Source organism: Oryza sativa, chromosome 3 (genome assembly GCF_034140825.1).
Source record: "Oryza sativa Japonica Group chromosome 3, ASM3414082v1".
Taxonomy (NCBI): domain Eukaryota; kingdom Viridiplantae; phylum Streptophyta; class Magnoliopsida; order Poales; family Poaceae; genus Oryza; species Oryza sativa.
Genome location: NC_089037.1, coordinates 4637852 through 4769256, shown reverse-complemented (window position 1 = coordinate 4769256; position 131405 = coordinate 4637852). Strand labels below are relative to the sequence as shown.

At 43.9% G+C, this 131405-nt stretch overlaps 16 protein-coding genes, 1 long non-coding RNA gene and 1 other non-coding gene across 24 annotated transcripts; 12 read left to right on the top strand and 6 right to left on the bottom strand.

Annotated features, from left to right (window-relative positions):
• The first annotated feature begins 7597 nt into the window (after nt 1-7597).
• On the top strand, nt 7598-9148 carry LOC4331905 (uncharacterized). The gene is made up of 2 exons (XM_015773744.3): nt 7598-7932; nt 8095-9148. Exons 1-2 carry the CDS (start codon nt 7705-7707, stop codon nt 8599-8601), a joined length of 735 nt encoding a protein of 244 aa, XP_015629230.1. The 5' UTR covers nt 7598-7704; the 3' UTR covers nt 8602-9148.
• Nucleotides 9149-16570: 7422 nt separating this feature from the next.
• Nucleotides 16571-20127, top strand: LOC4331904 (probable mitochondrial adenine nucleotide transporter BTL3). The gene is made up of 4 exons (XM_015777532.3): nt 16571-17317; nt 18326-18629; nt 18726-19193; nt 19616-20127. The coding sequence occupies exons 1-4, from the start codon at nt 16893-16895 to the stop codon at nt 19682-19684; spliced, it is 1266 nt and encodes a 421-aa protein (XP_015633018.1). The 5' UTR covers nt 16571-16892; the 3' UTR covers nt 19685-20127.
• A 3717-nt stretch (nt 20128-23844) lies between these two features.
• Nucleotides 23845-31707, top strand: LOC4331903 (calmodulin-binding transcription activator 2). 4 transcript variants are annotated; one of them, XM_066308643.1, is made up of 13 exons: nt 23845-24100; nt 24703-24822; nt 25337-25452; nt 25586-25674; nt 25848-25890; nt 26632-26782; nt 26895-27018; nt 27112-27439; nt 28658-29020; nt 29176-29858; nt 29938-30514; nt 30838-31182; nt 31283-31707. In XM_066308643.1, the coding sequence occupies exons 1-13, from the start codon at nt 24061-24063 to the stop codon at nt 31391-31393; spliced, it is 3090 nt and encodes a 1029-aa protein (XP_066164740.1). In that variant the 5' UTR covers nt 23845-24060; the 3' UTR covers nt 31394-31707. The 4 variants fall into 4 exon arrangements, with proteins under 4 accessions (XP_066164740.1, XP_066164742.1, XP_066164741.1 ...); XM_066308645.1 differs by having other exon boundaries at nt 26866-27018; XM_066308644.1 differs by having other exon boundaries at nt 24201-24822.
• Nucleotides 31708-33742: 2035 nt separating this feature from the next.
• LOC4331902 (uncharacterized) lies at nt 33743-37153 on the top strand. Its single transcript, XM_015773006.3, has 8 exons — nt 33743-34100; nt 34188-34328; nt 34747-34974; nt 35495-35702; nt 35920-36056; nt 36278-36358; nt 36445-36511; nt 36586-37153. The coding sequence occupies exons 1-8, from the start codon at nt 33844-33846 to the stop codon at nt 36910-36912; spliced, it is 1446 nt and encodes a 481-aa protein (XP_015628492.1). The 5' UTR covers nt 33743-33843; the 3' UTR covers nt 36913-37153.
• A 1496-nt stretch (nt 37154-38649) lies between these two features.
• LOC4331901 (ubiquitin carboxyl-terminal hydrolase 3) lies at nt 38650-42768 on the top strand. The gene is made up of 6 exons (XM_015776721.3): nt 38650-38940; nt 39496-39612; nt 40255-40353; nt 41237-41422; nt 41538-41719; nt 41968-42768. Exons 1-6 carry the CDS (start codon nt 38824-38826, stop codon nt 42365-42367), a joined length of 1101 nt encoding a protein of 366 aa, XP_015632207.1. The 5' UTR covers nt 38650-38823; the 3' UTR covers nt 42368-42768.
• A 2110-nt stretch (nt 42769-44878) lies between these two features.
• Nucleotides 44879-48347, top strand: LOC9271895 (uncharacterized). Its single transcript, XR_001544738.3, has 3 exons — nt 44879-45662; nt 46681-46737; nt 48058-48347. It is a non-coding gene; the product is annotated as an uncharacterized lncRNA (long non-coding RNA).
• A 4010-nt stretch (nt 48348-52357) lies between these two features.
• Nucleotides 52358-55883, top strand: LOC4331899 (uncharacterized). Its single transcript, XM_015776719.3, has 4 exons — nt 52358-52789; nt 52876-54034; nt 54297-54443; nt 55159-55883. The coding sequence occupies exons 1-4, from the start codon at nt 52733-52735 to the stop codon at nt 55668-55670; spliced, it is 1875 nt and encodes a 624-aa protein (XP_015632205.1). The 5' UTR covers nt 52358-52732; the 3' UTR covers nt 55671-55883.
• A 251-nt stretch (nt 55884-56134) lies between these two features.
• Nucleotides 56135-56219, bottom strand: TRNAY-GUA (transfer RNA tyrosine (anticodon GUA)). The gene is given in 2 exon segments: nt 56135-56170; nt 56183-56219. It is a non-coding gene; the product is annotated as a tRNA-Tyr (tRNA).
• Nucleotides 56220-57662: 1443 nt separating this feature from the next.
• Nucleotides 57663-60614, top strand: LOC4331897 (2-carboxy-1,4-naphthoquinone phytyltransferase, chloroplastic). 2 transcript variants are annotated; one of them, XM_015772366.3, is made up of 10 exons: nt 57663-58024; nt 58206-58309; nt 58418-58489; nt 58605-58743; nt 58928-59043; nt 59147-59246; nt 59336-59374; nt 59490-59600; nt 59695-59760; nt 59855-60614. In XM_015772366.3, the coding sequence occupies exons 1-10, from the start codon at nt 57773-57775 to the stop codon at nt 59963-59965; spliced, it is 1110 nt and encodes a 369-aa protein (XP_015627852.1). In that variant the 5' UTR covers nt 57663-57772; the 3' UTR covers nt 59966-60614. The 2 variants fall into 2 exon arrangements, with proteins under 2 accessions (XP_015627852.1, XP_015627851.1); XM_015772365.3 differs by having other exon boundaries at nt 59132-59246.
• Nucleotides 60615-61909: 1295 nt separating this feature from the next.
• On the bottom strand, nt 61910-63008 carry LOC9267313 (vegetative cell wall protein gp1). Its single transcript, XM_015772367.3, has one exon. The coding sequence runs from the start codon at nt 62971-62973 to the stop codon at nt 62227-62229; it is 747 nt and encodes a 248-aa protein (XP_015627853.1). The 5' UTR covers nt 62974-63008; the 3' UTR covers nt 61910-62226.
• Nucleotides 63009-67329: 4321 nt separating this feature from the next.
• On the bottom strand, nt 67330-68462 carry LOC107280359 (uncharacterized). The gene is made up of 2 exons (XM_015774420.3): nt 68084-68462; nt 67330-67855 (listed from the first exon to the last, which is right to left on the bottom strand). The coding sequence occupies exons 1-2, from the start codon at nt 68339-68341 to the stop codon at nt 67784-67786; spliced, it is 330 nt and encodes a 109-aa protein (XP_015629906.1). The 5' UTR covers nt 68342-68462; the 3' UTR covers nt 67330-67783.
• A 4075-nt stretch (nt 68463-72537) lies between these two features.
• Nucleotides 72538-75488, top strand: LOC4331894 (alcohol dehydrogenase-like 2). Its single transcript, XM_015775278.3, has 10 exons — nt 72538-72763; nt 72879-73012; nt 73089-73132; nt 73230-73555; nt 74086-74168; nt 74256-74331; nt 74423-74487; nt 74583-74678; nt 74788-74949; nt 75056-75488. The coding sequence occupies exons 1-10, from the start codon at nt 72727-72729 to the stop codon at nt 75170-75172; spliced, it is 1140 nt and encodes a 379-aa protein (XP_015630764.1). The 5' UTR covers nt 72538-72726; the 3' UTR covers nt 75173-75488.
• A 2394-nt stretch (nt 75489-77882) lies between these two features.
• LOC4331893 (alcohol dehydrogenase-like 7) lies at nt 77883-90608 on the top strand. Its single transcript, XM_015775277.3, has 9 exons — nt 77883-77983; nt 78137-78273; nt 78815-78861; nt 88987-89312; nt 89407-89489; nt 89564-89639; nt 89749-89909; nt 90003-90164; nt 90261-90608. The coding sequence occupies exons 1-9, from the start codon at nt 77947-77949 to the stop codon at nt 90375-90377; spliced, it is 1146 nt and encodes a 381-aa protein (XP_015630763.1). The 5' UTR covers nt 77883-77946; the 3' UTR covers nt 90378-90608.
• Nucleotides 90609-90693: 85 nt separating this feature from the next.
• On the top strand, nt 90694-92553 carry LOC4331892 (WEB family protein At5g16730, chloroplastic). The gene has a single exon (XM_015775276.3). The coding sequence runs from the start codon at nt 90940-90942 to the stop codon at nt 92371-92373; it is 1434 nt and encodes a 477-aa protein (XP_015630762.1). The 5' UTR covers nt 90694-90939; the 3' UTR covers nt 92374-92553.
• A 3370-nt stretch (nt 92554-95923) lies between these two features.
• LOC4331891 (uncharacterized) lies at nt 95924-96968 on the bottom strand. Its single transcript, XM_015773250.3, has one exon. The coding sequence runs from the start codon at nt 96825-96827 to the stop codon at nt 96297-96299; it is 531 nt and encodes a 176-aa protein (XP_015628736.1). The 5' UTR covers nt 96828-96968; the 3' UTR covers nt 95924-96296.
• Nucleotides 96969-103038: 6070 nt separating this feature from the next.
• Nucleotides 103039-104927, bottom strand: LOC4331890 (homeobox-leucine zipper protein HOX13-like). 3 transcript variants are annotated; one of them, NM_001402068.1, is made up of 3 exons: nt 104478-104927; nt 103958-104394; nt 103039-103879 (listed from the first exon to the last, which is right to left on the bottom strand). In NM_001402068.1, the coding sequence occupies exons 2-3, from the start codon at nt 104345-104347 to the stop codon at nt 103424-103426; spliced, it is 846 nt and encodes a 281-aa protein (NP_001388997.1). In that variant the 5' UTR covers nt 104348-104394; nt 104478-104927; the 3' UTR covers nt 103039-103423. The 3 variants fall into 3 exon arrangements, with proteins under 3 accessions (NP_001388997.1, NP_001388996.1, XP_015628286.1); NM_001402067.1 differs by having other exon boundaries at nt 104596-104927; XM_015772800.3 differs by having other exon boundaries at nt 103113-103879; nt 104769-104927.
• A 17338-nt stretch (nt 104928-122265) lies between these two features.
• LOC4331888 (arabinogalactan protein 1-like) lies at nt 122266-122897 on the top strand. Its single transcript, XM_015773747.3, has one exon. The coding sequence runs from the start codon at nt 122355-122357 to the stop codon at nt 122727-122729; it is 375 nt and encodes a 124-aa protein (XP_015629233.1). The 5' UTR covers nt 122266-122354; the 3' UTR covers nt 122730-122897.
• Nucleotides 122898-127351: 4454 nt separating this feature from the next.
• On the bottom strand, nt 127352-128943 carry LOC4331887 (transcription factor bHLH96). Its single transcript, XM_015773787.3, has 3 exons — nt 128392-128943; nt 127838-128296; nt 127352-127664 (listed from the first exon to the last, which is right to left on the bottom strand). Exons 1-3 carry the CDS (start codon nt 128815-128817, stop codon nt 127560-127562), a joined length of 990 nt encoding a protein of 329 aa, XP_015629273.1. The 5' UTR covers nt 128818-128943; the 3' UTR covers nt 127352-127559.
• Nucleotides 128944-131405: the final 2462 nt, after the last annotated feature.

Sequence of the window (131405 nt, the reverse complement as noted above, 5' to 3'; positions counted from 1 at the left end):
CCGGTCATCCAAAAACTACGTACAGTAAAAGCATAGTACTACCTCTATTCTAAAATATAAGTATAATTAAAAATGTTTACATTTTAAGACGAAGTTAGTGGTATCTATAACCTCGAAGGCTCGCGATCGAACCCTCCATCGTAATGGCATTGAGAGTAGTATTATATTGCAACAATGGATGAGTGGAAGAAAATATGTAATTTTTTATTATCCATCACAAGAACAGGAAACTGAGAGTGCAATCAACGCCATCATCTACTCCAGTTCGACACATGCGTGAACAGGAGTCATCAGGAGAGAGATCGATCAGATCAGATCAGATCATCAGAGCAGCAGCTAGCAAATCTAGCTAGCGCACGTGCGATCGTGGCACGGACATGCATGGGCGCGCTCCACGACGATGATCTATTGATCTGAGACGGCCGCGACGCATCGGACGGTCAGGATTATATTACGTGGTTTCTGCCTCTCTCTGGTTAGCGAGATCAACGTCGTCGATCGTCTCGTCGCCATGCCATGTTGCGTTGCGTGCTGGCAGGTTGAATGGGGCGCCGACGTTGCGTGCGCGGACGCGCATTGAAGCGAGAATTGAAGGGGAAGTTAATGGGAGCCGGTGGACTCGGAGCAGCAGCATGACGCCATGACCTATATACTTCCAGCATTTAAATGTTGCGCGAGAGAGGGGGGTCGAGTTCTTAATTTCCCCCCTCTTGACGGGCCGAGTTTAGATCGAAACTTTTTCTTTAAACTTCTAACTTTTCCATCACATTAAAACTTTCCTACACACACAAACTTTCAATTTTTCCATCACATCGTTCCAATTTCAACCAAATTCTAATTTTAACGTGAACTAAACACTTTTGTTTTCTCGTAAGGATGCAAGGTTCAAAAATATCCCCACTTGTACCCAAATCTAGGCTGTTCTCATATGCATATATATGGTCCCGGTATACCTGATCACCTCTCCTCCTATCTTCTTCCTCATCGATGAATTTCATGCCAACTTCCTACACATGGCATTTTCGGTCGATTTTGCTATGCTATATTATTATTAGCATGTTTTAGATATATAGTTCACGGCTACGAATTTTTTTCCCCGTCTATAACAATTCTAATATTTTCCTTTTTCCAAATTTTATACTACTATAAAGGAAATTAACTATTAATCATGACTTTTTATTCCATAGTATAACTGTCTATTTGTATCCCTATTCACTACCGTGCTTATGGACTTATCCCTAAGGCTTGCTATCGCCCTACCTTATTGCACTAGGAGGGATCACATCTCTTCCTATATTAAGTTTTTTTTTATGGAGAGAGTAGGCTTTAAGCCTTTAAAGATTGTTTCTTCCTCCCATCCCCACCTACTCTAATCCCTTGTAAGGTTGTCAAAAATCTTGATTACTTTACGACTTCTATTACGATCTTAATTAAGGTGGCTGATTTTAAGATTTTATATTTGTCATCTATACGATTTCACAATTTTTGATATACAATTATATGATTACAATCATAACTAAAAATTTCATTTCTAATTAATTTAGGATAGTAATTTTAACAACCTTGCTCCTTTTTAAGTATATCGAGTTGCAGTCATACAGATATATAGTTACAGAGAGTACAACTTTTATGGTCTAGAATTTTTTAAAAACAAATATTTGAGAAATGAAATACAATGACGATTAGATTAAAAATAAAACATACACTGTGATTGATACATGCAGGGAGAGCATAGGTAATTAATAAAAACAAAACGGTCCAAGCTTAATTGTAGTGGAGACCATGCAGGTGTATAATGTGTACTGATGTTAGTATAATCAAGTGGATGGTTTTTTTTTCCTGACAAGCGAAATTAAATGTTTTTACCAATAAAACGAACTACAGTTAATGCGAGGGTACCCCTATGGTGTAAAAAAAACTTGTGCCTATATATGTACTGCCCCCTTTAATTGGAAGTATGGGGGTGTATTTGCACGGCAGCTTCTGATCATGGCAAACCTTCGTAATGTAGAAACCAGTCCTTTTCTCATTTCCGCCCAACCAATTTTGTTGATTTCTGATCGTCTCCATCTGCCAGCAATTACACCTCTGAGGCCCTGACACATGTCCAGCTCCCAAATTTACCTCTCAAAGCTGGTATAGCAGATCCAGAAGTGAGGCACACACTACTTGTTCTAGCATCCTGGGGATCTTCAAAAGGAGAACACCATCTCATTGTAGTACCAGCATTCACTTCCTCGCACACAACATCCCAATGGACGGAATTCACCGCCCTTCATTCAGATCCATGCAAAATATTGATGATATTCCGCGTTGATGGATGACAATGACCGGTGTGTGGAAGGAACATCTGCATGGACTGTCTTAGCAAAGACTGAATCTGGCTGTGTTTAGTTTAAACTAGAATTGAAAGTTTAGTTGAAATTGTAACAATGTGACGGAAAAGATATAAGTTTGTGCGTGTAAGAAAGTTTTAATGTGATGAAAGTTGGAAGTTTAAAGAATTATTTTGGAACTAAACATAACGTAAGTGAAAGTGTATGATGCCTCACATTCGCTGGATCAGTGTGTCATCAATGTTCAGATTTACAACGAGGAGAGGGGAAGAGCGCGATTGGAAACAAATACAGAAACTACGGGCAGATCTCTTTTACGAGCTATTTCAGGGACAATTAGGTGAACCCTGAACGTACTGTTAAAAGCAAAACACAGGTACTACTAATTACTACATCTATCTCATCATTACAACTAATTGATTGCATAATTGCATGTTGCACCAAGTAGAGTGTACTAGTATCGGCAGTACAGATTGAATTGATTGTTCGGAGATTGTTTCTTTTCGGTAAATCTCACTTTGGTCACCTTTGCTTATCAATGTTTCTGTTTGGATCACCTTTTAACTAATACTTTTACTTTGACTTTGGATCGAATATTTTTATCCCTATGTTACTTTAGACCATTCTCAACAATTTTATCCATCTACATTCAACTTATCATATGTTAAAAAAATTCTAATATAGCTGTGAAAGTTCATTAACGAGTATGAGCCGACGTACTTAAGATCATTTATATTTATAGTTTGAGAAGAGAGTTTGGGTGGTTCAAGGTAGTCCAAAGTAAAACAAATGCAAGTTTACCCAATCAAAAGCAAAAACGTCAATTAAAAGATGATCCAAACTAAAATGTCGGTAATAAAAAGTAGCAAAGGTAAAATTTACTCTTTTCTTTTAGCTAGAGCTAGTAGGGTGTGTAGCAAGTAGCTAGAACACACAACAACAGCACGTAGCATCTGCTATGGCTGGAAAACCATGCGATCGATCGATCGATCGAGAGGGAGGAGAGGAGCAAATGCATTTGCACCGGCCGGTCAGCCATCATAGCAATCAAACAGGGGGCCATAAAGGCCACGCAGACGCAGCTAGTTTCATGGGCGAGGCAGGGCAGATAGATGGATGGATGGGGGGGAGATCAGCAGCATTCAGCACAGCAGGGGGCAGGGCGGTAATTGCACCCGGGTTTTAAGAGCCGGAACGAGGGAGGTTGGCGAAAATTTATTCCACGCTATGTTGTGTGTCGTTGTGTTTAAATTTCATGGTTAAAAGCGGGGGTGTTGGGCCGCTTTAAATTGGAGCCTCTCCTCGCGACCCAAATTTGGAAGTCGGAGTTATGAGAAGCAACTCTCGCATTCAATCCGGGACTCAGCTGTGTATATCTGCGTGTACGCGCGCGCCTCCGTCATGTCTTCGGCTCCAGCTCCAGCCACCCGCCCGGCGTGCCTCCCGCCGACTCTTCCGAGGCCAGAGTATCTGTTTCTCCAAATACGAGATTTGAAATCATTTTGTAAGCGTGTTAGAGATTGAACACGAGACCTCGGGATTGAAACCACACATCTCTTGTGACGGTACTATCAAGTGTATCTTATGTTTCTTAAATATGTTAGCTACAAAATATAGGTAGTTAGATTTTAAATCGTAAATGAAAAATACACAAATTTAAGTCACTTCTAAACGACTCATATCGCACAAAAAATTGTTGAGCACAGTAGCCTTATCTTCTATCCCCTTCTTCTCATGGGACGTGTCAAGCTCACATCGCCATCTTATGTCATCGCCTCCCTACCCTCGCTCCTTCCTCTGTGCAGTAGTGAAGTGTATCCACACAGGGGTAAAAACGGTCGGAATCTGTAGCATCTCTTCAAAAAACGACGCTCGATCGGTTGATAATTGACCATATTTATTATTTAAAATGCTCAGTATCGACATTAATACGATGCAGAATGAAATTAGAAAGAAATATATATAAATAGCCAAAAATCATACAGTTAAAAACAGTACCCCTTATATAAAACGACACTCAGACGATCGGGAATTTCTACGACCGTTTTCACTACCACACTGACTTTTGTTCATGTCTTTGGTTGACCACTCCAGATTACATGCCCCCATGGCAAACCCCATCCACCGATCTACTCCAACCCCGCAACTCCGGCATCCTCGCTCGCCGATGTCATTTGTCCACCTCTAGTTTATCGTCTACCTAGCTAGGGGTGAAAACGGGTCAGGTTCGGTCAGATCTCACCCTTCCCATATCCTAACCCACATTTTATAATCGGAATCGGATCGGACATGGATAGTGTCTAATATGGATACAGACTCAAATAATGTCGGGCAAGAATACAGAACGAATACGTACCAAAATGGATACGTACACTATCAGTTACGAATATTTATTCAGATATCAAGTCAAAGCAACAATCTTATATATCACATAGACAATAACCATTTAACAATTCCATATATCCATAATATATATCCATAATACGATTATATTAGATCATTAGGAACTTAGGAAATAAATATAGGGTACAATACATCATAGTATAACTAATACATGGTACCAAAAAGTGTCTCACAAAAACATAATACGGGTAATATCCGTATAATTATTCGGGTAATACATGAATTTTTTACCGGATAATCCGTATCCGTCGGATACTACATTCCCGAACCCGATCTCATATCCGCTAAAAAAGACCCGATATCCATGAAAAGTCCCGGGTACCCGAATTTGTTCAGAAAACGGGGCAGGTATTTCCCGGGATTTATTACCTTTTAAAATATGATTGAATCATATCCTATATTTTGAAATTCCTATGAAATGAACAACCCTACATAGTTTTTGGAGAAAATTTAGCAAGAGCTCCGACCTCTTAAAATTTTCTTTTGAGTCTATTTCTCTCATCCAATTCCTTTGTTTTTCCTGTAATCCAATCAAACGGCTATTCATTTGTTTTGCAATCCTCTATTTTCTATTTGCATTCCTATAAGAATCTTGCGTTTTTCTGTTCCTCTGTTTTTTTTCCATGTCTACTATTTAGGGCCCCTTTGAATCGCAGGATGGAGAAAACATATGAATAGAAAAAACGTAGGATTTTGATAGGAATGTAAGTGTAAAACAGAGAATTGCAAAAACGCATGAAAAACACAGGAATGACCATTTGATTGAACCGTAGGAAAAACACAGTAATTGGATGAGAGACATATACTCAAAAGAAAGTTAACAAGAGGTTGAAGCTCTTGCTAAATTTCCTCCAAAATATGTATAGGATTGTCCATTCCATAGAAATTTCAAAGGATTGGATAGGATTCAATCCTTTATTTCAAAGGGCTTCTTAGGAAATTTTTTTATAGGATTAAAATTCTCTAAAAATTATGTTTTTCCTCCGAATCAAATGGGCCTAAAGGAACACTTTGAGGATTTTAAGTGACTGAAATCTTATAATCCCCTGAAAGTACATACTTTTACATGGCAGTACGCTACATGAGACCTCATGTGATTCTATTTCCTCGCGTCCTTTGTCCCTTCTCTTCCTCCCCCCTGCATGACACGTGTCCTCATGTAACAGTCAGGGATTAAATAGTGCTTACCTGGAGCCTGGCCGTAATAGATCGATATATGATGATTAGGATATATGCGCGCATTCAAGCAGTGCCGAGATGGAAGCTAGGATGGATCGAGTATTCGGGTGGTGGGGATCGTTTGTCAGGAGAACAATTGAATTCTGTTGCTGCTGGGCGTACTGCTCATCGATCGAGTGGCACTCTCCTGCTATGATGAACACAACTACTGGTTTGCACATTTACTGCTGCTCTCTCAGGAGCAGAATTAGATACCGCTTTTAAAGCGGCCCAACTGGCTTGTACTAGGTCAATCTGTGCAGTAGCCAGTAACTTAATTTCGATCGAATTACGCCTCCATCATACTCCCCTGCTGGCTATCACTAGAGTACGAGTACATGTATCCATCCTAGCTGCTGCCCAGCCTGCCCTCACTGCCCGGCGTCTAGTATTAATTGAAGTAATTCTACAACAACTACATATACTCCTTTACTCGTTCAGTTATAAAATAAACTAACATCGTACAACATATGACACACTTAGTACTTAGTATAGGTGACATCTCATATGAGATTGATTTATTAGTGTTAGATAGTTTCTTCTACTCCTACTGGTAATACTGTGTACGGCTACTAATTACTCAACCACCTTAGATTGCTTTTCAAGGAGGGAAAATATCAGCGGATTAATTAAAAAGCAAGATGAGATATCGATGGAGGCCAAGCCGGCCGGCCGGCCGCCGGCGCAGAGAAGAGCTCGATCGCCTGCACGACGACGAAGGCAATTAATCGATCGCCTCAGGTGGCAGCTAGTAGCAAGCTAGTATCTGGATGATCATGTATATCTTCGGCTGCTACATACACTGCTCGATCGATGGACGACGCGGATGATCGCACGATCGCTTCGCTACTACTCCAACACGATTCTATCCATTTACCGGCAATGAATGCGGTCGTCGTGTCGTATCCACAGCCTCAACGGAAAGTTGAGTCTCCTCCCCTTTAAATGAAGGGTTTTCAGTTAGCTCCCGGCCTGTGTAATCAATACCAGCTTTCGGCTGTAGCATCACGATTATTAACACACACACACACCCCTGCTCGATCGGCTAGCTGGAGTATAGTAGTAGCTGAGTTGATCGATCGATGCATGCGATCGACGGGGATTCAATTCAATGTTATGGCAGGATTAATGACGATGATGGCGAAGTTAAAAACGATGGGTAACTGCAAAAGGCTTAAGCTAGCCCTCCCCCCCATGCAGCGCGCGCGCGTTATTAAGCTTCGCATGTGAGCGGCGAGAGCGACCGATCGGTGATCGCATCGTTCGTTCGCTCGCCGGTCGTGATTGGCCGGAGTAATGGCCACCCGCGGCCGGCGCTGTAGCTACTCGTAATTATTACTGTGCACACCGTGACCCGGTTAAATTAAAGCCGGTGTACACATATAACGTGCGCGTACGTCGCGAACGCAAACGCGACCGGACCAGCCGTCGGAGAAGAAGTGATGCAATGGTGAGACTGCGGACTGACCAGGCTGATCTGACCAGTAGTAAAGTGTGTGAACATCTGGTGGGCCCGGTCGCAGTGTCCACTTTAAGATCCTGGCTACCACTTCCGTGCTCTTAAATTTCCGACGATCCTACCACCTCCCCCGGGCCATCCGCCACTATATAAACCCCTCACTTCCCGGATCGAGTGCCCCACTGCACTACTAGCTCTTGCGTCGCACACGGCCCGACTACCCGACCGAACCCCAAGTACTCCTTACGTTCTCTCTTCTACTACCACCTCATCAGCGGATCGATCGAGATGGTGTCCTTGCAGTCGGCGCTGCTGCTCCCGGAGGCCAGCAGGCGGCCGCCACGGCCGACGTGCCTCCCGCTCGTCGATTCCGTCGCCTCCACCGCCACCAGCAAGAAGCGGAAGCGGGCCGGCGTCGACGACGTCGGCGAGGGCGAGAGCGGGGAGGTCGGGATCGAGCTCTGCTTCGACGCCGCGCCTCTGCCCCTCGAGTGGCAACGCTGCCTCGACATCAAGGTGCGCATGCAAATATATGCTAGCTGATCATCCATGATCGATCATGCTTTTTTTTTTAACGAATCGACGAGCCCAATTTCATTCAATAGAGAAGGAATGATCGATCATTCTCGCGTTCGTGTTCTGACGACTCTTTTTTTTTTTTTTTTGCTTGTCGTGCAGTCGGGGCAGATCCACTACTACAACACGAGGACGCACAAGAGGACGTCCAGGGACCCGAGGGCGGAGGCGCCGCCGGCGCCGGCGCCGGAGTCGCACCACCGCCGCGCCGCGCCCGCCGAGGAGGAGGAGGAGGAGGAGGCCGCGAATTATTGCGCGCCGCCGCTAGGCCTGGACCTGGAGCTCAACCTCACGTTCGAGCCGCGCCGGGTACCTATCCAGGAGGCCAAGAAGCACAGGTCGTCGGCCGTGGAGACGACGACGAAGCCAGCGGCAGCGGTGGCAGCGGAGAAGTTAGCGCTCGAGTTGCCGGCCGGCGGCGCGTCCAGGGAGATGGTCGCCGCCGTTTGCGCGCGGTGCCACATGCTGGTGATGATGTGCCGCGAGTGGCCGGCCTGCCCCAACTGCAAGTTCGTGCACCCAACAGCGAACCAGAGCTCGCCGCCGCCGCCGCCGCCGGAGCCGGCGCCGCTCAAGCTCGGGCTCCAGCTGCTCTGCTGCAAGGACTAATTAATGATCCAATTTCCAAATTACTCGTTCGATCGATCGATCGCTCGTCGTCTCTGCTGCTTGACCCGTGCAACGGCTGTCGTTATAGAGCGCATGTGTACGCGTAGCTATCTACAACATTAATATTGTCACTATGTAGCTACGACGTCGTACAAGTGCAATAACCAAACAGTGGTAATTAAGGCCACTGTTAGTGTACGTACGTAACAAGATGATCATTAGGCGGCTTAATTAAAAAGGGGAAATTGAGTTCAAAAAGGAGCCAGTATGTAGTGATCAATAGCTAGCTGGTGACCGATGGGCGATGGTGAGGTATGAATATATATATTATGATGTAGATATTAAGTGCAAATATAAATGTAGTCTCTGGAACTTTGTGGGTATGCGTCACTAGCTCATCAGGCTCACTTGTCCGTGCATGTATGCGAATTGGGGTCGAGTGTGTGCTTTGCTATACCACTATATATGTGTGTGCGCGTTGTACAAAAGTTAGTTGGCTGTTGGTGAGCAGAAATTTATTGGTGCACGCCTGCTGATGTTGTGTGTATTGCTCATGCTGTTTCTGCGATGGAGCTGATCTCGAGTAGTATTGGTGTCGCATTGATGGACACCCCCAGATAATGTTAGATTCCTGGGTAGCAAAAAAATGAATTTTCACATAATGAAAACGGTTGAATAATTAATTAATTGGATACTCCGACCACAACATCTACGCGACCGATCGATCGACCACGCAGACGCAGCTCCAGTTTCAGTTCTGTAGTCTGGACATGGATTTTTAGGTGTTCTTTTCTGTCAAGAAACCGTTCTTCAAAGGTAGCACTGTACATATATAGCTGTACACGTACTTGCCAATACCAAGCTAAAAGCTGCATGCATGCTAAGATATACGTAGATAAAGTTATGAGCTAATCTGGCAATGGATCAAATTGGAGTTCGACGAATTTTAATGCGCCTCATTTACTAGCTAGATGGCGGATGCAACGAACTGTCCTATCAATATATTGAATCGCAATATATATGTTGTTGCCATCTCTGTATTGTCATGACAATGAATCTATTTAATAGCATTCATCCGAGCGGTGTATCACGAGTTAAACAAGCTGGATCGGACATACGCAATAATCTACTACACATATATACAGCAACATCATTAACAATGCGCTGCATACATGAGGATTAATTTGTTTGGTTTACTGATAAATCATTCTCACATTCAATTTTCTTCCTCACATCATAGTCTCATGCCCTGCATGTTTAGACTGATTTTGAGAAAAAAAATATACATCCATGTTTTCTTTTATTATTTAGCAAGATCTTTTTTTGACTAATGTTTAGCAAGATCTTAACGTCAATTTTATTTAGATGTTTATTGTTAACTGTCGATTTATTAGCATCTTCCATGTGTATGTAATCCCTACGAGTTATGAAGTTTACCACAAGCCATCCCCAATTTAATATTGCATATGCACATAACCATGGTCCATTTCCTTGCAAAAAAAATATTTTAAGACAAAATTGTAACATCAATCAGTTCCTTTCCCTCCTTGTACTTGACCATGCATGGGGTGCAAAAATGGCGGGTACAGGTGGACACTGGCTAGCCATCTGATATCCACCAATGATGTCGGCTGATTTTATCGGTTATTGCTGAGATAGTATTAGGGAGAGATAAAAGTTCCATCGTTATCTTCCTTAATAAGAAATAAACAAATAAGAAAATAAGATATAAGACTTATAATGTTACCTTGATCGATGGTACTCCGTACTCCGTAATAAACTTAGAGTTCTATTCGGATTGCCGCTGAGCCTCACCAGTACAAATAAAAGGAGAGAAGGCGTTGAGAAAAAGTGATGAATAATTCTCTATGCCAAAATTCCAAAATCCTAAAGAGTAAAGAGAGCCCGATTGATCTCAAAGCACAGGAAGACGTTCATAGTGCAAACCGTTCCCGTGCAGGTGAATCAAAAGGAAGGAAAACATAAGAATCAAAGGAAATTGGTAAAATTTATGGCTTCAATTCATCCGGTCAGTAATCATCTCAATTTTGCATTTAGAATCGGTGATCATGTGTTAAGCTAAGCAAATTAGGTCCTGAGTAATAAGTCCAACAAATGAAACATCCTTACATCTCCCCCTCTGATTTTGGTGGTGAATACAGTTACAAGTACCCCAATTGGAATACAAATTCAAGTTATCGGGGATAGAAATATGCGATGAATACAAGTCGATGCGAGTAGTCAAAGTAAACTTGAATATATGATTTGTTCTGAAAGTTACATGTCGAAAGTTGGAGACTACGGTCATGCAACTTTTTGCTAATTATGGTTGTAGATTTACAAATAAACTTCAATAATTGTGATCTCCTTACGTTAGGCTGGTTTCTTTGTGTTTTCTCTACAGTGTGTTCTATTCATTTAGATTTACACTATGTTCTTAAAAGCTTCTATGTAATAATTGGCTGTAACTCTTTTGAGTAAAGGCCGGGATATTATATTCCATTATCTAAAAAATATGATTTGTTTTGGAATTATCAGCTGTTTTTAGTATTTTCTAAGCCAGAGTAATTTCATGCAGTCCATATATTGTCGGTTATACTTTCTTTGACCATACAGAAATATTTGATATTGTCACGCCCCGAACTAGTCCCGAGCGGAACTAGCCCGTGACGCTCCAAATTAACCTGTTAATCGATACCAGTCCCAGGAAACAGTGCTGGTATCACAGGAAGACAGAATATCACAGCAACAGAGGTCTCTTTATTATAGAGTAGGAGTATAGTCATGTTGGGCTGCGGACAGATCCTGAGCTCACAACTGCATTACAAAAGGGAAGCGGAAGCCAAGACTTAGACCAAACATCACAGGCGCGACTTGGGAACTAGGCCGAAACCCTAAAACTCATCGTAGCCGACTTGCTCCTGGAAGAACTCCTCGTCAGCGGAATCCGCTTCATCTTCTTCAGCAACTGGGGGGATTATTTATATAGAGCAAGGGTGAGTACGGGAGTACTCAGCAAGCCATGGGAAATAAATGTTTAATGCAGGCTTCAAGGAAAGGCTGTTGTTTTTGCAATTGATTTTATTTGAACCCTTTTCTGAAACAACTAAGTGAGTGCTTCTCAAACGACACGGATGAGACAGTGCGTCTCGTCCGGTCGGAGTATGTGCAATGTATCAGTCTTTTGAATTGATCAAGATTGGCACCCAGCCAACAGCTTTCAAACGGCCACCCGGGCCTGGCTGATCCCATCAGCCGCAGATTTTCCAAACATCAATCCCAAACCACATCAGCAAATTTCACAAAGCAGTAGTCAAACAAAACTACGCTAGGAATCACCTTACATCCGCCCATGACCGTGGGCACGGCTGTTCGAACAGTTTAATAACCTCTACAGAGGGGGTACACTTTACCCACACGATATTACTAACCCGGATCATCCAGCCCGTGCAGAACGGCCACGACTAGAGACCTTAAGGCTTTCATGACAAGGCATTTCGAAAGCCGACACAGGTTCACCATATGCCAACGAGAGGGGTCCCAGACCAACACCAGATTAGGTCCCAGACCATACTGTGCCAGGAAACCCGGGGGTCCTCCCCGACACCACCCCGTTGAATCCACATGTCTCTTGGCATCATGGCTTCCCCGATTAGCTAGTTACTCAGCCAGGGGTGTCCCATTCCACCCATGTGGTCGTACTTGTCTTATGTTCGGATGAAGTTTCAAGGAAACGGTCCTTAAGTGCAAGAGCGGGAAACCGTACACCCGGTACGTTCCCCTGTCCGCGATTTTGGAAATTCATTTAGGTTCGCAAGCACCGACCCAGGTGTCGGGTTTTCCAAGTCTTTTGTAAAACCCAAGTTTTACCCAAGATGTTTACCATATTTTAAGTTTGACGGCGACCGTCGATACTCGCACCGAGTGCAAGAATACCGAGGCGCGACCAGGTGCTTACAAGGAAACATGATATAACAATTTAACAACGGAAGGATCAATTGTAACAAGTTAGGTATGCCCACTAATCTGCCTCGCAGACGGGGCAAACATATTATGTGCAATCCTATCAATGCATAATATTTTTCAAGCAACATAATTAAGTTCAAATATAGGCTCAAGATGTTCAAAGGTGGCTTGCCTTGCTCGAGATCTTGAGCATGATCCTCGAAATCCTCGCACTGCGGGTCTTCGGGCTCCGAAACTACACGCGAAACGGGACAACTCAGCAAACGGCGAAAATAAAGCCCTATTATTGACCTCTAAGCATGCCATTAGATAGATCTCGAGATTTGAGGAATTTTGGAAGTTGAACGGAGTCAAACGAACTTACGGTTGGGAAGATATTGAATTTCTAAGATTATTGGATTTTTGGTCTAAAGGAAAAGGATTTATTTAAATCCTTTTTGAAAAAGAAAAGAAAAGAAAAGAAGGAGGGAGGGAAATTAGACTTTCCTCGGGCGGCTAGGGCGCAGCCCGAGAGAAACGGGCGGCTCGGCCGAACTTAACGGGCCGGCCGGCCCGAGAAGGCGGCCCAAAGCATGCGCGCGGGTGGGGAGGAGAGAGAGAGCCGGTGGGCCGGGTCCATCCCGCGTGGTCCCGGGTGGGACCCGCTTGTCGGCGACTCGGCTCACCGTGAGCGAGGTGCACGCGGGGCGTGCTAGGGTTTGGGGAGGGAGGCGCGACGCATGCGCGCGGTTCACGGAGGACGCGGTGCGGCGGGCCCACGCGCAGCCTCACGGTTCGCGGTGGACCGCGCACGCGAGTGGGGCGAAGGGAAAGCGGCGGACCGGGGTCAGCTTGACCCGGTCGCGCCCAAGGTGGCGCCGACGTGGCGCCTACGTGGCTGCCACGCGGGCCGGCGGGAGGTAGACGACGACGTCGGCCGGAATGGACGGCGGACGACGGTGGCGAGCGGCGAAGCGAACCATGGCGATACAGGCGAAAGCGAGCACACCGGGAAGTTGCACGGGACGAGGGGAGACGAGACAACGGCTCGGATTCGCCGGGGGATGCTCGACGGCGGCGGATTGCGGCGGCGGCAACCGGCGGCGGGAGAAGGGGGAAACGGTGACTGCGCGACGGGAGACCGATTCGGGCGAGCCAGAGCATCTACGTGACTCCGGGAGTTCGTTGCTAGCGTCGGATTGGGCGGAGCTACGCCGAGCGAGGCCGGCGACGAGCGGGCGCTACGGAGCACGGGCGGCAATGGCGGCGAGCACACAGCGAGCGGCTGCAACGGTCGGGGTGGCGCTAGCTAGCTACGGGGAGGCTACTCGTGCTACTACCCGAGTCTAAGGGGAGGAGATGGAACGAGGAGGGAGAACGGAGGGAGGTACTACCGAGACGAGGCGGGGCGCTGTGACGAGAGGCCGACGGCACGGGAGTGATCTCTCCGGCCTCGGGCCGGGGAAGAGGAAGAAGAGGGCGCGCCCGGAGTCCCCTTCCGCGTCCTCGCTCGTGCCGGCTCCTCCGACACGCGCGACGACGAACGGAGCACGGGAGGCGGCGACAATGGAGTGGAGGTGATGGGACAAAATGAGAGGAGAAGGGAGAGAGGGCGCCTGGGCTTTATAGGATGGCAACGTCGGTTTGGGAACCGACCTAGGGCGGTCAAGGCAGGGAGCTAGCGCTCGGCGGTCGCGGCCAAAGCGGCGACAGGGGGGGAATGACGCCGGCGGGAGAGAAAAGGGGAAAAGGAGGAGGGGAAAGGGGGCTTGCCACCTTGCCACTTTGGGGAAAAAGAGGAGGGAGAGAGGGCGACGCGGCAGAGGGGGGGGAAGCTCTGCCTCCGTCCCTTGGAAGCTAGCGCGTGGAGTGGCGGGGCCGGGTTGTGACGACGGCGATGACGGCGGGGGCGGTGTGGAGCGGAGCGGCGACACGGACGGCAGGCGCGGCAGAGGCTGACGGCGGCGGCACCAGGCGGTCGGCCACCACGGCGCGCGCGTGCGTGGGAAGCAACGGGCGGCGCGGCGATTTGTGCGGCGTCGGCGGAAAGCGGCAGCGAGGGCGGAGGGCGCTCGGCTCGGCGCGGCTCACGCGCACGCGTGTGCAACGCACGGGCAGAGCGGGGGAGAGGGAGAGAGAGAGAGATGGGGAGGGAGGGGGAGATGGGCCGAGAGGAATTCGGCCCATCGAACCTGAGGGAGGCGAAATAGACTTTTGCGGAGGGATTTGATTTGGGAAAGATTTGGATTCGGGATTGAATTTGACGATAGATCGGAGATTTGAGATCTAAGATGGCACGGACACTAGACAACAAGTAAAGAAACAGATTTCGCAATTAGGGTTTTTAAGAGATAGTTTTCCCGCTAGGCGCCACGACGGAACGGGCGCTACAGATATTTATGACAATATTTAGTGAATGGTCTAGTCAGATACATGCACTTTCTTTGATAATAAATATTTTACGTGCAGAGTAAACAAGAAGTGAAGTTGATCTAGTCATCTAGTCCTGCACGTATCCTGCCGGATAATAAAATGGGAAACACTTTGAATCACCTAATTGATATCTATTTATTTGTTGCATGTCAACTAAATAGTTATGAAATATTTTTTAAAAAAAATGATAAGATAAATTCATATATAATACGTCACCCTCACAAACTTGTAAGTTTAAGTAAAACGGGTTTCAAGCCATAGTATGTGAATGGAAACTTTTACGACACTCTCGAATGATTGAGCATGACATGTTCAGGTTCGTGTTTCACCTTTGGGGAATTTGGAGCAGAGACGATCAGAGTTAGTAGCAGTTATGAACGATGAGGGTCTAGTTATTAGGGCCTTAATTCCATGAGAGCGAACAAACTTAATGAGGGTGGTGGGGGTCCAAGCAGAATGCAGTATATAGTTCTAGGTGAGGTAGATAAAAATATTTATTGTAAACTTAACTTGGAGTAGCTAGGTAGCAGTAGTATGACTGGAATTATTGCTTAATTAATTTTAGTGGAGTAACGCCGGAATTAAATTGGCCGCCGCCCTCCCGCCGGGCAACGCTCCGGCGCTGTTGGCGATCGGCGCACGCATATTATCTGCAAAGGACTGCAAATCTGCATTCGTCAGGGTGCGTTTAGTTCACACCAAAATTAAAAATTTGGTTAAAATTAAAATGATATGAAAAGTTGGACGTTTGTATGTGTAGGAAAAATTTGATGTGATGAAAAAGTTAGAAGTTTGAAGAAAAGTTCAGAGCTAAACTCGGCCATGTTTCAGCCTCATGCTTTCAGCTGTTGTCGGCCAGAGGAAATATCTGTAGTTTTTGTGTCAGTAGTAATGACACTAGTGTGTCATGTAGGAGTATGACAGTAGCTCGATCAAAGGTGTTCGTTTTTTCTTTCTTTTTTTTGAATAACAGAATGTTGTTCCAACAATTTGACGAGGATCACTGGTTTTGATCCATTAAACCGCATCAGATTCTATATGTCCAGCCCAAATACGGGCATCGCAAATTCGCAACTAGGGGATTCTCTCCAAGTTCTCGTTGCTTGGCCACTGACTTGCGAGTTGCGACAATTCCTGGCGCGTCGCCGTGTGCGCGCCACAAATATTCTGCTTTGCCAACGCCCAAACGCCATCTCACTTTGGCACGGTGCCCCCCTCTGTGAGCAGCGCCTGCACGCTTCAGCAAACTACGTATTCTAAAGCGTTGAGAGAACTCAACACATTTTCCAGTTTTACTCCTACTAGTTAGAGTCCACAGCGATTTGGCAAATTTCAACTGTTGCAGTTTGAGAAGTTTCTCTCCATTTGACACGTACACGAATACCCCATCGTGCATGGGAAAATAAGTACAATTTTTTTCTGAAACTCCAGACTCCACTTGACTGAATAAACAAACGAGTGATCCAGAGAGGGGAGAGAATATGTAGAGGGGAAAAAATAAAATTTATTTTTTTTCTTTCGAAAAAAATAATCCACCTCGTGCAACCTCGTTGGCTGGCATTTCCTGCCCCCGGGGCGGCAGGATCCAAGCAAGCTAGCACAGCCGCCACCAACAATTTCATCGCGAATCGCAAGAGCGAGGAGACGAGAATACGGCCACGAATCTGCATCCGCTTGCCCGCCCCATTCCCCCGTCCAAATCCAAGCAGCCGGCGGCGGGTGCGGTTCGGTGAATCGAATCGTGGGCAAATTGTTTTGTTCCATTCCGCTGCTGCGTCCTGCTCCGATTCAGTTCGTGCGCTGTCGATAAAACCGATGCTTCGCCCCGCGAACCCTAGCTCGGGGTGCTGCGGCGGCGGCGGCGGCGGCCTGTAGACTGTAGTGGTGGCTGTGGGACGCGAGGGTCGCTCGCCATGCCGTGGCTGGAGATGTGGCTGCCCCCCGCGGGCTCGGGGGGAGGAGGAGAGGGGATGGCGGCGGGGCTGTTCCTCGACGGCGAGGCGGCGCACGGCGCGCTCCTCGCGGCGATGCCCGGCATCTCCGCGTCGTTCGGCGTGCGGCAGCGGCGGCCGGGGTTCGTGTCGCTGACGATGTCGGTGAAAGGGGGCAGGGGGTTCGTGAGTGGCCCGGTGGGGCTGCTCGCGAGCGGGGAGGAGAAGGGCGCCCGGGCGGAGGAGGCGGAGGCGCTGGTCGCGGGGAGGAGGGCGACGGAGGAGGAGGTGGCGGAGGCGTCGGAGGGGAAGGTGGTCGAGGAGGTGAAGGAGGCTCGTGCTGGTGCGGGCGCCATGAACATGACGAAACATTTATGGTCTGGAGCCGTTGCTGCTATGGTATCTAGGTATTGCCGCTTTGTATTGCTATGCTCTGACGTATGAACTTCATTAGATACTTGCATTTGGAATTACATTGTTTAGTAGATTGGTAGAGAAGTATAGTATCACTTCCGCAGTTAAAATGGAGCTTAAGTTTGCTGAAAATACACTCAACTTATAATGTCTCTGTAACTGTAAATCTGTAATACCGTTGTCAATTTAGTTGTGCTCACTGTACACAGCACTACATTTACTTTGTGAGCTGAAGCTGGAATTCCACTTATTTTTTTTGAAGTTTGATGCAACTGGATCCCCATCCTGCTTAGATTATGCTCCCGTTCTTTCTTTTATCACAGGTAGGCTTTATATCCTTGCATATCACAGACCAAAATATGATCATGAACATGGTAGAAACATGAAAACTCAAACTGTTTTGGTTAAGATCAAAGTTACATGGTTCAGTTGGTTGTCTGCCTAGCAATTGCAATTGGCACTTTAGGCCTCATGAATAAAGGAGTACTGTACTCTTCAGAGATCAACAATTTTGTGTAATTGCAATTCTATCCTATTTTGAAATTTAACTTGACCGCATCTAACTGGTGCAACCTTTGTAACTGATCAAAAGAATTTATTTGATTTGGTTCTGACCCTTTCTGTCTTTGATAGAGCTTGCCACTTGACTAGTTCTACTATAAGAAACTGGTTGGCTACTGGCAACCGGTTCTTGTTACTCCTGGTTGATGTTTAGACATTTTTTACTCAATCATGGTGGATTCTTGATAGGTGATGATTTTTGCAATTAAAATGCTAGAAACACTAAACACATAACCTTCAACATAATAGAAATGAAAGGAAAATCTGGAAAATACTGACTTAAATGTTTTCCAGAACCTGGACAGTTTCAAGCTTTTTTTTTTACTGAAATCAGCCTGCTACCAAGAGCTGAAATTACAATAAGTAATATACGAAGTGAATGAATATTGCCATCACTGCTATTCAGGCATTAGCTTCCTAATTTTTTCTATATCTTGCAGAACAGTTGTTGCTCCCCTCGAGAGGCTAAAGTTGGAGTACATAGTTCGTGCTGAGCAGAGAAATCTATTTGAGCTTATCCATGCCATTGCAACAACACAGGGTTTGAAAGGCTTTTGGAAAGGAAACTTCGTCAACATTCTCCGTACTGCTCCATTCAAAGCCGTCAACTTCTATGCATATGACACTTACAGAAAGCAGTTGCTCAAATGGTCTGGCAATGATGAAACAACAAACTTTGAAAGGTTTATCGCTGGTGCTGCTGCTGGTGTTACAGCAACGATATTGTGTATACCAATGGATACGGTATGTTTATTTTAAATTACCTTTTGGATTCTGAATGACCTTTCAATTTCCTTGGTGCCATTTTTCTCCAATAAGTTATTGAGCTGATGATTTCAGATTAGGACAAGGATGGTAGCTCCTGGTGGTGAAGCCTTAGGAGGAGTTATTGGTGTTGCCCGCCACATGATCCAGACTGAAGGGTTCTTCTCTCTGTACAAAGGATTGGTACCTTCACTCATCAGCATGGCACCCTCTGGTGCTGTATTCTATGGAGTATATGACATATTGAAGATGGGCTACCTGCATTCCCCCGAAGGGAAGAGGAGGGTATCAACGATGAAACAACAAGGTCAAGAGGCAAATGCATTAGATCAGCTTGAGTTGGGCACAGTTAGGACCTTACTATATGGTGCTATTGCTGGTTGCTGTGCTGAAGCAGCCACATACCCATTTGAAGTAGTTAGGAGACAGCTACAGATGCAAGTCAAAGCAACAAGGATGAATGCTTTTGCAACATGCCTTAAAATTGTTGATCAAGGTGGAGTACCAGCACTCTATGCTGGCTTGATCCCCAGCTTGCTACAGGTACACTCTCTCATGTCAGATAGTCTGCTTGCATGTATATTTAGGAGCAAAATCTATAAATCCATCATTTGATTGACACGTGCATACAACAGATACTAGGTTTGTGCTTTATCTCATCGTTGCCCATTTAAAATCCAGGAGTTCTTTCAGGGAATCGGGAAATTACTTAGTTGAATATTGATAATATTCACATGACATTGATAAAGCCTAAAATGGTTATGGTTTCTGTTAAGGACGCAGTGAGATTAGTACAAGAACCAATCCATTCAATATTCCTTCTGTGTGATAAAGCTTTGCCCTATTTTGCTTTGCTTGCCTGATTCTTTTGGTAACCTGTAGCTATTTGTATTCCAATGGACACAGGAAATTTTGAACACTGTTTCAGATTATCTGATGTAACTGGTCTTCTTTCTCCTCTACAGGTTCTGCCATCAGCGTCTATCAGTTATTTCGTATATGAGTTAATGAAGATAGTCCTGAAAGTGGAATGAATGCAAATTAATTCTTGAGCATGCACATCAAGTTCAAGAAGCCCAGCTCACATTACCTTGACAAAATTCAAGTAAACAGCGCATTTAGATCTGTTTTTGTAGCATTTCTTCACGGAAGCTTCAAAGGCCGTGGGAGTAACTTTATCTTGGCCAAAGCCTGAAGCATTGTTCGCTCGAAGCTTTTCACCACAAGATTACCTTATACACGATGAGGTCTTGTTCGACATCTGATTCGATCACCGATCTGTTGCAGATTGATCTGTCATAGCAAAAACATATGGGCTTCTTGCCCTTCAGATTTCAATTAACAAATTTTCAACTTTTCATTTTTGATGTATTGATGCATCGACTGGAAAGGAAAGTGGGTTTGCTACTTGCTACAACCTACAAAGTGGCATGTTGATTCCCTTTTGCAAGCATGGCATCGGTTGGTTTGAATTTGACGTCCGGGATGATTGATTTGCATCTATGCGCTTGTTTGGATCCTCCGAGCTATTAAATAACTCTCCAGAATCTTGCTATTTAGGAGTATTAAACGTAGATTACCGACAAAACCGATTCCATAACCCCTAGGCTATTTTGCAAGACGAATCTAATGATGTATATTAATCCATGATTAGCGGCTGATTACTGTAGCAAATCATGTATTAATATACCTCGTTAGATTCGTCTCACAAAATAGCCTAGGGGTTATGGAATGGGTTTTATTAGTAATCTACGTTTAATACTCCTAAATAGTAAGATTCCGGAGAGCTATTTAATAGCCCTCCGGATCCAAACAGGGCCTATATGTGTAATTTCTTTGCTCTATCATATCCTCGAAATGTGATATTGGTGTTGCAGCAGTTCACTGCATTGCTGTTGTAGTAGTAACAAACAATGTTATGGTCTGCCATTTCTCTAAGAGTCCCGCTAAAACTAGATATATGGTTTAAATTGTTTTCTATCAATAGAGAGCACAGTAGCGAGACTCTGGTTGTGTTTAGTTCCACACCAAAATTAGAAGTTTGACTAAAATTGGAAGTTTGAAGAAAAAAATTGAAAGTTTATGTGTGTAGGAAAATTTTGATATGATGAAAAAGTTGAAAGTTTAAAGAAAAAGTTGGGAACTAAACAAGCACTCTCTCTCTTCGGCTCAAAGAAAGTGTAGTACTACACTACTGGAACATGGAGTTAGACATCTGATTATTGAGGTAGGCGGTTCTGGGAGTTTGTACTTCTGCCTGTGTCCCATCCTTGGACGCGGACTTCCTGGAGTCACATCCGGTGTTCAACTATAAACAGGCATATGATTGCACAAGTGCATTGATGCACGTAGGGTATAACCTGCAGTTTCGTGATATGGACGGGCCATCACAAATCAGACGGTTGGGCAGCGTCGGCATATGCTTTTGATCGCTTCTATCCAATATAGGCCAGACCCAGCCAGCCCCATGGATTGTTTTGCCAAGCCCTTGTCGGCGAGCACTCGAAAAGCTCCTTCCGAGTTCTGACTGCTGAGTACTTGGTGTTGCCTAGCAGCATGCTGGCAACTTCACCCTGCTCCTGGCTTCATGGTGACATGTGAGGCAGTACAATGTTACTGGAGTACTACTCCCTCCGTCCCAAAAAAAAGTCAAATCATGGATTTCCGTATTCAATTTTGACTGTCCGTCTTATATAAATTTTTTTTATAATTCGTATTTTTATTGTTGTTAGATGATAAGATATGATTAATATTTTATGCGTGACTTGTTTTTTTAATTTTTTTTCATAATTTTTCAAATAAGACGGACGGTCAAACGTTAGACACGGAAACCTGGGTTTGTCTTTTTTTTTAAACGGAAATAGTACGTGAGATTGTGAGCAGTGCCGAGGGAAGAGCTGTAGCCTGTAGAGGCAAGAAAAAGCTGAAGAAAGACGAGGATATTAGGCGCAGAGTCTCCGTAAGCTGTCGCACAACTCTACATGCGGGCTACTGCCGCATGATGCTCACCTTCCAACCATCCGTCCCTAATCTCTAATCTTTTCAAGACGCTGAGTAAAAAAGCTGGACTGCTGGATGCTGCTTAATTAGTGGTTGCAAATTGCAATCTGCCGAACCACGAACTCAAAACGACATGTAGATTACTACTAGTCCCCGGATGAGATGATCACATCCCCCATCTTAACTACTCCATCCGCAAGCAACTGCTTTCTCCTCTCCAACTTTCACGGACTGAAAGATCCTTTAGAAAGGCGAAAATAATAGGCAAAACAAAGCACATATTATTATATAATTAATTAAGTATTTGCTAATTTTTTTATAAAATAGATTAATATGTTTTTAAGCAACTTTCTAATATATTTTTTTAACAAACGTATTGTTTAACAATTTAAAAAACGTGCACGCGAAAAATATGAGAGGAAGGTTGGGAAAGGGAGGAAACGAAAGGAGCCTAAGCGATAAGGAGCTGGTGGTGGTGAGAATAGAATATTAGCCTCCCTAACATGATGGATCGATGGTTGGTGGGGACTAATCACAGGTGTGGCCACGAAAGTTAAAGGTGTGTCTGGTCTTTTTTTTTTAAGTTTTTAAGTATACAAACACACATTTGAAGTATTAAATAGAGACTAATGATAAAAAAAATTACAGATTCTGCCTGTAAACTGCAAGACGAATTTATTAAACATAATTAATCCATCACTAGTAAATGTTTACTGTATATCACATTGTCAAATCATGACGTAATTAGATTCAACAGATTCGTCTCGTAATTTACATGTAAACTGTGTAATTGGTTTTTTTTTCTATATTTAATGTTTCATATATATGTACAAATATTTGATGTAATGTTTTTGGCCAAAATATTCTGGATCTAAGAAAGGCCTAAAGTTGGCAGCAGGGGTGGTCAGGTGGTCAGGTGGTCAGATATTCATATTAGCGATGTGCCGATGAGGCCATTGGGGGCGGAGCAAGCGTAAAGTGAGACGGTGAGGCCGGCGTGCGGCAGGCGCCCACCGGGTGAGGCGAGGCGTGGGCGAGACCGCGACCGGACGGCGACAGCGGCGAAGGACCGAGGAATAGCATGGATATGTACTATGTGCGCCCGCACGAAGCGCTATCGTTGTGGGATCTGGACCATCTGAAGATTCTGGGGAATTATGCCTTCTTGGGCCATGCTAATCTTTCTTTTTAACGAATTGATAGTCTATTTTGCATTGAATAAGCAAATAGTCTCAATCCAAGGGCTTGTTTAATTGGCAAAAAATTTTGCCCATACATATCACATCAGATATATGGACACACATTTGAATTATTAAATGTAGTCTAATAACAAAACAAATTACAGATTCTGCCAGAAAACCGCGAGACGAATTTATTAAGCTAATTAATCTGTCATTAGCAAATATTTAATGTAGCACCACATTATCAAATCCTGACATAATTAGGCTTAAAAGATTCGTCTCGCAATTTTCTGGCGAACTATGTGATTGTTTTTTTTCTACATTTAATATCTCATATATGTGTTCAAACATTCGGTGCGACAGCGTGGAAAATTTTGTTTGGGAACTAAACATGTCCTAAATTTGAACAAGTCCGGTTTTCTCCCCCAGCGCTTTAGATAATTACTGATTGTGTGTTTGGCCAGGAACTAGGGCTGATGCGCCGTCAAAATAAGGGTTTCTAAATTTGAAAGCAGAAAAGATCTAGGATACTATCCAAATGCAGAAAATGCAAAACTAGGCATTGTGTGGAACGCATAAATTTCATAAGATTTACTGTGCCTTTTTGTAAGAAAGTTTCATAAGATCCAACCGGAATATTATTTTTCCATAATAATGGAAGTGGTTTACGTCGCTTCTGTCAATAAACACACTTTGTGATGGTTGATTTGGTGTTAGACTTTTCCTCATTAGCTTGTGTTTGTGTAGTTAGCACAAACACATGAGAAAGTATATCATGTGAAAGCAATTATCTGGCACGGTTTCGGAATAGACAGGAGAGCTTAACTGGCAGAGCTCGCCGTTGAAACCCTTTTGGCGCCTCCATCAACCGTCCACGTCGTCTTCGGCCTCACTCACCAACCGAAACGGACGGCCCAGATCGTCCCATTTCTCGCGGGGGGCGAAACCGCCATTTCGCCCAAACTCTCCCTCTTCCTTCCTTCTAGTAGCCGCTTTGCCCGCCGATGATGCGTGCGGTGTCCAATTGTTCTCCCTCTCGCCTCGCCCCCCCAAGCAACACCGCCACCTACCGTCTCTCGCGTCGAACCCCCGCACAAAACCCCCCGCGAAATCTCGCCCCGGATCGCCGGGGAAAGGGAGGTGGTGGGAGCCCGCTCGCGATCCGGGAGGAGGAGGAGGAGCGGTGAATCTGCTGGCCGGCGCGCGCGCGGGCGGGCGGGTTGTTCGCGATGGCGGAGGGGCGGCGCTACGCGATCGCGCCGCAGCTAGGTGAGGGCCGGTCTTTGTGGGCTCTGAGATTTTCCTTTTTCTTCCCCCGGTTTGTGCTCATCTGCGTGCGTTCTGTGGTTTGATTGGTGGATTTACGAAGCGGCTGGCTTTGGTCAACGCCTCGGTCTTTGTTTTGGTTAGTTTCCTAGTACTCCGGTTGCGTTCCGGGTGGTGGAGTTTGTGGCGCGGAAGCCGGTGGAGCTGGGAGTTTTGTTGGCCCTGTTCGTTCGGCGCGGGATTTGGAATTTGGGTTTGGAGTCTACTGATTGCGTGGGTGGTTGGAAACTTGGGGAGTTCGTCGGAATTTTTCGTGTTCCTCTGTCGGAATTGTACGGAGTTTTTGGTGGCCACAGGAGTTGAGGTGATGATGCAAAGCAGAGATTCCGGTCCGGTCTCTAAGACTGAGCGTTCTGGACTCTGGAGTGATCGGGAACTGTTGCAACTGCTCTAAAGGATTGGGAATTGTATTTGTGTTCTGGAGATGGGCTTGGACCTAAAAGTTGGCTTAGATGCGTAGTAATTTGAAAAAAAAGGGCGTAATTCTTTCTCATTTACAAATATATTCGGTTGTCTAACTCTGCATTTCATCGACTTCTAAACAGATATTGAGCAGATACTGAAGGAGGCTCAACGCCGATGGTTACGTCCGACTGAAATTTGTGAAATACTTAAGAATTACAGGAGTTTCCGTATTGCTCCTGAACCTCCAAATAGGCCTCCAAGTATGATCTCCACGAGTACTGTTGTCTTATAATTTTTTGTCACAAAAGTCGCATGTTTATTATTTTTAAGCAGTTGACATATACCCCTGACCTAACTATGTTGTTTTTGGCGGGTTCATTCGTTAACTTGTACTATGCTGTTTAAGAACATAAAACGTGGGTGTGTGATTTTCAGTTATCATGCTACCCTGCCCAAACATAAAACATTTGCCACTTGATCAAAAGCCTATACACCTTCTCATTTTTTAATTGTATTTCCTGGCCCCTTGTGTTATCAACTTACCATCCTTTAATCTTTCAATTACACTATGCTCTTTTCCTTTAATCAATCCCCTTTTGATCAGTTATGATTTTGTGGTTTGCACATTTGATTTACTACTGTCTTCACTCTCAACACCTGTGATTGCCTCAATTACGTACACAAAGGATTTGATAAAGTGTCTATAAGTAATCAGTTTAAGGCTTTGTTTTTGTTTTTTTGTATCTTACTAATATTTTGTATCCATGGCTTTAGGTGGTTCACTTTTCTTGTTTGATCGGAAGGTCCTGAGATATTTCAGGAAGGACGGTCATAATTGGAGGAAGAAAAGAGATGGAAAGACAGTCAAAGAAGCCCATGAAAGGTTAAAGGTAAGTAAAAAAATTAGTATTACAAATTTCTTCTGCGATAGTACCTTACAGCATTTGTTTTAAAGGGTTTCTATACTGGCAGTCCAGTACTCTTTGTATATTAAGATAATGACTTTTTTATTTATAAATTTAGTCTGGAAGCATTGATGTGCTTCATTGCTACTATGCTCATGGGGAGGAGAATATAAATTTCCAAAGGAGGAGTTATTGGATGTTGGAGGAGTAAGTGAACTATTGTTGATCAATTATTTTGCTTTTGTACTACTCTGTGCATCTGCTGCTCAAAGGCACAATAACAAGTAACTAATAGCATGTGTTCATAATGCAGCTTATATGCATGCACGATGACACAAAAAACAATTAGTTGATATATAATCATTTTTTTTGTTTTTCAGGGATTACATGCACATTGTACTTGTACATTATCTGGAAGTCAAGGTTGCACCTAATCCTGCTATGATTGCAGTTTATTTAGTTATCTGTTCATCTTATATTTGAATTTAAATCTTATATACATCTCTTATAGGAGTGGAAAGCTTCATATAAAGTAAATTGTTTAATAGTATTATCGATTTTCTCGTAAAACTACCTCATCATGTTGATTGATAGCTGGCTTTTGATGCTATACAAAATTGTTTGTGATCCACATTTCACTGGACCCACGTGTTTGGTGATATTTTTATGTTAAACCAGTAGCTAAACAACATATATGGCAGTTACAGAACTGCTTTAGCACCATGATATGTTAAGTTAGTCCTAGATGTTCCCTTCTGATATTATTAATAGTGTGGTGAATATTGAAAACAGACAATATTTTTTAAAACAGCAGCAAGTCTTTTAGTAAAATTAACTAATAATGTTAGATATGGTACCATCAATTTTTAAAGAACATTGTCCAGTTGTATATTTTTTAACTAGTCTCAGGAGGGCACCATATGTATAATATATCTTATGATAAACATATTAAATATTCTATATTAACATTTAACATTGTTTAATTTACATTTGAGGACCTATTATGGAAACCCTCTGTTTGTGTTGGATTTAGTGGTAGATTTAACGCTCTTGCTTGCTTTTTTCTACCTTGGTTACCTAATTTCTTTGTTGTCTTCACGTTTATTTTCTTTCATCTATAAGCTGAAGTTTCATTTCCTGCACATATATGGGTATGACCATCAGGCTGGAAAATTAAGCTCTCGTAGTACGGGACATGATGATGTACTGCAAGCATCTCATGCGGATAGCCCTTTAAGTCAATTGCCTTCACAAACTACCGAAGGAGAAAGCTCAGTTAGCGGACAGGCCTCTGAATATGATGAAACAGAATCAGGTAGAGCTGTTTAGCCACCTCCTTCTGTTCTGCATAAAGTCCATTAAAATAGTTTCACTGATACATATTCCAACTATACACAGCATATCTAAAGCAAAATTCGGTGCAGCAGATATTTATTCGGGAGGAGCCAGATACAACTCTTTCTCTCGGATGCGGCAGCATGAAAATGGAGGTGGATCTGTGATTGATGATTCTATATTCAGCTCTTATGTTCCTGCGTCATCTGTAGGCAAGTGGCATTAAGTATAATCTTCTCATTATGAACCTAAGTTGAATATACATGTAAGATTTTATAAATTTATATTTTTTAAAAAATGTTCAGGCAGTTATCAAGGATTACAGGCTACAGCACCTAATACAGGCTTCTATTCTCATGGTCAAGATAACTTACCCGTGGTTCTTAACGAGTCAGACCTTGGGACTGCATTTAATGGCCCTAATAGTCAGTTTGATCTATCATTATGGATTGAAGCAATGAAACCTGACAAAGGGACCCATCAAATTCCTCTTTACCAAGCTCCTGTTCCCTCCGAACAGTCTCCTTTTACAGGAGGCCCAGGAATTGAATCTTTCACATTTGATGAAGTATACAACAATGGACTGAGTATCAAGGATGTAGATGGTGATGATACAGATGGAGAAACTCCATGGCAGGTATTGTGCATGCATTTATGTATTGCAAATACAAAAGCTCTCTCGTGGTAAAAAGGCATAGCCATATTGGTAGATGTTATTTGAATACAAGTATTGACAACAGTAGCAGCTGCCCTTCAGTAAGAGAAAAAAAGAGTCAAACCTTTTAAATATGTTGTCATTTTGGTAGGAAACTCCATATCCATTGAGAAAAAAACAAAGAATTGCTCGAAGTTTTATAATGATTTTCTTATTAAAAATATGCCTGGCTGGAGTGTGTTAAAATATGTTTATTTGGTTACGCCAAGTTGTGTTTTGAGAACCTTTGTTTGTGAAATGGAGTTTACCATTGCCTGGATGGATTTGGACAAGTACTCCCTCCGTTTTTTAATAGATGACGCCGTTGACTTTTTCTCACATGTTTGACCATTCGTCTTATTCAAAAAATTTACGTAATTATAATTTATTTTGTTATGAGTTGTTTTATCACTCATAATACTTTAAGTGTGATTTATATCTTATACATTTGCAAAAAAATTTTGAATAAGACGAATGGCCAAACATGTGAGAAAAAGTCAACGGCGTCATCTATTAAAAAACGGAGGTAGTACTTGACAAGTGAACAACTGAACACAATCGAATAACCCATAATTATGTACTCGATGAATACTATTGAAGTTTAATAATGTCAAGAGTCTTACATATTGTTTTTACTATTGCGATTAACTACTGTTGTTCCTCAAAATTCCCATATTGAACCTTGAATGTTTTAAGACAAAAATGACGTATTCACAAGGTAAAATTAGATGAAAGTATAGGGAAAAGGTGCAAAATTATGATGTTAAAGAGATATTGCACAGCTAACAAACTGTAGAGATGTAGCCCAGGTCCATGATTTGTTCAGGTTTAAAGTCTGGAATGGACTTATGGTATTGTCTGGTTTATACTGGACATAGCTACGGATTTTAGGGTCTTCCAATTGGCATATATATGTGTATATATCTTTATAAGCGAGCGCCTGGTTTTGTTTTTTGATGGATAAAACTACTTCTCTTTGTTGTCTTGCTAGCACTTGAGATCTTCGCAAGTTTATATTGTTGATTGTTTTGCATACTGCACTTAATTGCAGCTTCATGAGTTTCATCTTACTAGTATTGTACTATATATATATATATATATAATATTTTGTCAGGATTCTTTTTGGTTTTGGTACATAACTGAGAAGCTACTGAATTTCAGATTCCAAATGCAAGTGGTACATTTGCTACAGCGGACAGCTTTCAACAAAATGATAAAACTTTGGAGGAAGCCATTAATTACCCTCTCTTGAAAACTCAATCATCTAGTCTTTCTGATATCATAAAGGACAGTTTTAAGAAAAATGACAGTTTCACTAGATGGATGAGCAAAGAGCTTGCTGAAGTAGATGATTCTCAAATCACATCTAGTTCTGGAGTGTACTGGAACAGTGAAGAAGCTGACAATATCATTGAAGCATCAAGCAGTGATCAGTATACTCTGGGACCAGTGCTTGCACAAGATCAGCTGTTTACTATAGTTGATTTTTCTCCAACCTGGACATATGCAGGTTCAAAGACTAGGGTATGTCTTCTGAAAACCCACCATTGGTGCCTTTTGAGATTTATTTTTTTTGACGCAAGATGCCTTTGAGATTGGAGGTCTTGGTAGTGTCATCGGATTGTCCTTGTAGCTCAGAGTGAATTTACTGTTGCTTACGAATTTCTCGTATACTGTAGGTATTTATTAAAGGTAATTTCTTAAGTTCTGATGAAGTTAAGAGATTAAAATGGTCATGCATGTTTGGAGAATTTGAAGTCCCAGCTGAGATTATAGCAGATGATACTCTTGTATGTCATTCTCCCTCACACAAGCCTGGCAGGGTCCCTTTCTATGTGACTTGCTCCAATAGATTGGCCTGCAGTGAAGTACGGGAGTTTGATTTCCGACCTCAGTACATGGATGCTCCAAGTCCACTTGGTTCTACAAACAAAATATATCTCCAGAAGCGTCTTGATAAACTATTGTCTGTGGAGCAGGATGAGATCCAGACAACTCTGTCTAACCCCACGAAGGAGATTATTGATTTGAGCAAGAAGATAAGTTCATTGATGATGAACAATGATGATTGGTCTGAGTTGCTAAAGTTGGCTGATGATAATGAGCCTGCCACAGATGATAAGCAAGATCAGTTCCTTCAAAACCGCATTAAGGAAAAATTGCATATCTGGCTTCTCCATAAAGTAGGGGATGGAGGCAAAGGTCCCAGTATGTTAGATGAGGAGGGGCAGGGTGTGCTTCATTTGGCAGCTGCCCTAGGGTACGATTGGGCAATAAGACCAACAATAGCTGCTGGTGTGAATATAAACTTCAGAGATGCTCATGGATGGACTGCACTCCACTGGGCTGCATTTTGTGGAAGGTAATTGCTCAGAGTTTATTTATTTATTTATTTATTTATTAGCTTTATATGTATTAAACTTGTTTGACCTGTTGTGCAGAGAGCGGACAGTCGTTGCACTTATAGCACTAGGTGCAGCTCCTGGAGCTGTAACAGACCCAACACCAAGTTTCCCTTCAGGAAGCACACCAGCTGATCTTGCATCAGCCAACGGACACAAGGGAATCTCTGGTTTCCTAGCAGAGTCTTCTTTAACAAGTCATCTGCAGACTCTCAATCTAAAGGAAGCCATGCGTAGCAGTGCAGGAGAAATATCTGGTCTACCTGGCATTGTAAATGTTGCTGATAGAAGCGCCTCGCCTTTGGCAGTTGAAGGCCATCAGACTGGATCTATGGGAGATTCACTAGGTGCTGTTCGTAATGCCGCCCAAGCTGCTGCCCGGATATACCAAGTTTTTAGGATGCAATCCTTCCAGAGAAAACAAGCAGTTCAGTATGAGGATGAAAATGGTGCGATATCAGATGAGCGTGCCATGTCACTCTTGTCTGCTAAACCATCCAAACCTGCACAGCTTGATCCTCTGCATGCTGCTGCGACTCGAATACAAAACAAGTTCCGTGGATGGAAGGGAAGAAAAGAATTTCTGCTTATTAGACAGCGAATCGTCAAGATCCAGGTATGGATGTTATTGTATGATGATAATTCACCTAAATGTTTTATGTATTCTGAAAGCTCCAGATTAATGTTTTAGACAAGATTGCCAGTGTTTTAAAGATCTTCTGCTACCGAATTCTATTTTAGCTTTGATGAACCATAAGAAATTATACTTAGTTATTAAATTGAATGTGAGTTTTTTCCTTATTGAGAAGCCTCTTTTCACAGTAGAGGATATGAATCACATAATTATGTTTAACAAACACTTACATGCTTTGTGACTGTATTATAGCACTATAAGTATAATTGATGATTTCTTTGTCGTCGTTATTTTCTGCTTGCTAGGCGCATGTGCGAGGTCACCAAGTGAGAAAGCATTATCGCAAAATAATTTGGTCTGTTGGGATAGTGGAGAAGGTTATATTGCGCTGGAGGCGACGAGGTGCTGGGTTGCGTGGGTTTCGACCCACAGAAAATGCAGTCACAGAGAGTACTAGCAGCAGCAGTGGCAACGTGACCCAAAACAGACCTGCCGAGAATGACTATGATTTCTTACAAGAAGGACGGAAGCAGACTGAAGAAAGGCTACAGAAAGCTCTTGCCAGAGTGAAATCCATGGTTCAATACCCAGATGCCAGGGATCAGTACCAGAGGATTTTGACGGTGGTAACTAAAATGCAGGAATCCCAGGTACTATCATGCTTTCAGTTTTGGAATATTAGAGTGACAACTGAACTAAAATTAGACAGGCAATTCATGGAATGATTGCTGAATTCTTTACTGCTAATAGGCTATGCAAGAAAAGATGCTCGAGGAGTCGACAGAGATGGATGAAGGCCTTTTGATGAGCGAATTCAAAGAACTGTGGGATGACGACATGCCAACGCCTGGATATTTCTAGGATCTAACGTCTTGTGTATGCGCTTGTAAATTACTTCCAGGTCTTTGTACATAGCATTACCAAATCGATAACCTGTAGTTGCATTGCTAAATTTTTGTATGTTTTGAAGTTTGGTTGGTACAATAATTTTTGTATGCGTTTTGTACAGTAATTCTTCTGTAAAATGTATCAAAATGATGTAGCTCGTGAAAAGCTTCAGATAGTTGGAGAAGCTAGGTCTAGAATCTGCAGATAGTTTGTGTAAGGAAAAATGTTTAATCCTTGCTATGTTTTGACTACGGTGTCTCGAGTTCAAACGGTTGTCCAGGCTGACAGCGTCCGTATCAAACTGTTGCCCGTAGCATGTTTTGGGAGTTGGGACGGCACGGTTCCAACCCTCCAATAATTTTCTGGAGCTGTATATGCATTAATAATGTGTAGCATTTTCTAATCTGAAAATGTAGTGGTCAATATTAGCAAGCATTTTATGCATTAATAGGGCATCTACTAAGCGAAACATGTTGTCACTTCGTCAGTGTTGTTGCGCCTAGGTCAAAACGGTCAAAAAAACTATCAAACTTCGCCACACCTTGTAATGTATCCGACATGGACGTATAATAAAAGCATTAAAAGCAGATCATTACAAACTTTGGTGGTAGTCTGGTAGATAAGCCGTTGAGCTAACAAATTGTCCAAACAAGCACAGTACGTATAGAACAACGAGTACTGTATTTTGAAGAGCTATTCACGTCTCTGCATGACAGCGATCGCTAATCACACTCAGCCCACAGATTTGTATAGAAAAATGCCAAATGAATGGCATGAATTCTCCGTGGTTGTTCGGTTTTCTTTCCCAGATCATCACTGGGGAATGTATCGGCACGCGTCCATCAGCTTACGCCTGCTCATTTTTGCCACCTTTTAATGGATCCGACATTGACGTATAACTATGGAACTCGCTCGCGAGGGGCGTGTCGCCTGCTTGTCGCGTGCATCAATCTTTCGTTGATGACAGCATGGGCACGATCGATTGATTCAACTAAAATTGGGTTATTCTGAACTGATCAATCATCTTGCGCATTGACTAACAGTCCAGCACTCCAGACAGCTTCTAGCTTCTCCCAGATGTTCCTTTCCCTACCCATAAGATTTTTAATTTTAACTCTTATTAGTTTTTTAATTATCAATTTTTCAAACGAAATCGTATGGCTATACTTAAGCACGCGCAACATACTCTGACAGTATAAGTATTTTTTTAATATTTATAAGCTACTGCTAAAATAAGAGAGGTTAACACTATGATATGAACAGTGCCCAACAAGTTTTTAGGAGGTATGGGAGTAAAATCATACTCCCTCCGGTAGATGACGTTTTTAAAACTTACTAGAAAAATACATATGCTTTGCTATAAGTAAAATGTACATATTTATTTGGATATATGTTATTTACTTGATTCAAACGAATATTAGACTACATAATATTAAAAAATATATAAAAACTAATTTGTAAAACATGTAAATGTAGTAGTGTTTAGTTGATGGCATAAGCACCATCACCATTATTATCTTTTATACTATTATATAGGGCCGTTTTGGATTAGTGCCAAAACGGTGCCCTACCAATATTTTGGTAGTTTGAACAGTGTATATGGTGGTTTTGGTTTGAAGCCAAACCATTGGCATTGTCAATGTCTAGTTTGATATTTTCTATATTCTACTCAAAGCTGGTTCTAAATTGGTCTCCAACCAAATACAACTCTACCCTACCAAAAAATTGGTAGGGCACCGTTTTGGCATTAATCCAAAACGGCCCTATATAATAGTATAAAAGATAATAATGGTGATGGTGCTTCTGCCATCAACTAAAGATAATAATGCCTGGCACTACCAATTTTTTGGTAGGGTATTAAACCAAACAAACCTATAGATTTTTTTTCTAAAACATCATATATTATTGATTATAGAAAGCACCATACACTAAATCGGTGGTGCTACCTCATAATCCTCGTAGTATCTTCTACTCGAAATCCTTCTCTATAGAACAGAAATGTCATTTTGAGTTCTTTTAACGAAGATATCCTATATATATCATATATATATATATATATATATATATATATATATATATATATATATATATATATATATATATATAACTTACATCAAGGAAAATAAAATTCTCAAAATAATATTAAGAAAAACAAGAAAAGAAAATACTAAATTAGCAGGCTGAAGTTGAACAAGACAGTCATGGTCATGGACTCGTGGCTGCAGCCTGCAGCGTTAGATTGAGAGGTAAACGTCCAGTTAGGGTGGTGGGGCCCACAAAGCAGCCACTACTATTTCGGCGAATTCTCCACACGTTGCGCTCGCGACTTGCGCCCAGGGGCCACATAGCGTTGCAGTTGCAGTTGCAGAGGCAGGCATCTTCCTCTTTACTCCGCGGAGGGGGATCCCATCTCCGGCGAACTCATGGCCCCCACCTCGCCGGAGGAACTCAAATGCGCTGCCAACGGCGGGTGCGCCGCGGCCTCGCCGGGGGGCACCCCGCGCGCCGGCCACTACCTCCCCGCCGTGCCGGCGGCGGTGGAGGGCGAGCTCCGGTGGCTGCGGCGGTGCGTGGAGGCGGCGGCGAAGGGCTTCGCCATCGGCGCGGGCCTCAAGGGCGGCCTCGCGCTCTTCTCCGTGCTCGTCCGCCTCCGCAGCCGCCGCCGCTCCCCCAGATCGAGGTCGGCGTTCGCTTTCGCTTTGCCGCTGTCCCCAGCTGAAGTGGCTGCTTATGTGACTTACGGTTTCCTGTGGCGCGGTGCGTGCAGGAAGGTGGGCGCCATGACCAACGAGGAGGCGGTGGTGCTAGCGCTGAAGGAGACGGTGAGGTACGGCTTGTTCCTGGGGACCTTCGCCGGAAGCTACGTCTCCGTCGACGAGTGCATCGCCGGCATCTGGGGCCGTAAGAGGTCAGCTGGCTGAAGCCCTGCAGTTGCTTGAAATTAGTACTCCTCTGCCTCTCCTTGTTATTCGCTAGGAAACATGAGAGCTTTGGTGATGGCCGGTGGTGAACTGTGCTGCCAAATTTGCATGATAGCATCTACTAGTATCTAGATCAGATGATGGGTTACCAAATCTGCGATAATTTGAGCAAATATATTATAACGGGACATTGGCTTTGCCTTTGGTTAAAATGTTCCAGTGTTGCTTGGCGTTCTGTCAGCCTTCACTGAATACAAATTCAGCAAACTGCTGAATGGCTGTATTTTTCTTCTTAATTCAGCATTACACCTCAGAATGTGTGCTGTTCCATTATACTGTACTACCCCTGTTTTTCCATTCAGTATTTAATTGAAAATGTATAACTGGATACTCTTGCTACTTCAGAACAGCAAGGTGGAGATCATTATTGGCTGGGTTAATTGCTGGTCCTTCGATGCTCTTGACAGGGCCAGGCACACAACATACTAGCTTGGCAATATACATTCTTATGCGTGCAGCTGTCCTTGCATCCCGTTGTGGAATAAAGAGCAAAAGATTTGGAAATATTTGCAAGCCTTTGACTTGGTCGCATGGTGACATCTTCCTTATGTGCCTTTCATCTGCACAAATTTTGTAAGTTCTCTCATATTTGCTATGAATATCTAGGCTGTAGAAGGTAGTAGTTGTGCATGTCGTATGTTTGGATTTTGCTTAGATCCTATTGTCAATAACTCAATGTACTGACAGCTATCCATTGGATGGAGTTGCTTGGAGCCTTGGACGAGATACTCATATACAGTACATAGTACAAAGCTTGAAATTAGTATAGCATCTGTACGAAATGTGATAACAGAATGTAGTTTGTTTTTTAAATGGTCTAAAATCCTTTAGTCTGGATTTTTTTAATATGGATATAAAGAATGCATTATTTGAGACTGTTATATAATGAAGAATTCGCTAGGATTTCTTGATCATTAGTAATTCCTTATTATCTTGCTATGACAATTTATTAATTGATCTGTTATATTATCAAATATAACATGAGTCACATGGGTTTCGGTCAGTACCATGTATATATGCTGTTCACCATTTTGTGGTGCATGTTTGGTAGTGTGTGAGGGTAACTTTTGCCTAATATTTTTTTCTTATGTAGATCTGCCTATATTTTAAGTCAAGAAAGTTTGCCATCAACTTATAAAGCATTTCTAAATAAGCATGGTGGGAAGGATCTTACTATTCTGCAAGGTGTGAAAGAAGTAGTCAATCACACTGCTTTCTCTAACCTAGCGGGTATTGAGAAGTACTACAAGTCTGTGGGTGTTGACCTAAAGTTAGATCCAAATATGAAAGTCCCTTGCTCGGTAAGTGCAACAAATAATCAAATGTCTTAGTATCATGTTGTTCCTTATGGTTGAATCATGTTCATATCATATTTTACATGTATCAACATTCACGCATATAATCCATACATCAATTTTATGTAAAAAAATTCTTTTTGTTTTTTGTGTGTGCACGCGCATCATCCTGTCTGTTAACCTGAAAATTTCCATGATCTAATGTATTCTCTCTTTAATCCAGATTGTGCATGGAAATCAATCATGTGCAGGGCATTTTATTACATTCTTGTTTCAAGCATATGGAAGAGCAGTACCTGTCTATGTTCCGGTCTATTTAGTTCCTGCACTTGTAGTTCATCGACAGGATTTATTGAAAAGGTATTTGGTCTTACAAGTACACTTCATCAATTGAGCTTGATATCTCAAGGGTAATTGCGGTGCATGTAAGAATAACAGTGTCAGATAAGTTTGACCTGTTTAGAAAGAGTACCCTTGATAGTGTAAACTCTGTCTATCTATGCAAGCTATCATGCTGCCTAGTCTAGTTTTTGCAACAGGCCCGATTTCTCTAAATGTGCTATATTCCTCATAACATGCAGGCCTTACCCAATAATAGGGAAGAATCTTCTAGGAACAGCGAGATCAAGCCTGTTCCTCTCAGTGTACTGTGCCTCTGCATGGTGAGTTTATCTTCTTAGAGTAGACATCTAGATAGTACAATTTTCTCTTGGGATGACAATTCTGGATGTTTCCTTCTCTGTTTCAGGGCATGGACGTGCCTGCTTTTCAGAATCTTCCAGAGCTGCAATACTCCACTCGTTGTACTTGCCACGGTAAGCAAATGCAGACGCATGAATTCAGTATATAATAATCAGCTTTGGACTATTGAACCATTCTCTTTCAACAGTTTCCCACAGGTCTGGCACTGCTAATTGAGAAGAAGAGCAGGCGAATCGAGATAGCCCTGTACTGCTTCGCGAGAGCTATTGAGAGTTTTTTCACATGCATGACCGATGCAGGACTTTGCCCTCCAATTCTGCAGATAAAACGAGCCGACGTGGTGGTATTCAGTATGGCTACGTCGATCATCATGCACTGCTATGCTCAAGAAAGAGAAGTTTTTCGGTCCAAGTACCTGAATGTCCTTGACTGGGTATTTGGTGTGCCACCTCCATCTGATGAAGAAAGCAATAAAGATTTTCCATCCGATGATGGAACCAAGAAAATTTGTTGAGTAGCATGGTGGCCTGTAGAGAGTTATGTAGATGTTCCAGTGTTAAAGTGAAATTGTGATCTTAGTCAAAGATAGATAGGCACATTAGAAGGATGAGCATTGAACAGTAGGCTTATCCCAACAAGCGGAATTTAGTGGGTACATCAGAGTATATAGATTTATTCAATTGATTTATCGGAACACCTCGCCCTGCCATATGACATGACCATATTTAATTATTTAAGACGTGTGTTGTAACTTATTGATTTTGCATTCTTGATGGTTTATTATACTTAGTGCTTAGTTGCTTACATATGTTGCTGAGTTGGAGGCTTGGAGCATCTCTAATCGATTCAGTTGAGCACTTGAGCTACACTATCAGGTTGCGTTCTGCTTGCGGCAATATGCATTTCAGCTTTATCATATGAGCTAGTTTGAACATGTATAAAGTAACCTCCATATTTTCAAATTATTTCAGCATGATAATGTTCGCAGATACGCACAAAAAAAAGGTGAAGAAAAGGGTACTCCATCCATTCAGATGTAACCAGTGTTTGTCTAGATCAACTATAGTCTATACCACATCCAGATGATGGATTATCGTCTAGTTTAGGGCATAAACCATGAATTAGACTGTTTGACCATTTAGTCGGTCAAAGATGGTCATATATCGTCTAGACCATATAATTAGATAAAATTAAGATGAGTGTAGACTGTAAAACTGCCATTTAGACTATGGTATGGGCAATGGATCAATGCATTTTTTGTGTGGTAGGAGTTGAAACTTCGTACACCGCCCAAGGCCCATATGGCTTATATTTTTGATCCCATTCCAAACTTTTCCCCTCTACTCTAAGCCACTCACAAACATGAAGTCATGTCATCTCTTCTTTGCTAATCGCTACCATGGACCTTGCTCCCACCTCTCTTCGGCCTGTGGCTCTATGCCATAAACCGTTGGTTCTTCAGTATTTTATGGAACATATTAAGTGTATATACATGTGTGTCAAAAGATGTTGACAATATATTGTACGGTATATCGTTTAGACTGGCTAACTCTAGACCATGGGTCACCGTCTGTCTAGCGTCTAGGTGAACACTAGATGTAATTATCGATTATAATTGGTAGTTTTTTCACTATATTTATAATCAAAATAGTTTACTAATATCTTATATCCAAATCTATTCGATTTTATATGGATTAAAAATAACAGTCAAAAGTCATGTGCCTCGGTCCAAGGTTTATATGAGTAACATTACCGATGAAAACTAGATGATTTTTTGCAAAAAAAAAAAGAGAAATTCCTGGGTCGTCTTGGAAAAAAAACCACTCAATTTCTTAGTCAATTTCAAAAGAATCCAAGTTGGATTTTAAACTTCCAACAAAATTTAGTTGGATTTCTTCGATAGTCAACAGTTTTTCATGAAATCTAGAAAAACAACCCGCCTTCATTCCATGGTTAGAAATGGTTCGGTTTTGTGAACCTGCCTCAGTTAAAAGTCATAACCGATACTAACTTTTCTATAGGGAGTAACACACTCTTTAACAAAATATTTGGCCGCAATTTCTATCAGCTTTTCAAGACTCGAGCCATTGGCGACATCTTTACCGTCGAATTGAGATAGAGATAACGAAGTAGGTCGGTTTTTCTTTCTCAAAAAAGGAAAAGATATATACACGTCAGAATTCCCGGACACGGGAGCTCGGAAATACGCCTTTTACTGGTCCTTCCCCCTCTACTCTCCCTTCCTCCCCCTGACCATCCATCCGTTCCTCCGATCAGTTCCAACTTCCAACCTCCGATCCCAACGAGAAAACCAATACTGACACCTCTGCCTCGCAACGCGGCGCGCGGCCGTGCTGCGATCGATCGACCGGCCGGAGTCCGGCATGCAAATGGGAGCTGCCTGGCGCGGGCGGCGGCGGCGGTGATGGGCGCGGCGAGCTCTAGGCTGGAGAAGGCGCTGGGCGAGCAGTTCCCCGAGGGCGAGCGCTACTTCGGCCTCGAGAACTTCGGCAACACCTGCTACTGCAACAGCGTCCTGCAGGTATGGCGCCGAGCGGGGGGGGGGGGGGGGGGGGGGGCCGGAAATCGTTGGACCCCTCTCCGGAGGCGGATGGCCGTAGTTTTCCCCCGTTTGTGGGATTTGCTGTGTATATGATGCGTGCCTGCGGTTGGGAGAGATGCGATCTTCGCGGGATCGTGGCGCGGAAAATGTGATCCGGTGATGGATGCATCAGAGGGCGCGGTCCTGTGTGGGATTTGTGCGCGTGATGGTTGGGGAATGGTGGAGGTTCTGCGAGGTCATTGTTGCGATTATGTGGAGAAATTTTTTGTGTTTATCTGATGATGCTGACCCCCTTCATGTTTCATAACATCCGTCTAGTTGCGTTAGGCAATGGGGAATCGAGGTTACTCGTGGTGTATGACATAATGATCAGATCTTCGGTTCATATGTAGGAGGTTTATTTGGAATTTAGAGGGGGGGGGGGGGTTTAATCAGAAACATTGCAATAAGGAAGATAATAATATATATTATCTTGATTTTATTTATATGTATTCCTGAGGTCATGGGCCTAATTATTGTTTCGTTCTGTTGCAGGCACTTTACTTTTGTGTTCCTTTCCGTGAGCAATTACTGGAGTACTATGCAAATAATAAAAGCACCGGAGATGTCGAAGACAATATGTTAACGTGCTTAGCTGACCTGTTCTCTCAGGTACCACTGCAGCTATTGATTGTTATAACTGTTATGCTGTCCTCAGTTTTCTGCATATGCTCCAATATATAGAAGTTTTACAAAAATCATGTATCTGAACATTTAGTTTATCACATCCACATGTATCTTGAATAGCATGGGATTACATCCACTACGCATGTTTTCCACCACTACCATTAGTACACTATGTATATTTCTTGAACTAATTACCATCTATTAATAGTGATGTCCAAGATAGTAGATAGCAGAGTTATGCACATTGTAGCACCAGAGCGGTATGTGGCCTTGAAAGCAGCCTTGAGATTTGAGAATGGTTTAACAATTCAAAAAAGATAAACACCTCTTAGAGTGGATCTTCTCTTCCATTTGTACTCTGGAGCAATGCATCTTAGAGTGGAGCTTCTGTCAAGTTCATCCATTTGGACTTTGGAGCAATGCCCAAAAGTCTGTGTGGGGCAGTTCCCTTTAACCTGAGGCCTATTGCTTGTTTAGAATTTTACAGTTTTATAGAAGTGATTAAATTATATTCCACAAAATAAAAAGAAAAAAATAAAGAGGAAACGACTGCACTGGAGTACACTAAGAGCTGTGTGCATGATGTACTGTAACAAAAATAATTATTTGTGACCTTTGCTCATGCAGATCAGCAACCAGAAGAAGAAAACAGGTGTTATCGCTCCTAAGCGTTTCATACAACGACTGAAGAAACAAAATGAGATTTTTCGCAGCTATATGCACCAGGTAACATTTTTTGAATGGTGCATTTGCCAATGTTTATTCTGTGGTTTTAAGCAAAAATGTGATCACGCTATGATCTCTTGCTCTGGCCCTTAGGATTAAGTCAGTTGGCCCCAGGCGGATTTCTGCACAATTTGTTGTTGTGACTTGTGAACAACTCTGTGGTCTGTGCATTTCTTCTTGATGTTTTGTAGGATAGATGTGTAGCATTAAATCCATTGTATCTATATTAATTATTTACAATAAGCAGCTTACTCTAGATTGACAGAACCTAAAAATAAGTAGGAGGGATACCTACTACAAGCCTATCTTAGGTGCTTCTACAAACTTCTTTTTACCGGGCCCGGCTGAATGAGGTGCTCCTACAAACTGAGAATATGAATGTTGGATGTGATATGTATGCAGTAGACTTTACATGTACTTTAGGTTCTGGATGAATGAACATATTCCATTAACCCCCTCGCATACTGAGAGGTCATGTGTAAGTGTAAGGGATAACACCGCCTTGAGTCTATCTAAATCTGGTATTCCCCAAAAAAGAGTATATCTAAATCTGACCATCTTGATATCCCTCATAGACCACATGTGAATTTGCAAGATAGCACTTAAGATGTATCTACATAAGGATGAGATACTATAAATGGCAAACTGTTAATGGTGTAGAATTGGCTTGGTCCCAGTCCTTTTATTCAGAGTCCATCTTTATTTTGTTTAGTTGTCAATAGCATCCTGAGTTGTTTGGCTAACTTAAGCATTGTAGAATACCTATAATATATGTGTATTTATGCCAATTCTATGGTACTTTACTATTTTTGTGGATATTATCTTTTTGATCTATATACTCGGGAGCTCACCATGGACTGAAAATACTATTTGTATTTTACAGGATGCACATGAATTTCTGAATTTTTTGCTTAATGAGCTAGTTGACATCCTAGAGAAAGAATCTAAAGTTGTTGCAGAACCTTGTGAAAATTCCTCTTTGAAAAAGAATTCAAACGGGCCTATAAATGTTCAACTCAATGGTACTAAAAAAGAACCAGTTCCTACTTTGGTCCACAAATGCTTCCAGGTGAGTTTCTATCCGTTTCTGCCAATATGTTTTTTTGCATGTGCAAGTGCACTCCAATTTTAGTGCTTGCTACAGTATTGGAGATGAGCCCTCTTGTTCTTTTCTTTTTTGGTAGGGCATATTGACTAATGAAACAAGATGTCTAAGATGTGAGACTGTGACTGATAGAGATGAAACGTTTTTTGACCTAAGTCTGGATATTGAACAGAATAGTTCAATTACCAGCTGTCTTAAAAACTTCAGCTCGACTGAGACTCTGAATGCTGAGGATAAGTTCTTCTGTGACAAATGCTGCAGGTATGTCAGTCCCTTTGATTTTGTGTTGCTTTCTCATGTGGTATCAATGTCATCTAGTTGATTCAATTCAGCTGCATCTGAACTCTAATCGTCAGTTATTATCTCTTCCTATTTTGCTTGACAAACCAAACACTAGCACCTGAAGCGTCTGGGTTAGGAAATGTAGCATGACTTGAATGTTAACGAAAACTATGCGTTTTCCTATCGTTTGTCATATTGACTGTGATGGAAATTGTTCGTAATTTCAGTTTGCAAGAAGCACAGAAAAGAATGAAGATAAAGAAACCACCAAACATTCTTGTAATTCATCTCAAGCGCTTCAAGTATATTGAACAGCTTGGTCGCTACAAAAAGCTATCATATCGAGTTGTTTTCCCTCTGGAGCTTAAACTTATCAATACTGTTGACAACTCAGACTTGGAATATTCCCTTTTTGCTGTGCTAGTTCATGTTGGAAGTGGACCAAATCATGGCCACTATATCAGCTTAGTGAAGAGCCACAACCACTGGTTGTTCTTCGACGACGAGAATGTTGAGATGACTGATGAGTCCATGGTACAGACATTCTTTGGCTCAGCACAAGAGTTCAGTGGTAACACTGATAACGGCTACATACTCTTCTATGAAAGCCTTGCTGAAAAAAGTTGATGTCTCTCTCACATTTTTCGATAGTTATACAGTTATCATTTTATTACCACACTGCCTGCACCTGATAATATAGAAGATTCAGTAATTAGAATAAGTTGAATGAAAGACCATTCAACTTTAGATATTATATGGTGGAATCTGCGGTAGGCAATAAAAGAAAATGACGAGTTTTGTGGAAGGTGCTATAGCGGCATAAATCCACAGGTTTCTTGTTTTCTGTTTATTTTTCTGTTCTTTGGTTTATGCGTACAGGTTGTACCAATCCTGGGATAATGTTTATTTAAAGTTTACCATGTATAAAAATATGCTTGTACTGGAAGCCGTTTGGCTCTGAGTAATTTTTTTTTTTGTTTAGAAACATAAAGCTGATATGCATGGTATTCTCCGTCATCTTTCTTTTCTGACTGCTTTTGCATATTCGTTTACCGTTGTACTGCTTTACTCCTTCCTCTGTATTTGGCCCTCACCATAAGTTTTTTGAAGTCTAAATTCGGAGCAGTTTCATTTTTTTAAAGGAATAAGTTCACTTTATATTTCTTAATTTGTCGTTGTCTGAAATCATTACATGAACTGCAATACCAAATATAATGTGTACCTAAACTCTGGTGTATCCGAGGTCCTAGAAAGTATAATATTGGTTTTGGTTGACATGGCAAGTGAACTCATGTGGGCCCACATATCAGCTGGCAACTCTTATTTATAGGAGAGTGGTGGGGAGAAGGGTGGCCACTGATTTGGAGAGGGGCGGCAACCGACGGGAGGGCGCAAGCGAGTGGCCACTGATTTGTAGAGGGGCGGCAACCGACGGGAGGGCGCAAGCGGGGTGTAGCGGGGAGAAGGACAATCGTCGACTTGGAGAGAGGCGGAGTCACGGAGGAGCCATCAGACCCGGCTCTTCGTCACTCACTATCGCCCAGCTCCTCTCTCGCCGGCCGCTCGAGGAGCCATGAGAACAAGGCTTGTGTCGCCTATTGTCGCGTAACTCCTCTCTCGCCGGCTACCAGCCTTCTCCCCGTCGGTCGCCGCGTTGGAGAGATGGAGAATTGGAGGTGCAACGGGAGGCCGGGACAATGAGGTGATCCACCACGGAAGCCTGCCGCCCACCACCTTCCAGTCCACCGTCCATCGCCCTTCTCGCTCACCATTGCCGCTCCTCTCCCACCGACTGCCAGCCATCTCCCCGTCGGTTGCCATGCTGAAGAGCTGGGAATCAGAGGTGCAGTGAGAGGTCCACCATGGAAACTTACCTCTCGCCACTTAGTTCGGCGGTTGGTCCAACTCGGCGACGCGCCGCCGCCACCACCCGCCTAGGGAGAGTTGGCGATGTGAGGGCAAGATGGGAGAGGATGACAGAGAAGGAGCAAGTCGGTCACTGACATGTAGGCCCACGCGGGTCCCATGTTGACTCAACGCTATGTTAGCCAAAACCAGATATTATACTGCTTTAGGATCTCGGGTACACTGGTTTTGCAAATTGAGGGACACGTTATATCTTGTATTGCGGTTCAGGGACGAGTTTCGGACTCTACGACAAATTGAAGGATCTAGTAAACTTAATCCTTTTTTGAAAATTGAAGCCTTTATCCCTGAAACTTGACATGTGTTGGAAGTTGGAAAGAGTAAGTTCACTTTGTGATTCACAAAAGTGATCGAAATCTAATCTGTGACCCTAAACCATAAAACCGGATATCTCGACCCCCTAACTCTTAAAACCGGTGCAATTTGACACCCTCGGCGGTTTTGGAGGGCGGTTTCGCTAACGTGGCGCCTACATGGCAGTATTGACTCGGTCTTCTTTCCATGTGGCGTTGACGTGGCGCTTAGGTGGCATTACAAATAAAAAAATATGTGTGGGACCCATTTGTCATTCTCACACAAAAATAAATTGTGGGACCCACTGACATGTGAGGCCTACATGTCATCCTCTCTATCTTCTTCATCCTCCCCCTATCTCTCTTTTTCTCTCTGCGAGCGTGGGACGGGGGCCATTGGCGGCGGCGGGCGGGCGGGAGCTTACGGTAGCGGCGGGAGGGTGGGCGGGCGAGGGCCGGATGTAACATCCTAAAAATCCTTAATAATAATCACTAAAATTTTGAACTCTTAAAAAAAAACTTTTGCATCATGCTGGTGTTATTCGTTTCTCTGTTGTAAAATGTATTATTTAAGTTAAATATTGTGAGAAGACAAATATATTGATATGACAAGACAAATACTAAAACCTTAAATATGGGAAAATAGAAACATATGTTGGAATTAGAAAAATTAATTATTAATATATGGTGCAATAAATCACAAGATTGGAAGTGTTGAAATATAGGTAACTATCTAAAAAAAAGGAGATTAAACCATCTAAAAATTATTCACACAAAAAGGTCTAGGAAAAGCCCTAATTGTGATTTTTCTCGGGCCGCTACTGTTCATTGCGCGCCAGGTGTTCGATTTGTGTCTAACCTGACCAAACGCCTGACGACGCCCTCTCCAACCGCTGCTGTGCCGCGCGCCTGCCTTCCCGACCCGTGCGCCGCACCGCGTCGCGCCACGCCGCGTGGGCCTGCCGCCGTCCGAGCCGCCAAAAACCCGCGCCAAAGCTGCGCCGCCACGAGTGCCCGCGTCATCCCGTCCCCTCGCGCGTCGCATTCGGGATTGAGTGATAATGGCCGCCACGACGACCCCGCGTCACCCTAGGGCATAGCCCTGCGCCTTCCCTATCGAGGCCGTTATCACTGTCCGTCGCCGCCGCTCTTGTCGCCGTCGCATCGCCATCCTGTCGCCCACAATTGAGACCGCTGGATATTAGGGTGCTCCTTCCCCAGCTAATGATCCCTCTCCTGGAACTCTATCATCTAGGCAATCATGCTGGCACAGTGCATTGAACCAAACCTAGGAGAGATCGAAACGTGGCTGAGTCATCGGTTGACCTTATCCAGTTGGAATCGCCCTCCCTCTCGCTGTTATAAGCTCACTCCTAGCTCGTCCTCATCCAAAATCAGCCCCTTATCTTCTTCCCTCTTCCCCAAAGCTCTTGCTCCATCTCAGAGGAAAGAAAACGCGCCGCCGCCGGGTGTCGAACACCTGGTGGGCGGGGGCTGCGCCGCCGCCACAGGGCCTCTCGGCCGGTGTGGGTGGCGGGGTGTGGAGAGAAGGTGCCCGCGTTGCCATTGCTACTGTTGGAGGGAGCCGGGAGCCACTACTCGAGGAAGGCCGAGCGTCGAACACCTGCGACTGTCGCCGACCGCCGTCTGCCCCTGTTTCGGCTACCGCGCGCCATCGAACTTCGCCGTTCCGCCACTCCGTGGTAAGCCCTCGCGCCTGTAGTACCACCTGAACACCTAGAAGCCAGCGGCCCCCTCGATTTGGGGTGTGCGCCGCCGTAGCCGTGCCGACTCCGGCCGCCACCGCACCATGGCCGAGCTCATCGTGGAGGGGCCTCGTTCTAATGTAACTTAGGCTAGGTTTTTGCTTCTACATACTCCATGAGGACCCTAGATGGTTAAATCGTCATTGGTTGCGCTCATATTGGCCTCCATTGTGCCGCCGCCGCTTTTGGGATCTCGGCGCCGCTGCGCGCCGTCGCGCCGCGCGCCGGGCAGTCGCCGCGCTTCGCCGCCGCCGCCGGCGGGTATCTGGTGATGCGCCGCTCGCCCCACCGTGCGCCGAGTCGTTCCGGCTCGGGCCGCCGCGCCGCACGGACGCCGCTCCTCTGCTCCGTCGCGAGCGAGAGGTAGAAGACGACGGGGAAGAAAGAAAAGAACGAGAGAGAGAGAAACCATGTGGGACCCACATAGTAGTTAGCGCACAGTAATCCTCTCCCTAATGATGATTAGCCGATTCTATGACGCGTGGGTCCGGATGATTAGAAAATATAATTAAAATCAATATTATGTTTACTGTCAATGACAAGCGGGACCCATCGGTGATTAAAGGGAGCGGTTTACCCCTAATCAAAAGGGTCGGCCCCACTTGTCAATGACACAGCATGATTTCCATTAGAAAATAAAAACCGAGAAAATAAATAGGTGGATGGCCCACGTGCCAGCCTCTGTGGTTTATGGATTGCAGATCGGAATAAAAATAAATGAATTAGGAACAGTAACTTTTTACAATTTCTCAGATTAACTCAAATTTGAATTTTTAAACTAGCATAACTCACTCATTTTAACTCGAAATTGAATGAAACTTGAACCTAAATTTATCTAAAATCAAGATCTATCTGATGGTACCATTTTCTTAATATGTTTTGTACTGTGTGAATTTTGGTGAATTTATTTGAATTCTAATTGAATTCAAATCCGATCTTTCGCACGTATACTTAGATTCCGAGGGAATTGTTGAGTCGATTGAGGAGCAGGGACAGCAAGACTGCGATCAAGGCAAGTCATCACTAATCTTTGAGCATGTTGAACCTATTGCGAAAATTATGTTGATTTGAATAAAATTGCATGCTATATATGAATATGAATGTCCTACTTGTTATATATGCTATGCCTTGATATTGATTATCTGTATGCCCATTGTAAACCCTGCTATCGTGTGTACTTAGTCAATATTGGACAAATGCTTAGTCATGCTACACTAGAATCATGCATTCTCATATTTATCAAGTGCTATATGCTTAGGCAACTACCTTAGGGAATGTAGTTGAGATGCGGTATGTGGAGACATGAGCGCCACATTGCCATGACATTGATGACATGATTTGTGAAAGGAGAAATAAAACTAAACAACTGTTTCCGACTGGGGCGGCTGGATGACTTGGGTGGAGTCCGGTAAAGGCTAGTGCCGTCCTTGGTCAGTTAAGGACTGAGCCATGAAGTTAAGCATGGAACGACCACCGTACAACCGTACTTCTCGTGTGGGTATAGACCTAGCGGAGTAAATAGCTGAGCGGAGGAGGTACCCAAGCCGTAGTGGAATTCTTGATGTGTGAGAGGCAGGGGCCTACGGTAGGGTAGCCATTGGTAGGACCGCGTGGGGCGGGTGCCTACAGTGGTGTCGCCATCGATAGGACTGCCATGTGCAAACCTAAATCTAACTATAACTTAATGAATGTGTGAGTCTTTCTCCCCTCGGGAGCGCTAGAACTTCTCTCACTGCTAGAAACCTTGGACGCCTAGAGTGCATGAGGACTAAAGTTCATGGAGCGAGTACTGCCAAAGTGAGGTTATTGAAAGGCTTTGTCGTGGCAAGTCTCATTCGTTGGGACGTAGGCTCATGTGTTGGGCAAGTCGCGGAGTACGGGTAAAGTGTACATCCACTGCAGTGTGAGTAAACCAATCTATTCGAATAGCCGTGCTCGCGGATATTGAGCACCGGGACATGTATTACACTTGGCTAGACTCTAAATTTCTAGAATGAGGGGTGGGATATGCATATGATGATTTTGTACTGGTGGATCAACTTCTCGAGAGGCGAGAAGGGGTAAACCCTAGAAAACCATGACGGCCAGTAACGGGAAGCCATCTTTGGGAAGACAATGGATGGTGAACAGAACCGTTGCTATGTAATAAACACTAGAATTAAAACTGGACTAGTCTATGCTAGATCTTAGGCTTGTGAAAAGAATTGTGAAACTAGCTTTACGCAAATAAACCAATGGCCATACTTTGAATACCCCTATCATATGCATTGTTGTTGTGGTGGCTTGCGGAGTACGGTTGGTACTCACTCTTGCTATTACAAATTTTAATCAGTGGATGGCAATGAAGTCGAGGAGGATCCCTATGCTTATCTTCAGGAGGATGCGGAGGATGACGGCGCTTCGTAGGTCTTAGTTACGGTCGTTGCCTGTGGCAATGGCATGGCCGCTGCCTGAATTCCGCTGCCTTATCTATTTCTGCTTTTGCATGTATTATGGACCATTCGGTCCTATGTTCCAGTCTATGCCAGCGGGCCTATGATGTAATAATTCGCGCTAGACAATCCTTGTATGCGCACTTGATATTTCAGCTATGTAATCGTGAGTACCAGACTACTTAATCCAGGGAAATGGTACTAGTGACACGAGTGATTCTTGTTATAAAAACGGAGGTCTACACCGGAGCAGGGGCCGGATCTTCGGCGGCGGCGGTGGCCGACGCCTCCTCCAATCCCATCCACAGCCTCCTCCGCCCCTCCCGCAGCGTCGTTGCCGGCGCCGGCGGTAGCGACCCCATCTCTCTCCCTGTCCTTCCTTCTCCACGTGGTGCGGCGACGAGGAGTGGTCACGCCCTACTCTCTCAAGCTCCGCTGCCCCCTGCCACGTTGCTGTCGCAGCTACCACCGCCGCCGCTCTGCGACGTGCTTCGTGGCAGTCTCCTAGTAGGTCCCAGTGGGCACCGCCGCTGCCGCCAAACCCGACCCCCATCCGTTGTCGTTGCTCCCGTGAAGAGAAACGGGGGAGAAAGATATGAGGGAGAGAGAGGGAGGAGGAAGATCTGGCTCCGCCGCCGCCCCGACCGCCGCTGTCGCCACCCTAGTGTCACCTGCCTGCCGCCGATGCTTGCCTGAATGTCGCCTGCCGGCCTCCCTTGACCGCCGTCGCTTGTGAAGGGAAGAGAAAGAGAGAGAGGATGACATGTGGGCCCCACAATTAATTTTTGTGTGAGAATGACAAATGGGTCCCATACATATTTTTTATTTCTAATGCCACTTAAGCGCCACGTTAACACCGCGTGGAAAGAAGACCGAGTCAATACTGCCACGTAGGCGCCACGTCAACGAAACCGCCCTTCAAAACCGTCTATGGAGTCAAATTGCACCGGTTTTAAGAGTTCGGAGGTCGAGATATCCGGTTTTGTGGTTTAGGGTCATGGATTAGATTTCGATCACTTTTGAGGGTCAAATAGTGAACTTATTCCAAGTTGGAACGTCTGTAGCTGGGTCCAAAGTGAGCTGGGTTGCAGTTTATGGCCTAATAGGCCTGTAGCACCAACGAGCCATCAAGCCCAGTAGGCTGAAACTTATTTTCTCCATTCTCCTTTCCCCGACCACTGCTCCAGTACTCCTCTATCCTCACCGGAGAAATCTCATCTGAGCCACCTGACCAGATACGGCGCCGCCCTTTCCTCCGTCCAGTAGTCCGCCGTCCTCGGCAGTTTCCGGTCATCGTCTTCCATGTTCCATCTCTAGTCCCCATTGGAAGCCGCGCGCCTTGTTGCGCTATGATCTCGTCGTCTCTTCAGCATGCGTTCGATTTCCTGATGCTTCCGCATAACAGACAGAATTTTCAGAGAAAACTACGGATGGATGCGACTTGCTCCATCCATGCTGATGAAAGCGCTGTGTTACTATCAGCTAGCTGTAGCAAACTCGACCGGGAAAGTCATGGCGCCGTCTCGCGGTCGCGCATTCCCGCGCGATCCCGTCCGCCCGCACTTGCCCCCCACTTGCCCGCCGCGACATTCTGAAGAAAAAAACGTGGCGCGCGAGCGAGTTGACGCAGACGGGAGCACCAGGTTTGCCCGTTTCCAAGCAAGACGAAGGATGCTGCAGGTGGAGCCAAACTAGCAAAGGCAAATTATCCAGCTACTACAGTGTTGCACACTCGTTTATATCAGCGGAATAGCCGAGGAAATATTTGCTTCTTTTGCCTCCATTCGATGTGATCGTGAGAGTTGGTTTGTGAGTTGTGCACGTGGTTGAAACTTCAGTTGCTCGAACTGTAGGTTGAATTTTGTTTGAACAGTATAAGGCAGGCACCTGATGCCCTTGGTCTACTTTGGAGGGGCCGATACATCCAAAAATAAATATGCGTGTACAGTGTACTCGTACTAAAGAAATTAAGGCACGTGACGACAGTGCATGCGACCGATCAAAGACAAACCAAATCATAATGGAATGTGCCCCAATTTGACCGGACGAGGTTGAAATCTTTAGAAGATGACAGACAATCCACTCGCGCCCGTGCACTTGTTATTCATTACTCGCAACTCGCAAGCAAACTGCCCGCATCGTGCGCATCGCAATTAAACGACTGAACGAGATAGCGAGAAATCAGAACCTTGAAATCGTACGCGAAGACTTGTTACCCGCCTCACAATCTTCAGACGAGAGCGTTCGATAATAACACGACTCCCTGAAAAAGATTATATTCCCTGGGTTTGTGGCTTTTATTACCAGTGAAAGGACTAGCCGTAGAAATCGTTGAATCGAAGAAACCACTCAAATCAAAGCGGGCGGGCCATGATCGATGGCGACTCTTGATTGTGGTTTTCTTGCCTTCCATTTTGCATACATTCAATTTTCAACGGTGGTGGCAGCGGCACGAGATGTAAAGTTGTAGTTGATAAATCTCTCCTCTTGGGGGAATGACATGAAAGTCAGCGAATCGAACCAGTCATATCTATTAGCAGCGAGTACGTATTTGCTGCTTATGCAACTTATTCCTCAGTACAGGCATCACCTTTTAGATGTCCAACCGATTGTTCAAATGTAGTAGAAGAAACAGTTACTGATAAGTACAATACATGCTGTCAATTTTATCTCCACCGAGATGCAATGAAAACGGCATCCAGGAACAAATGCAATTATGCAAAGTGGCCGTGCAGGCGTGCACCGTTCTTCAAATACATGACATTGTCAAAACCGGCGCAGGGACCAGGGTGCATCTCTTAGATCTCTGCATATCCAATGATATTATACAATGCTCTCGTCAAACTCGGAGAAGAAGTCTCAACTCGCTCGGCGAGTACCTCACAGTGTAATTAACAAACAGTAAGATCCAGTAAGATGAGCGAACGAAAGGGACGGGAGTAACACTGCACGTACGAGGACGGCCAATGAAAGATTTAACTAGAGCAGATAATAGTGCGGTGCACGGATTAGGCTGACGAATCGGCGTAAAATACAAGCCAAATGCAGCGTATTCTCTGGTCGGATGCTAGCGGCTGTCCCAGCTGGGGGAGGTGGCGGCCGCGCGCGTACGTGCCGGAGCACGCCGGCCTACACACGCGCGCGGGATCGAGACGGACGAAACGGTGAACCATTCGCTTTTGTGAGGCTCGAATCTGCCAAGTCCCCAGATGAAATCGACGTAGGCATCATTGACTTATCTTTTTGTCATTAGCATGTCGTGTGGGATAAGTATTTTATATACCTAGTTACCATGGTACAAATCATTTATACATGACTTAACTAATTATAGAGAGAATAAAAAAATATAATAATTATAAGTGTATGCACAAACATGCAAGACTATATTAGATCTATAACTAGAGAAAGAAAAATAATGAAATAAGTCAGTGAAGCATAAATTTGTTATTTTTTTCTTCCTGTGTAAATCGAATTTAGATTTGCACGTTTATACGGTGTCTTGTATTATCATAATTTATCTTATCAAATTTTATGAATTTTTTTATATACTTTCCCTCGTGTGGTGCATGAGTATCCCTGTTTGCAGCTGGACCGATAATTTAATCAGGTTCAGGGCGTCAGGCCTACCCTGGCCCGTGGCGAGGGGTGAATTTCGACATGGGTGGGGGTCGATTATGTAGGCCTACCGCGCCGAACAACGTGTAAACTGAACCAGACAACACCGAACAGGCGAACACCCACGCAAAACGTCATCCTCCGTGACCGAAGCGCGGCCAAAGTAGAGTTAAATTACACGCAGACACGCTCGGGGCCAAAAAGAACTCCGTCTCCGATCCCTCTCCCAAAGTCAAACCCAAAATACAACACAATTGTATCACGGTACGACGTAAAGCAGGCGTACGTGCAAGACCCGACCGACCCGAGGTCGCCACTCGAAAGCGCCCGCCCCAAAAAAAAACCCGAGCAACTTCTCCAGCGGCGCGAGGCTGTTTCGGGCCGCGGTGACGTCGGAAGCTGCCCCGCGCGCGCCAGGCGCCACCCTCGTCTCGTCGTCGCGCGCCCGCGCGTGGCACACGGCACCCACCGCCCTCGCGGGTAGTTGTTGGCCAAGTAGGCTGGCGTCCGCGCTTTTCCAGCACCAACTCTCGTACGCCGCTGATATACCGTATAAAAATGCCAAGGGATATGACCATCCGAGTCGAGGGCTGTGATTCTCGCGTCCGCTGCCTATTTCTGCCTCCGCCACGCCCACGCCCACGCCCACGCCCACGCGAGCGCGTTTGCACTTTCCCCCGTGTTTTGTGCACAGTACACTACCCAGCCTGCCGCTCGATCGATCTGGCCTTCTCCGCCGCACCGCCGCGCGGCGCCCCGACCGTCGTGCGGCCGCAGGAGGATGCAGGCACCCTTCCTTTCGCCGCTTTTCTCCTCTGGAAGAAGGGCTCTCCCATAGACAACGGCTAAGAATTACAAGGCTGCTTCTTTCGGGAGTAGTTTTTCTGTTAATTTTACAAGGGAAATAGGTGAGATTTCTGAGGTGTAAAAAGAGAATTAGTAGTGCTGTGGCTGGGGAAGATGACCAAGATCAGCTGCTTCTCTGCTCTTCTCGCCGGCAAGAGGAAGTTATCAAAGGTTGGTGGATTATATTCTTAGGAGACCCAGTTCTTTGATGAATTTTGGTTTAAGTTTTTGTTTCTTATCAGCTCTGAACATGGCAGGTTACGAGCAAGATTGGTTACGGCAAGAAGTCTGGTGGCAATGAGTTCCAGAAGGTGAAACCGGTGGAGTTCATGGAGGGGACGGACACCGTCGACATCGTGAAAGGCGGTGGTGACATTGTCCTGGCATGTGACACAAAGGTTGTCGCTTTCAACGCCGCTGAGTTGGCTTGTGAAGGCCGCGACAAGGACGATGACATGGTCTCGGTGAAGAGGGACACATCTGACGTCGACCTCGTCGCCGGCGGCGACGCAGACTCTTCCGGCTACAATAGCGACGCCGCCGACAAGGATGCTAGCAGCGCCGCCGCAGCACCGGACGCTAGCGAGCCCGGGGTTGGCCTCATGGTGCCGGCCATGGCATCGAGGCTGGAACGCTCGTGCTCCAACATCGAGACGGCGAGGCGTGGCTCGAAAGCGTTCGAACTTCCGGCGAAGTCGCTCTCCTACGGCGACCTCATGGCCTTGCCTGCCGGTGGCTCAGCCACAGCCACCCCAGTCGGCGCGCCCGACGACAGCCCAGCCGCGTCCGTGAAGACGACGTGCAGCGCCGACCACGTCATGCTGAAGAAGTGTTCGTCCAGCCAGGTGCTCCCGTCCCGGAGCCGGAAGCTGTGGTGGAGGCTGCTCCTGCGAAGCCACCGGAACCTGCACCGGCCGGCGGCGACCGTACCAGCAGCGGTGCCGTCGGCGGAGCAGCGGCACGACGGGTACGCGTCCGACACGCTCGACGCGGGCGCCGCCACGGCCGACGTCAAGAACAAGGGGATCGCCGTAGGCCACGAGCCCATCCCGAACCAATGGATGGCGTTCTCGTCGGAGGCCACGTCGCTGGACCGGGTCAGCGCGTGGGTGAACAGCCTCGTGGACAACCCGTTCAAAGCCAACGAGGAATGCATCGTGGAGCACGACGACGATGACGACGACACGGCTCGCCCGCATTGCACGGAGATCGGGGAGCCCTCGTCGTTCGGCGGCAAGTTCCCCGCCCAAGCGCGGCGGCGCATGGCCGGCGAGGCCATCAAGGCGAACAGCATCATACAAACGCTCACCACGTCCTCGTCCGTGGCGCACATATCGGGGATGGGGCTCACTGTCATCCCGGTGATCTCGCCGTTCTCCAGCCTCCGGGCAGTCAATCTGTCCGGCAACCTCATCGGTAAATTATCACGTTCTTTTCTCGTTAAGATACATATTTTATATCGATTTTCGTTAGCATACTTTTCAAACTACTAAACGGTACAATCCGTTCGAAAATTTTTTATGTAGAAGTTGCTTTAAAATATCAAATATATTCATTTATCAAGTTTATAATAATTAAAACTTAATTAATTATGTGCTAATTTTTTTTTTCATTTTACGTGCGGCAATTTAATCTTCATGTTTCTCGTTCTTGGCTGATCAATCCATTCGTTCTGCAGTTCAAATATCATCTGGATCATTGCCTAAGGGATTGCACTCACTCGATCTGTCGAGGAACAAGATATCTGTCATCGAGGGGCTGCGCGAACTGACGAGGTTGCGCGTGCTCAACCTCAGCTACAACAAGATTTCACGGATTGGTCACGGTAAGCATTTCGTCAGATATCACAGCTGTTTCTTTCAGTAAGTTTATTGCTACTGGTGAAAGCCAGGCTTTGCGTGGATCTTGTTCATTGTGCAATGCTCGTGTGCACTTCTGGATCGGTGGCAGTCGATAGACATTGGGCCGGGCTAAGTACTAGGATGGTCCATGGTACAGACTTTAGTAGTGCACAGTAACGATGCGTCATGTCATGCTCTGAAACTAATGCTGGCACACACACTGTGACACTGAAGGGATCGATACAAGGTTCATGTGCTTCACCTTATTTACCGGCGACTCCAGATTGATAAGCAGAAACGAGTACATACACAGGGCGCCGCATGCTGACACCCATCAGATATCCAATCTAGGCATATCACATTCTTACCTTTCGGATAGTACAATTCGTACATTCTGATAGACGATACTCGTGACCGTGTACCATGCTCCTTTCGGCCAACTTCTTCAGAACCTTGGGAATCGAGTGGATGTCCCGCAGGTTTGCTCGTCCCTAGAAAAGAAAAGAAACCGCTGTGCGCGAGCGTGACTGGATGCCACATCGGTCCGCTCTGGTCCATCCTACGCACTGCTTAGCTTGTTTCCATGCACCATGCGAGCTAGTATCACATGAGACATGACAGTGTACCCTGCAGTTAATTATACTATTCGTGTGAATTGAATCAAAAGAAGTGAACAATTTGTGGTTTCGATTCGTTCAGGGCTGTCGAACTGTGGGGCGATCAGGGAGCTGTACCTCGCCGGGAACAAGATCAGCGACGTGGAGGGGCTGCACCGGCTGCTGAAGCTGGCGGTGGTGGACCTGAGCTTCAACAAGATCACCACGACGAAGGCGCTGGGGCAGCTCGTCGCCAACTACAGCTCGCTGAGGGCTCTCAACCTCGTCGGCAACCCGGTGCAGACAAACATCGGCGACGACGCGCTCCGCAAGTCGGCGTCGGGCCTCCTGTCGCGGCTCGAGTACCTGAACAAGCAGCCCGTGAGGCCGCAGCGCGCGCGGGAGGCGGCCAAGGACAGCGTCGCCAAGGCGGCGCTCGGGAACGGAGGGTGGAGCTCGCGCAGGCGGCCGACGCCGTCGTCGCGGCGGCTGAGCCAGAGCCCCGGCTCGTCGGTGAAGAACCGGGGGAGGGATAATGGGAGCGGCAGCCATAGGGGCAGCAGGAGCAGGTCCAAGAGCAGGCCTCACCAGGGCTTCAGCCTTGCAAGGAAGTGAAGCAATTTGCTAGGCAATTAGGCATATGATGCTCTACTGAATTGGAGGAAAATTTCAAATGTGATGTGCTTAATCTTTGAAACTGCCATGCGCCATGCTGTAGGATCAAATAATGCACAATCATCCTCGTTTATTTGGTGCGCACTCCAATCCAAGCGTTTCCTGAAACTTTGTTATCTGAAATGGAAGAACAGAGCACAAGTGGAGGAGCTACATACATGCATTTGGTGATCACCATGTAACATTTTTACCTCATCCGGGAGACAATTCAGCATCTAATTTATATTCTTATGATAGTATTTGCAGCTAAAATGCACCTCTTCTAATGTCGATCACATCATCTAAGAACATCACAAAAAAGTTCATGAAGAAAGCTTTTGAAATACATATCATTAGATCACAATCTAACATCACGAAATAGTTTGAGGTGTTTAACTTCATTGAGAAGCTATAAAAATAAAAAATCCGACCTGCCGGATTCGAACCAGCGACCTAAGGATTACCTGCAACAACTACAGTCCTCCGCTCTACCAACTGAGCTAAGGTCGGTTTGCGTTGATTTGTCTATCGATATATTATTGATTCGTTCTCTACAGTTTGCTGTTAAATTTATATTGTAAATACGACACATGCGAAAGTAAAATGGTTTCTACCCTGCAACCGATGTCGAAAATGATGGTGGTCTGTAATAGTGGGGCCAGAAGCGGGCCCATGGTGCAGCGGCCTGTTATCCTTCCACCGTTGGAAGCGGGCAGTGATCGCTGCTCTGTGAAGCCAGCCTCACGCCGTGTCTGCCAACTTCAGGGCCGGAGAGACCAAGGCTTTCGCCGAAGCCCCTCCACCCACTACGCAAGCCAGCATAGTTAACAACACATGGACCCAGGCCCAAATTCAGCACCGATCATCCACACCACCTGATGCCCCCACATGGGTTACAAGCTCTCGCTACTGAGCTCGGCGGTGCAGAGTTGGTGAGCTGACTATTTAAGCTTGGTGCAATGCATTCTAAACTGGCGAGGTGGTACTAAAGAGGAGAGGAATGGGGCAGGCACTTTGCTGTCGTTTCTGAATTTCCGAGTTTCTTGGTCACGGATTTGGGAGGCAGTGCGTTCTCTTGGAATTTTACGCTTTTCTACAAGCCTGTTAAGTTTACGCCGTGTTTTTTTTTGTAATTTTATATGTTACTACATTGTCCTCTTAGGTTTTTGTAATTAGTCCCTGACCGATTTGACAATGTCTTTACTCAGGGGAAATATACATCTTGCTATACATAACCAGTTAGATACTCAGACCTAATTCACTAATTAGGCTGATGGTAAAATCTTAGGCCGACGAAGAACTGGACGTACTGATGTACAGAAGGCCCAATATTTAGCTCACTGGATCAGGACATGAGAAAACTGTAGCAGTTTATGAAAGACCACGGAGACAACCAATCACGGAACCCAGCAGCGCCCGCAAAAGGATAAGCAGCACGGGCGCGTGCGCGTCGGCTCGGCGCCGGCGTTGCCATACTGCCGCGGCAGAACTCACATACCTCAACTCAAACTGGTGTGTCGGCTCGGTGTTACTCTTCGGCACGCGAGTGCTAGCCAGAGTAGCAAGGCATAGCATGCACACGAGAGTATGCCTGTATGGGTAAAGAATGGCGTATTGGGAGGCACTACTACTCCCACAGTATATGTACTGTTTCAATAGGAGTGGGAGTGTGGGACAATCGTGAATCGTCTCGACCTCTATGGACGGTGTTGGAATGAAACCACCGTCGAAATTGTTAGGGAGCCAAAATAACCAGCACTGATATAAATTGTTAGGGAATGAATCTCTTTTACCAACTGAAGGACGAAATTTGGACTCCGGCTATAATTGAGACAGGTGGTATGGAGGCCAGGTGACATGGAGGCCGACCCGACCCTGCGGCTGCGGGCTGCCCACCGCCTCACATCCCAGCGGCCCAGCCGACCTAAATCTACCAACCGATGACCGAGCCTTATCCATGCAGACCAAACCGAAGCGTCGGCGCCTGGCCGCGACACGGCGGCACGCTCCATGGAACGCCGCGTCTGACCTGAGCCCCCTCGCTTTCCTGCGCCCGGTGCCCGATGCCGCTCGCCGGCATCGCCCTCGCGCCTCTCTTCGTCTCCCACCTCGCGCCTCCACATCATCGCCGCAGCAGCGTTGCTTCCGCCGCCGCCGCCGCCGCGAGAAGGAGGCCGCGCGCGGTTCAGTGCTCCGCTACCGCTACTGCCGCGTCCGGTGAAGGCGCAGGAGACGACGTTGAGCTCTCCCGAGGGACGCTGCTCTGGAGGGCGGCAAAGCTGCCAATCTACTCCGTGGCGCTTGTGCCACTCACGGTGAGTAATTTTACTGTCGACTTGTGAGACACTTTGCAGCGGCATATTGGTGAAGCTTCGTTCAATCCGTCTATCCATGCCACATAATTTGCTACTCTATTCCTTGATGAAAAAGACCATTTTGTTCATCAAAATATATTCCTGCAAAGTGTGCGATAAAAATATTTCGCTTACCCTGCAGGTTGGAAGCGCCTGTGCTTACCATCATGTGGGTTCATTCTTTGGTAAACGGTATTTTGTTCTCTTGGTTGCATCAGTCCTTGTGATCACTTGGCTCAATCTAAGGTAGGGCACACTAACAAGGATAAACAAAAGCTAACATGGGAATCACTATTGATCCATTGTTACGTTTTATCATGCTCACTTGTTCCTGAGAGTTTGATTTCATTGCAGCAATGATGTTTACGATTCAGATACTGGGGCTGATAAGAACAAGAAGGAATCTGTTGTTAACATCGTTGGCAGGTACTGCTAATACCAAGCAATAATGCAACTACTATGCAAGCTTTTGTTTTTTAAAAATAGTTTGCAACCATTGTTTTAGAAGTGAAAACATGTTACATCGTAATGCACTCTGCAGTCGAACGATGACGCAATATGCTGCAAATATTTCTCTCCTGTTCGGATTTATGGGGCTATTTTGGGCCTTTGCCCAAGCTGGGGATGCCAGGTTCATTTTATCGGTAACCTGTGCAATCATCTGTGGCTATGTTTATCAGGTAAATTTTTCTACCCTTTTTCGGAGGAATCATCATGAACTCTAGCACATAAAAAATGTGCCATTTTGCAAGAAGCTATCTCTACTAACAGCTAAAGCTGAAGCATTTTAGCAGTTCACTATGTTTCACCTCGATTTCTTCAATATCTCAGACATTTCTTCTTTTGTATTTTCTCTTTGTGTAGTGCCCACCATTCCGACTAAGTTACAGGGGACTAGGTGAACCATTATGTTTTGCTGCATTTGGTCCATTGGCAACCACAGCTTTCTACTTCTCAAACAGCAGCAGAAACATTTCCAGGTATCCTCTAAAGCAAGAAGGTTCCCACTATTACTTTCACTTCCAAGGGGATATAATGGCCATTTGCACCTACATTATTTGTCTTGAGATGCTTCAATTACAGCGGAACAGCTCTTCTCCCTCTCAGTAAAACAGTCATTGCTTCATCCATTCTAGTTGGGCTGACGACTACCCTGATACTCTTCTGCAGCCATTTTCATCAGGTATAATTCCTTTGGCATAATTTAGCAATGTGCTGTGATGACTATGAATATTATTGTTGTTGTCAGTGATGGAGTCTGATATTTTGTAGATTGATGGAGATCGTGCTGTTGGGAAAATGTCTCCCCTGGTAATTTTCTCTATTTATGATTATGACCAACGCCTAAAGTTAGCTTTAGCATTTCACTTGTGCAGCTTTGAAAAAAAAAATCGTTTACCTCTCGTATGTTTGAACCTACAAACAGGTAAGAATTGGCACCAAAACAGGATCAAGATTAGTGACTCTTGGGGTTGTCACGCTTTATGTTCTTTTGGCTGCTTTTGGCATGAGCAAATCTCTTCCATCAGCTTGCACTGTGAGCCAATGTTCCTTACTGCTTCATGTTGAGATACCGATCCCAAACCAGTTCTTACTTTCTAAACTCAACCATTACTTCTATTGTATTTCAGGTCCTTTGTGCCTTGACACTCCCTGTGGGCAAATGGGTTGTGGACTATGTGCTGAAAAACCATGAAGTAAGTCTCTCATACCACTCTCCCATTTATTTTTTTTTAAAAAAAACTGTCCCCATTTCGGTATCACCTTATAAGGTTGACATTACAATTTCAGGACAACAGCAAGATTTTCATGGCAAAGTATTACTGTGTTCGGCTACATGCTCTGTTTGGGATGGCACTGGCTTCTGGTTTAGTCTTGGCTAGAAATGGCACACTGGTCTGACAGACGACCAACCTTGACATCCTTGTGAAGACCCAGAGCAGACCGCCGTCTTGCAGTTTCAGACTGAGTACCTCCAGTAGCTGTTTGGTTCCAGAGCAAGCTTGAACGACGAGTGCAATGGCAGTGCAATTGTGCAGCCATTTGGCAGCTAGATTGGGTAGGCAGAGCGAATCAGAGAAAGAAGCACAGGTTTGGAAGCACTGCCAGCCAAGGCAGTGGAGAGTGTAGAGGATGGTAAATTGCCTGAAACCGGAATGAATGGAGAGGTACTTGAGTTGTTGGCTACAGAATCCCAGTCATTTATCTCCATGAGAAAAAAAGCCCAGCTATGCATTTCTTCCCATCGCAGTAAAGATTGCCGTTGCACAGGAGGCTCCCAGTGTGAATTGATTTTCATGCCGGGACAGATAGGACATGTCATGTTCTACCATTACTTCTTCCTCCCAAGCACCAACAGCTATTTGGTAGTACACCACTCATCTGGGCAGTTTCGCATGTGCCTTTAACACTTCTAGTTTCCTGGCTAGTGATTTGTGATATTACTTTTACAGATTTTCTGAGTTTATGGGTGGGAGATGAGTTGGTTCATGATTTTTTTTCTCTGTTTTTAAACTCATGAATTCCTTAATTCTAAAAACAGGTTACTTCAGATCTGACATACAATTTGGATGCAAACCTGTAGTCATTGGCACAAACGAACGCCTACAGAGAAATGAGACTCTTTGAACTAAACAATTGTATACAGCTGCAAGTGTTTCCCATGCTGTTCAAACCTTACGCAGGTTCGCATGATTTGCCGAAACCACGTAACTTGGATAGCAAAACATCGGAAGGGTGGCGTCAAGCTAACAAATGGACAAAAACAACGAATAATGTCAGGAAGAAATATATTGTGGCAACAAAAGCACAGGCTAGCGGGGAAGAACGAAAATTCAAAGGGACCAAATAACAGAACAGATGTTGCATCGCAGACCATATACACCTGTATCTTTTCATCATCTCTTTAAAATGGATTTCATGTGATGGCAGAAATGGACACCTGTGATTTTCGGCTGTTGCTTTTCAATCAACTTGACACACAGTAAAATTCCCTTAAGTTGAATATCTCACAAGCTCACCTCCGTTTGAGCTCAAGATAAGCAAGTGTGCTCAGGCCATATACTTGTACCTCGAATATGTTCCCTCCGTGTTCACCCATGAGTCCTTGACCACTTTTGCAATGTCGACAGCTCGACACTTCACCACTAATTCACTGAAGTCAAAAGCTTCTGAAAGTGAAAATCGAGAATAGAAAAATGTGATATTTTCCACTTAATACTTGTCAGTCACCAATTGATTAAGTGCTTATTGAAGCATCAGCTAGAGTGTTAAAATTTTCTTTCACACATTTCCATATTACAAGATGTCAATGTGATCAAGTAAATAAACTTTGTATCATTTACCTCACTGGCGATAGGAAACTTGCCGCTGCTGATATAATGATTCATACAATTTCTAGAGCGTGCAACCTGCAAAGGCTCTGATACTCACGATAAACAAATGAAATCCATCATTAACAGGAGAAAAGGCAAAGCTGAACGGCGATGTATCACCAAACATATGCTTTACACCACATGTAGCCATAATTAGATGGCCACATTGCACACCAGAAAACAAAACAAAAAATGTCGATATCACACCAGAAATCGAAGCATAATTGCAATCGCCTACAGAACAAAATCTGTCATGAACAATGATCCAAATACCAATCACTCATCAAAGACCAAGCTCAAACATCTGGTGGCATCTGCACCGAGCTTAGATTTGATCAGCTTCTGAGGTGTAATCTGTACTTCACAAACACAAACAAATTAACCTACGGAGTAGTTCAAAACATTTCCAGTACAAGGCATGTAGGATCATGATTCACCAACACCTTAAGAAATCAGATCATGAACAATCATCTTCCATGAAATTCTTCTAAATAAATTTTGCATATAAAGATTTGAGTTTTGCTACTACATATTGCATAAGCTTGTTACAAAATTAGCCAAACATGATCAATTCATCGCCATATACACCAACAAAATATTATAAGGTAGGTAGAACATGCTAAAAAAAATTGAGCTAAGATTTTAAGGTGAAGCTAACACATTGTAATTGTATTGCTCCTTCCTCCTTTCGTCGTCGCCGCCGCCTCGCCAGATCTCTCCTACACCGGCCATATCTACACATTGGAAGCAGCAGCAGCAGCAGCAGGAGCACCCATGGCTGGTTCTCGGTCACGGGTCGCGGACGCGGGGGCTGGTGGCCGGCATGGGTACACCGGGCGATGGCGGCGTCCGTGGAGAGGGCAGGCACCCGAACCCGAGCGGCGAGGTGGGCACGTGGATCGGCGACGGCATCCCGCGGAGGCGGCGCATGTAGGCCGAGATGGGGGACTCCGCCGTCATGCAGACGGCCGGCAGCGGCGGAAGCGGAGAGAGCGCGGGCGGTGCCGGCTGCAGGATGGGCGGCGGGCGGGGCGGAGCCAGCGGCGGCGGCCGGATGCGGTGGAGGCGGGTCGGAATGGCCGACGGCGGGGGTGGGGGCGGAGGCGCCATGATGGTAGGAGGCGGGGGCTGGGGAGGGAGCATGGAGACGGCGGCGGCGGGGGCCGGCGGCTGAGCCTGAGGCGGGAGGAGGTGGCAGGGGGAGCCGGTGAGCTTCTGGACGACGTCCCGGAAGTCGGACTTGTCGATGTTGTACACAGGCGGTTGCGGCGGCGGGTGGTCAACCGCGGCGGGGGCGGACGAAGGAGGAGCCGGCGGCGGCGGGAGCGGAGGAGGAGAAGGGCGGCGAGGATGCGGCGGCGGCGGCGGTGGCGATTGGGATGCCTTCATCGAAGCCAGAGATGACGAGGAGGTCTGCTTGGAGATCTTGTAGGATGACTTGTTCAGGGCTTTGAGGGCGGAAGAGGCGGCGGCGGCGGAAGCGGAAGAGGCGGGAGGCGGCGGCGGCGGCGGGAGGCTGGACTTGTCCATGACCATGGCGGAGGAGAGAGAGAGGGAGGCGAAGAGAGGGGGGGAGTGAGGTGGGAGTGGGGATTGGGATTTGAGGAGCGGAGGAGGCGAATAGGCGATAGGCTCTCGTGGGCAACCAGCAGAGGAAAAGGAGTGCACATAGCGGCTAGATTGGTCGAAATCGATTGAGATGTTAAGTTCGCAAAATGAAAAATTTTTTTATATCGTATCGGATGTTTGACCGAATGTTGAAAGAAGTTTTTGGACACGAATGAAAAAACTAATCTTATAACTCGCCTAGAAATCGCGAGACGATTTTTTGAGCCTAATTAATCCGTTATTAGCACATGTGGATTACTGTAGCACTTATGGCTAATCATGGACTAATTAGACTCAAAAGATTCATCTTCCTCCATAACTGTGCAATTAGTTTTTCTTTTAATCTATATTTAATGCTCCATACATATGGTAAAAATTCGATGTGATGTTTTTGAGAAATACTTTTAGGTAACTAAACGGGACCTAACCTACCATGAAATAGAATGAAATCAGACAGACATAAAAGAAATACAATAGTAGCTCTCTGTTATAATATCATAAATAGAACTATGAAAACAGAGACATGTCGATATCAATCGGAAAACGGCAATTCTTGCCCTATTAAATTATGCTAGTGTCTAAAGCAAACCTATCGGAGCAGAAGCATACTGATGTTAATAGAAAAACGACAATGCTGATTGGAAACACCAAACCCTAGTATAACTGACTAATATGAATTTATATTTATGTTTTTAGGGCAATAAAAATGAAGTAGTACGACCTAAATCCCTGCTTCGATATAGAAGTATTTAAGACTTGATTCAAAACGACACCCTATACCTTATAGTGGGGCAGCGAAGAGGGATGAGCAAAGCAATCACAAGGAGGAGAGAAGAGTAGTTGGCATAGCAAAGTAGAGCGGAAAGGATGGGAGAAGAAAGTGTATTTGTTATGTCCGATGATGATGGTGCTATCAATCATGACTCATTCTCGGATTTTTAGTAGTGGCTAATGCAGGATGCGTATGCATGAACTCTAAGGAATTCTTACACAGAACCCTGTTTCATCATATTTTTATTCTTTTCTTAATATGAAACTTTGGTTTGATTTATCCGTCTAACTTAGCTTAATGAAAATGAGACTAACTATATAACTTCTGATGTTATTTTTTAAAAAAGAAATCGTAATGTCATCAGCATACAACTAATGTATAAAAGAATACACACAGTGTTACTAAGTTGGCTACCAGTGGAGGCACACCGCACAATAACCAACAAGGTTTGTTTCCATATTTTGCACCACAAATCTTTATGGTGGTCCACAAATCGATTGTTTTAAAAAAATTAACAGTTTTTAGCAAATCTGATGAAATTACAGAAAATATACTAAGTTTTATCAATTAATTTACCTGTAGTTACAAATTAATCCAATAATATATCTACCGGCCTTAACGATTTTATCTTTTTCAATATATCCATGAATCTTGACATTGCGAACCTGACAGCCAACAGATCAATGTGTTTTAAAAAAAGTTTAATATCTTTTTAGAAAATCCAATGATTTTTTTAAAAAAATCAGTTTCAACAATTAATGTACGAGTTACCAATTGTTCGATAGTTATCTTATTATCACCTTTTTCAAATGAGTTTACCACTTCTTTTTTTTTCTTAACTACTGTTGCTTTCAGGTATATATCCAGATAATTTCAATACAAATAATCATGGGCGAATCCTCACTTGGCAAGGTGTCAACTCCATTAGCAAATAGATCATGTGCCACTTCATTTGTAGGATTTTAATGAAATGCCACTTACTATAATACACAGGATAAAATACCATTCGGTACAATGTCTTCCGAATAAAATACCACTTTAAAGAGTTTTAAGATCAAAATACCCTTAACTCTAGAGATAGAGGGAGGGAGACGGGAGCGTCAGGGAAGACTGACAACGAACAGGGAGCGTGCATTCTAGCGGCGCTACAAGGCTCGCCGGGAGGAGAAGGCAGCGGGGATAACAGGGCGGTGAGCGGTAGGTGGGCCGCGGGGACGAAAGGACGGAAAGAGGAGGGGACGATGCGCGCGCGGGAGAGGAGGGGCGTTGCCAGTGTACGCTCACTGCTCGTGGCACTGTCCTCCTCTCGCTGTCGTCATCACTGCCACCTCTACCTCCCGGCGAGACCTCCAGTGCCGCTGCCACCACCCGCGCGTTTCGCTTCCAGCATCCTGAGAGCATAGCCGCTGTCGAGCTTGGCCATCCCCAACGCTCCCCTCTCCCTCCCCCCCCTCTCTCTCCATATATAAGGGTTTTTGGTCTTAAAACTCAATAAAGTGACATTTTATTTAGAAGATAATGTACCAAGTGATATTTTATCGGTGCACTGAATGATATTTCATTGAAACCTCACAAATAGTATATCATATTTTATGTTTCCTCTTACCGCACTATCAATTGGTTTTCCATTATGGATTTTGAGGGAGCCATCAGCTGACTCATGCCGTGGATATTTCAGCTGAACCTTTTGCACTTGCGTGCCATATGTCGGTCTGTTTGTGACTAGGAATTGTCATGGATTTGTACTGCCCACCTGGATTTATCTTTGTGATTGATCGATAGTAGTAGTGTTTAAATTCACATGTTCAGTTCTGCATGGGTCGTGATCATTTTCAGATCCAGCCACGTATCGCCCTAGCGTTGGTATATAGCTTTCCAATTCCGTCACACACACATGGCAATCACTCCTTAATGAACTTTTTTAAGTACAAAAGCAAACATCAGAAGGTTCATGGCCCCAGATCACAGTATCTCACACACACAGGAGGGCAATCACAGCAGCAACACGGGACCGTACGACCACAGAATCCATCACCGCACTGGCTGGACCACGGGCCGAAGCAAAGAGTGAAGTGAAAAGCGGCAGAAGAGCACAGAAGCAAGCAAAGCAAAGCAATCTTAATCTATGGAATAATCGGCAACTGCAACCATAGCTAGCTCCATGGGAATAAAAATATGTGTTCCCAAAGGGGACGACGCGACGAGAGGAGGAGGTTGGCGTACGTAAAGACAAGTCCCAAGAGATTACGAGGTGGGTGGGGGTTTAGAGCAGTAGGCTATAAGCCAGCTATAAATATATTTTAAAGAGATAAACAAAGAGATAGAAAAGCACAGTACGAAATCGAAGACATAATGTATGTATAATATATGTGACCAGATATTAATAGTATAGTATACAACTATTGTATAAATTGACTATAAATAATTTGAAGCTAATAGTGGTCTATACTATTAAACTTGCTCTTAGTGGCTATGTGAAGCCGTAATCTTGCGCGCTTTGTTTAAACTCCGGTCGCTTTCTAGCTTTTTAAATATGGAGAGCACGCACGGGGAGTTGCTTTGACCGAAAAGCTCGTCTTTGACCGGGCAAGGGCAGGACTGTCAATGCACACTGAGTATGCTGCCTGCGTTCGTGCGTGATCTACTGGATCCCGATTCTGCTCGGGGACAAAGTGTGTAGTTTGATCATCATTGAGATAAGATTGGATTAATTAGCGTGTGTTTCTGGTCTAATTGGTGTAGTGGTAGACGTTTAGTAGCGTCGAAGATATTATTTTTCAATGACGAAAACTCGCGTCAGACAAGACTCTTCGTCATCAGTTACCGAGTGTTACGTGCATAAGAGCAAGTTTAATAGTACAGTCAACTACTAACTTTAATTTATTTATAGTCAATCTAATAGCTTATTTATATAATAGTTATATACTACACTATTAATATCTGGTCCCACCTGTTATACACATCCGGTGTCTTAGAGTCCGTGCTACAACTGGCTATAAATCTATAGCCCGCTACTCTTCTCTCTCCTCATTTATCTGTTTAAAATATGTTTACAGCTGATTTATAGCCTGTTACTGTACCTGCTATAAGATGTGATATTTCGTGTTGTTTATCCGTCTAAAATGGGATTTGAGTATTTGACTCAGTCACAACTCACAAGTAGGACATGTTCTCAGGATAAACTCGAGAGATCAAGAGATCGATGAGAACAATTATAAATTTGCCACTGCTTTAAATTATTATTATAAGACTACCACTAGAGAAAATTATGAAATGACACTGGAACTGTAATTCGAATAATCTCTTTACAAAATTAAAAAAATAGTGGTAAATTTACAAATGCCTCAAGATTGATCGATATATCAGTGTCGGGGCTACTTAATGGATGGATATGGCCCAGCCGTGCATGAGATCGATTCGGTGATGGGCCGGAAGTACGTACGCCAACGCCAACGCGGCCTATCCATAAGCCCAGATGATGGGCCTGACCCAATCAATCGAACCGAACGGCAAAAGAAATAAGTTCATCATATATTCCTTAACTTGTCAACGAATCCGATTTTCGTCCTTCAACCGGAAAACCAGATACAACACGTCCCTCAACTGTCAAAACCAGTGCAGATGAGATCCCTCGGCGGTTTTAACGGCGGTTTTGACTGACATGACGCCTACGTGGCTAATTTGACTTGGTCTTCATCTGATGTGGCATTGACGTGGCGCTTACGTGGCAATTCAATTCCAAAAAATAATAAACCTCCTAGGACCCACATGTCAGGTTTACATAGAAATTAATAAAAAAAATGGTAAGACCCACATGGGCCCCACATGTCATTCTCAGCCATCTCTTCTTCCTCCTCTCTCTCTCCCCATCTCCCTCTCTTCGACTCTCTCTCCCCTCTCCTCTCTAGCGACGGTGGCACGGCTCCGGCGGCTGTGGCCCTGGCTGCGGCGCTCGGCGGAGATGAGCTAGGCGTCGGTGCCCATGCCACCGCCTCCTCCATTGACCTCGCCGTCGCCGGTCTCCTCCAGTATACTCAACTGCATCAAGAGGTATATACTCTTTCTAAGAAAAGAATGGCAAGATAAAGAGCCGACATTGCAGAGTAACAACACTGCTACTCCAGTAAACACTGAGAGGCAGAGTGTACATGTAAACCAAACTCATTTTCCCATTCAACTGCTATTTGCCATGCTAATTACTAAATTGAGCATAGAAAGGATCAAAGAATTAATTAACCCGTCGCTGCCGCGGCTCCTGCAACCAACCTGCACCTTCGCGCCGGCGCCGGCGACCAAGAAGCACCCAGGCTTGCTCCCGAGCTCGAGCGAGACGGAGCCGGGCTTCCCGTCGAGCCCCGGCACGACGTTGAACATGCCACCGCCTCCTCCATTGACCTCACCGTCGCCGGCGACCTCCCGCCCAAATCGGGCCTGAGCTTGCGACGCTCCTTGTGGGTGGTGGCGAGCGCGTCGTGGAGGGCGGGGAGTGAGTCGGGCCGGCGACCTCCCGCCCAAATCCGCCATCTCCGCCCACCCCCGCGGCGGCGGCGACCACCACGCCGCCGGTCTCCTCCAAGAAGACGCTCGCCGCCGCGCCGACCACCCCCTCCACCCCGGCCCCCGCCGCGGCGCCCACCACCCCAGGTCCGGCCACCGCGCCACCCGCCAAGTCCACCAAGGCACCCGGCCAAGGCCACCCCGCCGCCGGCCTCCTCATCCCCGCCGCGGCGCACGCCGAGCCGCCGCCGCCGGAGCTCGCCCACCTGCCTCGCTCGCCTGCTCCACCGCCCACCTGCGCCGTCCGCTGCCCGCGAAGAAGAGAGAGAGAGGGGAAGAAGAGAGAAGTGAGGATGAAGAGAGAAGGGAGAGGGAAGAAGAGTGGAGTGAGACTGACATGTGGGGCTCACGTGGGCCCCACTATTTTAAAATTATTTTTGTGTGCAGCTGACATGTGGGCCCATGGTTTTTATTATTTTTTAGGTAGAATTGCCACGTAAGCGCCACGTCAATGCCACGTGTAACGAAGACCTAGTCAAATAAGCCACGTAGGCGCCACGTCAGCCAAAACCGCCGAGGGAAAATCGTTTGCCCGGTTTTCATAAGTTGGGGGACGGATCGTATCCGGTTTTGCGGTCAAGCAACGAAAATCGGAATGGGTGACAAATAAAGGGACCCAAAGTGAACTTATTCCACGGCAAAACCGTCGTCCAGTTCAATTCTCAACAGGGTTCGCTAGGGAGATTTTTTTTTATTTTTACATTTTTTTAGTAAAATATTTTAAAGACAATTTTTCTGTTCCGGAAATTTACAAATCTACTCGACTCTCACCTTCTAGAAGTGCGTTTTTTTAAAAAAATATTTCTGTAAATATTTTAATAAAAAATTAAAAAAAATCTCGCTAGGGACAGAGTCATTGCTATTTATTTTTTTATATTTTTTAGAACAGGGTCATTGCTAGTTGCCACACTGCCAGAATCTGATTGGGGCATATCATATCACCACGCCACATGCGTTACACGCCTACACGAGAGTGGGACCAAATCACGCATGACATTTCCCCTCTTTTAAGGGTGTGTTTAATTCGCGAAAAGGAAATCGTTAGGTATCACATCAAACGTTTAATCGGATATCGAAAGGAATTTTTAGACACGAATGAAAAAACTAATTTCATAACTCGCTTGGAAACAACGAGACGAATTTATTAAGCCTAATGAATCCGTCATTAGCATATGTGGATTATTGTAGCACTTTATGGCAAATCATGGACTAATTAGATTCAAAAGATCCGTCTCGCAATTTCCATACAAACTGTGTAATTGGTTTTTTATCTATATATTTAATGCTCTATGCATATGTTCAAAGATTCGATGTGACGTTTTTGGACAATTTTTTTAAACTAAACAAGGCCTAATTTATATAAGAAAACATACATACATACATACATACATACATACATACATACATACATACATACATACATACATACATACATACATACATATATATATATATATATATATATATATATATATATATATATATATATATATATATATATATATATATATATATATATCATACATATTCTCAGTCATATGAATGATTACATGCTCTTATCTTTACGAGTATTTCTGAAAAGTTAGACCAACATATTTTGTAATTAATGTAGCCATCACGAATACCTCATTATCGACGGATATACCTCGCTTATTCATACGTACAAACAGACTCCATCTTTATCGCTGCAGATGTGACCATGAATGCACTGCAGATATGACAAATAATGCAGATGTTGATATGATACTAGCAGACACAAATGCTAGTAGTACGTAGTAGTAGATAAGTTAAATATAATAAAGATCTGAAAACTGAAAACTGATCAATAAACCTTCTGCCCGGTCGGCCGGCCGGCCCACATTTTATAAAATCAAACAATATGTCTTAATTCTCTGATGTAAGTATGTAACAGAGGCAATTATATCCCACTAATTTGACAAATACAATTATATCCCTATAATTTGACAAATATAATTCACTCCTGGTATAAGAAAAACTACTTCAGCCCGAGGGGCTATATCGGCCAGTGAGGTTGTTTTCTTTTCTCACTCTCCAAATGAGATAGTAGCGTGAATGCATGATATACCTAACGTCGGTCCAAAAGAGAGAAATTGCTCATTTGACCATATTTATAGACCTAACTACTAATTTTATCTCATATTTTCTAGTTTGTTTATTTGACCCAACTTATTCAAATCGACACCATCTAATGCCTGCTGCGCCTGGAGGATGTAGTGATTATGGTGGCGGCTGCTGCTGTTGGTGTGATTGATGTTGGATGTGAATGTTAATTGGATTTGGAGAATGCCTGGAGAATGTGCTTTTGCTTCATTTAATGTAATTTGAGATGAACAAGACATAGAAAATGATGTTAAAATTTTGTATGTCTGCCATAATTATGCCATTTTTTAGAAATAGAAGTAAGAATTGTCAAATTTAAGCCAAATTTATCAAATTTTAAGCCCAAATTGTTGAAATTGTCTAAAATATATCAAGCTATGCCATATTCGTTACAAATATGTTTAAAATGTCCAAACAAAAATAAAATTTGATACAACCGGGTGAAATGAGTAAGGGTAAAAAAGATAATTAGTCCCTTAGTTAACACCGTTATCTTATCTTTGCGAGTAAGGTCAGCCTCCATTTTCGATTTTGAAAAACATGATCAAATGAGAAAACCTAAAAAAATAGGATCTAATTTATAGTTACGCTTTAAAATAGAATCAAATAAGCAATTTTCTGAAAAAAAAAAGATATCATCTGCTCGGGGTCGGTTGAAGCTGCTTCACTCTTGCTCTGCTTAGGTATAGTCGTGTTTCAGAGTTGCAGGTTCATGAAGTGGATCAAATAATTGACTTACTCTTATTTTACACTACTTTGTTAGGGAAAATGAGTTGTTTTATTCATCAGGGTGACAACAATTTTGTCTAAACTTCCATTGGAGCTTTATTCGGTGGTAGCAATCCGTTGCTTACATAATACGAGTAACTAGCATTTAGGATCAGATCACATTACCCGATGTCAAAATTAAGGGGGTACCTGGGCATTTACCTTACTACCATGATTTACTAGGGTATGCCAAAACCAAATCCGCCAGGGTAAGGACAGGTTAGAAACATAGGTTGAGATCAGCATCAACATGTGCATGTAGTCGTATATTGCCAATGGCATTATAGGGGTGGGGCAAGGATAGAGATGGAGGTTGAAAATATCCACATGTGTATATACCTGTAGTTTGGCGGTATTATATGAACAGGATAGATGGAGGTTGAATGCATCTATACGTGCATGTACTACCAAATTCTAGAAAACTGGAACACACAAGGCGATCATCACTTTGGCCGTACATATAAGAAAAGAATAGAGAGACATGGAGGTTGAATGCATCTATATGTGTATGTACTACCAAATTTTAGAAAAGTGGAACAAGAAAATGCGATCATCCATATGTCAGATATAGCATTTGAACACGGGTGTGGACAACTTCCACCGCAAAGATCCTGGCTAGCTGACCTACACTATATCTCCCAAAAATAAGGCCTGAGTTTAGTTACAAATTTTTTCTTCAAACTTTCAACTTTTCCATCACATCAAAACTTTTCTACACACATAAACTTCTAACTTTTTCATCACATTGTTTTAATTTCAACCAAACTTTTAATTTTAACGTGAACTAAATACAACCTAAAAAGAAGAAAGGTTAGCATAAAAGTCCGAGAAAACGACGTGAGTGAACAGGTTGCTAAACAGTAGTGGTTTGTATGGAGTGTTTTGATTTCTACTTTTATTTGGAAGATGCATGAGTTCTACTACTACCTCCATTTTTTACTATATGACATCATTAACTTTTTAATCAATATTTAAACATTTATCTTATTTAAAATTATTGTGGAAATATAAAATAAATTAAGTCATACTTGAAAAACATTTGATAATAAATCAAGTTACAATAAAATAAATAATATTTATGTATTTTTAATAAAACAAATAATTAAACGTATAAAAAAATTAACAGCGTTATATATTAGAAAACGGAGGGAGTACTGTTTCATTAAGCGGAATAGAGAGTTTTTTTTTTGAAAACAACAAGGTCCTAATCAGGACCAGTTCACCATGTGGAGGCCAGGCAAAGCAAAAGCTAGCGGACTCCACTACAGAGTTTTATTCATGTTTTGTTTTCTATCGCATGTATTGACTAAGGATAGGAAATCAAACCTACCACATATGGGTGAAATCGATTATTCGTTCCATCATGATTGGGGTAGGTTAGTTAGGGATCTATTTATAGCCACAGAACATTGCCCTGGAGAATACACTGCTGCAGTGCTGCTTAAGCTCGCCATCCAGCCGCAATGGAAGATCAGAGCCTGAAGCCCATCCGTTGCAAAGGTACACAATTCACTTACAGAGATCAGATCTGCATAGCTCCTTGGTACTACTACTACTACTACTCAATTCCTCACGCATGATATATGATTGATACATATCGACGACGACGATGCAGCGGCGGTCTGTAGAGCGGCCAGTGAGCCACTGATCGTCGAGGAGATCGTCGTCGATCCTCCGAAAGCCTACGAGATCCGCATCAAGATCATCTGCACCTCCCTGTGCCACACCGATGTCACCCTCTGGCACAAGGTATACGTACGTTCCCCCATCTGATCAAACCATGTGAAAGAATCACGTATAATTTGCTTTTATAATTTCATAATAGGTAGACCCTGCCTTTCCAAGAATCTTGGGCCACGAGGCCTACGGGTATGTTCGTTCTTCCCTGATGCTTTAATTTTCCTCTTCGCCAATCCGAAAATTCGAATTCGAGAATCTCTAACTATATCTGTTTGTTTTTTTTAAGGGTGGTGGAGAGCGTGGGGGAGAACGTGGAGGGGCTCGCGGCGGGGGACACGGTGGTGCCGACGTTCATGGGGCAGTGCGACTCGTGCGCCAGCTGCGCGGCGGAGTGGACGAACCAGTGCACCGCCGTGCCGTTCACCATGGGCCCCGGGATGCGGCGCGACGGCACAACCAGGTTCTGGGACGGCGAAGGGAAGCCGCTCAGCGACACGGTGGCCGTCACCAGCTTCAGCCAGTACACCGTCGTCGACGTCAACCAGGTCGTCAAGGTCGACCCCGCCGTGCCGCCCAAAATCGCCTGCCTCCTCGGCTGCTGCGGCGGCACCGGTGAGCCTGAGATTCGCAGATATATTGAACCTGCTTGGTAGAGCCAAATCAATCAAAACAGTTTCAACTTCACCTAAAATGGGTACGGAGTTGGATGGAACGTCTTTCACAAAATGAACTAGATATACGAAGCTTGGTTTAAACTATGAGATTTGCTCCGGTCAGTAAAAAGTATCTCGAGGTACTAGTATCTCACGGTACTAAATCGTTTCCGATCATTTGATCTAGTTGGACATGATGGCCATTGCTAGATCCAACGATTGAAAACGATTTGATACCGTGAGGTACCAGTACTTCGAGATATTTTTTTTTTGGACTGAAGCAAATCTCTTAAACTATTCTACAACTCCACTTCATAGTTCAGACTCAACTCCTGAAGCTAAATTTAGGATTTGAGTTTTACCAAACAGTTCCATATTTTAGCACGCTACAAACGAATTGGGGGAGCCTGAGCCTGAAATGCCATTTGCCTGATTGCCTTACCTCTGAACTGTGCACTGACATTCATTGCATCATTGAATGTCGATCAGGGGTAGGAGCAGCATGGAGGTTGGCCAAAGTGCAACCCGGTTCGTCGGTGGTTGTCTTCGGGCTGGGATCCGTCGGATTGGCGGTAAGCTAGAGGTGAAGCAGTGTAATTTCTTACTCGGATACATGATGAGTTGACGACCGCTGCAAATATTTTGACTTTTTTTTCCAGGTAGTGCAAGGGGCAAAAATGTGTGGAGCAACGAAGATTATCGGTGTTGATTTGAATCCTAACAAAGAGGAAGTTGGCAAGTCCAAATTATTTTTCCTGTGTATAACACGCAGTGAAGAAGAATCTTTGCATTTTCTCACAACTGAAGAAACCTCTACTTTTTGCAGGAAAAGAGTTCGGTGTGACTGATTTCGTCAATCCATCCCAACTCGGCGACAAATCCGTCAGTGAGGTGAGGAAACACGCCATTTGGCACCACCCTACAGAAATCATCTGCTAATGGATCCAAACTCGTCAGTGCACGTTGTTAATTCTGTTCTATCCTAGGTGATCAATGCGATGACAGACGGTGGCGCTGACTACAGCTTCGAGTGCATCGGTATCTCGTCGGTGATGACTGAGGCAGTCAGAAGCACCAAATCAGTTCTGATCTCACCACACTGATTCAGACATTCAGTGATCTAATAATCGCGTGTTAATAATTCAGAGGAGAATATTTGCAGCGGGAATTAATAATCGTGTGTTAATGCAGGGACGGGGCAAGACGATCATTCTGGGGGTCGAGAAGGACAGCCAGCCGTTGTGCCTGCCGTCCTTCGAGTTTCTGTTCGGCAAGTGCGTCATGGGATCGCTCTTCGGTGGGGCCAAACCCAAAACTGACATCCCAATCCTCGCCGAGAAATGCATGAACAAGGTTGCGTTTTTATAAATTCAGTTCGCGGTTTCAGTTTCAGACGAAACTAGACTCTTCCTAATTGTAATGCATGTGCTTTGTGTGTGTTGTGCAAATGCAAATGCAGGAGCTGGAACTGGAGAAGCTGGTCACTCATGAGGTAGGCCTGACGGAGATAAACACAGCCTTCGATTTGCTTCTGCAGGGAAAGAGCCTGAGATGCATCATATGGATGGACAAGTGATGGCCACAACTTGGGGTGGGGATGCTTTTCCTGTTCAGGTTCTGAATTTGGTTGATTGATGTGTTCAATAAGTATGCTGTTTATTTCGCTGGTGTTGCTGAAACAAGGAGTAATACACTAATACGTCCATCAGCCATCACGAATAACTGATGTACACTTAATTTCATGGGCGGTTAGCAGCATCCTCCTTTCTGAATCAATGCAGAATATTTTCATTCCAAAAGAAAAGGATTATCTTTCTTATGGAGTATGTTCAGATTTGCGTGTAAAGAACTGGATTAGTCCAATCTTGTTTCTTCTTTTTTTTTTGATCTCAGTCCAATCTTGTTTCTGAAACTGAACGGTGAGGTCGCACTCTCCGGGTCTCCTGTTTCTTAAGCGGGTAATTTTACCATTTTTAAGGAAGTGAGGTACTATATTTTTCTAGTGTAAAATTTGATACCTCCAGATACTAACTACTAATTATCTTAAGGTACTAAAAATTTTAGTGTAAAATTTAGGTACCTTAAGGTACTTTTTTAAGGACCTTCAAACTCCTCTTCTTCAGCTGTCTTTAGTCCTGGAGCAATTCTACAGTCTTAAGGAGGTACCATAAGGTATTAAAAATTTAGTGTAAAATTTAGTACCTCATGTTACATCATAGTATCTAAATATCAATATGTACCAAATTTATAATAGAAAAAATGGTATCTCATGGTAACTTCTCAATAACTGTAAAATTACTCTTAGTCCTGTGCCTTTCGGCGTGAAAGCGTGTGGACCATTGATAAGATCGAGTTGATCTCCAGGGCCATAGGCCGAAAAGTTGAAGCCTAAGCCCTACCTGTCTTTCGCATATCAAATCCTGCCCACAAACCACTTCTATGAGATTATCTCAGGTCGGATGAATTTGTTTCTAATTTTGTGCGCAGACACCATCTTAGGCGAGTTTAGTTGCAAACTTTTTCTTCAAACTTTCAACTTTTCCATCACATAAAACTTTCCTACACACGTAAACTTCCAACTTTTCCGTCACATCGTTCCAATTTTAACCAAGCTTCTAATTTTAGCGTGAACTAAACACACCCTTAACATCAAATGCTATTTTCCTTGTTTCTTTAGAGATTATCTCAGGTCGGATGAATTTGTTTCTAATTTTGTGTGCAGACACAATCTTAACATCAAATGCTATTTTCCTTGTTTCTTTATGAGCCAGTTTTGGCGCGGCGGCTGGCGGTTACACGAGTAACCGGGCGATCAAAAAAGAGTGCAAGAGATGTCGTAATAGATTGAAATAAGACGTGTCTACAACGAGATCGTTCTCTATATGGTCATAACCAGCTACCTCAATCTCATATCTAGTTGCTACTAGTATACTCAAAAGTGCATGTATTTTTTTCTTCTTATGAAATTTTCTCTTAGATTATCTATCCGATTTACGATCCGATTACACCATTGTGTTCATAACAATTAAATATTTATAACAAGATCTCACATGACTATATTTTTATGAAAAAAATAGAAATTACTTTTATAATATATCTAAATTACTTTTAGATTTTATTAAATTACTTCTTAGTCATAAAAGTAATTTAATAAAACTTGAAAGTAATTTACCTATACTATAGAAGTTACTTAAAACAAAAGTGAAGTAACTTGTTACGGCATTAAAAGAAATCTATACATTCATGTTGTGAGTTGTTTATTTTATAATCATTTTTAGTCAATGATGTAATTTATGCTGATTAAATTTAATTTCTATATAGACTCATGTTTTTACCTCCATAACATATTTACTTTTAATGTCGTGATAAAGTTACTTTTTTTTTCTAAGTTACTTCTATAATATATGTATATTATTTTTAGGCTTTATTGAATTTACTTTTATGGGTCTAAGAAGTAATTTAGTGAAATCTAAAAGTAATTTAGATATATTATAAAAGTAATTTCTAATTTTTCATCAAAATATAATCATGTGAGATCTTATTATAAAGATTCAATTCTTACGAACACACCAGTGTAATCGGATCGTAAATCGGATGATTAATTTAAGAGAAAATCATTTTTGAAGCCGGTGTAGCGTAGAGCATCACATGGCTCCTCTAGATAATGCCATGTCCGTGAATCACGAGGCCATGTACATACGCACCAGCGCTTGGGATCAGACGACCGATGAGCGTGTCGTGCGATAAGACAAAACAGAGAGCACGCGCGAATTAGATTTTGCCATTGAAATACGAACCAAATACAGGCATACAGCCTCGCATCCGCTTCCATAATTTCTGCAACAAATATGCATATGAATTTGTTTGTCTTTACGTCAACAAACATAAAAGAGAGTAGCAAGGCAAATTGACTAAACTTAGTATAAGATGAGATATACATGCCTACTTCATCCATCTTAAAATAAATAAATTTAGTATAAGATGAGATATGAATCTGAACATAAGTTATATCCCAGATTTGTATTAGTAGCATGTGACATGTCCCCTGGTTTATATATAGTAATATGTGCTACATCTCCTACTCCTACTAGTTTTGTTTATTTTAAAAATAATAGACTAGACAGCTACACCATCCATCAGCCCACGTCAACGGTAGAAGAAACTGAAAGCTCTCATAAAACAAAATACAAGTACCATTTGATTAGAAGCTCTCGGCCTGCACACAAATGCCTTCAACCTCACTCCCTCCCTTTATATATTTCAGACATTCACTACCGAGCTACATCGTCCCTTCCAAGTAGAGCGCCGCGCCAACAGAAACCTCTTTACTATCTCCTCTCTCTCGCGTCCATGGCGGGTCAGATCCCCCAACCCATCCGTTGCAAAGGTAAGAAGAATCCGGCTAAAATTCTTCATCTTCTCCTCGAAAACCAAAGCCCGTTTTTCCTCGTCTCTTTGCTTCCGGTTTGATTCCACCACCATGGATGCCCTGACCGTGCTTCGTTGCCGCCGCCGCCGCCGCCGCCGCGATGACGAGCAGCGGCCGTGTGCAGGGCCGCTGGCGAGCCGCTGGCCGTCGAGGAGATCGTCGTGGACCCGCCCAAGGCGCACGAGGTCCGGATCAAGATCGTCTGCACCTCGCTCTGCCACAGCGACGTCACGTTCTGGCGTATGCAGGTCAGTCCGATCCCCTGCCGCTGATCTGTCGACGACCGATCGGACGGCCCAGAACGTCCCGTGTGTGGACCCCATGTGTAGTACGGTATTTTTGTGGAGATTTATAACCGTTATACAGGACTATCTTAGTTCGCGAAAATAATTTTTTTGGGCGTCACATCGGATCAGATGTTTGTCCGGATATTGAAAGACGTTTACGGACACGAATATAAAAACTAATTTCATAACTCGCCTAGAAACCGCGAGACGAATCTTTTAAGCCTAATTAATCCATCATTAGCACATGCGAGTTACTGTAGCACTTATGTTCAATCATGGACTAATTATGCTTAAAAGATTCGTCTCACGATTTCCTCCATAATTGTGAAATTATTTTTTTAATTTATATTTAATTCTCTATGCATGTGTTAAAGATTCGATGTGATGTTTTTGTAAAATAAATTTAGGGAACTAAAGCAGGCCACAGCCTTTTGCTCTGAAAACGTGTGAGCCTTTTGCTCTGAAAACTTGTGACACGAGAACCTTTGCTGCCACATTGCAGGATTTCCCCGGCGTTTTCCCGAGGATTTTTGGGCACGAAGCCTTCGGGTCAGTTCATTTCAACTCCTGTTTACTGTTTTTATGTTTTTTTAGATGGCCCACATTGAAAAATCGGCCCAAGCGAGTGGCGTGGAAATAATTGGAATTACACGGCTAGAAAGCTGCTCTGCTGTCCCTATAGGCCGTCGATTTTTAACGAGTCAAACAATACACTAAAGATGGAAACATATGTATGATGTTGAATGTCATGAGCGTATATGGATGCAGTATGTTTGGCTTGTTCCCGTGTTCTGATAAGAACGACGTAAGATAGCTGCATTTTCTGGATGGGTTCTATGCTTCTACGAATGAGCTAGGAGTAGGAAAGGGACGATGCTTTCCTGAATGTCAAAAAGGCCATAATAAACTAAGAAATCGGAAAATGACATTCGGATCGTGTTGGTGTAGAAAATTGTTGATATAAACGGGTCGCAACCTTTCAGCAATATGACTTATCCGGCCTGTGTCTGATGTCTCTTGAGCGTGTGTTAAAAATGACCTACTCATGGTCATGGATGTGTACGTATGTGTATGATAATGTATATGCACGTGGTAAAATAGTAAATTTCTCTTTAAAAAGGTATATTCGTGCCGGTTTTGATTTTATGGTCCTCCTGGTCTCTTGGCAACCGTGGAAGGAGCGGAACTCCAAAGTTTTTGACTCTGCGTTGTCCTCGGTCTCAGAGGTCCTTGAGTCCATCCTCTCTAAGGGTCATCTATGATCTTTAGCTGACATTGCTAATTTTGGGGTTCTCTTGGGAGGGTAGTGGCTCTAACCCCTTCCCGCTATTTAAAGTTGTGTTTAGCCGTCGCAGTAGTCTTCTCTTCTCCTTTTTATTTGGTCTTTTTGTTTTCTCCCTTTCTTGGCATAAGTCGGTCTAACCGATTGCGTCGTGTAACAAAAACTCTATTCTTCTAATATATTGACGTGCAATCCTTTTACGCGTTCAATAAAAAATATATTGTGAAAAGGGAATGAATGGAGATAGAAGAGTAGAAAAGGCACCACAAATATTCTTCAACGTTACCGGCTATTGATCCGTGATATTTTATTGGAAATAATAGAAATGGCTAGCTCTACATCAGAACAGTATTAAATCTCGAAATAAAGATTCACCATCTTAAGAAAATCAATTATATATAGGAACTGATGATTTTGTTGAGATGTTCATTCAACATTTTGTATTCGTCGAATCAAACTGAACAAAATGTGCGGACCACATACCATCTACTAACCTGCCTTAACACGTTGGCTAAATAAATTCAACGTCAATGCTCCCAATGGACTATATTACGAGTTACGACTAGTTTAATACTCCAACCTATCGATATAATCAGTTCAAACCTGTCCTTTCAGTTAATAATTAAATAGGTTTGATGTTCTATGGCACAAGCATCGATTATTTAGCAGTTAGTACTAATTAGCACCTACTGCTAACTTAAAACTTAAAGAGTCTGACATTCAAGTAAGTTACTTATAACTATTCTTCGCGCCGCCGATTTCCCGTCTGAGTACAATAACATTCTTGTGATTAGGCCACCAATGTACTTATTGAGATGAGATTAGACCACTGATCAAGACCTATGACCTACTGCCAGTACATTGCACCAAGATAGAATACGAGTTGCCCAAATGTTTGAATATTTCTAGAATAACTAGGAACATAACCCGCGCAGTCACGTAGGCTTGCATATTATTTTGTTTCGGAAATAGTTTTAACAAAATAAGTTGAAATTAAAGTAAGGAATTTTTCCTTTTTAATTCAATTCTCATTGTTTATTTTTTCCACAAAAAGTCTCAAGAAACTTTTATTGCTAGTAATTTTTTTTTACCAACGTGCTTAGCCCTCTTTTTAATTGATCAAATATGCATATCTTATTTAAGGCTTCTCTGTAATATGTGAGACTCTATGGTATTTTAAAGAAAAGACCTAGTCAATATGAATCTTAAAATAATAATTTATTAGGAAAAAGTATAGATTTTAATCATATTATTATAAGAAAAACTACTGATTTTGAAACCGCATTAGAGGCTTATACATGAAGGTTGTGGAGAAACCCATGGAGCTACTTTGAAGGATAGGAATTTACTGAATTTTGTTGATTTATTATTGACCTTTGTCTCTTGGATTGCTTAATATGACTTGTATGAAGACAAATATAAAAAAATTGAAAGAATAAAATATCATTATGTTGTAAAATGAGCTATGTTTTACTATAACGAAAGGAGTATATTGATTCAATACTATCTTATGGGTTAAGTGCTCCATTAAAATAGTTTTATGTGTAAAAGCTTCAATGCTAATTGCTGGTTAAGCACCCCATAAAATAGTTATGTGTAAAAGGATTGCAAAAGTTATTTTCAAAGATGAACCTTGAGTTTGAGGCAAGATGCTTGGCATATAGGAGGCTGCACATTTGAGTCACATGTGAAAAGAATGCTCGCAAGAACCATTTGTGTAGTAGTGTGATGAAAATAATTATTTATACAATTAAAAGGTTGGAAATCCCTATGTGAAAATAATGGTACTTGTGCCTATATTATTGTTTGCCAACAACCGATAGAAGTTGATAGTTTTTTTTTTTTGAGAACTCATGCACTTTATTAAAAGAAAGCGTTTTAGAAACACAAAGCATGAGTTACATTAACTGCTCCATTAGGAGTGAAGGAAAGAGCTCTTTTAGTAGGACAAACATCTCTGGAACAAATGTGAGAAATATTAGAGCAATCAAAAGCTAAGCAGCTGTTAGTCTGAGCTTGTCTTGCTGACTTTGCAAGGCCATCTGCAACTTTGTTGAGCTCTCTAGAGATCCAAATGATTCGAACTTGTTGATCCTGCAGAAAATTTTTAATTCTTGAAATAATTGGTCTCAGAGACCAATGTCCGGGGTTTTGTATGTAGTCCTCGTTCTGCACAGCATTCACTATCTCACTGTTATCTGAGAGAAAAATAGGGTCTTGCAGCTGAAGATGACGAGCAATTTGCATAGCTAAAAATAATCCTTCAGCTTCTGCTAGCAAAGGAGTTCCTGCATTGAGACTTTGAGCTTTGATGACAATAGCATTGTGATTGCTAGGGTTGTGGATGAAGATCCCTACTCCTGTTTTCTCTTCCTTCCAAGAGGCATCCACATAAACTCTTGTTCCTGCAGGAATTTTAACAACAGAATTTCTTATATTATTCTCCTCAGCCCGATTGAAGTCTTGGCAACTGTCTTCTTCCATTTGATGAACACTTTCATATGTCTTTGCCATTGCCTGCGCAGCATTGCACACTTGTTGTGGCTCCCAAATCTTTGTTTTGAAGTTGATATCATTCCTTGCTTTCCAAACCTGCCAAAGCATAATTAAAAGATTGTATATATTGATGCCATTAGCTGAAAGATAGGCAATAATATCTTGAACAGAGCCTAGAGAAGAAAGATTATCAGCTTTGAGATTAAAGTCAGAGACGAACCAACATAAACGACTGAAATTACAGAGAAAGAAGAGATGCAAGTCATCCTCCCTTTGACCACAGGTCTGACAATTGGGACTAACGGTTTTGATCCTGTGGTGCATTCTTTGAGCAGTTGGGAGAGCATTACTCAGCAGCCTCCATCCAAAAGTTTTGACTCTGGGAGGCATGTACCTGTGTTTCCAGATTAATTTCAAAAGATTTTTTGTTAAATTACTGACCTGATTTTGATTGGGGTACATTTCATTGTAAATTGTCTTGTAAGCACTCTTGGCTGAACAGACTCCTGAGGGTGTGTACTTCCAGCAAAGCCTATCTTCCTCCTCTCCCTGCATAATCTGAACCTGCATAATTGAATGTTGAGCTGCACTATCAAAAATTTGAGTTATTTTCTGAGCATCCCAATTCTTATTCTCATCCCAAAGATCAGAAACCTTATCAGGCATGTGAAAAGGAAGATTATCAAGATTAAGTTGATAGTTCTTTTTGTTATGTAGTCTAATTGGCTAGATATTTTAGAACTTATTATTGTATCGCGTAGCTGAGATGTATCTGCTAATATTTCTCTATATGCTGCATTTTCTCATTGTTTATTAATGCATGCCTTGGTGCATGTGACACAATAAGTATTCCAAATGAAAAAAGTCTAGTCGAGTCAAATTGATTTTGGATTGTGGGAAACAGTTCATTGTTTCATGTAGAGTGCGTGGGACTTCAAATAGACTACGAATATAATTTTATAGATAAAAATAAATCTGCAAGCATAATTATTATTGTAGTGTGGACTTTTCATGATTGCCGTCATGATTTAAAAATTTTTACTCTAAAATTTATAATTCAAGGAATTTATATACTCGAAACAATCACTCTTTGTAACTTTCTTTTAGCTAACATGCATTAGGCATTTAGTATTACACACATACGTGTAAAGTATTACTTTAAATTTATAGCCGTATAATAAAAAGGATAAAAATTTTGACAGTCTAAGGAGTATAAATGTATAAATTTTGAGAGTCTAAAAGTACAAACAATAATTTTTCTACAATTTTTAGTGAGATATGTGTGTGTATGTGTGTGTTAGTTGGTTTGCACCGTGTGTTCACGCAGCTTGTGCATAATCTTCAATGCGAAGCCTGCAATACCTACCCTATTTTATCTTCATTCTTTGAAACAATTAGGCATTTAAACAATCATGGTAGTTTATTATGTCCATAGCTATAAGATGGCATAGGTACACTGGAAGTAAAAGTTTTACTCGTGATGATAGTTTTTAGGTTTGCAATATACGTGGTTTATACTCCATATTTTTCCTTATAATTAAACCTCCGTTTATATGCATCGTGCCACCCTCGGTCCCGGTGGTGCACATGTAAAATTGTTTGCTTGAACTCTCCAGAAAACAAATTCACTCCAAGTTGTTTGTTGCTTATGTATGGTATTATATATATCTATGGCCTGTGTTTATGAGTATGCTTAAGTATATATATCAATCGACGTTAGTTTGTTCTAGCCAACGAACAATTTAGCACAATACAGTATGAATCGGGACATATCCATCTTCATAAAGTTGGAGTTGTGTTGTATACAATATAAAGTGTAGCTCATCAAACAAACTTGACACCGTGACAGCGATCTCCTGCAATCATTGGAGATGTCGTAGAATTTTTTTACACCATGCATCGCATGCACTGGGTAGGTGACGTGGGCTTGACCGCTTGAGGCTCTGATTAGTTAGATCATTCTAATCTAACGGTGGATGCCCTGGTTGTTCTCTTTCGATAATATAAATCCAGTTTCATCAATTTAAGTAAAAATCAAGGATGATATGTTTTTGCTTTTTATCATAATTTATATGATTTTCTAAAACTATTAAAGTATCATGTGATGTCTTAGGAGCGTATGTAGAATGTCACGTGATGGTTTAGAAGCATTTGTAGAAAGTTTGAAGGACTTTATATAAAGTCATGTGTTTGTGCAAGTATATTACCCCCTATTAAATTTACAATAATAATGAACAATGTACATATGTGTTTGTAGAACACATTTGCACAGTAGATATAAAGTTAGCACAATTAATTTTTTTTCTGCAATTAACAAAATAATTTATCAGACATTGGTGTGATCTTCATACATCTGATCAGTCTGTCATGGCGTCACATAGGGGCGCGGAGTGAGGTCTGGATGATTTTTTTTAAAAAAAAAGAAATGTAGATCTAACGACCTAAAATTGATTTAAGTAGAAATCGATGGTCGAATGTTTTTTTCTATTTTCTCTAATTTATATTGTATCTAATTTAAGAGTGCCAAGTAGTTATTTAGAAACGTTTGTGTGATGTTTAGCATACTATATAAAGAGAAGTTAGAGGAAGAGCTTGCTAGATTTAGAAGGTTGATGTCTACCTATGGATTTTTTAGGCCAATAAGGAAAAAATAATTTTAATTATCATGGAAATAAAAGAAAAGGAGAAAAGAACGGAGGGAGGGTAGGTTAGGTACATATGTGAGAAGCCACACGGAGTCATGAACGGAGGGTGATTTTTTCAAGATAGATATAGCGATTAAATAATAGGTTCACCGATTTCAATGCGGTCGAATTTCTCCGTTTTATTAGAGTGCTATGTGATTACTCGACAGTATTCATAGGGTACCACATGATGGTTTAGAAGCGTTAATAGGAAGTTTAATAGACTACCAATTATGATCATCAAGCTATCTAACTATTGATTTTTTATATGATGTTGTTACTTAAAAAAAATAGAGGAGGTGAGGGGAGGGAAGGAGAAATATCCTATGTTTTATAAAGTTTTAAAAAGTGAACAATTGAAGAAAATAAAGGGGTAAGGATTGATAGCTTCTTTTCCAGTAGGTGCAAACGTGCATACATATATGTTCTTTTTTTCCCCGATGAATAGTCTATACGTATTATGTTATTTTTGCTTTATTTGGCAAATAGTGATTAGGTATTTCTCCTTAAGTACATATGAACGTGCATGGATATGGGCCAGTGGGGGATGCGTGGATGTGGGCTAATGGGGGATAGGAGAGGCAGGTCAAAAAAAATAATTCTAATAATAATTAAAAATAGTGGGTCTAGCTGTTTATTACAGTGCCACGTATCGGTTTAGGAGTGTTTGTAGGACTTCCACATGGTGACTTAGGAGTGTTTGTAGGAAGTTTCATGGACTTTTAGTATATAATAACTAGGAAGGTGGCCCGCGCGTATGCGCGGGCACTTATATATTATTGAAAAGTAAGATTATTGTTTGTTCAGAAATTTTATCTCATAGATTCAGGGCAAATTAAAGTTTGGATAATGTTATTTTATAATAATTTAAGGGTTGTATATTTCTTAAGGTATCTTAGAAAACCATTCACAAACTTTTGAGTAAGAGATGGATTAAGTACTTACGACTTTTGAATCATTTTTTTTCTCGAGTAAATAAGAAACTATTGCTAGTTAATTATCATACAGTCCATGTATATACATACCGTGTAGTATGGCCGCAAATTAAGAATGCGAGTGTAAGATACTAAAAATTCTTTTGATTAAATCGTCTCATGAAGACGCATGATATAGTAATAAAGGAAGGGAAGCATATGCATGGGAAAAAATAAGAAAGAGAAAAATGAAAAAAGGGAGGGGAGGCGTATGTACCCGTGCACGTAGGTGCGTACCTATGTCGAGGTGGGACCTCGTAGTATTTAGTTTGTTTTAAGATCAATTTAATATATAACGGTTTATAATATTGGACCTACCAATTTGAGTGAAAATCAAATAATATATACTTTGTTTTTTTCTTAGAATTTCTAATATTTGCCCTAATTTATTATAGCACCACGTGGCAGCTTGTGAGCATTTTAAGGAATTTGAAATGACTAACTAGAATATTAACTGCGCAATATATATGTATGCGACATATGGTAATATTTGTTCCAGCTTCATTCATGTTTATATACATGTAGAGAAAAATTAATTTTGTGGCTAGCAAGCCATTAGATGTCTAATTAATAGCAATTAATTTTGACACCTATTTACAATTGTTAAGAGCAACTCTTATATATTCATCTTACGACTTTGATGATCCGTTGATCACCATGGCTCGCATGAAAAAAATATGTACTTCCTCCGTTTCACAATGTAAGTCATTCTAGCATTTCCCACATTCATATTGATGTTAATGTGGAAAATGCTAGAATGACTTACATTGTGAAACAGAGGGAGTAGTACTTAAGGTTTAGGATAGCTGAAATTGATGAATTATATAATTTATGTGATAGCTATTCGAGGGTATAAACGAATGGATTGACTTCTAAAAAGTTAGAATGTTGTTTAAAGATGACACTTAGAAACTTGTAAAGCATGCAAACTAAAATCCAAAATATGGAATCGGTAAAAAAGAGAGGGCCTTAAACTCCCTTTATCACCCTTGTCGTAGTAAGATTTGTATTGATATTCGTCAATATTGTGCTCACATTTATAACATAATGATTCCTTTCACCTGTACGAACAAATAGTACAAAATCCAAATACGACATAACACAAATACGTTATAGTTGTTATGTAATCAACTCTCGGTTTCAACTTAAACAAAGCTAATTAGTGTAGAGAAAAACACAACCCATGGTGCTTAATTATTCTCTTGTCGCATCACACCTTTAATTTTCTTTTTATGTCATTTACAAAATTAATCATCTCCATATATGATTTGATACGTGGCAAAGCGGTAGCGCTATAACGGTTGTGTTCACCTTAGATGTCTCAGACATTATGCTTTGTAATACGTGCGAAAGGCAAAGGTGCAGACGTGCAATGTGCAGCGGGCAAAAAGAGAATTTTGGACGCTTTATTTATTAGCAAACAATAGATTTGATGATTATAATAATAGGTCCACCAGTTCTAGTGTAAGTGTAAATTAGTTAATATAGATTTTAAATTGTTAATTTAATGGGTACATAATATAATGGTGTATACCTTATTTTAGAATAGTGCATTACTTGAGAATAATAGACCAGTGTAATAAAATGTAGATCCGATAATTTATATAATGGACCCATAAATTTAAGTGCACATATAAATTAGTTAATATATAAATATTGTTTATTTGATAGGTACACGATATAATTGTGTAAAATTTATTTTAAAATAGTGTATTATTTGAAAATAATAGTACAAAGTAAAGAGTACACCGGCTTAAGTTATATGATGGTAGATTCTTTGTTTGTAAAATTATGATTATTTAAAAAATATATCCATTATATATATATATGGAAAAAAGAAGAAAAAAGGAAAAAGGGGGAGGAAGCGTACGTATTTGGCACGGGAGGAGAGAATAGGTGGGACCCATGGTTTTTAGTTTGTTTTAAGATCAGTTTCATCTAACGGTGTATAATATTGGACCCACCAATTTAAGTGAAAATCAAAGGATATATGTTTTGTTTTTTTCTTAGAAAATCAAAGGAAGCGTACGTTTAGCAGTTTAAAAAGCGCATCACGAGCATCCTAAATTTCTTCCAACTCTTGTTGGAGAAACGAACACAGATGTCTATATGATCGGTGCGCCAAGCCCAACAATCCACCATTCCTACATAATGGTGTCGGCTACCTCGTTGTTTGTCTTACTAGTGACCTCGAAAACTCGCGCATTGAGCTCCTTCCAGATAATCCAGCATAACAGGGAAAAAGCCGCATCAAACGCCTTCTTGCCAAGCTTGTCAAGCCCTGCGCGTGCATCCAAGAATCCAACAACCAACATACAAGATCGATGGCATCAGGTGCTTGAGAAGGTAGGCACACGTAAGTCCAGCCACCAGCCACCCGCTTTCAAAAACCACCAGTTTTCATAATTTCATTAGAAAAAAAAGGTAGAAAAAACTAAAGTTGTAAATTATATTCCTTCAAAAACTGAACCTCATAATCATCCATATCAACATAAAACCATTTTTTCATATTCTTTTAGATCCCCTTACAAAGCACGAGTATGACACTTGTCTACGTAAATCCTCGATTTTACATATTATGTAACCATCTAAAATTTCAAAACCAATTGGTTAACATTTCAACCATATTATTTCGTTGAATATTTTTTTGAAATTATAATGTTGAAGGTTTTTTTTTAAGAAATATACAAGATTACGGATTTGTACGAATAGATCGTATTTCTTAGAAATATACGAGATTACGGATTTGCATGAATAGACCGTCGTTACGGTTCAATAGTGCGAAATCGCAGCGAAATTGTAAAACCCCAAAGTGCGATAGCGATGATGGCATGATGACGCAAGCGCTCTCGCAAGTGAGAATACGAGACCGCTCGGTCTTCGCTGGTAGCCGTTGCAAGAAGGCCTCGGTTTCGCTTGTTCCTTGAGCGACACCGGCCAGAATGACACTAATGGCACAATTAATAGTCTTATTGAGTGATTAATTAATTACTAATGATGCTAGTTAAATAATTAATAATTAATTAACGGTTAATGATGCCGCCCGAGACCGTGTGACCTCGCACTTCCATTCTACGATAATGTTATATTTCTGCTATTCCTTTATACACGTGTATATTTATGTAAAATCGGTGAAAAAATGGTATATTTTTATTTTTTCCCCTTATTTCGTTTTGCCAAAATATACGAAGATGTATGAAAATTGCAAGGTGATCGATCTCGGAGTGACAAACTGCAGGGTGGTGGAGAGCGTAGGGGAGCATGTGGAAGGGTTCGCCGCCGGCGACCCGGTGGTGCCCACGTTCCTGGGCCAGTGCACCGAGTGCGTGGACTGCGCCTCGGAGCGGAGCAACGTGTGCTCCACGTACCGGTTCGCGGTGCGCCCCGGGATGCCGCGCGACGGCACCGCCCGCTTCCGCGACCGCCACGGCGCCCCGATCCACCACTTCCTCGGCGTCTCCAGCTTCAGCGAGTACACCGTCGTGGACGCCAACCAGGTCGTCCGCGTCGACCCCGCCGTGCCGCCCGCCACGGCCTCCCTCCTCAGCTGCGGCGCCACCACCGGTTCGTCCTACTAGTCTACTGCTGGCACGTACACTGGCAGAGATGCAGGCATACCTGCCGTTCTCTCACGATCGCTCGCGTGCATGCGTTGCAGGGGTCGGAGCAGCGTGGAAGCTGGCTAAAGTCGAGCCGGGGTCTTCGGTTGCTATCTTTGGCCTCGGCGCCGTAGGATTAGCGGTAATTAATTTTCGATTATCTGGTGTACAATATTGAAGTGTACGTATGTTATAGTGAAGTATTTTTGTTGTCAGGTAGCTGAAGGGGCCAGGATTTGCGGTGCGTCAACGATCATCGGCGTGGATTTGAACCCTGAGAAACATGAACTTGGCAAGCCCTTCTGCTCATGAAACTGTTCTGAATGTTGATTACAATTCAGACCTTTGGTCGATGTCCTAGTTTATACTAGTAGTTAGTAACACCTTTTGTTGATTTTCAGGAAAGAAGTTCGGTGTGACGCACTTCATCAATCCACAAGAACTTGGGGACAAACCTGTCAGCCAAGCGATCATCGAGATGACTGACGGTGGCGCGGACTACTGCTTCGAGTGCATCGGGCTGGCGTCGGTGATGAGCGATGCATTTCGGAGCTCCCGAGAGGTATGCACATTACAGTTGTACTCGAACATCCTAGTGTACGTTGGATGAGCTGATCCACCTGTGTCTGAAGATACTAACTGTTTACTGCTGCAGGGATGGGGCAAGACGATCATTCTTGGCGTCGAAATGCACGGTGCCCCTTTGTCCATTCCTTCGTTGGAGATCCTCAACGGCAAATGCGTAATGGGATCACTCTTCGGAGGGGTGAAACCCAAGCAGGACATTCCCATCCTGGCCGACAAGTATCTGAACAAGGTAAACCTTTCACTTACAGACACCCTCAAAACTGATTAACTGTTCATAGTGTCACAATATTTTAACATCAAGATTGTTGATACGAACGCAATGCAGGAGCTGGAGTTGGACAAGTTCATAACTCACGAGGTTCCCCTGAAGGACATCAACACGGCATTTGACCTTCTGTTGCAGGGGAAGAGTCTCAGATGCACCATTTGGATGGACAAGTGATGTGGCTAAGTGAAATTGCAATTGAGCAAACCAGTTGTCTACTTAAGTTTGCTGCCCACTTCAGTAGGTTACAATACAATTATACAAATAACTGGTTTGACTGCTGCCCCAAGAAGATTTGTGTGTATAATGACTAGTGAATTTTAACATCGTGTGTCAAATCATGTGCGTTCAGACTTTATTGATATACAAAATCACTCTCTGAAATTCATCTGTGTATTCTCAGTCATCTGAATTCTGCCTGTAACAGCTTTCTCAAAAAATGGATCTCCAGGTGAATAAATGATTGCTTTCTTTAGCAACCAGAATTCTGATACATATCATGATTATGCAATAATTCAGGGAAATGTCACGTTTAAAAGAACAGGGCAAGATCACAAGTTACATATAGTAACACTCAACACTCCAAATATAGGTAACAATCTAATTCAGAATTTCAGATGAACCCTGGCCTTAAACTTGTCATTACCCACAATTTTAGGTTCTCATCTGCCACCACATATTTAGCAAAACATGAGGATGCACGCCTGGATCATCCATTTTTATCCTCTTCTTCCTCCACATGCCTCGAAGTTTAGCCCATCCCCGATCGCCGCACCATCATGGTCCAAGAATTCTTGCTCATATCGCCGTGCAACGTCTGAAGAGGTGTTCAATCCGGACGAACAAGATGCAGCAGAGCCGGCAGGACGTGGACGAGCATGTCGCCGAGCTCCGCGGCGAGCTGCGCAAGGCGCGCGAGGAGCGAGACCGCGCGTACCGCGTCCTGGAGGTGAGCGAGTGGAAGGCGCTGGCGTCGGCCAACGACCGCACCACCATAGAGACGCTCGAGGCGGAGCTCGACGCGTCCAGGGAGTCCGAGAAGCGGATGCTCGAGTCCCTGGCGATGCAGACGAAGCAGCTCGAGATGACCAAGATCGAGCTCGAGGAGGCCAGGCTGGAGAACGCGTCGCTGCGTGAGACCATCCAGAGGCTCGAGGCCATAGCGGTGCCCGTCGCGACGACGCCGAGAGGAAGGTACGATCGCGACTACCAGAGGGTTCACGGCGAGCTGCGGATGGCGCTGGTGGCGGAGGACAAGAACAAGAAGGCGATGGAGGAGCTGGTGCTGGCACTCAAGGAGGTGAACGGGGAGCTGCACACGACGCGGCAGCTGCTGGCGCGGTCGCAGCACGAGGCCGAGACGGCGCGGCTGGAGTCGGACCGGCTGCACGTCTCGCTCAAGCGCAAGGACGACAAGCTCCGCGCGCTGTCGGAGGAGGTGGCCAGGCTGCGCGCCGACGCCGAGGAGTCGTTCGCGGCGTGGCGGGGCAAGGAGGCCGGGTTCACGTCGTGCATGAAGTCCACCGAGTCCGAGCTCGCCGAGACGCGGCGCGAGAACGCGCGCCTCCTGGAGTCGCAGCGGTCCGGGCGGGACGAGATCGCCAAGCTGCGCGACATCCTGAGGCAGGCCGTCAAGGACACCAAGGTCGTGAAGGAGGCGCTGGAGGAGGCGAGGGGCGAGAACGCCGCGCTCAAGGAGATGCTCGGCGACAAGGACACCGCCATCAAGTGCACCAAGCAGGAGCTCGAGTGCCTCCGGGTGACGGAGGCGGCGGCGCGCGACAGCGTCAAGGAGCTGCAGAGCCTGCTCGTCGCCACGTCGTCGAGCCCCACGGCCGCCGGCATGAAGCTATCCGCGTCGCCGAGCCCCACAGCTTCCGGGATAAAGCTGGACATGGAGGATTCCTCGTCGTCGCACGGGTCGAGAGAACTGCACGGGCTGATCAAGTGCCACTCGGAGGCGAGGGTGAAGCCGCCGGCGGGGCTCACCCTACCGCGGCGGAGGTCGGATAACTTCGAAGGATCGGTGTACGACATATTCGGGTCGATGGAAGATCAGAAGAGCGAGCTAAGCGCGTTCTCGACAATGCCGAGGTCGTTGCCCGCACGGCGGCGGGTGATGATGCGCAAGGTTGGCAGCTTGTTCCGGTTTAAGAGCTTCAGTATCAAGTAGTAGCTGCTACTGCCGAGATTCGGGGCCTGTCTTCTCTTCTCACTACCTGTTTGGGCGTGTCAGTTTTGATTGATCGGTGCTTTCTGTGTACTACTACTGGGTTTACCTTCCTTTCGCCTGATCATATCATCAGATCATGAGCTGGTAAAGTGTATACGAGTACATCATTTCATACTCGAACTGCTAGCGCTTGTTCTGTGCGCGTAGGAAATTCAGTTCTAACGCGACCGAAACCTTGGGCCGATGCACGCCGCTAGGCTCAAAAGGCTGTAAAATTTTGCTCGCCCTAAAAAGGCCTTCTTATGGTCGGCCCATCTTCCCACGTCGCCACTTTCGCCATCTTCCGCCCAGCAATCCCCAACTGCTCAACGGAAGGTAAAAGTACACTTTGACTCCCTTAATTATAGGTCGAATCTACTTTATATCCCTTGATTGCAAAATAGGGTGTCTGGACCTCTCCAACTATTAAAACCGGTGCAAAATAACTCTAGCGGTAATATTGAGGGTGATTTTCACTAAATGATGTCTACATGTCGCATTGACTTAGTATTCGTGATCTAACGTGGCATTACAAGAAAAAAAAATAAAAATAAGGCGAGGGACCCATGGGTCAGTGACAGTTTTCTCTTTACTCTCTCTCCCTCTCTCTCTCTCTCTCCACCTCTCCGCTCTCAGTTTGTAGCCGGGACGACGATGAGAACCGGTAAGACCTATGGGCGCCCGACGAAAGAAGAGCCGGATGCGGCAGCTACCTTGTCACGGTGGTAGAGGCAGTGACCACACGCGGCTGAAAATCAACCAGGCAAGGAGGCAGGAGAGGATGGCAGTGATAACACCTACGCCAATGAGCTTGAGCAGGGGAGGGCGGTCAACGGCTTTGAAGGTCTAGAAGCTGGGCACCGAGCAACAGCGATGGTTGAGGAGGCCACTAATTCCACTTGGGTGCATGCGAGGCAGTGGGGTTCCCCAAATATGGACAAGGACAAGTCGACATATCCTACAAGAGCAATAGCGCGGGGGACGTTGAATGCGCCTCGTTGGCCTTGTAGCGGTGGTCAGAGCCATCGGAGACCACACCGGTGACCATAGCCGATGAGGCCATCACTCTAGCTGGGGCCCACTGTCGCGATCCTTCACAAGGTTGAGCTGCCGCCCCCGATTCCGATGCACCCCGGTGGGAGCTCGCCATCAGCTGCCGCTGTCACTACCCTCATCCTCTCACTGTCACAAGCCTCCATAAAATCGAGCTGTCGCCGTCCTCCTTGGCTCTACGATCCCAGCCCATGGCTCCGCTGCGTCCCAGTGGGAGCTCGTCACCAGCCGCCGCTGCTCCTCTCATCCTCCCGTTGCCACCGCCACCGTGAAGGGGAAGGGGAGAGACCGAGAGAGATAAGGTGGGAAGAGAGAGAGAGAGGGGGGTGTAGAATGGACTTATTTCCCCAACGGAAGCACGCTGATTCGTCCAGTACGGCCCAATTGGAATCCCACCAGCTTGGCCCGGCTCCCATCGATACAGGCACAACCGCTCCGCACGACTGAACCCCAACTTTTCGCTGTGCGCGGAGGCAGATTCGCAGTCGCATGGTAGCACCGGGGAAAAAACGACCGCGCTCCCGTGCGGTACACCTGTACGTGCGGTGCCGCACTTGCACGGTTGCGCACATGCGCCCAAAAAGCCGTGCGCTTTCGAGGGGATGGGCGCCCGTGCGCTGCTGGGCTCTCTCCTCTCCCCCACCTCCACGTCAACGAAAGGAATCGCCGCGCCGGGTCGCTACCAGGTAAGCATCCACCGCGTCCCACCGGCCACGCCACGCCTCGCCTCCGCCCGTGGATAACTTGTTCACTAAGCATCCAACGGTAGCCCATGCCTACCACAAATCACCACCATGTATAGTGCTACTTCGATCGAGCTGGACGATAAGGATATTCCACTTATCAGACCCGATCGTACTTGGGGGGTTTTGATATCTGGTTCGGTCAACGATTGTTTTCTTTGATCTGTTCCTTCCTTCTCTAATCTCTCTAGTTAGAGCCTTCCACGACGGGTTGCGTTTCGCTCTCCAAAACGTACGATATGGTATTATTGTATTGCCTGTTTGTTTGACCTACTGGCGGTTTTGTTTAGGTCACACGCCTGCATAGCCGTGGACGCAGCGTTCCGCATGTATTGACCATGGCTATCTACAGACTACAGATTTCAAGAACTACTACATCATTTTATTCTCTTGTAAACAAGAGATAAAAGAATACTAATTAAGAAACAACTTGGTATCAAATTAATAGAAAAATAAATATATAAATCATTTATCTCTGCTCACACCTCCCAGCAGGTCAGCTAGACTCAATTCCTATCATTTACTTGACATCCACTACACTTTAATCACAATAAAGCTATGATGCATGTTTTATTAAAATCAGGGTATAGCTGGGCAGGCATCTGTTCTTGTTCATCCGTGAATGCGCATTATCGATCGTGATAGAGGCTACTACCTCCTCTAAATAAATATACTTCTAGCTTTTAATTTTCTTCCAAAATGAATGTACTTCTTTATCACTATTTCTTCCTCCAATTACCTCTTATTCAAATTTCTTCATATTGTTCACTCAATCTCGAACTACACCTCATTTAATCAGGGACATCTAAATCATTTTATTCAAAAGGGTTATATAATGGAGTCAGATCCCGATCAGAGCATCTCATTTCCATAGTACTGTTATTATGAGCTTAATTAGGAACATTTTGCATAGTAATTGTGTCCATCAAGTGTAAGTGCACTTATTTGGGAACGGATGCAGTACTATCTTTCATGCTTGCAACCTTCCTTTGTTATTGGCATATTGCACAGCGCACCTAAACAACAAATCAAGAGTTTGGTAGGTCTGATCACTGAATTAACCTTGTCTCTGTTGGACGGAACAGAGAACTGTTGTTGATCAGTGGGGCGCACCAGTAGGACAGTAGGTGATATCAAATCAGATGGAGCTATTTTGTTGAACTGCCCTGCCCAACCAAGTAGGATAGGCGGATGGAGTTGGCGAAAATGGCAGAAATATCTGAATCCAGACAACAAACTTCATGCCAAAACGAGAGGACAGGAGCAAAGATAAAAATAATTGTAGATAACCAGTGGGAGAATTCACTGGTTCAGCCTAAAATTAATAGGCGTAACAATCGATCAAAAAACATGAAAACTTGAATAGCTAGAATCACTGAACATTTAAGAAATTGATACTGTTATTATGAGCTTAATTAGCATTTTGCATATAAAAACTCTTTTTTTTCATTTGGTTTTCCTATTTCCGGTGTTGTCTTCACGTTGCCATGTACGTAGTATTGTACTGCTATGTGCATTATTCCATAAAGTACAATTTGTCCCCTTTGAGAGAAGCACTTCAGAATTTGCCCAAATAGATTTACAAATCCAAAATCAAAAGTGTAAGTATTTGTAGTGGCAATTAACTGGTAACTTAAATTAACGAGCAGTACAACTGGAAAATTGTGATTTCTACATACAAATAAGCAAATTAAATAGTCAAAACTATAAGATCATGCATGAATTCGAGAAATGAAACTTATAATTGAAACTATACAAGATACTGTACAGATGCCTAATTTTACACCCGTATACACTGTCTCCTTATATTTTTCTAGCTTTACAGAGTAACGATTTGCAATCCCCCGTTGTGGTCAAGTACAAATCATTGACAGGTTAATAATTATAAACTTCTGCTCGTATACATACAGGATCCCAAAATTCTTCTTGTTTTTTTTTAAAAAAAAAGTCAAAATCAAACACAAAAATACTTGAGAATAGTTTAGAGTGAAAGCCCCCTAAAAATTTTAAAAAAAAAGGTAGGCAAGAATAACAACCAAGCATGGAATTTACGATCCATAGTTTGCATGCGGTGGCGGCAACGTTTGATCAGAAAAATACCCACTTGTGCGCCGTCTTCTCCTTCATGGTCTTGGAATGGAAGAGATCGCCGCCATCGGCGTCCCCTGATTGCCGCCGCTTCTCCGCTCCGACGAGCCTCGACAGGAACCTCCCAATCTTCTTCTTCTTCCCGCTCTTCTTCCTCTTCACCTCCTGCTGCTTCCCCTTACCAGATGCCTCCCTTCCCGGCTCTTCTTGCCCCCCTCCGGCTGGTTTCCGACTAACCGAGCTCGGCATCAGCGGCTGCGAGAAGGCGGCGACGTTGGCGAAGGACGAGCCGGCGGCGCCGACCACGTGTACGGAGCTGACGTCGGCCGAGAGGGCCCCGTAGCAGGGAGGCGAGCCGGAGGAGTAGCCGCTGGATTCGGCGGAGGAGGAGGCGCGCGTCGTGGTGGTGGCCGAGGAGGAGGCGGAGAGGTGGGCGAGGCGGTCGCGGAGGCAGTAGGGGCACACGCCCTTGGACAGCCGGTGCTCCGGGTGCCGCTTGCACCACCGGTCCTCCCACTCCGATCGCCGCATGGTGGCGAGGCGAAGCTTTCTCCGCTGCTCGATCGATCGCTCTTCCTCCGTGTTGGCTTGCTAGGGTTTATGCGTCTGTGTTTGGAGACAGCGCGCGCGTGGCGGTGGTGGTGAACTGGTGATCGCGTTGTTGGTGGCAGCACGGGAGCAGGGCGGGTAGGAGGAGATGATAAGAGGAGCGAGGAGAGCAAAGGAAAGGAAAAGGAAGAGGAAAGTTTGGCTTGTAACTTGCTGCAGAAGGAGTCCGGGGCCCGTGTTCTATTGCGCCAGTATAATTTAATTTAGTACCATCTGTTTTGTTGTAATGTTTGATAAGCATAGATTTGGCTTTTTTCTTCTTTATTAAAACCTTTGATCTGTTCAACCTTTTTTAAAAAATAGCAATATCTATGTTTCATATTATAAGCCGTTTAACTTTTTTTCCTAGCTAAATATTGTTAAATTTAATTAAACTTATAGAAAAAATTTAGCAACATTTAAAATATCAAATTAGTTTCATTAAATCTAATATTGAATATATTTTTAATAATATACCTGTTTTATGTTAAATTTGCTTAAACTTAAATAAGTTTGCCTAGGAAAAAATCAAACTAATCGTTTTTGTTATTATTTTGATGGAACAATGATGAGTGCAATATCAATATGTGCTGCCGAAAAAAACAACTTACTTCGACGCTTGGAAAGTAGATACGTTAAAAAAGCCTAACAACTAGTATTACGTACGTAGGACTTGTTTAGATTCAAAAAATTTTCGTCAAACTTTTGACTTTTCTATCACATCAAATATTTGGACACATGCATATAGCATTAAATGTGAACAAAAAATAAAACAGTTGCACAGTTTGCATGTAAATTATAAGACGAATCTTTTGAGCCTAATTACGCTATGATTTAACAATGTGATGCTACAGTAAACATTTGCTAATTATGGATTAATTAGAATTAATAGATTCGTCTCGCAGTTTACAGGCGAAATCTGTAATTTGTCATGATATTAGTCTATGTTAAATACTTCAAATGTGTGTCCGTATACATAAAAAAAATTAGTACACAAACTAAACACAGTATAAAAGCATTTCATGCGAAAATGATGAAAGTAAACACCAACAGTGAACTCTGTTACAGGGTCATACTGTCATGGATCAGGATCAGGTACTCTGTCTCTGAGTCTCTCGGCCTGGGCGCTACTGTTTCGTATCAGACTAGTTTCAAGGTGCCCATTATTTATTTCTTTTCACCACCACACCAGCCTCTGAAACACAGATTCTAATAATTCCAACCTACAACAATGGCGACAGAAACAAAAAAAAAAGAATGTTTCGATACAACGAAAGATTAGATTAGAGCTGCCAACGCATTCACTGATCCAAGGTGGTCAAAAGAAGCCTGATTTCTTTAACTCCACATCTGCTAGAGTGGGATTTGGTCGTGACTGCCTTCAGACTTTGTGCACCCCAAGTGTAATTATATTATTTCCCCCACATCGAAAAGAAGTAAAAAAAAAAAGTCAGTAGAAAGAAAAGGTGAAAAGGATTAGTGCCACGCCGCGTCGGCCTCTTGTGGGAGGCACTAGTGGCGATGGCCCGCGACAGCGATGACGGGCGGGCCCACGCGCAGTGGACAGGAGATGCTGGTAGACGATTGACGACGACGACGACGACGGCGAGAGTGAACGGGTGGTGCGCGTCGCGGGTGGGAGGAGCAGTCAACGATGTGCTACGTACTCCTACGTGTGCCTCCATTACGCCGGGGCGTGGGGCGTCCACGTCCGCGCGCACGCGTGTCGCACCGCGTGTGGCTCTCGCACGCGGGCGTTCGTTTTCGCGCGTGCTTCGTACGTTTTCAGGACGTGAGCTGAGCCCGGTCGATCGTCCTCGTGCCACGCATGGGTTCAGACTTTCAGACTCCGGCCGCGACGTCGGGATGGGGGCGTCGCTGTGGCCGTGTGGGACGCGCTCGTTAGCTCTCGCCGTTTTCTTGCATGTGCAGCTGATGATGATCTTCTCCCGTCGCGTCGGCCGTCGGTGACGGTGAGCTGTGAGCTCTGCTGATCCGCGTTGCCTCGCAGAGCAAACCTGCTTGCCGATGATGCAGTGCAGAAGTGGAGGCTGTCCTCCATCCGCTGATCCGCCTCCTACTCCTAGCTTCTCAAACGTAGGCAGGCATCGATACGTCAGACAAAACATTCACCATCTAGAGGATTGGATCGGTCCAGATTCTGAGCTGAGAAATACATGGGCCGAGATTTGAAAGCCCTGTCAAGAGATTAGGTTAGGAATAAGTATACCCTTACTCCCTCAAATATAGCTCCAAGCTAATTCATATCTCTCAACCACAATATCAAATATTTTGGTCGTCTAACTATTGAAACTAGTGTAATTTAACTTCCACAGCGGTTTTCGTTGATATGGCTCGTTGACCTGGTTCAACCAATTGAGTCAGCATGCGGGTCCCATATATCAGTGTTACCTCCTCTTTCTTCTCATCTTCTTTTCTATTCCTTTGTCCCCTCTCTTTTCCCACACGGCACACAACGATGACACTGTCGAGCTAGAGCGGGAGGAGGGTGGAGCAGCAGCTAGTGTGGAGGAGAAGGTATGGTAGAAAGAAGGGAAGCGGCCCCTTGCATGGCTGGCTACGCCGAGCCACCGCCGCCGCCATCGTCCTAGTACTAGTACTGCCCTTTCTCGGCCTTTCGCCGTCCTACCGGTAGGTGAGTGGATCTAGTCCACACTTGGTGGGGCTTTGATGAGTTCCTCTACCACTCCGCCTCGAGACCACGCCATTCTACCTCGAGGTTGCGACCTCTCTTCACCTTGAGGACGATGAGCCATATATCCGCCTCAAGGACGCTTCATCGCCACTTCGTCTCGAGGCTCGCCATCGCAGCACATCAAGGCCGCCGCTTTTCCTCGCTCACAAAGCACACCAAGGGATGGGCCTGCTGCGTGAGCTCACGAAGCTCGCTGGGTGGAGTCCCATCACGGAGGTCACTAAAAGATCCACGCTGTAGTCATCTAGGCAGTGCCAAACCAAGCACTGCCGGCTGCCGCCACCACTACATCCCCCTCCTCTCTTATGCCACCATGATCATGGGAGAGCTCAGACTTGGCGTAGCGGTATCCATCCATGCCGAGGTGGATCCTGGGCATCGTTGAGCCAAAGCTGAAGGAGATGAGGCGATCCCTAACACTAGCAAACCACTCTCGAAACCATTTAGGGAGATCACACCGGTTTCAATAGTTGGAGAGTCAATATATCTGATATTGCGGTTGAGGAATACGAATTAGATTGCACTTATGTTTTTAAGGGACCTAAAATGTACCTATTTCGGTTAGGTTAAGCAGTAAAGGCTGAAAAAGAATTTTCACTGACGGGCCGACAGCCCAACACAACCGAAATGTCGAAGCATATGTCATTTGACGGTCCGCCGTTAAGTGTTGTAATTAATGGGCTTCTCGTCGTCGTCGACCAGCGGTAACAAAGGGCCCGATCCAGCGGCCGACACGGTCGCGGTCGCCGGAGACGTCAGCCGAGGCCGGACGAACGTGTCCGCTGGAGTACGTTTGGAGCTTAGCGGCCGGAGATAGGACATAGGTACCCCGGGGGACAAGAAGATGTCACGCGTCCGCATCTTCAGTGCGGTCAACACGACACATCCATTCAATCGAGACGTACGTACTCCTCAGCGATAGCTACACGTACAATTTTGTCGTGGTTGCGCATGCATGGCAAGATCCTGTGCACCATACTGCGCGTTGCACAGGATTTTCATGGCAAAATCGATCTTCTACTCCAAATTTCAGCGAACTTTCAGCCTTTGCAAGGTTCTTGCGATGTCCAGGCCTGTGGTTTGAGAGCACTGCCAAGACCAAAGATGCTCTTCCTCTTCTTTTTTTTTCTTTCCGATCATACTGCACCAGGTTTTATTATTAAGACAAAGAAAGATTACTCCGTATAAAATTAGCCACATGGCTCGGGGTGTATTATATCTGTCTCTTTCTTCTTTATTTCATGACGTCTCACCTTGTGTGACATATCACCACTGGTACTTAATATGATTCTTTACTTACTTGCGATGCCTGTGCCCTACAAGCGAAAAGGACGCTTACCAAACATTGGAATAAAATTGATGGCCATCTTGGAGACGTGTTGACACGATTGAAAACCACTATACCACTTTGTGTTAATTGGGACTGCAGCGTTTTTCTTTCTTGCGGACGGAACCTGTCTGTAGATAAGAGGATTTTCTTCTCATGTTTTCCCAAAATGGTAAAAGCATGCATCCTTTGCAGGCTCAGCTTTGCAATCTACTACTAGCACAATACTGTCAGTTATTTTTGGAAGAGCACTGAACACTTTCCAAGCTCCCTCTTGATGCCAAACAATTCTTGATGGTATCTGATCACATCTGCAATCTCGACTGCGGCTGTCACTCTGTACCTTGGCTTACACACAAGAGTTTAGACGATGACCCAACATGGTTGCATGATACAGGGGTACTTCCGTGGACTTGATTACGTACCTACTTGACCCAACATGGTTTAAACTCTGTGTGATTTAGAGTAATTTTTTTAGAAAAACTTAATATATAGTTTAAAACGAGTTATTTGAACAGTAAAAAAATCTAGGAAAATATATTTTTCCAAAGCGTGAAGTAAAACGATCTGTTTCATGAATCAATAAGCTAAAAAGAATATGGGCTTAACCCTTGTGTGTAAGCCAATTAACATGGCTTTATAAAATGTCCTTGAAGGAGAGTCATCTACTTATCTTTGATGGCTACTTTTTTACATCACTTTGGAGGACCTGCTTTTATACACCCATAACATCTTTCCTTTTCTCTATCTTTTTTTAAGACGATGTGCTTCATGTCTTCATCCCTTCATTTGTTTGGTGGCAGGGGAACAAGCCATCATGCTGGCCAGTCAGTAGTGTTTGGTGCTTTAGCTGGCTTGCGTTATCTTTCAAAATTTATCAGCTGCCAAAACATGCGATGGATCCTCCGTAGCTTTCTGTAAAAACGCTACAGATAGTATTTTGGGGGAAATGTTTGATTTAGCCTGTAAAATGTCCTATCCGATTTACCCTCAACTTATGTACCAGACAAACCGGAGTGCACAAAAGATGTTTAGAGGAGGCTGAGACTTATAGGTTCGGCCAAATTTCTAAATTTAATTCGATAAATTTTGGATGAAAGGTATAAGCAAAATTGATCGATAATCTTACCCACTATAGATTGCCACATCGCCAAAATGCTGCCACGTATGTGCCAAACATGATCGAAAGCATACTAGTTGTGTTCAGAGGTAAAAAAAACGCTAAGGTATTTTCGTAAGGTGAAACACAATATTTGGTTAGTAGTTTATTTTTTATCCTGTAGTCACATATTCTCAAAATTTAGATAAAAATCTGAATACTTTGAGGAGTAGGAGATTTTACAATTAGTCGTAGCTGTGAGAAGCTCCCGAATTGTACTATGTTCTTTAGAGTATGTCTAACGGTCTACCAAATCAAACTCTCCAAACATCTATACAGCCAACACTGAGACCCATATGTCAGCCTCTACTACCATTTCTTCTTTCTCTTTTTTCCTCTCTTCCTCTTCTCCCGTTGGGGCCATCCTCAAGCTCCTCCATAGCACTCTCCCTCTCTACGGTGATAATGTCTGTGCGACAGCGACAGTTGGATCCGTGAGCGCATGAGGCGTGGTGGCCGACGCCAGCTAAAGAAAGGCCGTCGATGGGCGCGGTGGGCAGGTGCGATGCCTATGCTGTGGTGGTGCCTGTTTGGCAAGTGAGGGAATGAGTTTGACCAACCAGACGGAGAGACTGTTGGGTGTGATTTTTGTTCACAATTATTAAATTTTAACTTGAAAAATGGGATGGAGAGACTTTTGAAGATGATATTGGACCTTGCCAGTGTGCGATTGCATGTAGCAGCTTGGAGGGTCAGTAGGGAGTTGAGACCTTGACTCAGACATGTTGTATTGCTGTGAGTGCTGTTGCTGCTTACTGCTTGGGGCTCCTGTGCACCTCTGTTTTCACTAATTCTGCTATGAAGATTTGGTTACTGAACTAAATGATTTAGTTATTTTGACTCGCTATTTACTTTTGGGCTATCATCATTCGAGGTACGGAGCAACAAATCTCGATACTTAGGCTGCGTTCAGGGATGCCACATGATACTTTGGTTACGTTCGCATAGACATCATGTGGCATTATGTCTTTTTTTTTCTATTATGTAATGCTTTATAATATACTAGTATGATATATATACCACAGGTAGTAAAACGCAGACAGCTATGCTTTGCTGTCCTGTGCTATCCTTCTTCGACCCCTTGGCGGCTTAAAATTTACATCCTTGATCCTTCGTTAATTACCCTATATCAATTTCGTCCTCTAGGCTCGTTCCACTTCTTGCTACTTTGCTACAGTACTAGCAGTAAGCACGCCAGGTAGCCAAAGGCGGTAGTAAATGAGTACAGTAAAAAAACTAAAAGTACGTGCTCCATCCAAGCATGCAATGCGCCAATGCGGTTATGCACAGTGCTACTAACCCTGCCATTTTTTACACTAACCGTGGAGATCAAAATCTCATTCCCAACCCTCGTTACCACTCGCGCACCAACCGAAGTTGAGGTTGGAGGCGTGCTCGTCGGAGAAGAAGCCGGCGGCGTCGTTGCCGGCCATCTCGCCGGAGCAGGCAGCGAGCCATTCCTCCGTGAAGCCATAGACGCCGCCTTTGCACGAGTCGTCGGAGTACGGACCGTGCCATTTGGACTCGAGCGCGGGGAGCGACGACGAGCAGCCCACGGTTGCCGCCGACGCGTCGTCGACCAAGAACGACGGGCCGAATCCAATGAAGGCCGCGCCGGAGTACGGCGACGCCTCGTCGTTGAACACCACGCTGGAGTCGCTGTCGTCCGACGAGCCGTCCTTGCACACCGTGGCGGCCGCGGCGCCGGCCGCCGCGTCATTGCCGGCTTCTACCTTCACCGATGCCGCCGTGTCCGCCGGCTTGGTGGGCAGCTTCTCCCTCAGCTCCCGAATCTGATCGATCGAGCACGAATTGAAGGTGAGTGACAAGCTCTCGCGCGCGTCGGGCAAAACACAGCGGTGGGCGCGTACCTCGGCGGCGAGGGCGTCCTTGTCGCGGCGCAGGGCGTCGCAGTCGGCGCGGAGGGCGTCGTGGCGGGCGCGGAGGGCGGCGAAGTCGCGCTCGAGCTGCTTCGTCTTCCACCGGGCGCGGCGGTTCTGGAACCAGACGGCGACCTGGCGCGGCTGCAGGCCGAGGTCGCGCGCGATGCGGGCCTTGCGGTCCGGGTCCAGCTTGTTGTCCGTGTCGAAGCTCCGCTCCAGAGCGCGCACCTGCTCCAGCGCCAGCCGCCGCTTCTTCTCGCCCAGCCCGCACGACGGCGACGGCGACTGCGCCGCGTGCCCGCCGGCCATGTCTTCGTCGACCTCCTCCTCCTCCTCCTCGTCCACCTCCTCCATCTCGGCTTCATCTTTCTGCTCCATGGTCACCGCGGGCAAGCTGCCCTCCTCAGAGAACGCCAGGTCCTCTCCTGCAAAAAAATATGCGTACACTTTTAACTTTGTGTTTGTATTATTCTTGCTTCAATTACACTGGATCGAAACATATTACTACCGCAAATGCAGATGGATTGTACAGTTTGCACTTGTATTTAAGCTTCAAACAGATTTGCAGCCATGACGCACTCCACAAGTAGTCTACACAAACGAAAAAGATCTCGCAGCAAACACACCTTGTTTTTTGGATTTTCGGCTGCTGCTGGTGGGCCTCTTCATTATTTACAAAACTGAAGGAGGATTGGAAATGGAGATGATCCTACGAGTGGAGGGTTGCAAGGAGTGTTGAAACTTGAAAGAAGCGGCAGCTAGCAACCAGAGGACAGAAATTGCATGCAGATGTGTGTACCCCTTCAACTTTTGTTGGTCGGTGGCAATGGCCTCCCCTGCTTCGAGAATCGAGCAGTGATCGTGGAGATGAACTGGGCAGAGTGCCGATTCGTCCTTTGGAGGACGGAGGTGAGAGGCGGAGAGCAGAGAGAGAGGTCAGTGGACGGGGCAAACAGCTGATGCAAGAAGCCATGGATCGCGTATTAATAAAAGGACGCAGGAGGAGGAGCTGAGGTGGGCCGGGAACTCTGGTTTTGGACGGTTTCCAAGATGTCCTGTGGCAGAAATCTTTGTATGATTCATGTGTCTTCAAGGCATGTTTGATTTGTTGAAGATGAACATATCAATTTTTTGTAATGCAAAAAAAATGATATTAACAAAATTTTATAAGTTAAACACATGAGAAATCTCATGCATTTGGTTGTGTACATCCTTTGAATATATAGATGTTGAGTTTTAATTCATTATTAAAACAAACACTGGACTAATAAAATGACCGCTAATATCTCCAATCAAGTTCGACTGCATAAATCTTTTTTTAAGGGACACCGGGGCAGAGTCTCCTCACCTGAATTAATTGAAATTTAAAATAACTGCACAAAAGTTTAAAACTAGATCAGCCGAACCAGGAAGAAGAGGAAGAAAACATCGAGGAGAAATACATGAAGATTAGAACAAATGTAGAGGGAAGGCGAATAGCGCCTTTCAGGTGGAGGCAACGTGCCAGTAGATCTGTTTGAAGCGATGTGACTATAATCTAGCCATTTCCAGGCAGAGTCTTCTCACCTGAATTAATTAAAATTTAAAAGAACTCCACAAAAGTTTAAAACTAAATCAGCCGAACCATAAATAAGAGGAAGAAAACATCGAGGAGAAACACATGAAGATTAGAAAAAATGTATAGGGGAGGCGAATAGCGCCTTTCAAGTGGAGGCAACGTGCCAGTGGGTCTGTTTGAAGCGATGTGACCATAATCCAGCCGTTTCCGAGCAGCTGCGCAGTAAGCGGGAAACTGAGGGTGGCAGGTTTAGAAGATGACTTCGTTTCATCCTTCAGGTTTACTTGAGTGTGTAAACGGAGCTTGAAATTTGTGAGCCAAAGGTTCATCCATCAGCCATTTGCCATGCTAGAAGGAGGTGCGAGATCCATCCCCGATCTTTTTGACAATTGCCTGGTTATGACTTGAATTTCATCAGAATCTATCAACGTTCATCGAATAAAGTTCTACGGATTCAGACCATATCAATTGAAATAATGATAATTGTCGGGTAGTTATAGTCGAATTTACAAACCCCGAATAGATTTTGATGGACCTTTAAGAGTAGAAACTTCCAAAGTTGCCAAATCAAGGTATGGTTGTGATTGCTTCATATATTTTATTTTGCTGTCTAGCCAAAATTTAGTAAGTTTATTTTAGTAACAAACCAAACATACCCTTAATTAGTTATATTTGCATGCATGGTGTTGTTTAACTTTTTCTTAAGGTTCTTGAATGTTAGTGCATGGTGCATATCTTCAAGTGCTACTCAGATTGCTACCGAATTATTTTCCATTGTTATTAGTCTACGACGCTCTTTCACTTTAGCATCTCAAAACAATATGGGTAACCTTGTTCGAACATTTTTCTCCTATGTTCAAGGCACCCAGTGATTATAAGTTTAATCCATCCAATTTTTTGGGCAATGTAGTCATTTGACAATGTATAATCTTCGAAACTAAACATCAACAACTATTTAACAAACAATATATTTTTAGCATGATATAATATCATAATCTGAATATTAATCGTAATCAAACTTACGTATACACTCCTTAATTTTGCTATCAGCCAACTGAGATGCATTATAAATAGATGTGTTCCATTAAATGAGAAAAGACGAACGGTTTAAATCGACTCTACAACTACAATCAATAGAAAACACCATAAAAACTATCAATGGAATATGTAAATTTCGATTGCCTTCCTCTAGAAATTATGACGTGTTTGTGTGCCAACGAAATATTTCATTTCGTAAGTCTTAAGTTTAAGCACACAGCTGCATGCACTGCAATCAACCACAAAGTATCAGGGATGCATGGTAAATCAATCCAGCTTAGTGCTTCTTTAGTTCCAACTTTTTCTTTAAATTTCTAACTTTTTCATCGCATTAAAATTTTTCTACACACATAAACTTATAACTTTTTTCTTCAAACTTTCAATTTTAGTCAAACTTCTAATTTTAACATAGAACTAAACACAGAATCGGATGGCGGTGACGGCCTAGTTTTAAACCAAGTAAATACCAGAAGAAAAAAACAAACAATAATGGGAGAACTGCACATACGCCACTACGATTTGCTATAATTGTAAATCTGCCACCACCTTTTCAATTATCAATTTCTAAAATGCTAGTGGTTTCATCCGAAAGTTGCGAATATACCACCCTGCCGTTAAATTTGACTAACGCTACCAAGTCAACATGTTTGGACTGTACATTAGATTTCTTTTAAAGAAAAACTTAAATAAAATGTTGTGCTCATCGTCAAATTCATCTGCTGGTAGCATTTGAGCCATTTTCTTGCAAAGTATTTTCTCATCTTCCATTTTCTTAAGAAATAAAAACTACTACGGAGTTAAAAAAACCTAACGATAGTGGCAAAATTTTTACAAGGTAATCTCCCTTTTGATGGCATTCTAGCAATTTTCAGAATTTTCGATGGCATAGACAATTGGAGCATATAGTAATGACAAATGTGCAATTGTTTTAGTATTCTGTGATTCTGTCGTTGCCGCTAACAATTTAAATTCGAGATCGATCGAACTCAGAGTTGTGAAAAGAAGACCTTGCTGTCTTGTACGTACACAATAGTAATATTCGTATCGTTTAATAGCGTTTGTGGCGTTACCATTTCAAGCAAGCAGTGTGGGCTGTGTGGCACAAATGCATGTCAATCATATCAACAGGGACATAATGTAAGAAATATGTAGAGTTAGATATCTAAAAAAGATAAAAAAAAATGTAAACTCAAGATATAATAGATTACCATTCACAATAATGAGAGTGTGAATTCTAACTCCCATAGTCCACATGAATTCTATGTTACTCGATATAGTTAAAAATTGATTATAAGTCATTTTGATTTTATAGTTATACTTCTCTGATATCATTTATAGAAAAAATTTAGTAACATCTACGATACGAATTAGTTTCACTAAAACTAATACTCCTATTTGATATAGTTTAATAATGTGTTTGTTTTGTGTTAAAAATATTGTTATATATTTCTATAAACTCAACCTTAAAAAGAATTTGACTAAGAAAAATGTTAAAACGATTTATAATATTAAACAAATGTATTCAAGTTTTTGAACAAGCATTATAGTGGAACACCCAAACCTCTCTGAAATTGTTGTAATCGTACGGTGTTATGTTAGGAATACTTGTGGGGTGTTGAGTAGTAGGAGTACGTACTTATAATTTTATATGGTTCATGATGCGGTACTGTTAGGGCAATCACAGTGCATGCACTATAGGTGTCCAAACGGGCGGCACGGCCCGGCCCGGCACGGGCACGGTTCCGGCACGGCCCGTTTCGGCACGGCCCGTTAGGCACGGCTGATGAAACGGGCCGTGCCGTGCCGGCCCACGTGCCGAGCCGCCGGCCCAAGCACGGCCCGTGGATGGCCGGGCCGTGCCCGTGCCGGCACGGCACGCCCGCGGCCCACGGGCCGTTCGGGGCACGGCGGCCCGTGAAGGCAGGCCGCCAGCCCGCCAGCCTGTAGTGCACAGTGTTTTTTTTTTAAAAAAAAGCAAAGGAAATGTATAAGGAAAAAAAAAATTAAAAATGGAAATAAAATGTTTAAAAAAAAGTAATGATTTACTAATGTTAAAAAATGAAAAAATGGTATTTAAAAAATGGAAATAAAAGTTTTTTTAAAAAGTAATGATTTGCTAATGTTAAAAAAAAGAAAAAATGGTATTTTTTTGTTGTGTTGAAAAATTTAAAAATATAGATTGTGATTCATTATTTTGAAATAATTTAAAGATAAATCCACACTTGCGAAAATATTGCAAAAGAATTTGTTAAAAATAGTAATGACCTTTATTGATGTTTATATCATTACAGGATACAATGATACATGCTGCCTCTTTAAAAACTTTGTCATGTAAAAACTCATAGGGGAAAATGAGAAAACCATGACAAAGAAAAGAGTACAGCTCAAAGGTCAGAACTACTTCTAACAAAATTCTACTGGGGTTGGTCTGGATCCAGGTAGAGTTGCTCGAACTGGGCAGCCAATTCTTGGTTGTCCGCAGTGTATTGGGCATGTTGTCGAGCAAGCTCCCAGTCTTTAACGCTTAGTAGCATTTCGACGTGGTCGCTGCGCAGAGTCGTCCTCCGGTCTTCGATGATTCGGCCGCATAGACTGAAGGCCGATTCGGAGGACACCGTCGACACGGGCACCGTCAACACATCCCGTGCTAGTTTTGAAAGCACAGGATATGTTATCTTGTGGTCATTCCACCACCCGAGGACGTTGAAATCTTGTGCTTCGTGGTGGATGGCGTCGCTGTCCAAATAACCGGACAACTCTTCGGCCACAACATGCGAAGAGGCGTCTCCACTTGTAGCCGACGAACTGCCACCACCTTGGATTGAACTTGAAGACGATCCACCCCAAATCCTACCCCACTGTATCTTCTTCTTACCTGTAGTGGGGATAGGAGGGGGTCTCTGCTGGCGAACTTCCTGAAACTTTACTTCATATCTTCCAAAAACCTCATATAATTTACGTCTAACCTCAGTATAAAAAGAACTATAATCTACACCTATAGTATCTCCAACAAGTGATAAAATAGCAGACAATCCCCTTAATTTACACCTAGGATCTAAAACAAAAGCAAGAGCATACAACATAGGTATATTTTTCCAATATTTCAAATATTTTTGTTTCATGTGAAAGACAGGTTCAGTTAGAACGTCATCATTTTCGTATTCTTTAAATAAAGTAGCAATTTCAAGAAGGTTGTGCAAAATTATATTAGCAGTTGGATAATAAACTTGTGACAAAGTTAGAGTACAATCATAAAAAGTTTCTAGAAATTGGTAAAATTTTTGGACAATTGCCCAAACATGCTCGTTCAGTACTGAAGACCCGTCACTGTTTCTTGGGCCACCACGTGACTGAACAAAATCAGAAAGTAAACTACTATAAGGTAAAACAACTTTTAACATTAAATACGTTGCATTCCACCGATGCTCTGCATCGGTGGCAAACTTACGAGCTTTCACACCGGCCGCATTGCAAAACCTCTTCCATGCAGCAATCCGCGGGTTAGAAGCAGTTAACCACGCGATTGCTTGACGAACAGCATCGATGTGGTCACCTACCCTCTTCATGCCAGTCTTAACAATCAAATTAATTATATGACATGCACAACGCTGATGGAGTAGAAAAGATTGAGCATACACACAAAATAAAGGTTGCAATATTTCAATAGCCCTAGAATTAGCAGATGCATTATCTAGGGTGACAGCAAATATTTTATCAGCAAGATTAAATTCATTAATTACTTCCCTAATTCTTTCAGCTATGTTTTCTCCTGTATGTGAGACATCTATTAACCTAAGCCCTAAAACTCTCTTTTGTAATTGCCAATCATCATCAACAAAATGAACAACTACGCTAAGATAATCCTCTCTAGCTCTACTACTCCATATATCTGAAGTAACACTAACAGAGAAAGTACATGTACTAAACAGTTCCTTAAGTGCAGTTGCTTCCTTGTGATAAACATTCTCTAAATCTCTAGTTGATGTTTGCCTACTCACAGCTTTAAACCTAGGGTTATGAGATTGCTGAATGTAATGTTCAAAAGCAGGGGACTCCCCAAAGTTCAGGGGTAAATCTTGCCTGGCGATTAACCGGACAAGAGATTCCCGAGCAACCATGGGATCGTACTCCCAACTGTGTACCGTACCGTCTGGGTTTACCATAAGTTGCTGCTGCCGGAGTTGTATTCCTTGCTTCTTGGCACACGACTCCGCATGGCGCTTGAGGTGACCTGTACCACCAGAAGAACGAGCAGATAAAATTTGCCTACATATTCTACAACGGGCTTTCGATACCTCCCTTCCGTCGGGGCATGTTTCCTTTATCTCATCGAAGCTTTGCCACACACCGGAGGTTCTCGATCTCTTCGAGCCGGTGTGTGTCGAAACACTTCCGCTCGCGGTTCCGGAAAATCCTTCCGAAGCTGTCTCCGCCTGAACCGGTACCTCCTCAACGACAGCCGTATGAACCGGTACCTCCTCCACAGATGGTGGAGTTGGAGCCGATCCGGAGGTACCATCAAACCCCGACATGTAGTTGGGGTCGAAATCACCCAAGGTGAACGACGGCGACTGGTATGGAAAGTTCGGATCCATTCTGAAAATTTAAACCGACATAAACAAATTTTCGAATATTTATTGAATTCACAAACACAATACAAATAATACACAAATTTGAATATTACTTACATCTTTCCAACTGCGAGCTCTTCAAACCTCTGCGATCAAACTGTTGAACTACGAAACTAATTTTGATTTTTGACAAAATTTGAGCAAATTTTGTCAAAATCAAAAAAAATGCACACTTGAGAACAAAGAGAGCACTTAAAACACTTGAGAGCACAAGATGAGGAGTGTGGGATGAGGAGAAATGGCTGGGGTTCATGCCCTATTTATAGGGCGAAATTTGAGATTTTTTGGAATTTTTTCGAAATTTTTATGAATTTTTTAGCCTCCCAACGGTTATTTTCAAATTTGAACGGTCAAATAGCCGTTAGTGCCACGTGGCGCCTTCCCATTCGACCGCCGCCCGCCCTGTCCGCGCCTGACGGGCCGCCGGCGTGCCGTGCCGTGCCGTGCCGCGGGCCGTGCCGTGCCGGCCCGCTACAGTAGCCGTGCCGTGCCGTGCCGGCCCGCGGGCTCGGCCAGCGGCCCAAGCACGGCACGGCTACTCGTGCCGTGCCGGCACGGCCCGTTACTGTAGCAGGCCGTGCCGGGCCGTGCCTGCTACAGGTTCGGCCGTGCCTCGGGCCGCCCGTTTGGCCCGGCCCATTTGGCCACCTCTAGCATGCACCGGTAGAGGGGTGTTACTTGTTAGCCTAAAAAGTTGGCACAAACACTCAATCCCACAGTGCAAGGAACCTAATTTGGGTGATCTAAATAGATAAATGGATGGAGATACTGTTGAAGGCCCACAACGCACGGGGGAGCGGAGGAAAATCAATTCCTCACCTACCCTTCGATTTTTCTCCTCCCACCCACTCCGCCGCACCTCGCCACAAGCGAACGGGTGAAAAACCGAGGAGGTCGTCGTCGTCCTTATTGTCTACTCCCTTGCTCCTCCATCCCGCCGCCATCCCGCTCCACCACCGCAGCCCACCCCTATCCTTGTCGTCTCCACGGGAGCACGCGCACACACCGAGCAGCGCCGCCGCCTTCGCCGAGAAGATCGCCGCCTTGACCTTCTCCGACCTCCCTCCTCCCCAATCGGAGCAGAAGCAGGCGCAAGCGCTGCTCGGCCATAGCCGCCTCTCCGACCTCCCTCCTTTTTCCCTGAATCTCGCCGAGAAGATTGCTGCTCGGCCACAGCTGTGGCATCCCGGCCCAGGGCTTAATAGAATTAATAGAATACTCATATCAACAAGTTGCAACTTCTTTTCCGGAAGCCAGTCTCGAAAGAACTCTGAGGTTAAGCGTCCTTGGTGAATTTCCCGGGTGCGCACGAGTGAGGACAAAGTGTGCAGAAAAGACATGTGTTGGTCTGTGAGGGCAGTCTATGACCTATGAAAGCTATCAGATGTAAGCGGGCCCGGCCTAGGAGAGGCGGGACGTTACAAAGTGGTATCAGAGCTGACTCTCGCGGTTTCACGGGCACGTGTGTCGCAGTTGCGCAGGCATGGTGCGCATGGCTGGTGTGGACCTGGAGTGGTCACACAGCATGGCACATGCGCTGGCACTAGACACACGGACGTGGCCAAGAGGGGACGTTCCTGGCCTGAGGTTGATCGACGAGGACGTTGATCTTTCTTAAGGGGGTGAGGATGTGGCATCCCGGCCCAGGGCTTAATAGGATTAATAGAATACTCATATCAACAAGTTGGAACTTTTTTCTGGAAGCCGATCTCGAAAGAACTCTGAGGTTAAGCGTGCTTGGCCTGGAGCAATTTCGAGATGGGTGACCGATCGGGAAATTCTTTCCGGGTGCGTACGAGTGAGGACAAAGTGTGCAGAAAAGACATGTGTTGGTTTGCGGCGGTGTTGGCGGCGGAGCTCGACGTCGACCCTGCCAAGGTGGTGGTCGGGAGGGCGCGAACGACGGAGCCGCAGGAGGGCAATTTTGGATGACGAATCCGGAATTCCTCGTCCCGTTCGCCGGCGAGGGCACGACGCGTCTAGGTCACGCGCTCCACGGCGCACAGAACCTTGCCGCGCGTGGACTCACTGCGAGTAAGAATCGCGCGGCTCTGCTAAGGGGCGAGGAGCTCAATTGGAGCGCGCGACCTTGCTCCATGCAAGCGCAAAGCCGAGCCGGCGATGCGAAGTAACGCTCCACGTCACCGGACTGTGAGAGGCCTTATTCACCTCTCTGTAAGTACATCTACGCAACCTCTTTAATTAGCACTAAACTATAGAACGTGAGGTTTTGCTGCATTTGTTTACCATTTCCTTGGGTGGCCAAACGTGGCAGCAAATGTGTTGAGGAAACAGCAGCGAAGCTGATACAGTATCTAAACACATGACAAAAAGTCAGGAAAAAAAAAACCATACGCGAGGTCGCAAAGTGTGGCTAGCGGACGCCGTAGCTCGCCAAATGGCTAGCAGCACCCAGTTTGAAAGGCCAGATTCGTGCAACAGCAGCATGTGTCACCCGGTCCAAAAACGATATATTATCCCCTTTCTCTCGACGTGCTGTGATGTTTGCTGGAACAGAGCCATGCCAAAGATATATCATGAAAGAGGTGAACGGTGACAGGTCATCTTTTGATCTGATTCCATTTCGCCTAAAATCTTCTCTGGTCATGGCCATTATTTGCTTGTGCATGCAGCACAGAACTACAAAAACGATCTCTGTTCCACCACCAGTGAGATCAACATCACGACGCATGTGCGGCGTGCTGAAACTACTAGCAGCAGCTATTATAGATAAATCAGCTTCATACGCAACGCCGCTGGCGTTGACGCGTTGATGTACGTAGGCTGTTTTTAGTTCCACGTTAAAATTAAAAGTTTAAAGCAATTAGAACGATGTAAGGAAAAGTAAAAAATTTACGTGTGTAGGAAAATTCGATGGGATAGAAAAGTTAAAAGTTTAAAAAAAAAAGTTAAAATCTAAACAGGACGTATGTGACTTCTATATGAACTTGCGAAGGATCGACCATGTCATCTTACGGATTTAGGGATATGTCCATTGTCCGTGTAAATTAAATCGGGCTCGGGCGAGACGACCGTGTCTGCACGCGTGAATCACGACAAGGACCCTGCTTTACGGGCACCAACGGAGCTCTGCTTTGCATCTTTTGTAGCCTTCGTCCTCACGCGCAAATGGTATTACCTCCATCCCAAAATAAGTATAGCCGTGGATATCCGTGTCTAACGTTTGACCGTCCGTCTTATTTAAAAAATTTGTAAAAAATTTAAAAATATTTAGTCACACATAAAATACTATTTATGTTTTATCATCTAATAGCAATAAAAATACTAATCATAAAAAATTTCAAATAAAATGAATGGTCAAACGTTGAACGTGAATAGCGCAAAACTGCACTTATTTTATGGAGGAGGGAGTATATGCCAAGCTATTATATAATGCCGACGTGTCGTGTTAAGGGTCTAGGATATTGTTCACTTGGACAATCACAAACGTGCCGTATGCTGCTATTAGCCTATACCACGTAGGCAATGTATCCTATATAAAAAAAAGAGTACTATTAGAAGATAACGACAATGCAGAATTGCAGAGCCCCATCGCTTGATGAGAGTGTTAATACGTTCTAGATTAATGAGGGTCGATAATGGGTGTCGTACATCTGCTAGTTTCCTTTTTTTTTTTTCAACACTTGTGCTAGTTTGCTCAAGTTCCGCAGAACCTATCGATTTACCGAAATATCCAATCATGCTATCAGCTATGGATGTATAAACGCCAAAACACGGCGAGCACTAGGGGGTGAAAACGGTACGGAAACTTTCTGAATTCCGGACCTATTTTTGAAAACGGAATATGTCGGTCGGAATTTTTCGGAAACGGAATCAAATTCGAAAATATTTTCTCGGAAACGGAATCATAAATGATAAGGACAGTTTCCGTCGGAGCTCGAAATCGGTCGGAAACTTTCCGAAAATTTTCTCGGAATTACCAGAAATTTTGTGACGGAAATACCCTGCATTCTCTTTTTAAGCACTGAATAGTAAATACCATGGTGTTTGTCTGTTATTTTAAAAAAATAATATTTGTTATGTAAATCTAAAATTACATAAGAATATTTTTTTTGTCATGCATTGGGATTTATCAACAACATAAATCTTTTAAATATAGATAATTTATTCAATTGGATTTATCAGTTTGAGGGATTTTTTATTCCGATAAATTTTCGTTACCGTATTCGCGCCGGTTCGTTTTCGCTCCATTTTCGGTTTCGATAATATTCGATTCCGTTTTCGTATCTGAGGTTTCCAATTCCGAACCCGAAAAGAATATGAAAACAAAAACGATAAAGATAGTTTCCGCCTGTTTCCGTACCGTTTTCACCCCTAGCGAGCACAGGTCGTGCGCCCAAGCACTATACTAATAGTACTGGTACTATGCAGCCATGGTAGGATGTAGTACTGTATAGTATAAATTGAGCCAAACCTTACGGGAAACTGTTTTAAATACTCAAGTGGACGTCCACCTGTTTCTTGTATGTCATCTAAATGGTTATAAAAAAATTGACATGATAGATTAATATATAATATATCACTTCAAAAACATGCAAGTTCAAATTCGATTTCTACAAGTTGTAACAAAAATAACAAATTTAACTGTGAATATTAGAGTTTAATTTGTTATTTTTGTTATAATTTATAGAAGCTGAATTTGAACTTGCATATTTGTGAGGTGGTATATTACACATTAATCTATCTTCTTGTTTTTTTTTTGAAAATTTTTTATAATTATTTACTTGACATGCAAGAAAACGATTAGACGTCCATCCAAAATATTAAAATTCATCTTCCAAACCTTACACGTATACAAGACCACAAGTCGCGCAAGCAAAAAAAGTCAGGCGCGACCTAACCACATTTTTTTTTCCAGCCGGGAATCTGTTCTCCGGTGGCCTGAAAAGCAGCCCCCGGATAAGCAACCTTCCTTTGCCCAGAAAGTCGCGGGCCGCATAGCCCGATTGATTGATTGATGGCCGCATCAACAATCCAACCCAACCAATAAAGCGGTAGCCTGCCACACGCACGCACTAGCGCATGGACCATACTACTGTAGTACGGGTCGCCGGAAGACGACGCCGACGTCCGGTCCGGCTCGGCCTCGCGTTTCTTCCACGTCTTACGAGTTAGTACTCCCTCCGTCATTTTTACTTGCAATGTTTGACCACTCTTCTTATTTAAAAATTTTTAAAATTATTATTTATTTTATTTATGACTTACTTTATTATCTACATAATTTTAAGCACAACTTTTCGTTTTTTATATTTACAAAAAAAAATTAAATAAGACAAGTGGTCAAACGTTGCAAGCAAAAACTCAAAATCCCTTATATTGTGAGACGGAGGGAGTACTTCATTGGTCCCATACAAAATTAACCGATAATCAGATATGATATATTCTAATATTATATATCTAAACATATAGGAGCACACATTTAAATTATAGTGTTATGATATGTTCTAATATTTGAAGTCATCTACCTATAAATATAAGATATGTAATATACTTATATTTTGATATGTGAAGTCATCTACCTTTTTCGTTTTAAAATATTGCTATCTAGGATAGGAGAGTAACATTTTGGGACGGAGAAAGTAGCTAACAGGATCTGTTTCCATCCGGACCCATCAGTCCATCACACCATTGATCATCCGATTCCGTCCACCCAGGACGGGAGTAGGAGAAATAGCGGAAAGCGAGGCAGCGCGCCAGGAAAAATACGGCCAAATTGATCCCAGCTTCTGTTCCCACAGAGAAAACAGGCAGGGGGTGACGGGTGACCAGTGACTTAACGAACAGTTTTGTTCTTTGTTGTATCAACATGAGTATAGTAGTACTCCTTATCAACAGTCTGCTGGGCTAAAAACTCGCAAGAATTGTCCTCTACAACGTGTTTTGTTTTTGTCGAGTGTATTGGAAGTGCAGTGAAATCAAGGCGGTCTGAAGTGCAGGAGTGGTACTCTGTGGTACTGACAGGAGCCTACTAGGACATGGTCCGTCCTATATTAAATTAATCTAATACGAGATAAAACAAACTCCATATAATAGTGTTATAAATCTAAACAAACATCTATTCATATTTATAGTACTAACATATACATTATGTTCCACATTAAGTTAATCTACTAAGTGATGTAACGTATTGTATTACTATAAATCTAAAAGACATATGTGTACTAGTAAGGTATATTATATCCTACAATAGATTAATTTAACTCGCAACGAAGAAAGTACTTCCTTCGTGAAAAAAAAAACTAAGATTAGATGTAGACATATTCTAGTAGACTAGTACAATAAATCTAGACAAAATCTCAACGAATTCGGATAAAATCCTAGTACAATGAATATGAATAAAATGGGAGCTAGGATATTTCACATCTAATTCTAGATTTGTTTTAGTATATCACATTTAGTCTTAAGTTTGTTTTATGAGTAAATTTCATAAAACTACATATACTTTGCACAATCTATCGCAAAACTATAGATTTTAGAACTAGTTTCACAAAACTACAGATTTAATGTCTTTGTTTATCACAAAACTACATGTACTTTAAACAATATATCACAAAACTACATATTTAATAACTTATTTCACAAAACTACATGTTTAATATCTTCATTTATCACAAAACTACAGATTTAGTGTCTCCATTCTCACAAAACTACACATTTTAACAATGCTAAAACATGTAGTTTTGTGAGAATGGAGAAACTAAATCTGTACTTTTGTGATAAATGAAAATACTAAATGTGTAGCACTGTGATAAACGAATACACTAAATCTATATTTTTGTGAAACAAGTTCTTAAATCTGTAGTTTTGTGATAGATTGTACAAAGTACATGTAGTTTTGTGATAAACGAAGATACTAAATCTGTAGTTTTGTAAAACAGAATATTAAATCTATAGTTTTATGATAAATTGTACAAAATACATGTAGTTTATGAAATTTACTCTTGTTTTATTAATGGAGGGAGTAGGAGCGAACTCAAGTCTTCTCACATCTATTGTATCCGGTCGACGATTATAAATGTTGGAGTCTAGCGGTAGGTGCACTATGCACTGTGCACTGTGCTGCGATGGTTGGGCCGCGGTGCACTGTTCTGCACAATGTTAAGCGTCAAATCTGGTCCCGGCTCCACCTTTATCGAGCAAACAGAGCAAGGACAGCTCAAGTCACAACAACTCAACAAAGCGTCGACTGTGCGAGTCCACCAGCGATACTCCTAGTCGATAGATACAGCGGTACAACCTCAGCTTTGTTTGGCCGAGCTCTAGTGCCACAGTAGTACTGGCGGTGTGCTGGCTCGTCAGTGTGACCAAACATCGATATGCTCTTCAAACCGCTACTTCTTCCGTTCTAAAATATTATAATTTTTAGATAAATAGAACATATCATAATACTATAAATTTAAATAGAAGATCTCATGTTCTATTCAGATTCTAATACTATAAATTTAAATAGAAGATCTCCCATTCTATTCAGATTCGAATTTAGATAGAAGATCTCTCGTTTCGTTCTATTCAGATTCGTAGTGCTATGATATTTTATATTTAACTAAAAGTTATTATATTTTGAGATGGTGTATTCACCAGCGTCGTCGTACCATCAGCCCACGTGACGCTATTCTTTGATAGTGTGACGCATTCAGAGATGCGAGATGGGCAGTGCAGCAGCATGGCATACACATGAAAATCCACACTGGTCAGGACGAGCCGACGACCAGATGCACTGGCATGCAACGCATGCACTCGTGCGATCGTGCCAGTGTGTAGTAAGATGAATCTAAGGCGTAATTTTTCACGTGCCGAAAACGGCTGAACAGCTCGTGCTGCCGGCATTGGCGAACCATAGAGTTACTATACTTGTAGTAGTACAGCTCACACTTTCCGATCGATCGACCAGAGCGAATGAACCTCGTCGATCACGGGCTCACGGCACCCACGGCCACGTCTTTTCCTTGCTGATAAGCGAGGTCTCGTTGCAATGTCTCGTGATCTCGTCGCTATCGCCGCAACCCCAACGTCGGATTGGGTTTCGGTTGCACCGCTGAACAACTGCTACTCCCATGTTTTTTTCTTCTCTTCTCTGCTTTTAATTGAGGGTACGACGAGTTCAAAATCCCTGTAGCTGGCAATAACGTCGTAGGCTAACAACCCTATTAGACGAGTTTAAAGAAGGGTTCAGACTTTTCAAATCGATGGAAACTTTGGAGGCTAGTGTAGGCCGTAGGTGCTACGGGTGTGTCATGTTCGTCAAGTGTGGTCCTCATGATACAGTACCCCGATAGTGCAATCAAAATGTTTCTTTTTTTAAGATGACAATCAATGAGTTCCTTTATCTACAGATTGCAGATGCCCTTTAGGGTCTGTTTATTTGGTGAAATAAAAATTTTTGAGTATTACATTGGACGTTTGACTGGATATTGCAAGGGGTTTTCGGACACGAATGAAAAAACTAATTTCATAACTCGTCTGGAAACCGCGAGACGAATATTCTTAGTCTAATTAAGCCATCATTAGCACATGTTAGTTACTGTAACACTTATAGTTAATCATGGACTAATTAGGCTCAAAAGATCCATCTCGTGATTTATATGTAATCTGGGCAATTGATTTTTTTTATTTATATTTAATATTACATACGTGTGTTGAAAGATTTGATGTAATGTTTTTGTGAAAAGTTGTTAGGAACTAAACAGGTACAGGGCTACTTGAGTTCAGAAAACAAACTGTTTTATTGTAGGAGTACAGGGTGATGAACTAGATCAATGCCGACTTCGGTGTAGCCGTAGATTTTCTGCGCTTGGCCAGGAGTATTCACTTTTTTCTGGCATTGTGAACTCGCAACAGTAGTTTTGGTTGCCTCTTGCCGATCTCAGATGACCTCATGGTAAAATTCGGTGCTATTTAGGCACGCACACACAGAAAGGAAAAAAAAAAGAGGCCATCGCCACAGTGGGCCTATATTATGAGATGGACTGAAAAGGAGTCTGTAATTGGGCCTTATTTACCACATTGGCTCGGCCTCAGTAGCGAGTTTACCAATGGGCCTTTTGTCATGAGTAGGCCTTAACATGGACTCACTGGACCTTAATAGTGAGTTTCCTGTGCTCGATTTCGGAATTTGCGCTGGGCTGTGCGCCGAATAGTAGAGAGCTTACCGTTTTCAGCTTTTGGCACCTGCTTAGCTTGTGCGTTTGCATCTGCCTGTACTTCGTTGATCTATCTGTTCATTTCATTTGTATTGTCGTGCCGTGCCAGCCAGCTAGTTTTTGCATTTCCGGGAAGCTGATAATGGCATCCATCGACGCGCATACTCCTCCTGGGCATCCAGACGGATTAGAGTAAACAAACAGACGCGCAAAATAGCGCGTTACCAGGAGACAGCTGCTTTCTTTTCTCTTTAATTGAGATGCGCGCCAGTCCGTTCTTCTTTGTGTACTGTCAACCAGCCGGATCCAAGTGTCCACACTCCATCCTCGCGCAGGCACAGCTCATGCCAACCTCACAGCGTCACATGTCCTGCTTTCCAGGCAAGCTGGTAGCCAACCAAGCCAGACCGTTTTCCCCGGTTCATTTTTTAATAATAAGTTCATCTATTAAATGTGATTTAGGCTCTGTTTAGTTGCTCTAAAATAGCGAAAGTTTTGTTGTTGTTTAGCACTTTTTGTCAAAATGGAACTAAACACTAGTAGCAAAAATTGGTAATTTGACATTTGTCATTTTGAAGTCTAGAGTAGCAAATTTTGCAAAAAATATATTGGGAGCCATGCTCTCTCTATAGGCCTGTTTACTTTGATGAAAAAAAACCTCACCAAATTTTGGCTTTTTGGCAACTTGCCAAAATTTTGGTAGGATTTCTTATATAGTTACCAAAATTTAGCAGCAAACTAAATGTAGCCACTTTTTTAGCAACTTTACCAAAATTTATTAAGATTGAAAATGACATCAAAGTGAACAGGCCCTATCTTTACTAGTAAAACGCAAAACTTTAATATACATCTAAATACCAACTAGAAAAACTTTAATGCCAAATCTTTTGCCACCAAATTTTTTGCAAAAAAAATTGCCACGGTAAATTGATCTAAACATAACCATATTTTAAAGATAAGGAAGTAGAAAAATCTCCGACCACACCGACCATACTTTTTCTTCGCCATCCGTAATTCCGGTTTCTTCTGCGCAACACCAATGCGAGAAGAGTACGGCGATAGAAGCAAAATGGCACTGTTCCAATACCTGCACCGAGTAATTCTTCCAACAAAACGCATTTATGTTTCTCCATTGAAAGAGAGCCTGCAGATTTTTCTACTCGTACGCGGGTTTGAAGGATCGATCACATGGCGGATGGCGGGAGTACGGCACAACACTTGTTCGCCGGCCCGGCCGTCACGGCTCGCAACGCGGGCCATCTGTCAGCACAGCACGGGACTGTTCAATTTGATGAAAAAAAAATTATTAATTTTTGGCATTGACAAAATTTTGGTAACTTCCTAAAATTTTTGGTAGGATTTTTTTATAGTTAGTAAAATTTGACAGTAAACTAAATGTAGCTTTTTTTTTATAACTTTACTATTTTGGTAAGATTAAAAATAGCATATTAGCACCACGTCTCGCCCGTTGTAAACAACTCCAAAACCGACCTCCGCAACGGCTAGTAGCCGGACGGCCCAGCACGTCGCCCGAGGGCCGCATTTTATCGTGATCCATCACACACGTCCATGGACAATCCGACGGCGAGGCACTCGTCCACCTGTCCATCTTGGAACTAGTCGTTGGATGATTACCTGGTAAAACAACCGCTTCTCCCTCCCGGCGACGCGGTGCCGCTGCACGAAGGGTCAACATAGCCGGCGCCGCTCTCGCGACGAAGGTGGTCGGTGCCAGCCGGACCCAACCCACTGACGTGTTGGTCCCACTCGACGTGGCCCCCACGTGTCGGCGACCGTTGCCGTTGCGACTTCGTCACGACTTCAATAGGCTACAGCTGTTGCTTAACCGACATGGTGGTATACTAGCCTTTCGGCTATAAAAACCTGGACCCTCCCATTGTTTTCGCCACACAGTTCATCGGCATCTTCTCACACTCTAGCTCACAGCTTCGCGGTTTCCACGCACTTGAAAACTCACGTTTCCAAGCCGGAAAACCATGGCTCGCTTCGCCGTAGTCGCCGCCATCGTCGCCCTCCTCGCGGTCACGGCCGCCGCGCAGGCCCCGGGAGCGGCCCCCGTCCCGGCGCCCAAGATGGCCCCGCTGCCCGCTCCCCCGGCGAGGTCCCCGGCCACCGCCCCCGCGCCGGTCGCCACCCCGCCCACCGCCGCGTCGCCGTCCCCCATGGCGTCTCCACCGGCCCCGCCCACTGACGCCCCCGCCGCCAATGCCCCCTCCGCCGTCACCCCGTCCGCGGTCACCCCCTCCTCCGTCTCCGCCCCGACCGGCGCCCCCGCTGCCTCCTCCACGTACACCGCCACCGCCAGCTTCGTTGCCGTCGCCGGCGCGGTCGCCGCCGCCATCGTGTTCTAGATGGATGGATGGATGATTTGATCGACGCGTTGTTTATACGGCGAGATTCTTTTTTGTGATTCTGTTCTATTTACAGACAGCGAGACACTGATATTCAGATGTTTACACTTGTCATGTTTGATGAGATGATTATCGATGGAATATATTCTTTCATTTATTATTACCATACATGGAGTATTGTGCAATTTTTTTCCATTTTCTTATATTATCTGTATCGCTCACGCGTAAACTATTACTGCCGATCTGATCGGGCCAACCTACAAGAGTGGCTGTCACATGCATGATAGTCTAGATAGCTTTTTTTCCCTTTGCTTTACCGATGTCCGATGCCGTGACATGTGAGTGAGACAACAGCTTTCGCTTGTTCAGAATGCACGTGAAGCGGCTTTGTTGCATATGCCTAGTAAGGGTGTGTTTACTTCACGCTAAAATTATAAGTTTAGTTGAAATTAAAATGATATGCGTAGTAAGGGTGTGTTTACTTCACGCTAAAATTGTAAGTTTAATGTGATGAAAATGTTGGAAGTTTAAAGAAAAATTTTGGAACTAAACTCAGTCTAAATCTTGAACGCGCTTTTTCTTTCATGTAAAGTTGGATAAAATCCGTAGGCACCGTTAGAAAATAGGCAAAATTTGCTACAGAACATCGAAAGATTGCGGTTTTTGCTGTGAGACACTCGAAAATCGTGTATTTGTTTATGAACACTTAAAAGGGTGTTAATTAGCTGCTGGACACTACTCCTATTAAACTTTGTTTAAAGACAAATTTGCCCGTGGGCCCACTTGTCAATCTCTCTTTCTCTGTTGTTCTTCTTCGTCTCTTTCTCTCTGTTCATCTCTTCCTCAGTTCCTCTCTTTCTCTGTCGCGGCACACCGGGCAGAGCTCCACGGCGAAGGTGTGCCAGCGAGGACGACGAGGCGGCGACGACGCGGGCGGGCCACGGCGAGGTGACGAGGTCGACGAGGCGAGCGGCGTGGGAGCGCGATGCGAAGAAGTCAAGCCCGCCGCCGCCGCCGCCCAGCCGTCCTAGCGATGCGCCGCCACCACCGCCCCGCCGTGGCCCAGCCGTCCCGGTGATGCGCCGCCGCCGCCCCCGGCGATGCACCGCCGCCGCCGCCCGGCCGTGGCCCAGCCGTCCCGGCTCAGGCCAGCCGTCGTCGCCCCAAAGAAGAAGAAGAAGAAGGGAAAAGAAAAGAAGTGAGAGGAAGTGTAAGTGGGTATTTTGGTACTTACACAACTCTCTCTCTTCATTTTAACCGGAAATAATAAAATAATGTGAGGAGTGTTCAGCAGCTAATTATCACTTTTTTACAGTGTCCACGAGCAAATACATGATCTTCGGGTGTCTCACAGTAAAAACCGCAATCTTTCAGTGTCCAATAGCAAATTTTGCCTAGAAAATACGGTACACTAATTACCTTAACCAAATTTGGATGGCTCGCTATACGGAAACGCTGCAAGTTGAACACCAGACGAGATGGTGCCGTGTGAGACACTGAGAGAGTCTGAGAACGTCACTGCGTCAAGAAGAGAGAGTTGGGGGAAACGGGTGGTTGAGTGTGGACAGTCTAAAGTTCGTTTGAGTTTAAAGAGGCCCAACTAAGTAGTACTGGGCCGGGAAAAGATGAGGGTAGAACACGAGGAGTTTGTATGGGCCAGGACGGAAGATCCAATTCAAGTTCAATCCAGGCCTAGAAGTAAACCGCTTGTTTCACTTTTTATTTATTTTTTTCTTTTGGTTTGGTTTGAGGTTTGACATACGAGTAACTTGCAACATGTCAATATCAGCAAATTAGCGCTGATGCATGGAATATTACCTGAACAATACACCCTTCGTTCTCAAATATGGTAACTATCATCGTAGAATAAATGTAGTCAAAACGTAAACTTCCAACTCTTAGTATACGCAAAAGATTTGCTCCCCTTAACAAGCGAAATCATTCATTCTTTTTTTTTTCTTTTTTAAGAACACTGACGCACACAATCAATCAATCAACTTGTCTACTCCAGATGGTTCACATGCCGTCATTATAGCACAGTGTAAAATTTGGAATTTTGCCAGCCACTTCTTCCACTCCATCCCAGCAATTTGCTTGACGGGGGGAGCACATATAATGTTCGCAAGGAACCTCCTCCCCTTCAGACTGATCGATAGAAACAAAGCAGGGTTAGCTTTCAAGGCATCGATGCATCAGCTCAGCACGAAAGTTCTCACAAGTTGTGGGTGCCAATTAAGCTAGCCGGTACACTGTATTACTGTGATGTGAAAATAGCTGGAAAGTTTAATTTCCAGGTGAATCAAATTGTTTCCTGGCCTCGCTTCTCCGCGGTGAAAGTGAGCTGCTTACTAATCTGATGTGGAAACAACCACAACTTGGCCGTGTGATGCAGTGCACCTGTGCTTGAACAGCTTGATGCCGTTTTGCTGCTACTTGGCTAGATCAAGACATAGTTGTACAGGTGCGCAAGAGCTGATCTACACAAACTACAAAGCCAATCATCGGTAAGCTGCCGGGCCACTTGTCTGAGTACTCCCATCAGCTGTTAGGCCCCAGGTTCCGGCAACGACCTGCTGGCTAAAACGGGGCATCGCACGGCTTAATCCTCATCTTTCTCAACAGCTTACACACGACACTGACGTGGCCACGTACAGCTAGCACCTCGCAGTCAAGTTTGTATACGACTACTTAATCCTCATCCTTCTCGAGTGCCTTATTGAAGCTACTCTGAATATACTGCATCCGAGTTTTCCAACGTACTTGAGCAGAACCAGTCATTGCATTGTTAATAGACAGTATATTTCGGTAGATCTATATCGTCAATAGAAGGTTGATATGAATTACCAGTCGAAGAATTTTGCTCAGAATTTTGTCCGATTGGTGTACCGGAGAAATAAGATGTACTCCCTCTATCTAAAAACAAATTTGGATAGATATTTATCCAGGTTCATAGTATTAGTTAATTAGTATTAGGATGTGTCTTATTTCATTTTACATTTACATTACGTGGGACGGAGAGAGTACGTAGCAGTACTTATATTGTGAGGAGAAACGTGGGGTGCATAATAGGAGGCTCACTGACAGTCTGAAACTTACTCAAGTATTACGAGAGGAAGAAAAAATGGTTCATTCTTTTTCTGAAATCCACGTACATGGGAACAGCCAGTTAGTAACAAGTCCGATCAAACGCCCATTGGACATCAAGAATTCATGGAGTCCTAGATTATACGGTAGTAACAGAACTTATGTCCTTCGGGTCAATGGAATCTCTAGTCTCTGCCGCAGATCACTCATGTTGTCTCTGTAGGCTAGTGCACCCTGAGAGCAAGATTGTCTGAAGAGCATTATGTACTCCTGCGACCAAACCGCAGAACCAAACACACATGAGGATTATTTACTGTTTATCACGAGAAAAGAAGCAGCTCATCACATCATCGGGCAATCATTCGGCCTCTGCACTGCATGGATGCCACGCTGTTCGACCAGTCATATATAGCTCCTGACAGATGCACTCTAAAGCAGAGAAAGCAGAGTTCATGTGAACCGAAACAGAGATGGATGCATGCAAATGGGCCACAGGTCTTTTTAGGACACAAAGCCGTATACCTCAAATGCTAATCAAATGAGTGATTGCACGGTTCTTTTTTTATCAAGAGTTATCACAATTTTCGATGTTATTTTATAGTACCTCTACGCTAGAAAATATAGTATCTCTTGGTACATCATAAAGGACAGTTCAAGATTTGTAACCAATTAGTTTCAAGAAACTTAGAAAAAAATGTACGTGATATATCTCAAAGAAATTAAATCCAAAATCAATCTATACGTTGAATAAAGCAATCGGCTATTGGTAGCGTATGTGATTTTTTCCCCTTTTGTGAATGAGTAGATTCAGATTTACACTTGAAAATTCATGACTTTAGGTATTGCACTAATGCTGTCAATTTTGCCTTCTGGATTTCTCATAACTATTTTCATGATATTTTCGTTTCTAATTAAGATCTAGATTCTACCTTAGTTTTTGTTAGCATGATTTTCAAAACCGTTAAACGAGACGTTTTGTGTTAAAACTTTCTATATAATAGTTACTTTAAAATATCAAATAAACCTATTTTTTTATTTATAATAATTAAAACTCAATTAATTATGTGTTAATGGTTTTACCCTCATCAGTTAAGAACACCATCGCCCAAGGGCTCCTTCAGAACACAAAAATTTCGATATATCATTAGTGTATAGCCTATGAAAAACCCTTGAAGTCCCTCCATTTCAAAGAAGGCGTAAGGTTTTAGAGTCACCCTCCTTTTATGCAAATGGCAAGTAGTACTCCCTTTTTTAATATATAACGTCATTGATTTTTTAAAATACGTTTAACCATTCGTCTTATTTAAAAATATATATATAATTATCATTTATTTTATTGTGACTTGATTTATAATCATCAAATATTCTTTAACCATAACTTAGATTTTTTATATTTGTAAAAAAAGACAAGTAATCAAATATTTGTTAAAAAATCAATGACGTAATATATTTTAAAAAAGAAGGTAGCAGTTAAGCAAGAGGTACTAGTGCACAACACCTCCATCAAGACAAAAGTGGTCATCGTACGTACGTTTACAAGAGCTCAAAATGTTGGTATAGATTTCTCATTAAGGTCGCCGGAGATACTGCATGCATGCAGCACTCTGTTGGCTAGGGTACAATCACATTCACACATTACAAGCTAACAAGCTATCGATCGAGGCGCCATGGTTCCATTTCCAGGACGGACGAGGCAGAGGCTTCACATGGCGGCCGTCTCGGTTGTCGTCTCCATCGATCGCGGCGTCAGCTGATGGAGAGGACGGCCTCCTGCTGCTGAATGCTGCCCAGGATCTGATGCACAGCGGTGGCAATGTCTTCCACAGAGCCCAGCTTGGAATCATCCTCCACCTAACATCCAAACGAAAGCGATGACATTATCATCGGCGTTGTAGAAAAATGGGAGCGAATCTTCGCTCACCCGCGACGTTCCAATCGCTTAATTTGTCTGTGCTGCTAGCCTAAACTAACTAAGCATGCAGTCGTGGTAGTAAAATAGGTGCAAATTGTCGATTGGTTTTTACCTTGAGGCTGAAGGAGTAGAGGACCATGGCGTCGACGGTGGTCACGTTGAGATGCAGCGGCGGGATGCGCAGCTGCTGCAGCCCGACGACCAGCTTCAGCAGCTGCTTCGGTCGCCGCCGCGCGAGCACCTTGAGGCTCGCGTGCCCTTCCACCATGGTCACCTCGATGTCGGCGATGGCCGCCGACTGCCGGCCGCTCTCCGCGGAGCCCGCCGTGTCGTCCATGACGACGCTGCTCGCACTGCCGGAGCTCCCGGCGCTGGCGGCGGCGCTGCAGCCAGTGCGAGGCGACGTGGAGTACTGTGGGAAGCTGAAGAAGCCGGCGAAAGGGGAATCGCCGGCGGCGTCCATGGCGCCGCTGCGGTTCTTGAGGCTCTTTTGGACTTCCAGCGACTGCAGTAGCTGCTCCAGCTCCTTCACGTAGTTGATTGCTCCTCCGACGATCGATGCTTGATCACCCTGAGCAGAAAATGGATTCGATTTAATGATGATTAACGAATCATAACAGTATGCGTAAAAGCGATTAATTGAAGCATGCGTAGTTAGTGTTGTACCCTCTGCGAGTAGGACGCCGGCATGAGGGAGCGGAGCACGGCGAGGTACTCGTTCATCTGGCGGCGGCGGTTGCGCTCGACGGCAATGTGGGTCATCCGCTGGCACTCGATCTCCTCCTTGTTCTTGACGACCTTCGTCCGCCTCCGTTTCCTCCTCCCGGCGGCCACCGGCTCCGCCCGCTCCGCCGCCGCCGCCTTGCCCTCCGTGGAAGCATCCGAGTTATCCTTGGATGCCACCTCCCACTCATCCACGGAGGCGACCTGCAGCTGGTCATCCCACTCGTCCACTCCGTAAAACTCACCGAAGCCGCCGCCGCCGCCGGCAGCAGCCAGGACGTCGCACCACGGCATCCCGTACGCCGGCGAGTCCCTTCCGCACCCGTAGCCGAAATGGCCCTGCGGAAACACCACGGCCTCTAACGCCATCCTGCACGCACCCGGCAAAACGAACGGGCGTTTTTTTTCGCGAACTGACGACGCCACGATACGATACGCACACGATTCAGGGGGAGGCGAATTAAAGAGTGAGTTGCCCAGCGACGCGAGGGGCGCCGCCGTTTTTATAAGGGGACGCGCGAGGTGTGTGGCCGAGAGAGGCGCGCGCGCGCGCGGTGCGGGGCAAGTTGCAGTGGTGCACGCATGCATTGCGCGCGGGGGGAGGGGGGCCACGTACGCTACGCGCGAGGGGCGAGGCGGCCTTTTGCGCGAGGGGGACGGGAAGGGAAAACGCAATGATTTACACGGAGAGCGGAAGCAAAGCAAGATGACGCGCGCGCGCGGGGGCACGGGCACGCACGCGGGCGGGGCGCGATCTGCTTGCTTGCTGCGGAGCCGTGGGGACGGGGCTCGGCACGCGGGCGCGCGGGCGATCGATCGGGTGGCGCGGCTTGTTTGATGCGGTAACGCGGCCTGCAAGAGGGGTGGCAACTTGGCGAAGAACGCGCGGCGCGGCGCGCGCACCCGGTCGGGAGAGGCGTACGTCGCACAGGCGCGAATTGGAACGGCGGGCCGGTTGCTCAGATCGAGAGATTCTGGCATTCTGCGCTGCACGGTGATCGGAGGGGGCGTGGCAAACAAGCGACACGTACAGGTCATCTTGTGCAGCCATGAGTCGATCTGAATTTTCTGATTACTCACTGCGTCCGTTGATTTTTACTGTTCACATATATTTCGTACATTTCTGCTTGATTGTTGGACTCGTAATTGGAGAATTCTGCTTGTGATCGTCTTTCACTACAGTGTTTGCATGCATGTGGCTTTCATCCGCCTACAAAGGTGATCTGGCTTGATCTACTGTCTTGTATGTTTCAATCGGCATCAAATTTACGATTACCCTCTTGTACAAGTATGTCTACTTGTCTGTATCACCCGTCGCTTTCCTTGGAAAGAAGCTTCACTGAGTTTGCAAAGAATCGGCTATGATATGTCACTTCTCTAAAGGAATATGTTTAGGTGTACTACAAGTAGTACAAATTTGTGTAGTGTGATTATTTTACAGCTGATTGGCGCATAAAATCTGTGAGATGGGATCATCCTGAGTCCGACGTAGGAAATTACACAACGTAACAAAGATTAAGGCACTAATGCTAAATCTTGGCACATTAAATTTAATACTCCCTCCATTTTAGATTATAAATCGTTTTGATTTAAGTCAAAGTCAAATTACTTCAAATTAAACCAAATTTTTAGATAAATATATTAATGTTTACAACACTAAATTAGTTTTGTTAAATCTATAATTGAATATATTTTCATAATATATTTGTGTTGGGTAGAAAATGTTGTTACTTTTTTTAAAAAACTTAGTCAAACTTAAAGCAATTTGACTTTAACAAAACGACTTATAATTTGAAACAGAGGGAGTATGATAGATCATATGCGACATGTCACACCTTAAACATATAGGTTTAAATTCAACCTATATAAGGGGAACAAAAATAACAAATATATGACTCAGGATCGTACTATTCACATTTACCCCTATCACATATTCTAACTTCAAGTACTCCAACTGTAACTAAATATAATTAGTATATTCAACACGTATTACGTATTCTAACCGATAGTATAGACATTTTCCTAATAATCATATATTATTATCAGGGTTGTACTGAAAGATGAGACATTATGACTAGATAGTTAGCCGTGAGGATGAGGATTCGGCACGATAAGTTTCAACTTCTATGTACGCTTGTGATGTACAGATATACTCTCGTTGAAGTGTTGGGGTCCATGCCACGTACGCTAGGGAGCTCACATTCATCGATCTAGGCACAGTTCGTGATGGTGTTCGCCAAAGCATGGCTCAACTTGCGCCCCATCATGTCTAACCCCAACAAAAATAGCCGCATCAGCAACAGTAAAAACGAAAGCGAAAGATGCATTCATGCACAAAGTTTTTCTTATTCGGTATCATTTTCGATCTGTTCGTTTCTAACTTTTGTCTAACGGCAGCTAGGCAGGGAGAACTTGAGGACCATAACCTCTGTGGTATGCCACAGTTTCATGCACAAAGCTGAACAACCGTTGGCATCTTTTTGGGACGGGTGTTTTGCATATAAAAATTCAGTAACACGTACTTCTCTGTAAGTAGTATTTTTGTTTTTCCAGGAAGAACGTGTTAACCTGTTTCCAAAAGACAGTAGAAAGACGTACGGCACACAGGTTCCATTGGAATCCCCAACAAGATTGAAAAAGAACAGTTGGCAGTGCATATACTAATCACATAGTTGATCAGTCTATGGACGACGACAAGTACTTTAGACTGTTTATCACAGATGCTGGAGAATAAGAACAAATGTTCCCTTGCAATTTGTAAATTATTGACCTCATGGACACGTTAGATCAAGCCCATGAAAGAACTGAAACCGCTCTCCAAATATATTGCCGGAAGCTAGTTCAAACCAGGGGCAGAACACCGGATTGGCCTGAAGAAAGCATTTTGTTCTGTTCTTCAGGTATACTGCACTGAAGCATTATTATTTCTGCTGTGTCACGCTTGGAATGTAATGAGA

Excerpts from the sequence above, each read along its gene's own strand:
- LOC4331893 (XM_015775277.3), top strand. The coding sequence starts at position 77,947 with ATGGCGGGTCAGATCCCCCAACCCATCCGTTGCAAAG. Across the intron at positions 89,313-89,406 it reads CAGCTGCGGCGCCACCACCG|GGGTCGGAGCAGCGTGGAAG; the intron begins GTTCGTCCTACT and ends CATGCGTTGCAG. Across the intron at positions 89,640-89,748 it reads CCCTGAGAAACATGAACTTG|GAAAGAAGTTCGGTGTGACG; the intron begins GCAAGCCCTTCT and ends GTTGATTTTCAG.
- LOC4331905 (XM_015773744.3), top strand. The coding sequence starts at position 7,705 with ATGGTGTCCTTGCAGTCGGCGCTGCTGCTCCCGGAGGCCAGCAGGCGG. Across the intron at positions 7,933-8,094 it reads AACGCTGCCTCGACATCAAG|TCGGGGCAGATCCACTACTA; the intron begins GTGCGCATGCAA and ends CTTGTCGTGCAG.
- LOC4331887 (XM_015773787.3), bottom strand. The coding sequence starts at position 128,817 with ATGGCGTTAGAGGCCGTGGTGTTTCCGCAGGGCCATTTCGGCTACGGG. Across the intron at positions 128,297-128,391 it reads CGGCGTCCTACTCGCAGAGG|GGTGATCAAGCATCGATCGT; the intron begins GTACAACACTAA and ends TTTTCTGCTCAG. Across the intron at positions 127,665-127,837 it reads TCTACTCCTTCAGCCTCAAG|GTGGAGGATGATTCCAAGCT; the intron begins GTAAAAACCAAT and ends TTTGGATGTTAG.
- LOC4331902 (XM_015773006.3), top strand. The coding sequence starts at position 33,844 with ATGGCCCCCACCTCGCCGGAGGAACTCAAATGCGCTGCCAACGGCGGG. Across the intron at positions 35,703-35,919 it reads ATATGAAAGTCCCTTGCTCG|ATTGTGCATGGAAATCAATC; the intron begins GTAAGTGCAACA and ends TCTTTAATCCAG. Across the intron at positions 36,512-36,585 it reads CACTCGTTGTACTTGCCACG|TTTCCCACAGGTCTGGCACT; the intron begins GTAAGCAAATGC and ends CTCTTTCAACAG.
- LOC4331903 (XM_066308643.1), top strand. The coding sequence starts at position 24,061 with ATGGCGGAGGGGCGGCGCTACGCGATCGCGCCGCAGCTAG. Across the intron at positions 25,891-26,631 it reads TACATTATCTGGAAGTCAAG|GCTGGAAAATTAAGCTCTCG; the intron begins GTTGCACCTAAT and ends TATGACCATCAG. Across the intron at positions 30,515-30,837 it reads AGCGAATCGTCAAGATCCAG|GCGCATGTGCGAGGTCACCA; the intron begins GTATGGATGTTA and ends TCTGCTTGCTAG.
- LOC4331894 (XM_015775278.3), top strand. The coding sequence starts at position 72,727 with ATGGAAGATCAGAGCCTGAAGCCCATCCGTTGCAAAG. Across the intron at positions 72,764-72,878 it reads GAAGCCCATCCGTTGCAAAG|CGGCGGTCTGTAGAGCGGCC; the intron begins GTACACAATTCA and ends ACGACGATGCAG. Across the intron at positions 74,950-75,055 it reads CCGAGAAATGCATGAACAAG|GAGCTGGAACTGGAGAAGCT; the intron begins GTTGCGTTTTTA and ends ATGCAAATGCAG.
- LOC4331901 (XM_015776721.3), top strand. The coding sequence starts at position 38,824 with ATGGGCGCGGCGAGCTCTAGGCTGGAGAAGGCGCTGGGCGAGCAGTTC. Across the intron at positions 40,354-41,236 it reads TTCGCAGCTATATGCACCAG|GATGCACATGAATTTCTGAA; the intron begins GTAACATTTTTT and ends TGTATTTTACAG. Across the intron at positions 41,720-41,967 it reads TTCTGTGACAAATGCTGCAG|TTTGCAAGAAGCACAGAAAA; the intron begins GTATGTCAGTCC and ends TCGTAATTTCAG.
- LOC4331890 (NM_001402067.1), bottom strand. The coding sequence starts at position 104,638 with ATGAAGAGGCCCACCAGCAGCAGCCGAAAATCCAAAAAACAAG. Across the intron at positions 104,395-104,595 it reads CCGAAAATCCAAAAAACAAG|GAGAGGACCTGGCGTTCTCT; the intron begins GTGTGTTTGCTG and ends ATTTTTTTGCAG. Across the intron at positions 103,880-103,957 it reads AGGACGCCCTCGCCGCCGAG|ATTCGGGAGCTGAGGGAGAA; the intron begins GTACGCGCCCAC and ends TCGATCGATCAG.
- LOC107280359 (XM_015774420.3), bottom strand. The coding sequence starts at position 68,341 with ATGGCGGATTTGGGCGGGAGGTCGCCGGCCCGACTCACTCCCCGCCCT. Across the intron at positions 67,856-68,083 it reads GCGCCGGCGCGAAGGTGCAG|TTGAGTATACTGGAGGAGAC; the intron begins GTTGGTTGCAGG and ends CTCTTGATGCAG.
- LOC4331899 (XM_015776719.3), top strand. The coding sequence starts at position 52,733 with ATGACCAAGATCAGCTGCTTCTCTGCTCTTCTCGCCGGCAAGAGGAAG. Across the intron at positions 52,790-52,875 it reads GCAAGAGGAAGTTATCAAAG|GTTACGAGCAAGATTGGTTA; the intron begins GTTGGTGGATTA and ends TGAACATGGCAG. Across the intron at positions 54,444-55,158 it reads GATTTCACGGATTGGTCACG|GGCTGTCGAACTGTGGGGCG; the intron begins GTAAGCATTTCG and ends CGATTCGTTCAG.
- LOC4331897 (XM_015772365.3), top strand. The coding sequence starts at position 57,773 with ATGCCGCTCGCCGGCATCGCCCTCGCGCCTCTCTTCGTCTCCCACCTC. Across the intron at positions 58,025-58,205 it reads TGGCGCTTGTGCCACTCACG|GTTGGAAGCGCCTGTGCTTA; the intron begins GTGAGTAATTTT and ends CTTACCCTGCAG. Across the intron at positions 59,601-59,694 it reads CTCTTCCATCAGCTTGCACT|GTCCTTTGTGCCTTGACACT; the intron begins GTGAGCCAATGT and ends ATTGTATTTCAG.
- LOC9267313 (XM_015772367.3), bottom strand. The coding sequence starts at position 62,973 with ATGGTCATGGACAAGTCCAGCCTCCCGCCGCCGCCGCCGCCTCCCGCC.
- LOC4331891 (XM_015773250.3), bottom strand. The coding sequence starts at position 96,827 with ATGCGGCGATCGGAGTGGGAGGACCGGTGGTGCAAGCGGCACCCGGAG.
- LOC4331888 (XM_015773747.3), top strand. The coding sequence starts at position 122,355 with ATGGCTCGCTTCGCCGTAGTCGCCGCCATCGTCGCCCTCCTCGCGGTC.
- LOC4331904 (XM_015777532.3), top strand. The coding sequence starts at position 16,893 with ATGCCGTGGCTGGAGATGTGGCTGCCCCCCGCGGGCTCGGGGGGAGGA. Across the intron at positions 17,318-18,325 it reads GTTGCTGCTATGGTATCTAG|AACAGTTGTTGCTCCCCTCG; the intron begins GTATTGCCGCTT and ends TATATCTTGCAG. Across the intron at positions 19,194-19,615 it reads TGATCCCCAGCTTGCTACAG|GTTCTGCCATCAGCGTCTAT; the intron begins GTACACTCTCTC and ends TCTCCTCTACAG.
- LOC4331892 (XM_015775276.3), top strand. The coding sequence starts at position 90,940 with ATGCCTCGAAGTTTAGCCCATCCCCGATCGCCGCACCATCATGGTCCA.